Below are 144,179 nucleotides of genomic sequence, written 5' to 3'. Positions count from 1 at the left end.
TAAAAATGAAGTACGTGGGCACGAACTTATGGAACGAACTATGTAAAACCTGTCAATTGAACTGCATTATAGAAAAAGAAATAGGCGTACACATTTTGGTCACTATCCGCGTCATTTTTTTTTAAAATTATTTGCAGGTCATGAAATTAAAAGAAAGAAAAAACACCGTCTTGTTTCTACTTGCAACTGTATAATAGACAATTCTTTTGTTTATGTTTTACAAAAGCTTGTTGCACATTCTGTTCTCTTTATCCACAGCTTTAAAACGGAGGAAATGTATTTCCACGTTTAGAAACGTAATCCCAATACTAAAAAGTTAAATTATTCAAAATTTTCTAATTCGTCAATTTAACTCAAATGTTGCTCCTAAATACAATTCTTAGTCCCCCTTCCAGCAGCAAAATGAAATACATTTTTGAGTGAACCCAACCTTAATCATGCAACATAAAGCTATCTATATGAGAAATAGGTAAATTTCACATGCATTTAAAGTACTTAATCGCCTGCCCTTCTGACTTATTGATCGTGATACAGAACTTAAGTCACACTGGAGATTTTAATTTCTTGAAGTTTAAAGAATAATGTATTGCAATTAGTGGTTATACGTGAGATACAAATTGTTTCACCTTATTCCTCCACTGCGAACAGAGTTGCTTCTATTACACTGATACGTAACCATTTTAATCTTACAGCATTTTTTCAATGACAGTTGAATAACTAAGTGGTAAAGTAAGACAAACAACGTTAGAAAAAGCACAAATTTCCCAATTACCAGCAGACACGTGTTTCGACGTTACAGGGAACGCCTTTTTCAATGCAAAAAATAATGAGCTTATGGATGAAAAGACCTATCTCATTTTGGTATTTTCTTTGCTATTTATGTAGAAAATACGGATCAAAATTTCGTTTATTGTTACGGTATTATTACTTGAAAACTTATTAGCGAAATGCGCAAGCAAGTTGAAGAAGATCCGACGGTGATTGCGATTTAAGAACGACTGAAAGACAGCATTTCTTTTTCGTTCGGCTTTCTTGCCAAACATGCTCTACGGTTGTCGCTAATCGACATTGCCGGCCATTGTTGAGGATATTTTTTGTGTTGATTGCATTTAAAATATCTCCTGGTGGTTATATGTTGCTAACCATTTTCATTTGCTTTGAACCAAGGTTCACAAATTTAACGATTACAGTTAAACTTTAAAGGAACTTGATTTCGTTCATTTTTTGCAGGCTTTTCATTCAGACCAAATTCATAACTTTACGAAATCTTTCGTGTCGAAAAGAGCAATTTTATGATTAAAAATATGAACTTGAACCTCTTTGGATCTTCCTTAAATTTCAAAACCCTGTCTATATGAATTCCTGAGCAACAATTTAACTCTGTGCCAAATTTGGAAGAAATCCGACTAAAACTGTAGATTTGTATAAGGAACATACACACACACAAACACACATCCATTTATATATATATATATATATATAGATACATGTAAGGAAAGCCTTGACCACATCCTTCTCCTTTGAAAGATAAATTCCGAATGCGCTATTGTGCATTACTGTGATTATTTTGCAATTTATTTGCTTTATTAGTACCTTTACCGCCGCTCTTGGACAGCCTGGGGTGACTTCTATTAAACCGAATTAGGTTATCGTTTATAGTTGAACCGAATTACTTAAAGATTCGACGTAAATCAAAGAATAATATAAAGAAAATTTATGTATTGCAAATTGGTTTCATAAGGATCATAGAACATTAAATTAAATTTCTGTTGTAAGGATGAAATAGCTGTGGTTTTAATAAAAGTAGTCTAATGCTGAAACAGTCAAAGATTGTATGTCGATATTGAATGCAATATTATTACCTTACTCATGTTTGCGATCAAAAATTACACGCAACCTTACTGTTGTGACTTTTATAATTAAACAATGTTTAAAAATTATAATTTAACGGTAGCATTCAAATTAAGGGCACTGTTAAAAATTTTCCGGAAAATTTACGGTAATTGTTACTGGCATCCATGTTGCCAGTAACTATTACCGTAAAAATCAAATGTTACTGTAAAATTGTACGGTTTCCTCGGTAGGCCACAGCAACCAGTTGGCGCTGGGATCGCTTATTTCTCCGGTATAAATTACCGTAAAAATCAGCGATGCGTCGGCGATGCAATTTTACAGTAACAATTACCAGAAAATCTTCCTGAATTTTTAACAGTGTGGAACCATGAGCAGCATCAATGGATCCCTTGGCTTCGTAGGTCGCAATTCAAGAAACGATGGACAGCGTCATTTCTTATATTTACAGGATACGTTTTGTGTTGATTGCATTTAAAATAGCTCCTGGTGGTTATATGTTGATAACCTTTTTCATTTGCTTTGAACTAAGGTCCACAAATTTAACGATTAAAGTTAATCTTTGAAAAAACTTCATCTAGGGCAGTTTTTTACGGGCTTTTCATTTAGACTAAATTCATAACTATACAAAAATTCGTTCGTGCAGAAAAGAGCAATTTTACGACACAAAATATGAAATTAGACCTCTTTGGGTCTTTTTAAAATTCCAAAAACCCGCCTATATAATTCCTGAGCAACAATTTACCTTTGTGCCAAATTTGGAAGAAATCCGACGAAAACTGTGGATTTGTATAAGGAACATACACGCATACCCACAAACATACATCCTTATATATATATATATATATATATATATATATATATATATATATATATATATATATATATATATATATATATATATATATATAGGCAGTTCACTTATCGGCCGGCCGTCTCGTCCCCATCCCGTTTTTTTTGACGTGACGGACTGCCGACAAAAACAAAGTAGCATTCACATACGGTCTCCGCACATCAATCACGAGGCTGAAATCACCCACCAGAGAAAAGAGCGCGCTGCTTGGCGGAAACCATTGAAATGCTGTCCTACTTTTAAAGACCGTCAGATATGAAGTTTCTTCTGATCAAAACCGGTCCCGTCAAAGATGGCTTGCTGTCATGGCAACCAGCAGAGAAAACCTGTTTTGGGTGGGGAAACTCGACGTGGACGTGACGGACAGCCGATAAGTGAACAGCCCTTTTAAGCCGCCTATAATAGTAAAGGCTGTCAAGTACAGGACTGTCGCGCCATGGCCGCGCGTTTGAAAGTATTGGCATTTTTGGTAGATGTAGATCTTCTGATCAAAGCATAATTGCAAATGCAATCTCTATAAGCTCTAGACTGCCAGCTACAAAGTGCTTACAGAGATTATTAATCACAAAGAAAAAGAAAAATTTTGAAATTTTTTCCTAGTTTTGGGGCAACAAAAATATTTTTTTAAACCTGTAACATTCACAAAATGTATGGGAGAAAATTAACTTCTTTTCCCGTTTTGATTCTTTTTTCAGTGTTTGGACAATTTTTTACTCACCGTTGAACTTACTGTACATATGAGTTGACATTAGTATATTACAATCTAAGTGTGGGAACAAGAAAACGATAATTTTTACTCGTGCAAAAGATGTCCAAGTTTAAACATGTGTGCGTTGAACAATACGTCATAAAGTTCAAAAAGGATTTTTGCTTATGCCGATTCCAATAAAGCTGTAATCAGACTTGGGCATGAACACCATTTTCGGCATTATGCCTTGAAGTCAAAAAGAAGCTTCTGCGCATGCTCTGACATGCAAAGAAATTATTTAGGTAAGTCGGGTTCAACATTTAAGATGAAGTTCTCCAGATTGGAGAATATTCCGTTTTGGAATCACTACAAAACTACGCTAAAAACAAGCCATTTTCTTCATTGTCATGTGACAAGCTTTCACATTCCCCTTGACACAATATTCACCAGCGATTAATGATCATTGTAATACACCGCCAGCTCAGTCAATTCCAGCCGAGGACTGCGGTTTCGTGCTTATTAGCACTCATCAGCCCGGCATAGGATTGACTGAGCTGGAGGTGGAAAACCTCTTAAGGAAGCCAAGAGAGGCAAACAAACTGGTACAGAATTAGCACTGACCAGACGAGTGACCGAAGCAATGGTTCGGTTCAACTCGAATATTGAAGGATAAATAATGATCATTATTGGTTTAGTTTTGTTAGAGCCGCTACATAGATAGGCCGACGCATCAGCTGAAGTTTAGCCATTTTGGATCGGAGTTTTCATTGTTGCGCTGCTAGGGTTACCACAGCAAAGTTTTGGATTTCGCAAATTTGCCGAAAATATTATTTTATTTAAATAAACAATTCACGTGCCGCTTATAATAGCTCGCAGTGAACAATCATCAAACGCGATAACTCACCAGAAAAGACGACCAGTCAAACACGCGCTCCTATTCAAAATGGCTAATCTTAAGCTGATGCGTCGACTCGTATTTATAGGGGCCTTAGGTTTTGTAATCTCGAGTTAAACAAAACATCTCTCGGCAAAAAAGCAATAAATAAGCACTCGAACTCTATTGAAATTCAGCAGCGCTAAGGATTACCCCGTGACAGACAACCAAATGTCTGTCACTGACAGACAACCAACCTGTTTCCTGTAGGGACTAAGAGGCAACCCTGTGCTCTCTTCATTATTAGGTGTCTGCCATATGGTTCAACTTTGGGAGCGTCTTAATTCACTGAATATTGTTGCCGAGCAGCGGAACATTTAATGCAACAAGTTGGTGTTTTACGTGACTAAACCACCAAAGCGTTCATAAACAAAGCTGAAATGCGTTAAATACATTTATATAGTACTAGCTGCATTACCCGACTTTGCCCGGTCTACCTTGAATATAAAAATTGTGTCAAGTGAGGTATATTAAACTATCGGGCTTAACTAAAAGGGGGGAAAAACATCATGCAAAATTTCCCTTCCAAACAATGACGACAGGTATTAAAATACTTTTTAGAAATTAAAATGAAAAAGATGGATTTAAAAAGCGTAACCACGGAAACACAAAATAAAGCGGTTAACAACTTAAATGAAGATGAGATTTTTCGAACTTGATTTAAAAAGGCTTGTAACTTTTTTTTCCTTTCGAGGTAGAAGCTTAGTTTTTCGACCATAGGTCGAGATAGATCTGGAGTAAAAAATGTCGCGTTTTCCAATGGTGTCAAAAAGAAAACTGTGAGACAATTTCTTCACTTTTATTGATTTATTTAATGAAGAATGTAGCACCTAAATTTCAGCTAAGCCAAAGAAAAATTCAAGCTTAAAACGCAAATAACTCCCGCCATAATTAAGTTAGAGCATTGAAACAAATTACGTAGAACGCGGAAAATTCTATCCTTTCTAACGATATGTAATATTAATATGTGCAAGTAATTTTTCACCCCATATTCGGGAATTTACGTGAAAATTGGGCCTAAATTGGAATAAAAAGAACTATTTGTCGAATTTTTTTTTGAACTGGTCTGCAAACCTTTCTGGTGCTGAAAGAAAGATACTCTGAAAATTTCCACGAAATCGACCGGGAAGTTCTCGAGTTTTTGCACGTTCACACAAAACAGACGCTTTTTGGAGGCTTCATTTTATACTATGTAGAGATTTTGGCACAATATTTTCCATCACCTTTTCACTATCACAAAAGATGAAAATTTTTGAATTACCTAGATTTGGTGTATTATGGCCCTAATGGCAATGAAAATAAAAAATAACCAAAAACTAAATTGGTGCAAATGCATCTAAGAAAGTAAGTATTCCTTTAAATGACAGTAAATGCCAAATATATCATGTTACTAAATTATGCAACAACAAGAGATTGAACAAAAATGACTGAACAAAGTTTGAGATGAACATTAAATTTTATGGTGTTGGTAACTTTTAGTGGAAATTGTTAAATTTTTATGACATTACTTCGAATTTAATCTTTCTACGCTCATTTTTTCTTGGTCGTAACTAAAGCTAAAGGGATACAAAGCTCTAAGCTTCCAGCTTTAGAAAGAATTTTTCTGGTTAGAAGCAGAATTTTATGGTTTGAAAAGCTTGTAGAACGATCGAATATAATATTTTTTCGTCTTCCCCAGCTGTTTCGCGCTATCATAAAAAAGACGATCAGAATTTAGGAGTAATAAGGGGTGCTTCTCACAGGTGAACAGCTGCGAATGAAGAAAGCAAGTAAAAAGAAAATAATAAAAAAGTTATTTTTAATGCTGAAATGATATTTGGTAAATTTAAACATTTGAAATATTTATACAGTTTCAGTTTAAAATTTTAAATACAAAACATAAATCATGAAAATTATTTATTCAAAATTTACCTTCATAACTATTATTATTAAACCTTAATGACGTTTATTTACCTTAATAGCGTTATTATTAAAATCATTAAAGACAATAATTGTCTTAACCACCTAAAACCAATATAGGTTTTCATGTAATTTATAATCATTTTTCAAACTTTTTTTGCATCGTCAGGCTTGCTCTTGAGGGGGAGGGGAAATACAGTCGAACCCACTTAATAGAATAGCCATTTTGTCACGAAAAAATATTGTAATAAGCGGGATATTCCATTAACCGGGATCAAAATAACACATTACATTGGTTTGGTACATTGAAAATGCATCATATTAAGCGGGATATTCTTTAAACCGATTTTCTAAAAAACGAGCTTGACTGTAAATTTAGAAGGTTTTGTTCTTTTTTTAGGGGGATCCGGTGGTTAGAAGCGGTGTGTTATAGCATCGGAGAGGCAGCAGAATCGCCCTTGAGTGGGCCCTCTGCTCACCGTGTTGTTTTCAATTTTGCTAGCCACTATTGTTTCATGCAGCTTTTAATTTTCTTCCAAAAAAAAAATTTGAATTTTGTCATCTCGAATTCAAATTATGTTTTTCGCAGTCACGAGTGTGTGTGTGTGTTTGTGTATGGGGGTATGTGTGTTTGTGTGTAGGGGGTATGTGTATGTGTGTGTAGGCATGTGTGTTTGTGTAAGTGTGCAGGCATGAATGTGTGGGTAGTTTTGTGTATGTGTGAGTACATGTGTAGGTTCTGTATGTATGCGTGTGTGTATGTGTGTGTGTGCGTGTATGTGTGTGTATGTGTAGTTGTGTATGTAGTTGCGTATGTATGCGCGTGTGTGTAGATATGGACGCAACCTGAAGACGGCTTTCGCTAGAGGAGCAGCATCGTGAGGAGCCGTTCGACGGTGATGCTGCAGAGGGTGCTGGCGGGAAAATAAAATGTAGCACTCCAAAAACAGTCAAATGAAAGCAATAAGCAATCGTGATTGCTCAAAAAAAACTTCTCTGTACAGGAATTTCTTGTATCTATTTATCCATAGGGGTATTCTGAATTGTTTGTGTCTTGAAAAAGAATCTTTCTGATCAGCCAATCGTCATTAAATTCTGACGTGACGTCATCTACGTCAAATATCAAAAGAACTGTCGTTCATTAGCAGGAAAAGTCGAAGAAGCTATAAAAGAGTTGCGTAATATCGCCAATATGCATTTCGAGGCAGGTTTTTGATTGAAGAAATTAATCAACGGTAGCGAATTTGTGCTTAGAGAAATGCTAGTAGGAATCAGAAACATGTTTCTTGGAAAAATACTCGTAATCTCGTGACAGGAGAAAGTGATATTTTGAGCTACGTAATAGTTCTGCTTGATTTTAAAATTACGTCGAACGCCACATTACCAATTGCAATGCCATTTATTACTGCTATAAATTAAATATTCATGGTTAAAAAATATTAATTTACTAAAAAAAACAACAACAGCTAGATATCTGCATCATTACTGTTAAAAAAACAAACTAAAAAACTTGAAACTTTACGATTTTCGTGTGAAGTTGTAGCTAGCTTTAAATGTAGTTTAAAAAGATTTAAACATGAGGAAATCATTAAGTTTTAAGAAATTAATCTCAAAATAAATCAATATTAAGAGACTCGAGTTCTTTAAGATATTGCGATTAGACGAAATACAAGTTTTAAAAAACATATACCTGGGAATTAACTCTTTAAAACTGATCAGGGAAATATTATATTTCAAAGCATTTTATTATAAACTAGTGGCACCCGCACGGCTTCGCCCGTAATAGAAAAATTAAAGGTCTTTTGGTTCGCCTGTATATTTACAAATAATGTATGGTGAATTTTCTAGCCAGTTGGCTTGTACCGACATTACGGTTCCACGTTATGATAATTTCGTATCTCGCCAATTGGCTTGTGCCCATGTTACGGTTCCACGTTACGATAATTTCGTAATTTATGATAGTTTTTTTCTTAAAATTGGAATAAAAAAAGAACCACATCGAATTTTCGAAAAATCGCTTCGAGGTGCACACCCCCATGCTACATACTAACTTTGTGCCAAATTTCATGAAAATCGGCCGAACGGTTTAAGCGCTATGCGCGTCACAGACATCCTACGGACATCCTACAGACATCCTCCGGACAGAGAGACTTTCTGCTTTATTATTAGTAAAGAATACTCAAAAACAAAGTATCACTGGAAAGTTCTCACTTTTGCTTTACTCTTCTTTAATTCTCTGCTGCATGCTTCTAATGTTACTAATCAAACAAAATTCTTTGAAAATTTTTTTGCCGGGATAATACTCCATACTGTGCAGTTTTTGTTGTTACCTGCAACCGGAATAAATAAGTAAAAGCTGTAAGAAAGACATAGATGTTGATAAACCTAACAGACGACTTTAACACTTCGTAGAGAGTGTCCTAAAATGTAACGTACGGATGATTCGTTAATTCATTACAAATGCGGAAAACACTTAAGGTAATAATTTTTATGCAAATGGTAAAATACTTTACTGGAAATGTTGACAAAAAAGAATAAAAATAATTATAATAATAAACAAACTTCTGTAGCAATTTTTGAAAATCTCTGTTTTTATTTTGAAAGCAAAGTACAAAATAAGAACAGTGGAATACTATGGAAGTAAAATGCGACAGCTGTCTACGAAAGTGGCAATCATCTAAACATATAAAAATCAATGTCCTGAAATAACATATATATATCAACGCACAGCCAATACCACTGAAACCTCAGACTTGAAATTTGGCAGACATATCCACATGATTACGAAAGTATCCACTAAGAAAGGATTTTTCGAAATATCAATTAGTTCGGGAGAAATTAATTAAAACCCCTTATAGTCCAAGAGCTAGCAACGTCGAAAAAACAAGAATTTTAGGAAAGCTGGTTCTTTAATATATCTTTCCCGAAGACGTTTCGAACAGCGTGCGGGTTGTCTGGCGGCCGGTAAACGTTGTGTTTTTTAGTGCGCATCACATCTTTAGAAGTAAAAATATGGATTTTGAAATCATTTTAGTAAGAATCTTTTCTTTTTCAGTGAATTCTAAACACTTTTCGAAACACGAATTTAATATTGCCAGACAATTTTGTTGTTGCGAATATCGTGCCAGATTCAATTTTTTACGAAAAAAAAAATTAAAAAAAAAACTATTTTAGTATGTCTGTCATTTTAACATTATTTTACCTACATATGAATAAGTACAAAATTAATTTGACAGACATGAATTCGGTTGCGTACTCGACAGACAGACCGATTTATTGCTGTAGAGTAGCGAAGCATTATGCCTCTGAATATGAGAAAAATGAAACATTATTATTTAAATTCGTGCCAAAATGATATAAAATAGCTGGATATATATTTTGTTTAATAACAGGAGAAATATGTCACTTATAAGTATCAAAATTAGAATATTTACAGATTATATTTAAATCATAAAAATCCAATTGTAACTAAATTACATTATTTTTGTAAAAGATACAGGAAAAAGAACTTTAATTTAGAGCCAAAGTTCTCACTACTTATAAATATTATACTTAAAAAATTACAATCCATTTTTAACTAAAATAGGTATGTTCATTCTATAATTGTATCGCAAAAAAGTGATGTATCTCCATAGTCGTCATCGTCGTCACTGCTCTCATCATAATCATTGTAATCATCGTCATCTTGCGTAGAGTTTTCGTTGGATAATACTTCACTTTCAATAACGATGTCAGCAACTGATGATGGAAACTGCTCCCCAGCAAACCAGAGAAAATCGTATTTATCATCATTGATGACCCAACCGGAAGTTAACGGCAATAAAGATGACGGATTTTTTAAATTAGTGTTTCTCCAAATTTTTGTCACATACCGCACTCGCAATAAATGCTGATATAATTCAGCTTTGCATGGGGGTAAGCTCGATGCATCAAAATTTCGATTTTTTTTTTCAAAGTTATCACTACATTTTTTCGATTCATAAGTTTTTGAAAACAGATAAAAGCGAACATCGTTAACATTTGAAGGATTAGTCACCCCATACATGTGACATATAAAGTTTTCTAACCTGTCAAATGTGCGTTCTAGTACACGCTCATCGTCTGTTGTAATCTCTTGACATGCCAACTGGTACTCAACAGATTTCTCTAGCAACTTGAAGGGCCTTAGTTTACCTTTCCGGAAAAAAGCTGGGGTGTAATCACATCCTGTTATTGCGTGGAAACATGGTAGAGCTTTTGATAAGGAAATACCAAAAGCTTGATATAACTCATTGACGTTTATTAGACGTTCATGGTTTCCTACTCCCCATTGAATCCAAAGCTTTAAAGGTGCATTCAGGTGATCCATATTGCCTAGAAGTATAATAAGAATATCAGAGTCTGAGCAACGTACAAGAACTTGAGAGTCAAAATTTATCTGGCAAATATGGTATATGATACGAGTATCAGCTTCTTCGTGTTCTTCACATGATAATGATTCTTCAACGATTCTAATAACTTGATTATTTACAACCTGATACGAGTAACACTTATCAAAACTCAGGTAAATAGTTTTATTCCCAATAAAAGGAAACATGTCATCATTTGCCCAATGATCAATAAAAAACCTTACAAGAGCTTCCTTGAACTGCGAGTTTCTGAGTTCACCAGCAAAATGATGAGGCCGAATTTGACTAGGTTTGATGAAAACTGTACTGGTTAATTCACTGCGACGTAAACGCTCACAATCTTTTATGGAAGCAGTGGTGGCGCTAGGAAATCCCCGACAGGGTGGCAAACTTGCCCGACAGGGGGGCATAGCCAAATTTTACTTTGCAAGATTCCCCCCCCCCCAGAGCCTGATCATCCTGACATTGGACATGGGGCACATTTCTATTTCAGGAAATTCATTTTGTGCCTCCCCCCCCCCCCCATTCCAGCTTTTTTTTTATATGTTGAAGCAATAAAATATTTATTTCGATACTTGCATTTTTACACAACCGTACTAAATTTGGTGGTACCTCATATCACAATGTAATATATACATTTAAAAAGTAGAAGATATGTAGTAGTATACGATAAATATATAAATGTGGTTAAACTTTGCAATAAACCGTAAATACCAAAATGATCTATCATATAACTTTTAATAGTAAATACAGACTAAATTTGGAGTGGTTTTCTGATTTGCAAAGAGATCACACTTTTAAGGCGAATTTTTAACAACAAATAGATTTTTTCCTTGTTTTGGCATTTGCAAAACTATCAATGATATCATTGTACTCTAGATTCTGAGTGAAATCATTATTTATTTTTAATTAACATGATAAATTAAGGGTATTTTGGGCCCCCTGAAATCTAAGAGGAAGGGCCTGTGCCCCACATGCTCCTGCGGTAATCAGGCTCTGCCCCCCTCCAATTCAAGTGATAAAGAAACTAATCATTTTTTGCTTCTAAGAACACGAATTCCCTATAAAAATTAAAAGCAAAAAATAAAAAATTTAAAATAGATAAAATGAAATATGTAGGGAAAAAAATCAAATTTTAAATGAAAAACATAAAACTAGGCTTTTGTGAGCAGGGTCATGCGAGATCAATAAACTAGAACTGTATGAGAATTAGATATTGACGAAAAGTCTGACTATGATTAAAATCATTATAAATGTGTGCCCAACAGAATTTTATGCAGAGAAAGAAACTTAACAACAGGAATTTAGTTGTGCTTGTAGAAATTAGGGGGGTCCGGGGGTTTTCCCCCGGAAATTTTTCGAAATTGTAGCTCTGAAAACGCAATTTTAGATGATCTTCGGTAATTTCATGGAGAGAAGGATTTGGGTGCTCACCCCCAAAGAATTTTAAGAAATTGAAGTCCAATAAACGAACTTTTAGTCGATCTGTAATGGTATTTTATAGGGAGTGAGAGTCGAGGTGCACCCCCGAAAAAGTTTTAAAATTAAAGTATCGAAAACGCAATTGTAGGTCATGTTTGGTAACGTTAAGAGTGATGGGGTTAGTGACCGATTAAGATACTGAGGGTCCCTCCCCCCCCCCTTCCGTAATCAAACCTTATAAACACACAAATTTACGGAGGGAAACTCCCATGGCTCAAGGTTATAGCAGTGCTCATCCACTAGCTCAAAATATTTATTGGGGAGCAGAGAAACCCACATCTTAAGTAAACAAAAAAAAAAAAAAAAGAGCAACTAATATTAAGTTAAAAAATTCAAAAGAAACTTGAGCCCGATGCCTAGCTTTATATTAAGATGAACCTCGCGAGTCAGAACACGTATAAAATTAAATTTATTTATATTTTCTTTCATTATATTATTTTTCCGGGATAACTTGGGAAAGCATGGAAAAGGGAAGACGATTACAACTACTAAGTTTTGCCAGCGCAAAGCAGAATCAAGAGAAAAAATTGAAAATCTTTTGAAGAGCCTAGTTTGCTAAAACCCATTACAAGTATTTTATTTGATAACAAATAGAAATACATTACCAGGTTTATATGTTTTGATGGTTTCACAGTACCGTTGCTTACACAAAAAACAGCATCAGAAGCCAATGAGTTGCTCAATCTATGACAATTAACTCCATCTCTGCGACGAATATCTTTACCTCCAATCAATGCTTTAAAGAAACGATCTAATTTTTCAGGAATTGTGCATTCACCATTTATCAAATCCTTTGTTTTCATTGCAGCAGGTAATTTTGTTTTCTCCATTTTCAAAATTGTAGTTCTTAGAATCGAAGCAACTTTATCGATGAGATCATTTTCTTCGAGCATCATAAAGTCTTCTTCTTCTAATACGTTACTATCAGTATGCATAATAATCTTTTTTTTTGTATTTTGTTATAATCTTTATTTGCTTGAACTGTTTTAATATTTTTTCTTCAAGCTGATGATTTTTCATCATATTTATTTCTGATTCAGGATGAAGTACTAATTCCTGTTGTAATTCATAATTATAAGTGTCACAAAGAGAATTTAATAGCAAATAACTTTTTTTTTAAATTATGTCTTCCTGAATTATTGACACAATTTTATCGAAAACAGTGTTGTGAATATCTCTTACGCAATGCCAAGAGGTTCGTGCAGTATCAGTAATTATTCTTTTGTAATGATTGAAATATTCCAATTCACATGAATGATGATAGAATATTGGACCATTTGAGGTTTTCAGATAACTAATTTTTTGTATCAACTCTTGATTTTGGCATTTTTCAACCCACTGCGTTACTTTTTCAAGCATCTTGACATCATTGGAAGAATGTAAATTTTGTTGCTTACCTTTGACTTGTTTTCGATCCATTTCACAGAAAAAACAGACTCTTTCATTACTAAGACTTGAACAGGCATCACTACATGACAAAGTCTCTCTTGCATCTACTGGATTATTCGGTAATGTTGAAGAAGAACTTGATGTGCCAGGAAGAGTTATTGATGAATCATAATTATCATCAGATATATTCCGATACTTCGCCATCAAGAATGCAAAGGATTTGTAACATCGTGTGTGGTATCCATCAGAAGTATTTAGTTGTTGGGGTAACTTTATATTACTATATTTCAAGTTGAATGTAACACGAACACTCAAAACTTCTTCACATTTTTTCAATTTTCCGTCGTCAAATGCTATTATTTTTTCATTTATTCCATTGCAAAATACACATTTCATTTTATTTGCCATTATTCTGTCATAATTTTCACGATAATTTTGAATACATTTTTAAAAATAATATTTAAGAATAATCATATTGATGAGAAAATTTACAGTAACATTTTTCGTCAAAGACGCGTAAGAAAAACAAAGTTTACATACCAGCAAAACATTTCCACTGTTCTATCTAATTTCTGTTTTCGCTGATATTACAAAGAAAATAAGAAAAAGCAGACGATATTTAAGTTAAATAACGCAAAGACACATAAACATTGCAGACGATAGTTTAATTAAATAAAACAAAGAAGTATAAGCATTTCAGACTATTATCGTATGCAATGTTCTTTTTTCTTTGCATTATTTAATTTAAATATCGTTTGTAATGTTTGATAAATATTAAATGTTCAAATGTAAAACACGGCAGACGAGGAAGGGAAAAAAGGAGTCAGAAAAGAGTCTTCAAAAGATCTTGAGCAAGCAATTCACTATTATAGACCTTTACAAAAATATATGTATTTTTAAAAAAATAAAAAAAAGCTTTAACTGAAGATTTAAATTACAATATTGTAATTTTTATCTCAGCTCTATGATTGCGCCACCACAATCGTTATTATCTTCCTGTTTCAGTAAGTGATCAACAAGAATTACATCACAGTGCGCAAATTGAAAATGGATGTGGTTCTCTGCGCGGCACGCTCGCAAAATGGAAAATACTTAACTTTTTACATAAATTTTAACAAAAAATAGGCAACATGTGTGTGAATTCAACAAGCAATTCTTAATTTTAAAGCGAGGTGACTAATTTGACCTAAAACTTGGGAACCACGCTAGGAATACTTCTTTCGTTTGGTCTCAGCTTATCGGTCTGTCTGTCGAGTACGCAACCGAATTCATGTCTGTCAAATTAATTTTGTACTTATTCATATGTAGGTAAAATAATATTAAAATGACAGACATACTAAAATAGTTTTTTTTTTTAATTATTTTTTTCGTAAAAAATATCATCTGGCATGATATTGGCAACAGCAAAAATGTCTGGCAATATTAAATTCGTGTTTCGAAAAGTGTTTAGAATTCCCTGAAAAAGAAAAGATTCTTACTAAAATGATTTCAAAATCCATATTTTTACCTCTAAAGATGTGATGCGCAGTAATAAACGCAGCGTTTAACGGTCGCCAGACAGCATGCACGCTGTTCGATACGTCACAGGGAAAAATATATAGAGAAATCAGCTTTCCTAAAATTCTACCTCGAAAACGTTGCTAGCTCTTAGACTATTAATTTCTGGGAAATTAAAACCTGTAATTGAAATTTAAATCCCTTATTGTCGAAGGCTTTCCCCCATTCAAATCATTATTCAGTACGTCATCTCAACTTTTGGTCGATAGCGAATTTTAACTTTGATATTGTTTTTGTTTCTCACGTGATTCTTCGAGGCTTTTCTCATGTCAAGTAATAACGTTTCTGGCTTTCGCTTTCACTTTTTCAAAACTGGAAACGAAGATTTTAAGAACATCATCACATAAAATATATAAAGCATTTAAGTTTTAGTTCACATCGTAAAAGTAAATGATAAAAATCAATGTCCTGAGAAAACATATATATACTAGCTTTCCCGTACCCGGCATTGCTCAGGATAACAAAAGCAATACTTTAAAAGGATCGTTAATGACAGTTAAGGATCGGTTAAGGACAAGGACATATATGTAAAGAGTCCAGGGGCCTCGGGACCCTCCTAAAATTAGAAAAAATATAGGTATGTAATAAGTAATTATTGTAGGGGATTTTCGTAACTAGGTGCCCCAAGCACTGTTATCCCCTGCTAATTCCATTACCCGAGCAATGCCGGGCACGGGAATGCTAGTAATAAATATAAAGTAAAGATATGTAAATGCATATTCAATTATTGGTTTTGGAGGAGTTCAATATTAAAATATGAACTAAAAATCAAAAGTGGAGTCCTAAGTAAAACATTTGGGTACAAATAGGGGCTCTCCCTCGGTAATTTAGCGAAACTGAGGAACATTTGAAAAATTGTATTAAAACTCAAATAAATATGTTCCTTGACCAGGAATAATATTGTGCATCAAAAATAAGGCACCACCTGAAAGTTAGCCATGGCGTATACTTTGCTATAAAAATAAATTTTCGAGGAAACACGGTATTACATGTTTTGATCGCATTCTTTGAAGTGCTATTTCAACTTACAGAGAAATTCACTTTTTATTTAAAAAATATTCCAAATGCTTTTGTTATCAAACCAGTTTTTGAAATTACAAAAGCGAAACGAAAGTATTGCTCGTGCAAGGAAAGGTAATTTAAAAGTTTCAAGGTCAACTAGTTTGACATAGATGATTCGGAGTTGTGTAAGAAAATAAAACGGAATGGCAAAATTTAAAGTAATCCTAGCTGTGTCGGCCGGTTTTGCACATTCTACCTCGAAAATAAAAGTTTTATCAAGCGACACCAGGCTTGAACAAGAAAAAAAAATCAGTAAAATTTTGCGGTTGATTGCGGAAAAATAACCAAAAAGAAACATTTTAAATTCCTCGATTTCAGAAAAGCCTCAACAAAATGCAAAATTTTATTTGTTCATATTCGAGAAAAAAATGGCAACAGATATTTTTTCCCGATGATTTTCTTCATGCTACAAATTTTAATAAAAGCATTGTTACGGAAAGTTGAGATGAAGCACTAAGTAATAATTTGGATGGAGGAAAACTTTCGAGAAATAGGGATTTCACGTCGAAGTCCTAAGTGTCATAATTAATACTTTTTAATTGATATCTCCGCTCATATTATTATCGGAGGATTATGTTAAATAGTCAAACATAAAGATGGGAAAATTAGGGATCTATCGGTACCTGGCTCGATGGTCAGTTCATTGGCTTTCGGGAGAAGTAACTTGGACATAGATACATAGGTACACACGCTCAGTTTTTAATTATGTAAGGTTAGGTGCCAGGGCTGCTAGATTAGAAAAGAAGGCACAAATTATTTAAATTATTAAGTAAATATTGCTTGCTAAGAATTGAGGAAGAAGGTCTTTATGTGCTCCCCAACTTACTGTAAAAACTTATTTTCACGTATCTTTCGCGAAAAAGAAGATGACGCTGATTTTGGGAGCTGAAAATTTCGCGATTTTATATGAACAAAACGGAGAGTAGAAAAATTTGCTACGAAAAAATATTTCTTCACATATTCGATCTTTAATAATATTAAAATCTCTGCGCTTTGATCAAGTAAATAGTGATCACTGGCGTAACCCCTGTAAAAGTTTCAGGGAACTCTAGTGTCCCATGGAACCCAGGTTGAAGACCTCTGCTCTAAGCAAAGCACAGCAGTCCAGTCTTTTTACCATGTACGATATCCAAGCCAAAAGAAGGAAGTTAGAAATTACTGTCGAAGCAGTGAACTTAATTACATTATCCGGCTTAGGAAAGTCGGGTAAAATATAATACTTTCTCTGAGAGGGCAGATGGGTACACAATAGAATTTTAGAAAGATTAAAGCTTTCTAATCACAACTATGGCAAAACCTGGAACTTCGAAACTTCTTCAGTCACGGAGCACTTTTCAAACGGGAATTCAGCTTTGAACATTTATCTTTTACAAACAATGTTCTGCTTTTAGTCAAATGATGGGTTAGGTTATCAGATAAAATATCAGAGAAGATTTTTTTTCTAAAATTTATTTTGAAATTCAGATATTTTACAGTAAACAGTGATCTTTAAAAGCACAATGAAGAACAAGAAAATTAAGTAATCACAATTCTGAAACCTAATAAACAGTTCAAAAATGTTTAGTTTTAGTGCCTAAGGCGAGATTCATAACTTTTTATATAAAAGTACTGCACGAAAAATTATAGCGCAAGATAACTAGGCTTCGTCTAAAAATTATTTCATTTTTATCCTTTTTCTTACAATTCTCAAACAATTAAGATTGTTAAGAAAAGAGAAGTTGTTATTCTCAAACAATTATTTTAAAACATATATATATATACATATATATTTAAACCAGCTCACTTTTACTTGAAAAATACTTTATTGCCTGATACAAGAACGATGTTAAATTCCTCTATAAATTGTTACGCATTAATATTTTTGTAAATTTCAGCTTGTAAGGTTTTTGACTAAGAAATTTAAATTATTCTAGTAGTGTTTCAATAGGTAAGTGGAAAAATGTAGGTAAAATAAAAATAAAACTGAATTTCATCAAAATTACCTACAATATAAAATTTTAATGGATGCGCAACAACAACCACAACAACAAAAACAATGATAATAATAATAATAATAGTAATAATATTGATAATAATAATAATAATACTGTTAAAAAAGTAAAAATTTTGAGCAATAGCTTTCGCAATTCAAAACACAACATATCAACACATTAATCGATTATTTCTACGAGGAATGACTATAAAATATTTAATTTTTACTCGTTACCAAAAGCTAAAATAATAATAATAATAATAATAATAATAATAATAATAATTACACAAGCCTGCAACGAAGCAACTGATTGCAAACCGATAGTAGATTCTGAGAGATTTTGGGATGCTGATTTCAGGAAAAATAATCAAAAATTCCATCACGTAACAATTTTTCTGGAATCGAATATTTTTATTTCCGTGGCCTTACCATTATAAAGTGTTATACTCAAGGAAAAAGACCACCATATATTGTCTAAGATGTCATTACGGCGAAAACTGAAAATTTTTCTGCCTCAGGGACAAAAAGAAAAAAAAAATAAATAAAAAAGACCAATATTAAATTAATATCTGGAAAAAAAAAATATTTCAACAGATGCTCTGGCTATAGGTCGGTAACTTACTGAATATTTCAACAGAGTTATCTAAAAAAAATTGGTACAGCGAATATGTTAAAAATCCTCAATAAAATTCAGTTATTATCGAAAGAGGAATTTTACAAGAGTCAGTACAACTTTAAATAATGGCACACTTCCCTTTTTCTAGTACCCCCCCCCCCCTCCTATTTCCCATTTCTGTTCTCTTCTCAATTACCCATAGATTTCTGACTGAAAAGATTCTGTGTAGAGCATAACAATTTTTAGAAAGGTGTTATTCGTATCTGTACAGGGTTTCTTTTCCATGGAGAATGAGTGTACATAATTTTGTAGTTTTCATATGTAAAGATTTAACTTTTCTATAAATTATACTAAATAACCACAAGGGCTTGTCTGAATTGATCCGATTTCTTGTGTTGTATTTGTGGAGAATTTAGAGTGAAGAAGCATATAAGAAATACAACAGATGTTAGGAAGAACATATTTGGGTGTAAAAGTTAATGACCTGGTTGTCATAGGCTCCGAATAAGGGATGTCGTAGAGGACTTGAGAAAGTGGCCAAAATGCATGAAACAAGTGTTTCCTTTTCGGACCTTAGATCAGTATTCCCTACCTGTTATCTGGAGATATCCGAAAAAACTATTGCTACTTTTTTTCATGTTATTTGAAGGTGTACAATTTAATAAGAAATATCAGTGGGTCAAATAGGAATGTCCGCATAAGAAAAGCTTCGGTTAATACGAGTAAAATCTTGTTGCTTCTGCTTCACATAAACCTTGACTGGATGAAATAATTTGTTAAAGCTCTACAAAAAGAAGATTCCCTTAAATAATTAAAGAACCAAGTTTCTAGGCGTGTCAGAAACAAAAATATCGGAACGTGTCCAGATATTCGGAACTTTTCAAAGACGAAGTGTTTGAAAGTGAAATAATTTTGAGTGAAAAAGAGGTCTGGAGAACTATAAAAAAAAAATGTCTTCACAAAATTCCTCAGATACTTCAAGGATCCCAACTTTACATTGATTGTGAAAATATGTTAACAAAATTCAAAGACTTGGGTTGTTCGATGAGACTGAAAGGGCATTTTTTCAAATTCGTATATAAACTACTTTCCCTAGAATCTTGGTGGGGTTGATGAAAAACAGGGTGATAGATTTCACGAGAATATCGAGGAGAAGCATGGTTGATCTCAAAGTAGGTGGAACATCAATAAAACAGCAGATTACGGTTGGATGTTGTACAGTACGGAGCAAATTCATTGGGACAAGCTCAAAAATTTTCACAAATGTTGTTCAATTAATATAGGTTTACTTGCACGCATGGGACAGTAATCAAATACGAAATATATCTTCCTCTACCCTAAATAAGATCCTGTACATGGTTTAGCATGGATTTCACGAAATTAGATCATAAGTTTTTAATCCCGTCCTCACCAAACAAAACTTTTTTTAACATTCTCAATCTTTGTATTCTTTGTTGAGGAGTTCATTTTACTCACTCGTCTCTTTACAATGCTCCTCAAATTTTCTATACGGCATGCACCAGGAGAATTACAGGGCAATCCAAAACCGTTAATTTCTGTTCTTGAAACAAAAAATTTTAAAATTTTGTTGAGAGATACCAACACCACCAGCAAACCTTTCCATCACACGCACAATTTTAGCTTTCTGTTATTAGAATTTTTTTTTTAAAAGTTCATCATCTTTTCAACTGGTACGAAGTTGCCAAATCCTACAGAGCTAAAATAACCCCAAACATGTTTTAACTGTTTGAATTAGATGTTTTTCCCTGATGAGTTAGTTCTCCATCACTTCGTTGGACAAATCTTGGTCGAAACCCTTGCACAACAAAATGCGTTTCGTCACTGAATAGAACCATTGAGAAGGAATAGATGGAGAGAGTGCAACCCTACTATCCCGATACGGCAACAGTACCATGTGACCTGGGGAGCAATTTCGAGTTGACCGTAACCGCTGAAGAAGTTTTCATTAGCTGAAGCCATGCATGATAACAACCTTTAACTGTAGAAGGGAAAAATTAGATTTATAATAATAGTGCAGTATTCTAGCATTGTAAACTGTGAGGAAAAAGCCACACCAGGAGGTCCAGTAACTTTACCTTAGCATGTGCGAATGATTTTTACTTCAAAATAAAAAAAAATAACATTTCTATGCATTCAACGAGTACATATTCCACAGTTGCCTATAATTTTTAACTTTTTGTACTTATTTTACCTATAAAAGTTATAAAACATTGTATATCTTGAGTGCAAATAATATTTTAGCTCCTTAAAAACATTTTTTACTTAACTAGTAATTATTTTAACGGCTCTTAAGCATTTTGTGTACATTTGCTTTGTTGGCGAGTATCTTCTCGCCAAGCTCCTGTGAACAGCAGATGCGCAAGAATAAAGATTTGCTATTTTTATGCTTCAATTTAAATACTAGTATGCCTGCGTATGAAATCATTTCAAAACATTGATTACAATACATATGAATCCATAAATTTTCAGTCAATAACAGAATACTTTAAAATATTTGTACATTCCCGTCATTTTAGGAAATAAACATCAAAATACATGAAAATTGCAGTTACATTATATTTTAAAATCCGGAAAGAAGTGGGGAGAGGGAGTTTGAATGATAGGCCTGCATTTTTATCCGTTATTTATTTATTTATTATTATGCGGGTAAAGGAGTTGGAGCCAGAGATGCTCTGATCTGTAGCCCTGACATCATAATAAGCGCCGTCGCGTCGTCTGAAAAATATTTAATGTCAAAAGAGCGATTGCGTGCCAAAACGCGACAACTTCCCAGCCAAACAAGTCACCTGACCTGAGAAACATTTGGTCCCAAGCTTATTTCACTGAGACATTTGCTATGGCTCCCTCCATCAGTATTCCTTCTTCAATGAATAGAACCATCTTCTACTCTTATACAGTACAGGATTGATCTTCCTGGCCCATTCAGATTGCTTTCTCTTCCTTGAACGTAATAATAACTGTGTTTTGTGTTTTGTGATTGGTGTTCTTGCAAATCTCCTGGATTCAATAAGCTTTTGTCGAATTGTCGATGAACCCATGCTCACCACTACTAGCTAATAATAAGCTCTGAAGATCTGAACTTCTTTTTTCAAGGCTGATTTTTCTTTTTTACTTTTTACACAAAATTTATCTGTTAGAAGTGTGCTCTTTCGTTTGCGTCCACATTTACCCTCATGTTTTGGAGACACTGTCCCAAAATTAGTTTTCTGACTAATAATCCTAGAAATACTGGATTTTCCGATTCCAACTGCTGCAGCAATTCCCCCCCCCCCCCCAGTAAAGGGTGTTCCAAAATTAACGCGAGATTTGAATTTTTCTCCATTTTTGCAATAAATGGTTGGCAACCCTGAAAAAAGAATAATTTGACAGCTGAGAGTTTAGGGTAATCAAAAATGGAGCGTTATACGACACAATAACGCGCTTTCATTATTGAACAATTGTTTCAAAAATAATGAAAGTTGAGGCTGGTCAACAGGTCCTGTTATTGGCGCTCGGTATCGCAACACGGTAATGCACGGGTGGTTGTGGGCTTGTTGACATAGACCTTTGAATTCAAATAACCCCATAAGAAGAAATTTAATAATGTTAAATCACACGATCTAGGGTGCCAATTCTGATCACCGAAATGAGAGAGTAAGCGACCAGGAAATGCCTTTAGTACAGTAAAAATAGGGGTTGGACCCAAACATCCAAAAAAAAAAAGCTAAACCTGGTGCAAATTGTTTATTACCCTCCCAATAAGAACAGGTAAAAAGTCCCACCCCATTGTGCGTCGGGTTTTGGAATGGGGGGCATCTAAAAATTGCTGTTTTGGGTATTTTTCCAGAATTTTTAGAGTAAATTTAAGGTGAGAATATTATGTTTTACTGAATTTAAAAGCATGACATTAAAGGTGTTTGACCCCCAAGAGGGATAACATAACCCATCAATGCTACAAAGCCCCCCTATCCCCGTAAAACGAAGCAGTACCCCCGAATCCCCCTCCATACATTTCATATGGAAACATTATTTTATGCCAAGTTAAAGTTAGAAATCGAATGTGTCCATCTTCCAAGATCGATGGTGCACCTCTTCTCAAAGCTACAGCACCCCCCCCTCCACCAAATAAAATACATCCTCACCCCCCCCCCCCCTTTTCTTTCAAGTAGAAGTATTTCATGCAAATCAAAAATGCATTAAATCAGGACTGTCCACCCCATAAGAACAGTAGCTCACCTCCCAAAACGAAATTTTTTTCTAAAATATTATCCTTTCCTCCCCCCCGCCAACCCCATCTAATGGTGCACATTTGATTAAATGGCCAGAAAAAGTACGCTGAACTGTTTTTTTCATTCAAATGATTTCTCCTAAACTTGTAACAAAAAGTCTTCGTTATCAAGATGTTTTTTGGAATCTAGATCCTCAGCAAAATCGTTATTGTTGCAGCTATGTCTAACACAGTTTGTGCATATAATTGAGCACTTCAGCACTTTCAGACTTTTCAAACATTCACTATATCCAATGAACTCCTCAGAGCAACCACAAGATTTGAGACGCAGAAAGTCTTCTAGAGCAGAAGGCTTGGCTGTTGTAATAGGACGCAGATTATATTTCTGTGGTGCTTTCTTTGCACCCATCAAATATTCTCTAATCTAGCTTTCCCATACTTACAAATTACCTATACACTGCATATTTCCTTGAAGCTCACAGATCATTACCAAAAATATCATCAAGCAGGTATCTTCCATCTATTACATATGAGGCAGTGAGAAGCAAAGGGATGCAAGTGGCAAAATTAAAAATTTGAAGATAACCAGTACAAATGGTTGGTGAACCTCTCCTCTGTCTTGAGGCAAGAGATGGTACTAGTGGACCTGGTAGTTGCTTCTATACAGCATGATTTAGAAAAGAAAATCAATGAAAGCCTACCTAGGATCTTATCTTTAAACGCGTTTTATTCTAAACTTGAAAATGTCCACTTACATCCCTTTGCTTCTCACTGCCTCATATATGACACCAGCTGTTCGTTTTGTGATGGTGGATGAACCTTTTGCTTCAGATAATAGCACTTTAACGATACAAGATTTCTTTCCTTCTGAAACCAGATTCATCGAATACTGATGGAGGATCAGCGCATAACTCGTACCAGAAGTTTTTAACAATTTGTTATTCCATCTTTAATGGTCATACCATTCGGTGTAAAAGATGGTTTGGGCTTACACATCTTTACAGATAGTAACTACTCTCGTAACAGAAGCTAAAGACATAACTGTTTACTTCCTTTACAAAGAAATGCCACAAAATTGTTTGACTTCAATATCCTTTGATGTTACTACCCGAACGTTAAAGGTCTCATCGTAACGCACCTTATCGTCAGCTAGCAATACCACTACCAACTTAAAAGGAAAGAAACTTCTGGGGGCTTTAGAAACGGATTGTGATTTCCTAACTGGGAGACAAAAAGGTGTAAATATTTAGCATTCTATTGTTGTATTGCTCATTGCTCTCATCAAGACTTGTTCTATCGTTGAATCACTACAGGTTCTAGACCACCTGAATTTGTCACTGCGTTAGATCGTTGGATAGCTGATGTTTGATTTGATCAAATTTTTTTTATTGCATAATGTACTCAAAAGTTTGAGATAGTGTTGCAAGTATATGTCCGCATATTTAACATAATTCATATAACCAGCTGCGTAAAAGAGAGGTAGCTCGGTGTTTGCAAATGAGAACCCCCACCGACTTAGAGGGTGCAGAATTGCAGCATTGCCCGTCTCACTATTGGCAATTTCGGTTTGTCCCCCCTTACGGTGATGGCAAAAGATTGTAGAATAGTTGAAGTTTGTTAATCAAGAAGAAGAAGGGAAACTTTGGTCAATCTGGACTTTTTTTTATGCTGCACAGGAATTTTGTTTTCCAGCGCTCTAAACAGTTTAATAACTCCAGTCGCAAATAATTTGGTTACTGAGCTCGCTTAGATCTTTTAGAATTATCATTCTTACATTACCATATCATTGTGTGGTATTTTGTGCTTCGGAAAAGTTTAAATCAGGGAAAATGTTTCGCGAATTTCACTGCAATAGTTGATTTTAGAATGTAAATTCAGAGTCCCCCCCCCCCAAAAAAAAGCGATGGCGCACCCCTTAAGTGTGACGGACTATCCATCCAGAATAAAAGCCCTCAAAAAAGAAAGAAATACCCCTTGAAAAAACTGCCTTAAAAATTCCAATGACGGAAAGCTGCTCCATAACCCCCCCCCCCCCCGCAGGTTCACCCCTGTTAATTAGAATTTTTTTTCTGTGAGAGTTTATTAATTTACTATTTTAGAGTGGCTTCTGCGAGGTTTGAGAATTTTTTTTAAGCAATAGAAATTATTTTTATTTAAATAGAGGATTATTTCGTCCCCCCCCCCCTTCCCCCCAAAACCCGACGCGCAAAGTGCTGGGACTTTTTACCCCTTCTTGCTGGAAGGGTAAGAAGTAATTTGCAACAGGTTTCACCTTTTTTTTTTGGATGTTTGGGTTTGGCCATTTTTTGGCCTAATTTTACTGTACTACTTATGCAGTAATTGAAATGTTTCACTCTCTCTAGCTGTAGGTCCAATAACATCCCATTTTTACTAACCCTAAACTCTCAACTGTCAAATTGTTCTTTTTTCATGGCTGCCAACAATTTATGGAAAAAGTGGTGGCAAATACAAATCTTGCGTTAATTTTGGGACACCCGTAATAAGCCGACTAAGAGTAACAATTCTAGTGCTTTTCTTTGAAGTGATATCCGTTTAATAAAAATACACGTCAGAAGCAGACAATTCTCAGAATCGACCTCTTTTTTAAGCAACTGAAGGGAAAATTTTGACAGGTAATGATCTTGTAGTCACATTGGTTTAGATTAGTCAAGGGCAGTCGCACGATCTAAGAAAAGGTAGTAGAAACTGGATTGAGACAGAAAATCCCCAAGAACGAAACATTTTTTTTTTTTAAATTATGTTTGTTCCAATTAATTTGCAGAGTACTGTGCAGGGAAGAGACGCGTTCTGTCTACAAGAGCCAAAGTGTCAAAAATCGTGAAAATTAAAGTCTCAAAAAATAAGTACTTTTACTGTAATAGAGATGGACGAGGTGCTGTAAGAAAAATTCTAACTCTTCAAGAGTGCCATGAATAGGAAAAGTTTGGGAACTCCAGGATTAGTTTATAAAGACTGCATCTTGATTTTGATGGAAAAAAAATTATTAATTACTTAATGCCTTTTGTGCAATTTTTTATTTATTTTCAAGGTGGCAATCGAGTAACGATTTACAAATGATTTTTTAATCGTTATTTTTTTTTTTTTTCGTTAAGTTCCTCTGCCTATGTCGACCGCTATTTTTGTCCTTCAACGATCAAAATCATATTTTATATTTTAAACTATCTGAGCCGTTTTAACAGGCATTTAACCGATTTTTTTTTAGAGTGGAAAAATAAGATTTTTTGTTCCAGAATATCATTTTTGTAAGTTAATGTTTTTTATCACTATTTACACGCGTAATATCTTAATTATTCTTAATAATTTAATTTTTAAAAATTGAAATTTACATGAAACGAGTTGTTTATTCTGCCTAGGTCAAATAGAAGTGATAAAAGATATTGCGTATGGCATGTACGGGAGAAAATGCAAATAGCAATGAAACAGCTGTTTAAGCAAACGGGTAATTCTACTTCAACATCCTATGCTCAACTAAGAGATGCGCTGAAATCATGAAAATTCCTGATTTAAGCTGCTGATTTAAATACTTTTAGAAGAAATAATTGTAAAAAAATTAATTTTTTAAGCCATTGGTTTCCAAATGTTTCCAATCCTCAGAAACTTTTCAAGAATTGGAATTTTTTTATGGCACCCTAGCTCAACTCTATTGTGTATGTTTATTACTATGAAAGTCCGAAATTTGGTAAATGTCGACAATAGCCGATGAATATCAACATTCACATAGCAAAGATTTCGGCGAAAGACCGAATATTTAAGGTGAAGCACTGGTGAAAGTCGACATTCCCCAATTTAAATCTTTTACGGCAACCATTCATACCATGAACACGTCGTGACATTTTTTGCCTCTCCTTTGGAAACTCCTGTTTTAAGCGAAATTTACGATTTCCCCAGAAACACAACTTTTAAAACACTATGTTACTTTTTTAAAATTTAGTAGACTTTTATATTTGTCATGTAAAGTTGCAGAACCCATGTACAACATTGAAGAAAATGAAGCACAATTAAATTTCATCAAAAACAGAAATTCTCTAAAATTGAACTAAAAATTTATTCCAATTCATATCCTTTCAGTTAATTCAGCAAAGTAAAACTCTTAACAATGGGATGGTTTCCTTCAGTCAAAAATACTACTTTTAGTCATTAAAATGGATAAAATGAGCAAAAAAAAAAAAAAAAAAACATGGATCCAGAAATTACTTTTATTTTCCCAACAATTTTTTTTTTAATTAATTTTTTAAAATATCCGATTTTTGAAACAAAGCGTGGTCTTGATGACGTCACAAATGATGCACTCTGCCGCATCTTTCTACTACGTTCCCACATTATGATAACCAAGCAGCGAATTTAAATTGCGCTCTACGCTTGCTATCAACCATATCGTTGCCAATGCACGTGAGTAAAGATGCGAATTAAATATTTTGTTCTGTGAATGGCAACATTGAATGACATTTCATCATTTGTGATGTCAAACGACAGAAGTGTAAACAATGAAAGCGCATCGATTTAAGTAATTTTTTAAAAAATATTAACCTAAATCAATTATTTAAAAAATGGTCAGATCCTATGTTTCTAAGCATGTTCTTTCAGAAAAAAATACTTTTAAAATTTTGGAAACGACCCCATTGAAGCGACTTCGAATTAATTAATCGCGTTCTTTTTGTTTACTTTACTTCGAAGTCCAAAATAAGAAGACGATGACAAAACCCGACTTTAAATCAGCCTCCCCTACAACTACGCCACCTATGCTAATTACTCCTCTTCACTTAGCTCCTCGATTCCCACTTTCCAAATCTTTCTCAGACGGCTGCTAAACGCCACTGCCGCTGGGGCATTCTAAATTTCTCCAACACAGAAATCGCTCTTCTCTTCCTCCCCTCATGAATTTTATTCTGTTTTATTTTGTTATTGGATCGGTTTTCACGCGTCGAGCTCTGAGCATCACTTGCGGGAATCGAATACCCAAAGTTTTGTTCGTGTTGGTGGATGGATGTCGATGGGATTACTTGGATCAAGGCAATTTCCCCGGTTTTAAGAAACTCTCCGATAAAGGGACTCATGCTCTTCACGTGACTCCGATTTTCCCGTCTAATTCGTATCCGAACTGGTACTCATTGGTTACTGGTAAGTGTACTGTATAATTTATTTCAATTGGGTCGTTTCAGAAACTTTTAAAGTATGTTTTCTCTGAAAGAACATGCTTAAAAACGTAGGATCTGCCCATTTTTTAAACAATTTGACTTGGTTTGATATTTTTAAGAAAATATTTTATTAGGTGCGCTTTTATTGTTTACGCGTCCGCCTATGATATCACAAATGATGAAATGACATTCACAGAGCACAATATTTAATTCGCTTCTTGATTATCATAACGTGGAAACGCGGTAGACAGATGCGCCAAAGTACATTATTTGTGACGTTACATAGACCACGCCTTATTTTTAAAATCAGACATTTTAAAAAATTAATTAAAAATTCTGCGTTGAGAAAATGAAAATTTTTCTCGCACCATGTTATTATTACTATTATTTTTTTGCTCATTCTATCAATTTCAGTGACTAAAAATAGTACTTCTGACTAAAGGAAACACCCCCCTTTCGGGATGAAGTTTTTTAGCTTTCTTTTCGGAACTTTTACTAAGGAACCGAAAAATTAAAGAAAAAAAAAGTAAAATTTGCTGCAAATATTTGAAACTAAGTTCATAATTAATCACAAACACTTTTGTAAGATATTTATTCTTCAGAAACGAATTTTCAATTTGCAAATGTCATTTTTCGTTAGTATTTTTTCTCCCTATAACATTGAAAAAGAAAGCTTAAAATTTTTTTCTAGAAGAGGACAAAACTAAATTTATTTGTAAATCTTTCTCTCAGATTAATTTCCAGTACAATTAGTTGCTAGATGAAGAAGTGTATACATAATTGGATTTTTTCCCTCAATGTTTTTAGCTTGAAAAAAATTTGCAGAAATCAAAGAAAAAATTGAATCCATCCCCCTTCCTGGAAAGGGCTTCTTTCTTATTTTCTTACCTGTTTCTTTCAATTCTTTCTTTTTCGTTTCTTTTTTTGAAGCTATGATCCTTACTGCACATTGTGCGACCGGAGTGAACTGAAAAAAAAAAGAAAAAAGCATTCCACCTGCTCTCTTCGACGTGCATGATCAGAGCTTTTTTTATAACATCGTTCAATAATGCATCTAAAACGAAGCCTCCGTGGCGCAATCGGCTAGCGCGATCGGTTTTTAATCGAAATGCTGATGATTCAGGCCCACCCGGATGAGTAGTTTGTATTTTAATATTTAAAAAAAATGGCAGTCACGAGACTAGCTGACAGAAGCTATGTTTTATGCAAAGGGATAATTAAAGGTATGTTATATGACTATGCGTAGGATATAAAAATAATTTTTATGCATTTAACTGCTATAACTAAAACTTAACTCAATTTATTGTTTCAAAAACCATCAGCAGTATACGTTTATGTTGTTCAGTAACCGTTATTTTTTTAATTATTAAAAAAATATTTTTAAATAATAAAAAAGCAAAATCTTAAGAAACGGAGTCTTCCATAGCTCCCACTTGAGTCACACGTTTATTTCTGCAAATCTTCATGTAGAATGCGGAGCTGGAAAAACGAATTTGATGTTTTTTTATATTACTAGTAATTAATAACAAAAAAAAACCCAAGCGGTTCAGTTTTCTTTTTCAAAAAAAAAAAAAAAAAAAAAAAATGAAGAAACATTTTTTTTTAAAAAATCGCATCGAATTTATTTAAAAATGGTTCATCGGGAAACAAGCGCATCTTTATCTTTACTAATAATAAAGCTCAAAGTCTCTCTGTCAGGATGTCTGGATGTTTAGATGTCTGGTCTGGATGTCTAGATGTCTGGATGTCTTAATGTCTGGATTTCTGTGACGCGCATAGCGCCAAGACCGTTTTTGTCGATTTTCATGAAATTTGGCACACAGTTAGTTTGTAACATGAAGGTGTGCACCTCGAAGCAAATTTTCGAAAATTCGATGTTGTTCTTTTTCTATTTCAATTTTAAGAACATTTTCCGGAGCAAAATTATCATCAGATGGACGACTAAATTACGAAATTATCATGACGTGGAATGGGAGTGCGAATGAGCATAGCCAATTGGCGAGAAATTCATCATCCATTATTTGTAAATATACAGGCGAACCAAATGAACTTTTAATTTTCTTCAACGGGCAAAGCCGTGCAGGTACCACTAGTACGAAATAAAGGCGTATTAAATTATGTAAATAAATAAATAAAAAACGCAAATTAATAAATGTTCTATAGTAGGGAAAAAACTAATTTGGCAGCAGTGTGAAAGCTACGCAGATCTTAATCACACCATTACAAACACTGACAGGTTAGATTTGCCCCCACTATAGGACCATAGCAATAAGTTGAGTTATTAACTAGACCTGATTGAATCACTATTGAGAAATGAATACTAATGAATTCGAAATTTTGTCTGGCGTAATGAATTGGCATGTTTAAGCTAAAGTTGCTGAAAATTTTATCTCACTGGAAGCCTGAAATTTTTGGAGCTAGAAGTGCTTTTGGTTGTCAGTACGTTCTAGTAATTTTGTGAGTTTGAGTTCATAAACTTTTGCGTAGCACGCATGCGAAATCTTGACAGAACGCATCAGAAAAATAACTTAACGAGTACTAAAAAATTGTTAATATTGTCCAAGACAAAATCAGACAATAAGTTTAAATTTTTTTGTTTCAAAACTTTTGTATAAAGTTTCAAAAACGAACTATTTTCAAAAGGGGTCCCACTTACCCCAACCAACCTTAGATGAAAGCGAAACTGAAGAATATGTGCAAATCAAACAAATACTTCAGATTAAAGTTTGTGAAGTGATGAATAAAATGATTCGAGTATAAAAAGCAGCTTCTAGACAAAAACTATCATGTGGTTACCGGCATTACATGATGCATTAAAGAGAAAAAAAAATGAAGGGGGAGAGGATAGATGCAAGCAACGCCTGATGATTTTCTATCTAAAAAGTGTTTTCCCTTCTTGGCACGTGGAAGTGCAACTATTTTAACTTTCCTCGCGTTCATTCGTTTTCCTTTGTAAATATAAGAATATATTTCTTTTTATAAGACTTAACAGGAAGAAACTGCCCTTTTTCTTTTTCTTTGCTATAGAAATAGTGCTTCACTCATTGCGGTTTAGTATATGCACTACCTTAGATCAGCCAAACATCAGTACTCACTTAAAAATAAAGTTCAGTGTCTCACCAAGAAATAATTTAAATCCAATAAAATTAAGCTGCAGTCATCTTATTTTTGATAAGTTTTACGAATGTAATGGTGCTTTTACAAGCTGGTGACTGCCAAAAGGAACCATTGCGAGGTAACATTAAAGCAATATCCACCTATGTTCAAATTGTGATTTAAAATAATGTTCAGGTTATTTTAAAAAACTCACAGAGAAAACAAATAGTAAAAATGTAAGAAAAATTTGTCAACATGTAACTAGCCACATCTTTCATTAAACCTCTCCACCCAACCACCCCCACCCCCTCTCTCATCCGCATGCAAGGCATTTCAGATTTTTGTGAAAGTAAAAAAAGAAATAACCTCCCGCGAAATTTTAGAATGAGCTCTCTCTATGTAAAAATAAATCAGTATTTTTGTCTAAATGGAATTTCAAAAATGGCTAACAGAATCTCTACGCAGCAAAACACAGTGGAACCTCGTTTAAGTCGAACACGCTTAAAACGACGAACTACATTTGCAATCCCCGTCCTTTTGAATTTACAAATCCTGAGAGATATTGTTTTTACTTTCTTTTATATCTAATACATAGAAGAAAGTTTTGGATTCGTGCAAATTTTCGAATTTCGAATTTTGACGGATTGGAATGTTTTGAGGTATGCTGAGTCCATTTCGACCATTTTTGGAAAATGTCTCTCTCTCTGTGTGTGTCACGTATGTGTTTGACCAGTTTTTTGTGGCCGCTGTACAGCAAAAACTACCGCATGAAATCGAACGAAATTTTGTACACATATGTGCCCCTATGTGATTTTGTGCCCATTGGTTTTTGGCGCGAATTCATCCAAGGGGGATGGAGCAATGGGACGTTTCTTGAGTTATGCGTGCTTGCTCTTGCTACTACCCAGGAAGTACCTGCGGAATCAAACAAAATTTGGTCCATATGTTGCCCCTAACAGATGCAGGTGCTGATTCAATTTTGGTGTCAATGGCTCAAAGGGGGGTTGAGCTATAGAACGTTTTTTGTCGTCAATTGTGACTGCTGTATCTCAATAAATAATGAACGGAATTAAACAAAAATTCATCGACAAGTAGCCCTAAGAGGGTATAAGAAATGATTCTATTTTGGCGTCAACAGCTGAAAGGGGGTGGCGCAATCGAACGATCTATTTTTTCCATTGTGAGTGCCATACCTCAAGAAGTAATGCTACGTTCTGGATGAAATTTGGAAAAAATATGAATCCATATGTAAACAGGCGTTGGTTCAATTTTGGCGCCAATCGCTTCAAGAGGTGCTGTTTTTTTTTTTTTTTTTTTTTTTTTTTTTTTTTTTTTTTGAGCAATCACGATTGTTTATTGTTCTCATTTGACCGTTTTTGGTGTCCGTGCCTTTTTCAACTTGAACCAGAAGCCTTTGCAGCACCACCGCCCACCGTCTGCTGCTGGCGGCGCGGCGCGGCGCGGCTGCTCCGGTTTTGAGCTATCCGCTTCTCCTGGTCGGAGGCGTCCATGTCCTACACACACGCACGTTCACACGACTTCACACACGCCTACGTGCATACACACAGGTCTATGCACACACACAACTATGCACAAGTAACCGCCCAGGAGGAGAGGCAGACTTGGGGGGGGGGGGGGGGGGACAGGAGCCGTTTCTAGAAACAATAACTCCAATGAGTAGGGTCCTGTCTCAGTTCGCGATTGCGAAAAACATAATTTGAATTCAAAATTTCAGAATTCAAATTATTATTATTATTTTTTTTTTTTTTTTGAGTAATCACATTGCTTATTGTTCTCATTTGACTGTTTTGGCGTCCTTCGAGATTTTGTTTTCTCCCTTCCTCCCTCTGCAGCACTACCGTCGACCGGCTTCACGATGCTGCTCCTCTAGCGGAAACCGTCTCCAGGTTACGTCTATATCCTACACACACACACACACACACACACCTACACACATATACATACACCTACACACATATACATACACCTACACACATACCCACACACTCATGATTGTACACAGACACAAACACACGCCTACATACACATGCACACGTGATTGCGAAAAACATAATTTGAATTCAATGTTGTCAAAATTCAAATTAATTAATATTAATTTTTTTTTTCGCGAATAAAAATAGCTTTATTAATGCAACAATAAGAAAGATAAATCGTAATAATCTGTCGTCTGCGTATTTCTCGTGATTTTAATTGTATAGACATAATCGGAAATATTATCTCAAAATGATTTAAAATTTTTAACTGTTGCTATTTTATGTTTGTTAACAAATAAAATATTTGTTATTAATTCAAGCAAGTCTTTTAAAATAACTTTCAATTTTCGCTCTTTGCTTTGACTTGACGAATGGTCGTCAAGTTTTTGCATGTGTAATTTTGTTTTTGTTGGGAATATTGCTTCCTCGTCAAGGCATGGCGAGGGATCAGAATTATTAGAAAGATATAGAAAAAAGTTTCGTGCTGGCCACAACATACTAATTTGGATATGACAAACTGCGAAGAAGAATTATTTTTTTAAGATTCGTTTCATTTCGTCTAAACAAGGTTCGACAGAATTTGTCTCGCGTTATCTTGGAAATGAGACATAAAAACTAAGCTTTAAATAATCTCGCGATAGTGCAGACGACTTTTGAATCGACCTCCTCAGCCTCCCACGCCCTCTACCTAAATCCTTCATCCCCTACAAAATTCCATCATCAAAGATTCAGCAGACGATGCGAACGCGGCGATAAGGAGTAGAAGCGCGGCAAACGGCGGGCTGAGATAGAACAGCGTGGCCGTGCTGTATATTCCGAAATGTATCTTCTTTTCTTTTTCATCGTATTGGAATTCATATTCGAAAGTGGAAGCACAGACGAGCCATGCGGAACTCGGGTTCCTAAAGTCATATACGTACTGATAGATGGTTGTCGATGGAATTACCCTGATCAGGGAAATTTTCCGGGATTCAGGAAGCTCGCTGAGAGGGGAACTCGGGCCCCACACGTGACTCCAATATTCCCATCGAATTCGTATCCGAACTGGTACACACTTGTTACAGGTAATCATCGTTATTTATCATTTTTCTTCATTGTTAAAAATATCGTCTGTCATTAAAAAGTAATGCTGTTAAGGTGGCAAAAATCAAAACATAGTAATTCGAAGTTCTAGAACTTGGATACGCCACCTTTCGGTAATTTCAGACATTATCCAAAGAGGTAAAACATTGCAGTTTTGTGCAGACAGAGCAGGTGTTTCACTGGACTTCTTTCAACAGCCATTGGCCAAGCTGCACCTCCTATAGTTTATTCGAATTCCGAATAACAAAATTAAATAGTTTTTCATATCATATTTTTCAATTTATCTTTTGCTTTTATTTAAACTTATGATATTTTGTGAATAACTATTGGCAATAGTTAGAGTTGTGATTATTTTTAGAATATTAAGGAGAGAGAGAAAGAGAGTGTAATGGGTATGAAGAAAGGTTTTTCCTTCTCCTTTTTGAGATAATATAACCAACTATTGTGATGAATTTTTCTGGTGCACATCATTTTTTTTAATTTTTATTAATATAAATAATATTGAGATTTTATCACGAGTGACTTTAAGAGAGTTTTTTTGTTCAGGTAGCATTGAAGTTCTAACACTATGTGAAAGACCTATCTTAAACATCGTGATGTGTAGATTTTGTTCTGAACGTTTTACGCCAAGCCGAAAGGAAGTTATTATAAGAAAGTTAAATCATTTTGTAGTTAAAAAAAATGCCAAAAAGGAAAAGTAAATATTTAGCCAAAAAGAGTGGGTGTAGTCTAGCTCTGATAAAATAAGGTTTGAGCTTGGACGAGATGATTTTTATTCAGGTTGAAAGAGAATAAATTCATAGATTGGCAGAACACCGATAAACGTTAGTGATATGGCAAACCGGCCGCAGCCCCCCTCCCCATTTGAACAAATAAAATCGTAAAAGACTCATTGTATACATCACTCTATCACAATTTTATATATGAGGCAGTGAGAAGCAAAGGGATGTAAGTAGCAAAATTAAAAATTTGGAGACATCCAGTAAAAATAGTAGAGGAACCTCTCCTCTGTCATGGAGTAAAATAAAGTACTAGTAGCCCTGGTAGGTGCTGCTTCACAGCATGATTTAGAGAAAAAAATATCAATGAAAGCCTACCTAGGACGTTATCTTTAAACGCGTTTTACTCAAAACTTGAAAGTGTCCACTTACATCCCTTTGCTTCTCACTGCCTCATATGCACCCCAGTCGTAGAGGATAAAAGTTCTACGGTTTTGGCTCAGTTACATAAAGCAAATATTTTCAAAGTGGATATTTTTTTTCTAAAAAGAAATCAGTTTAAGAAAAAAATTATCTGCTCTCTATTTTAATGAATTGGAATTTAAAAAAAATTCTACTTCAGTGTACAATCAAGCATAATTAAGTTGTCAGTAAATTCATTCACATCCCGACATAGCGTCTCGACCTCTAGTTCTGGCGAGACAAAGGGGACTCGAGAAAATTGAGGCTGAAATCGCCGCTTTAGGAATAGTAGCATTTACAACATTTATTTATTTTCTTCACATAAAAACATTTCTTCTGAGCAGAGTTTTTTTTTTTTTTTTTTTTTTTTGTTCTTTCTACTGAAATAAGGGTAAAATGCGAAAACAGAAAAATACGCTTTTAAGAAATAAAATTATTGAACAACCCAGTGTCATATCCAAAAAAGTAATGACAGTTATTAAATGTTCCGTAAGCTCTGTAGCTCTGTTTTGTTTGCAAAAGAAAAAAAAAAAAAAAAAAAGGTTCTCAACAGTTTATTAAAATACGTAGCCAAATAGCAAATAACCTGTAAACGAATCCTTAGTTCAGTTTGTTTTGCTTTACTCGAGTGTCAAAATATTTAAGAAAAACAACGTGTCTGCAAATCAAACTGAAAGTTTATGTTTAAATTTTGCAACTCTTATTATAAAAGGCGAGCACAAATGACGGAGACGATTTCCAAAAATCACATAATTTTGAAACTACTGCGCATACAACAGTAAGTGATACATGAAATTAAAAAGAAATACACGAAGTTTTTTTTCCTCTAAAATTCAGTTTCACAAATGTGAAATGTGTGACCACATTGCGCGAAATGTATAACTTCAAATGCTCAATGTTGAGTCTTTTGTTACACGACAACATCTAATCTGTAATCCAGTTCCTTCCACTCATTTGTGGTATCACAATGTCAACGGTTCTTAACGCTGTACAAATGAATCGATTACTTCAGAAAGGGCGTAAGTCCAATGGATTCCAGTAGGACTTACGCCCTGCATGAAATAATCGATTCAAATGCGTTCTTGTTACTTCCTTTTACAAAAAAAGGAAGTATTGTATTCGCGAAAAAAATTTCACTCAAAAATCGGCCTTCATTTCCATTTTTCTCACCCCCGAATGAATGTTGAGCTTTTTTTTTTCGACCTGACCACACGTGGATATATGCCTAGGAACATACAGACACCCGAAATATCCATTTTGGCGACTCCCGAGTTAATTACAACGAATGTTCTCGTGATGTCCGTTTGTACGTATGTATGTGCGTATGTATCTCGCATAACTCAAAAACGTTATGTCTTAGAAAGTTGAAATTTGGTACGTATACTCCTAGTGGGGCCTACTTGTGCACCTTCCCTTTTGGTTGCATTCGAATGTTCCTAAGGGGGTCTGTTGCCCCTTTTTTAGGGGAAATCATTGTTAATTTCCATGTAAACTCAAGTGGTGTTATAATTTGGCGGACACTTGGCGAAAAATTTGACGATTTTTTTTTTTTAAATTTTAAATTTGGTTTCAATTTGGCCACTGTTGGTGATATTTAGAAAGTAAACAATTGAATCACATTAAAATTGCCAATCATGAGGAAATGATATTAAATTGGAGTAAAAGGAAGTCATGTGATGCACACATCAGCTCGTTTTTTTAATGTTTTGGGGAAGCTGATAAACAGTGTCTCTGACTAACCTCATCAGGAAAAGATATCACATGTGGCAGTGAATTGCACTTCAGAATCAGTGGTGGATACAGGGAGAGGGTCATGGGGATCATAACTCCCGAAACCGTCAACAGTATTATCATAAATTTTTATTGTATGGAATCATATTTTAAATTATTGAATATAAAATGAATAGTTGTAGAATAACATGCAAAATATATTATTATACATTGCGTTCAAATAGTTTTCGAATAAAATGTAATCTTTACCATGGATATTTACCGCTTATATAGATAGTTTCTTCTACATATTATACTGCTATAGATTGATATTCGATAGCGATGTAGATTCATGATTTATATTGTTACAAGTTCAGTGGAACTTCAAACGTTCTTTAAAGGACGACACAGTTCTTAAGAAAGCACAGGAGATTTATTTACAACTATGTACAAGAAATATCGTTAGCAAATGCTAAATTAACCATAGCAATTAGGCAAATATCAATTAACACCGTAAACTCAACGGTCACACACATATTTACATCAAAATACGCAAAAACGCAGCGCAAAGGCTAATACACACTTCCAGCGGAATGCTGAGAACGAGACTCCACAGTTAGAAACAAACTAACTGACTCTCTTTCATTCACAAAACGCCCGGAATATTATACAAGTAAAGAATTCGAGTGTAAAGGAGTTGTATATTCATAACAAGAAACTATTTACAGGTTACATTACTAAGATAATTTTAGGTGAAAGACAATGGCATGAAAGCGAAATTTAGCCAGAGTGCAACAAATTGATCATGTAAATAATTACTATTTAGAGAATTTGTAAAAATATATTTAAAAAATGTAATTTCCATGAAGTGAGAGCTGATGGAACTGTGATCATGAGCATATTCAGGCTCAGGGGGGCATTTTACATAAGAACAAGAAAGAATGGTGTCGAGAAGCCTTTTGAAGGGTTTTTTTTTTTTTTTTTGGTGCACTGTGTTTGTTATGGAATAGCGTGGAAATGTTCGCAGTTTGACGACGTGGTGGTGTATGGATCATTCCACGTCAAATCGCCTAAATTAAATAGTCGGCAGTGCCATTATATCTCCGATTTTTTACATTATTTTTTTACGAATAGATATCTATGAGAAGAGCTTAAATTATTTTTTTTAGATTTTTTGAATAAAAATTACATTTTGGAGAATTTTTAAAAAAATTCGATTTTTGACCATTTTTCGGAGTCACCGTTTTGGCATGAATTCAGAAAATCCCTCTAATTTCTTTATTTTTTAACCAATTAAGCTGAATTCGGTATCAATTTCAAGCTAATATTTTTCTTTTTCAGTGTGAATGACAGAAAGTATTCTATGAACAGTTGAGTGTTGCGACTCTTTATCTAAAGTCAGTTTTAATGTTTTTTTTAATTGGGAGATTAAATAAGATATCTTAAGAGTACATACTACGATCTGCATCAAATTTTTTTTGTAGCATATTTAAATCATTCTCTTGCTATGTAGAAAAAAAATAGAAGCTTGTTTTTAGTTATTTTGAAATTTAAAAAAAATAAAGTTTGTTTTGCAGAAAATACAAGTTTTTTATTACTTTAAATCCCTTTTAAGCTTAAAAAAGGCCACAAACTTTTCACAAAAATTAATACTGGACTCTCAACGGATTTGTATCAATAGTTAATCGCTAAAAAGTTGTTTACTTTTGAAAATAATTGAGCAAAAACCTCCGTTCCAGACTTTGCAAAAATAAATAAATAAATAATAATGAAAAAAAAAAACACTTTTAATTGAAAGTCTACTAAATACTAAGAATAATAATTTGAATAATAGTATAAAAATATTTTTTTAATGGAATTATTTTGCTTTTTTTTTTTTTTTTTTTGACATTAAAGGATGGAAAGAAAAATTACTGTTGAAAATTTTTCTTAGCATAATCTTGTTTGGATTACGTTACTCCTGATAATGAACATCCACACTTACAGTACTCCACAACTCTAGATTTCTCTGAAGAAGATTATTTTTGCTGATTGAAGTATATTTTAAAACCTCTTCGAAACTTTTTGACAGAAATTCTGACTTTTCAACTTCTGATACAAAGGAAAAAGTAAATTAAAAAAAAAAAAAATGTGGTCCGCACATGCATGCCTTTCATTTCACATTTTATAATCGACGAAAGCTTTGTGTCGATTAACTTTCAAAGCGAAAGAAGAATGATGCGTATTGCATGAGTATTGTAAGAGCGGAAGATCATTGTCAGGTGTTACGTAATCCAAACAAATTTAAGCTATGAAAACTTTTCAATAGTAATTATTCTTTTTTTCCCCCTCATCTTTTACTGCAAAAAAAAAAAAAAAAAGCTAAATGATGCCATTAGAAATATTTTTTATACTATTCTTCAAATTATTATTCTTAATATTTAGTGCACTTTCAATCAAAAGTGTTTATTTATTTATTCATTTATTTATTTTTCCGAAGTCTGAAACGGAGGTTTTTGCACAGCTCTTTTCAAAAGTAAACAACTTTTTAGCGATTAACTATTGATACAAATCTTTTGAGAGTCCAGTATTAATTGTTCTGAAAAGTTTTTGGCCTTTTTTAAGCTTAAAAGGGATTTAAAGTAATAGAAAACTTTTATTTTCTGCAAAACAAACTTTATTTTTTTATTTCAAAACAACAAAAAACAGCTTTCTACTTTTTTTCCACATATCAAGAGAATGATTTAAATATGCTACAAAAAACACTTGATGCAGATCGTAGTAGGTACTCCGGAGATATAACTTATTTAATCTCCCAATTGAAAAAACATAAAAACTGACTTTAGATAATGAGTAGCAACACCACTCAACTCTTCATAGAAATACTTTCTATCGTTCACACTGAAAAAGAAAAATATTAGCTTGAAATTGATACCAAATTCAGCTTAATTGGTTGAAAAATAAAGAAATTAGAGAGATTTTCTGAATTCATGCCAAAACGGTGACTCCGAAAAATAATCAAAAATCGAATTTTTGAAAACATTCTCCAAAGCGTAATTTTCATTCAAAAAATCTAAAAAAATTAATTTGGGCTTTTCTCATGGACATCTGTTCGTAGAAAAATAATGGACAAAATCTGAAACATGACGGCACATGGCATTAGGCGATTTGACGTGAAATGACCCGTATGTGGATTAAGGAAGCCAAATAATATCTTTACATCAGAGGCAAACGGACGTAAGTCCAAAAATTGCGATTTTCCGTTTATTAGTGCATTGTATATGTAGTATCCTATTCCGCATCGAGCCATATAAACATAATCCTAAAATATATATCCTTTGTAATAATTTTAAAGTGTTAAAAGTACGCGAGTCCAATCCTTTGTATGCGCCAAGCAATTGTTTTTTTCCGTTCTCCTGTAAAGTAGCGATTATGTGAAATGTGACTTACGTTAGTCTGCCTCTGAGGTACAGACTATTATACTTGACACGAGTCTTAACATCGACATTTCAGTAAGCTAAAATTGCGTGTAAATAGACAAAAAATAAAATAAAATAAAAATTTAAAATAATAATAATAATTAAATAAAATAAATTAAATAAGTGGCCATAACCAAGGCCGACCCATAACTGTAGACATGAGTTAGGTATATTTTCTTTTATTTCTTATTTATTCACGCATTTATTCTACTTTCATCCAACAATTAAGGATTACTTATCGATTTCTTTTCATTTCGAAAGATTTGGGTCTCATTATTCCATCAACGAGGAAGCTTTGAACTTTATACATTAAAAAAAATAATAACAACACAATCTAATCTGGAGTTTTATCCTTTTTTTTATCTTCAAAATCCTTTCTGCAGTGTTCAGATTTGCGGATATAGTCACTTGTCACAAGGATCCGCCACAAAAGTCTTTTTAAATCAAAATATAAAAGTCTTTTTTTTTTTTTATGTCTACTGTTGCATCAGATTGAGTCCGTTATCTCTCATATTACAACGACAGTAACCGCTTTAAAAATAGGGCAGTTAAAGTAAAGCGATAACTATTCAATAGTTGTGAGTGTGAGTTTTCGCAAGTAATCAAAATCTTCTTTGCAGTTTTCGTGAGTTTTAATTTACGATATTAAGTTTTCACGGTATTCATAATGATTGTCAAAAATACCGTATCAATCAGAATAAATATGATTCGCTATTTAGCAGAAGTTTTGTCAATCACGAATGTGCGTTGTTTTAAGACTTTGTCACAAGTATTATATTTTCGGACATACTTCGGAATTTTATTAGTTTTAAAATTTTCTAGCTGAATTAACATAAATTGGCAGAGAAGCATGTTGAGCTGCCTACATCTGCTATTGAAACCAACTTTGCAATGTTTTTCGAGACATGGACCACTAATCTCTGTTGGAATCAACAATTGCAATGTTTTTCGAAACATGGAATAATAATCTTTTTTTTTTTTTTGGAACAACAACTGCAATGTTTCTCCTAACATGGATCATTATAATCTCTATTGGAATCAATAATTGCTATGCTTCTCCTAACATGGATCATTATAATCTCTGTTGGGATCAAAAATTGCAATGTTTTTCGAAACATGAACAATAAAATTTTTTTGGAACAACAATTGCAATGTTTCTCCTAACATGAATCATTATAATCTCTATTGGAATCAATAATTGCAATGGTTCTCCTAACATGGATCATTATAATCTCTGTTGGGATCAACAATTGCAATGCTTCTCCTAACATGGATCATTATAATCTCTACTGGGATCAACAATTGCAATGTTTTTCGAAACATGGATCATTATAATATCTACTGGGATCAACAATTGCAATGTTTTTCGAAACATTTCTCATTATAATCTCTATTGGAATCAATAATTGCAATGGTTCTCCTAACATAGATCATTATAATCTCTGTTGGGACCAACAATTGCAATGCTTCTCCTAACATGGGTCATTATTATCTCTGTTGGGATCAACAATTGCAATGCTTCTCCTAACATGGATCATTATACTCTCTACTGGAATCAACAATTGCAATGTTTTTCGAAGCATGTTTCACTAATCTCTGTTGGGATCAACAATTGCAATGCTTCTCCTAACATGGATCATTATACTCTCTACTGGAATCAACAATTGCAATGTTTTTTGAAGCATGTTTCACTAATCTCTGTTGGGATCAACAATTGCAATGCTTCTCCTAACATGGATCATTATAATCTCTATTGGAATCAACAATTGCAATGCTTTTCGAAGCATGTAATGCTAATATCTGTTGGGATTAACAAATGCAATGTTTCTTCTAATATGGATCATTATAATCTCTATTGGAATCAACAATTACAATCTTTTCCAAAACATGGAACGTTAATCTCTGTTGGGATCAACAATTACAATGTTTCTCCAGCCATGGAGTCGATTCCTCCAAACATAAAGTACCAATATCTCTTGGAATCAAATATTGCATTGTTTCTCAGACCATGAAGCCAATTTATGCACGTATGGAATTCCCAAAATTCTCCACCAATCTCTGTTGGGGTCAATTACTACAATGTTTCTCCAAAAAACAGAACCGTTAACATTTACCACCCATCTTCGTTAACTATGACAATAGGTTAACTATTACAATGTTTTGCCAAACATGGAACTGTTTTATGACATAATGCAATAAAACTCATTTCTTTTGTTCGTAAAGCTTATTTATTCAGGATTTAAATGACATTTACATCGAACTTTATCTATCTCATATGTTTAAAATGTACAGCTAATTATTGAACGAATTGCGATCTACTAAGAATTATTGATGGAAAGTAAGTTTTTCTCTAACGATAGCTTTAAAACACTTTTATGCATATATTTTTCACAAAGTATTTTCATTCCTCTACTCATAAAAAGCATACAGAAGAGTTATAAAAAAAAAAAGTTGGTGGGTAGAATTCCTCGAGGTAAATACAATTCTAATAAAAAAGTTAGAACGTTCCACAAACGGAATCACGCCTGTATATAAATTAAATAACCTGAATCATTAACTGTCGAACACTTTAAAATGATGCACTATCACTTAGGCACTAATATTTGTTGAACAAAAAAGAGCTTTTCCTTGCAGAAAATTTTAGTGAGTCTTGTTATAATGCTAAAAAAATCTGAAACAAAGATAGAATCATTTTCTCAGGAAACTAAATTTCTGCCGAATAATTTAGGCAGTTAGAAAGTACTAAATAGGTTTTTGATGTATTAAAAAATGTAGTTTGAAAACGAAAAATAAGACTGAGGGCATTAATTTAAATAAAAATGCTCCTCAAATCGGTCTTGAAATAACCGATTTGTACGCCTATAAAATATAAAGAATGTAAAAAAAACACGAGACCATATTAGCTCCTAATTAATTTTCGTTTAAATAGAAATATATCTCGTAAAAGCTAAATGGGAGACAAAAAAGTGATATTTCCTGTCTTAATAGTTCACTCTTTCGTTTTCACAATGCATAATTTATGGAAAAGCCTAGAACTCATGATCAATTTTTGTAACTTAATATCTAATGGCATAGAAAAAGCAGCGGAAATAATATCTGTACCTCAAAGCCAGACCAACGTGAGTTACATTATTCACTGCTTTGCAGGAAGCGTAAAAACGTTTGGTGCATGCAAATGTTGGTTCTCGCGCTCTTATAGCACTGATAAGTTATTTTTTTTCCTTCTAATGGGGGCTGCGATTTTTAGGCTATATAGCATTTTAGCAGACTTAGTGCCATCCTCCGATACGGCACCCAGTCTTTCATGTGCCACCATTAAGGCGCGGATGTCAATGGCACAGATAATTTGGGCGCCCAGTTTCCACCAGATGGAGACCCCTGGAGTCTATTTGATGCGAAACTGCACTAGAAATTAAATTTTGCCGAGGGAATTCTAAGTCAAGCGAATATCCAAGGGATCTTTTACATGCCGCATAATCATACGACATGGGCACTGATGATTTTTCTGCATCTCGAAAATCCACCGACTGGTCACCCCAGGTCAGAACAATGGTCCACAGGCGTAGTAGGCCAGCGACTAACCATCGTGCCACCAGCCGGCTCTGATAAATAATCATAAATACTGTTACAAATTCTGTAATTAGTAATTATTTTTTGTGATTAATTTGTTGTAATTTATCTAAATTTGGCGTTATCTTTCATCTAAAATTGTCTTAGTAACGTAACCTGTAAATAGTTTCATGTGATGTACATACAACCCCCTAACATTCGGCTGAAGTATACGGCCCCCTCATTTCTGAGTGATAAAATTTGTGAATGGAAAGAAATGAGAAAGTGGTAGAAAGGTGTAGGATTTTCTGGAATATTTGAGAAGCCCTCTTTCGATGTTTATAAATAGCCGTGACGCGTGATAGCGCAACGGATACGTGACAGCGCAACGGTCAGTCTCGACTGAGCCGTTGCGCTGAGAGTGTATTAGCTCTGTTTTGTGAAGCCTTTTGGACTGTGTTTTTGTACATTTTGATTGTGAATACATGTGTTACCGTTGAGGTTACGGTGTTAACCGATATTTGCCTAATTGCTGTGGTTAATTTAGCACTTATTAACGATATTTCTTGTAAATAGTTGTAAATAAATCTCCAGTGTTTTTCTCAAGAACTGTGTCGTCATTCAAAGAAAGTTTGAAGTTGTATCACGAGCTCTTAAAAATACATATATACATACATATTGTTACAAATTCTGTAAATAGTAATTATTGTAGTAACGTAACCTGTAAATGGTTTCCCGTAATGAATATACAACCCCTATACATTCGGCTGAAGTATACGATCCTCCTATTTCTTTTTTTTTTTTTCATTGATAAAATTTGTGAATGAAATAAGATAACGGTTTACGATTTTCGAGAAGCGTTTGGAATCTTGTGGAATATTTGAGAGATTTCTTTCGATGCTTATAAAAGCGTCCCGCGTGATAAAAAGTTTAGTTTCAATTGAGAATTTGTACTGAGAGTGTATTAGCTTTGTTTATTGCGAGACATTTCGCTGTGTTGTTTTTCGTATTTGGAAGTAAATACGTGTGTAACCGTTGAGTTTACGGTGTTGTGTGATATTTGCTTAATTGCTGATGATTAATTTAGCAGTTGTTGACGCTCTTTCCTGTACATAGTGTAAATAAATTTCCTGTCTTTTTAATCAAGAACTGTGTCGTCCTTTCAAGAAAGTTGGAAGTCGCACCGGATCCGTTACAATATATATATATTTTTTGCATAGAGTTATGTTGTTTTAGCGCATTAAGATTTTACGTAAAACTCAGTTATCTCTTGAAAATTATTATTTTTGGACTTAGATTAGTCTGCTTCCGAGATAATACAGATATGTGGACTCAATTGAAACTTTAATAACACGGTTCACCTCATTAACAAGATCAAAGTATGTGGCCACCTTCAACAATTTTCAATTGCAAACTTAACAGAAATGAATAATTACTCCCCTTCCTTCTTTCGCGTGTCAAACTATCTTTGTTCATTTTCTGGTTTCAAAGGATGAATAATTGTTTAGAGCTCTCTAAAAGTAGAAAGCTCGTTAAATGGAAACGCTGATTAGTTCTTGGTCCCGAGCCAATCGTTTGTCGCCCAATAACAAAAGGTGTTAGGTGGGGTCAGTTAAAGGGATGGAAATTTTCTAAGAAAAGTTATTTCATTTAGAATTTCAAATCACTGGTTTTCGATGAAATACAGCGTTTTCTCGATGTTAGCTGTCTTTGAAATTCAATGGAAGTTGTTCCTCTAATTCTAAAAAATAAATTGTTTGAAAGATATGTCAATAAAAGAATAAAACACGTAAGTTATATTTTTTCTTATATGGGAATCGTTGTCAGTTATAAATAAGTAAACGGAAAACTTAAAAATGTAAGCGTATGTTTTTTAATGAAATCAGTAGGTAAATCATTTTGTAGATAAATAACAACAGTAACAACAAAATATCAAACTCAACAACGACGGATCCAGAAATGTAGAGGTTTAACCTATTATTTTCCTTTTCCGTTCAAAAATGTATTCTAAAATTGCGTTTTTGAACATCAATTTCGTAAACAATCTCGAGGGAAGTTTTAGGAACTCCATCTCCCTAACATCATCGAAGGTCGGCTAAAATTGTGCTTTTTGAAACTTCAGTTTCAAAAAATTACCGGAGAAAAATCACTAAACCCAATTTTCCCCCTAACACTCACTATCTATGTCTACAATTGTGTCTTTACGAATTAAATTTTGTAAAATGCTCGGGGAAAGGCCTCCAAACGCCTACTCCTACAAGAGTACCCCTTTGTGTGATGTAGTAAGCTTTGCTCCAATATAATCTTGCTTCGTTTTTTAAGTGAATTAATAGTGTAACGGATCCGGTGTGGCTTCCAACTTTCTTGAAAGGACGACACAGTTCTTGATTAAAAACACAGAAATTTATTTACACTATGTACAGGAAAGATCGTCAACAACTGCTAAATTAATCATCAGCAATTAAGCAAATATCACACAACACCGTAAACTCAACGGTTACACACGTATTTACTTCCAAATACGAAAAACGACACAGCGAAATGCCTCGCAATAATCAAAGCTAATACACTCTTAGCACAAATTCTCAATCGAAACTAACTTTTTATCATGCGGGACGCTTTTTATGAACATCGAAAGAGAACTCTCAAATATTCCACAAGATTCCAAATGCTTCTCAAAAATCGTAGACCGTTATTTTATTTCTTCTTTTTATTCATTCACGAATCTTATCAATGAAAAATAGGGGAACCATATACTTCAATCGAATGTATGGGAGCTGTATATTCATTACGGGAAACTATTTACAGGTTACGTTACTACAATAATTACTATTTACAGAATTTGTAACAATAGTAATATAATGTATAATTAGTGCATCTCTGTGTGCGGCGCAGTGTAGTGAACTATGCACCAATCAAATCTTACTTTGTTTTTAGGAGAATCAATATAAAAAATTGTTACTGACTTATTTATGAAAAATCATTACAAAACGGAAATATTTATGATAAGTAAACGAAAGAAAGATTCGGAATTATAACTAAATTAGTCTTATTTGTTTTTTAATTTCTTTTTAAATGTAAATAATGATTTTATGGGAGTACTAGTGGTACCCGCACGACTTTGCCCGTAGTTGAAAATTAAAAGGCCAATCGGTTCGCCTGTATATTTATAAATAATGGATGACGAATTTCTCGCCAATTGGCTATGTTCATTCACTCTCCTATTCCACGTTATGATAATTTCATAATTTACTCGTCCATCTTATGATAATTTTGCTCCAGAAAATGTTCTTAAAATTGAAATAGAAAGTGAATGAAATCGAGTTTTCGAAAAATCGCTTCGAGGTGCACTACTCCATGCTACAAACTAACTTTGTGATAAAATTCATTAAAATCGGACGAACGGTCTAGGCGCTATGCGCGTCTCAGACATCCTACAGACCTCCAGACAGAGAGACTTTCTGCTTTATTATTAGTAAAGAAGTAAAGTAAGCAAGTAAGGGGACCCCAGGAATAAAGCCGGCATTACAAGCAAACTCATCCCTGTATGTAATATTTTAGTTCTCAAAAAGTTTCTACTTTCGAACATTTTAATAGAAAAAAACTCGAATTTTCAAAATTAATTTGAATTCTGAGATTTTGAATTCAAATTATGTTTTTCGCAATCACGAGTTGCGACAGGGCCCTACTCATTGGGGGCTATTTTTTCTAGAAACAGCTCCTGTCCCCCCAAGCTTACCTCTCCTCCTTTGCGGTTACGTGTGTATAGTTGTGTGTATGCGTGCAGGCGTGTGTATATATGTAGGCACGCGTGCGTGCATGCATAGGCTTGTGTGTGTGCGTAGACCTGTGTGTATGCACGTAGGCGTGTGTGTATGTGTGTAAAGGCTTGTGTGTATGAGCGTGTGTGTGTATGTGTATGTGTGTGTGTGTGTGTGAGCGCGCATGTGTGTAGGACATGGACGCCTCCGACCAGGAGAAGCGTATAGCTCAGGACCGGAGCAGCCGCGCCGCGCCGCCTGCAGAGGCGGGTGGGCGGTGGTGCTGGTGTCCCTGGTCCAAGCTGAAAAAGGAACCAGACGCCAAGGACGGTCAAATAAAAGCAATAAGTAATCGTGATTGCTCAAAAAAAATTAAGTGAATTTGCTATAGTTATTTTGTGTTGCAAAGTTAGATTTTAATTATTGTAAGGTTTACGACTCTCTAACCAGAACTTATATCTCTAATTGATGTTATTATTTGTTGTACTACTTACAACAATTACGTTTTGCGATTCTTTACCGCACCAGTTTGACATTTCGCGTTGATTCGAAAAACCTGTAACATGACGTGACTGAGTTTCTGTTCGTACACCAATCGTTTATCACGGCAGGGGTGTGGACAATGTAATTGTTGTGAATGGATTTGAATTGCGAGACCATTAAGTAAAAGTCGCTGATTAACTTTTGGCATACAGCCAGTCATTTGATGCCAAAAGCGAAGCAACTGGAGGGAGTGTCGGGAAAACCATTGTAAAGCGGGAAAAAAAAAAGTCATTAACTTAAAGTCGTGGTATATTAATGGAAAAATAATCAACCGTAAATGTAAACTCGCTGGCCAATGTAATTCGATAACTTCATTATGTTTTGTAAGGAGTGTTTGGTACTTAACTGCGTATTTGTAAACTCAGTTAATGTTACGTTGGAGCTAAATGCCTCGTTGTAGAAAAGGGACAGCTTGACTTTCGTCCGATTTGGTTTTTAGGTTGATATATATGAAGAAAAATAATGCAGTAAACTTTCATTAATCCGGACCCTATTGAACCAGATTTCGCTTATTTCGGGCCTGGGGCTCCCCGAGCAAAAACTTGATTTGGGCGAAAATTCTGAATTTGCTTGAACGAATCTCCAATTTTACTGCATGATATAATACGCTATCATACATACACAACATCTAATGAGACGAATCATTAGACATCATGAAAAAGGTACCCTTATAGGTAACGTTATATTTAATTAAAATGTCATTGAAATTGGTTTTATAGAGGCAAATTCTAATACTATATCTTCTTTACTAATAATAAAGCTGAAAGTCTATCTGTTTGGATCTCTGTCTGTCAGGAAGTGACGTGCATAGCGTCTAGACCGTTCGGCCGATTTTCATGAAATTTGGTACAAAATTAGCTTAGTATAGGGGTGTGCACCTCGAAGCGATTTTTTGAAAATTATTTTTCCATTCCAATTTTTACAAATTTTTACGGAGCAAATTATCACAACGCGGACGAGCAAATTACGAAATTATCATAACATGGAACCGTAGCGTGGGCAAGCAAATGAATATAGCAAATTGGCGAGAAATTCATCATCCAATATTTGTAAAGATACAGGCGAACCAAATGACCTTTTAATTTTCTACTACGGGCAAAGCCGTGCGGTTACTAATAAAAGTTACTAATAAAAAGTACCACTTGTTACTAATAAAAAGCTCAAAATTTGTCTGGATATCTGTCCGGATGTCTCTCTGTGACGCGCATAGTGCCTAAACCGTTCGGCCGATTTTCACGAAATTTGGCACAGAATTAGTTTGTAGCGTGAAAGCTTGCACCTTGAAGCGATTTTTCGAAAACTCGATTTCGTTCTTTTTCTATTCTAATTTTAAGAACATTATACAGAGCAAATTATCATAACGTGGATGAGTAAACTACGAAATTATTATAATGTGGAACTGTTACATGGGCGAGCAAATGAACACAGCAAATTGGCGAGAAATTCATCATCCATTGTTTGCAAGTATGCAGGCGCGCCAAATGACCATTTAATTTTTCTTACTACGGGAAAAGCCGTGCGTGTACCTCTAGTTAAATATAAAGACAAAGTTCTTAAAATGGAATATTTAAAACTTTTTTGCGATTTCTGAAAGTTTTTAAAATGTGGGATTGTCTACTTCCTGCACCGATGTCTTCACTTTTAACGGGAAATGGAAGTGATCACTAAAGTATTTCAAAGTTCTGCGTGAAAACTCCAAAGTCTATTACAGAGTTAATATTCTAATAAATTGTGATATACTATATGATTAAATAAGTCGAAAACATCTTAAACATTTTCTTATCCGTCCTGACTCTGTTTCAGACAGTTTACATCCTAATATAGAATTATTAAAATTAATTGCCCCCAGTTCCCTCGTACTGTTCTACTACCGATCAGATCAATTAGCGAACACTCAAATTCCTCGCGGAAATGAGGGTGCAAGCTTTCACTTCACAAGTTTTAACTGTGTTACTAGCCGCCAGGGCGGCTAGATTAGCCACCTTCGGCGGTCGCCTCGACGCTATATTCAACAGTACATACAACCCCCGATGAGGAACTTACGAAAACAACCACAAACTCAATAAAATATGCAATTGTGTTAACCAGGTGGCAACACAAGTGCAGTATCTTTAAAATGCCGACAAAACAAGAAAAGTGTTTTCTCTCTTTCTCTCTGTGTATGTGTCTGTATGTATGCGTGTGTGTGTGTGTACATGTATGTGTGTGTGTGTTACAATATGTGCGCATCTATTCTTGCAGTGCTTTGGGAGCTCATTAATGACCTTGTTTATGTATCCCCACTACCAAAAGCGTTGAAAGAATTCAAGGATAACATCCACGTGGCAGTGATGACCATTATCAGGAAGACGCGTTACGTTAGTTCATAAACATAACATTAAATATTCAGTAAATTACCGCTCATTAGCCAGGGCTAAAGCAGAAATACATGAAACTCGTCTGGTCACTCATGGTCACTAGTCTGATCTGTGCTAATTATATTAGCTACCAGTTTGTTTGGCACTCTTGGCTTCCCTAAGAGGTTTTCCATCTCCAGCTCAGTCACTTTCCTATGCCGGGCTGATGAGTGCTAATAAGCACGAAACTGCAGTCCTCGGCTGGAAATGACTAAGCTGGCGGTGTATTTCATGTATAACATTAAATGTTCTATTAAAGATAAAATAATCCGCCAATTGAATGGAACTTCATTAAAAACTCCACTAACGTATAAAATAATGTTTCTAAAAATAATTACAAAAAGCATTTAAGGTTGCATTAAAGTGCGAAATTAAAGCATTAGAAGCAAGCATGGCAGTGACATATGCAATATTTTTCTTTCGGCCAAGGTATAAAATAAACAAGTCGCCTAGCGCCAAAATTATGATTTTGCTCATTCCTAGAACTACATTCAGTAGAGGCTTTAAATCAGTAGTAAAATTTACGCTTTTCATTGAAGAAAAAAGTTCATTCCACGTGTTAAATCTGATTTTATTCCTAGTTGGTGAAAACACAGTATCGTATAGTCTAATAAAATAATTAAACAACTACAATGTCTATTGATCAATATTAATCAACTCAAAGAACGTTTTCAAAGTTTTAAGCTTCCGAAGAAGAATTATTTCCAGAACTGTGATTTTAATTAATCTTCAAGAAACAAACTTAAAGCCGTTTATCATCAGCAATTTGTAAATTTAAACTTTGCGTGATGCAGCTATTATCAACTTATCGATTTCTCTTAATGAACTTCAATTTCGAACTGTTTTGTTCCCACAGAACAAAACACATTTAAAGACGCTTCAAAGCTATAATTTTGCGTTTCTTTCCAGAAAAGGCATCATTTTCAAGCTATCCCTTTCAAAGGTTTGATTAACTTTCTGTTTGTTATGGTAACTTGCTTTTCAAAAGCATGAAACAACATAAAACGTTTATTATCTGACTGCGCACCTAATAATTAACGATCTAAGTACTTAAAACAAAACTGATACAAACAAAAATGGTCTTTAAAAGTAAAATAGACTTTGGTAAAAATTTGACAGACATATCGTCATTTTATTTCAACATTTGGAGACATTTGAATAAATTTGAAAGGTTTAGGAAGTAAAATTATTGTGTAGCAAGTAAATTATTCTAAGAAAACCGTGTTTTAGCTTTTTGATGCTATAGTCCAACCACGGATTGCATGGAATTTTCAAACGTCCAGATAAGACGAATCTATGTGAGTAAGGGGGAAAAGTAAAAATTTGATGCGCGTATTCCGTTCATTTGAATGAGGCTCTGCTTCTGCAAAAGTTGACATAGGTAAAAAAATAATAGATTCGTCCATTTCCGGCTGCAAAACGGATGTTTGTCATTCCATACAATCCGTGGTCAGACAGTACTTTGCAGTCTCGTACTGATGTAGTTTTCCCTGTACGATGTTATAGTTCTTATGGAAGCTACTAGGTGTATATGGGCACGCTGGTCGGTTCTTTCCTTTTTATCTCATCAAAAAAATTAAATGAACGGCTTGATATTATCCCATAAGATTAACTATTTCTCATCATCTCAGATGCTTTTGAAAAAAAAAATGATTTCTAAGAATCGAGAGAATTTTTTTTTCTTCTCTTTTTAGGGGTTATGTTTTGAATCTTAAAAAAGAAAATGCTGATCTATTAAGTTTCTTAAGATTGATTTTTAAACTTTGTCTACTGGATCAACGTGCCCCCATGTTCGGGGTACATTTGCCCGCATTACGAAAGCTACTTCTGTTACAATTTGATGATAAATATTATCCAATATTCTAACTAAGTTATTCCCTTTTGTGTTTAAAAAGCATAAAGTTTAAAGATCAATGTAACGTAATAAACTAAACTAAATATTAAGTTAACCAACTTCAACTTCTGCGCTATTGATGCCAGAACTACCAACAGTTTTGAAAGATTTATCGAACTTGGGTTTTTATCAACTTCTCTCTTTCTGTGCCTAGAACATTTCTTTCTTAATTCTTCTAAAAGTTTTTGTTTTTGCTGTCTTCTAAAAGTAGACCTATGTGCCCCAAGGTCTTGGGTTGAAGAACTGCTATCATATTTTTTATTTTTTTTTACGACAAAAAATAAAGAAACAACAAATAATTGTGAGCTAAAAGATTTCACTCTAGGAGAGGAATTCACGATGTTGCTCCAATATTGATGAAAACAGTTATATAAATAAAGTGGCAGACTTCTAAAAATTACTCAGCACTGCTGAAATAACACTTTCTGAAATAAAATTTGTTCAATATAACTGTACCATGGGATTTCATTTTAGGATTTGTAGGATTAGAGGAGCTATTTGTTCATAAATTTGAAAAAAGAAAACAGCATTAAAATGATCGAGACCGACTCAACGAGCATGGCTGCGGAGTCGAAAGAAAATTGCCGACTCCGACTCCTGGATTTTATAACGTCCGACTCCGGCTTTTTCATTATTTATTTATTTATTTTTCCAAATCCCCTTTCCTCATGGGAAATGGGGAAAACCCCAAACAGAGATTGAAATATTAATTCCTTTTTATGAAATTTTTGCGTTGTATTTTATTGTAAACCTAAGATGTATATAACGTTAGAAATTCAATTTGAAAACCAAATTATCCAATAGTTGGGATTTTTAAAGTGAGATTACTTAAAAATCCCATTTTGTTTAAAAATTAAATAGGATTAATTTGCTCCCCTTTAATGTTTAACTAACAGGTGTTGATCAAATCCTGTGCTTTCAATTTTTGAAAGCTGTAACTTGAGCGATTTTTTTTTTTTTTTTTGCTTTGTCAAAAAAACTTTTCTTGACAGGGGACGGTCCTCCCATTCCCGGGTGACACCCATCTGGTGGGTACCACCTCAATTTTATCTCAGAGTTTATAAAAATTGAAATATTTTAATTCCGAAAATTTTTTCTAATAATATAAATCTTAAATTTCGTCTTAAAAATTTCAACAAAAATATTGCAATGTATTGCGTGGAGAGGTCGGGTACATGTACGTCTGGAGCAAATTTTACCCAAAATGCGGCGGTATACAGCTTTGTGCGAATAGCTTTTACTATAACTACATTTCTTGGCTCAATTTTTAATTTTAGTTTTGTTGGCAGCTTTAGAATTAACCTTAATCAGAAGATTTTAGGATTAACTGCTATTATTGAGTGTTATAACCAAGAAATCATGTACTGATTTTATGTACTGATATTTTTAGTGATAACCGAGCTTTCTTACATAAAGTCTTTAGATTAAAAAAATTTGAATTCTGAAATTTTGAATTCAAATTATGTGTTTCGCAATCACGAGTTGTGACAGGACTCTACTCACTAGGAGTTATTGTTTCTAGAAACGGCTCCTGTCCCCCCAAGCCTCTCCCACCTCCTGGACGGTTATGTGTGCGTGTGTGTGTGAAGTGCGTCCGTGCATATGTAGAATTGTGTATGTGCGTAGACCTGTCTGTTTTCACGAGGGTGTGTGTGCATGTGTGTAAAGGCATGTGTGTGTGTATGAGCGTGCGTGTGTGTATGGGCGGGCGTGCGTGTGTCTATGACATGGACGCCATCGACCAGGAGAAGCGGCTACTAGGAGACAGCCGCGCCTGCAGAGGCCGGTGCGCGGTGGTGCTGCAGAGGCCCCTGGTCCAAGCTGAAAAATGAACTACAACGCCAAGGACGGTCAAGAGAGAACAATAAGCAATCATGATTGTTCAAAAAAACTTTTTTATTTTATCGGATCTTTTGGATTTGCGCTTTCGGGGTGAGCCAACCCCTTTTTGAATTTACCAAGCGCCCTCAGAAGTTTCCCGACTTGCTCAAGCGATTCATCATTCCTTTTACTATTTTATAGCTGAGATCGAGGTAAAACATATATATATATATTATTATTTTTATTTGAAAGCGATTACGTAGGAAATGTTAGGCTACAAAACTGTTTGCTGACAGTTGCTATCACTTAAATAAAGTTAAAAAATAAGCAAACTAGGAGACAGCGTAGGTAGCTATTACAGAAAGCTCGATTAAAAATCAAGCCAGCTGGTTGCCACAATGACAAGCATTTTCTTATTAGTGGCATGTAATCAAATGAAAAGGTAGTCAGTTTTTTTTTTTAGAGATGCAAGGAGAGTCAGTGAAAATTAAAGAAATAAAAAAAACCCGGAGTTGGAGTCGGCATGTTTTCGAACGACTCCTCCTTTACCCCAAAATCAGTCCGACTCCGAATCTTCGACTCAGACTCCACAGCCTTGTCAACAAGTCCCGGTTCCTCCATAATTTCACTTTCTGTGTTCCAAATATTGTGTTCCAGTATCAATGCTCAAGTGAAATTTAGAGTTTGACAACAGTGCTCCAGATGTCAAATGTAAAAAAAAAAGTGGATGAATTTTCGTTGCTTTTTAATTCAGCATCGTAAAAAATATAATTTTTCCGTACAATATTTTTTGAAGAGATGCTGTAGGATAGTTTGAATTTTTGTGTTCTTAATTTTGTTCCAGTGTCAGTACTCACGAGCAATTTTGAGTTTGACAACAATGGATGAGCTGACGAATGCTTAAAAAAAAGTTCTTTTTCTTTGTTTCGTACAAATGCAGTTTTTTCCCGAATTATTGAAAGTTTGATTTTTTTTGTGTCTTTAATTCATATTCAAACCTACAGAATCTTCGGTTTTTTGCTGGAGCTTCCCACTTCTTTAGAACTGCCTTCCAATTTCCCGCTAAAGCATGATTTTCTTCTGTTTTAAAAATAATTTCACCAAAAGTATTTGTAAAAACTGCTACGAACCCTCAAAAGAACGAGTACGATAAAAAAAATTGATAAAAACTGCAAAATTTACGCAAATCAGAGAGGTGCTTCGTTCCATTATTTTTTATTTATTCAAAAGCTCCACCGATCAGGTTATTAATTAAGATTGTTCACCCTGGTCAGATTTAAATACAATTCATAATATATTTTATTCATTAAAAATTCAGGTTTTTCGTTTGGACTTTGTGAATGTGATGGATTTTGCAATCTGTATTGGGAGTTCGTATTTTTTTTACTTTATTTTACGAAATAAAGAAAGCATTGTACCTGCGAAAAAATTTTCACCCAAAAATCGGCCTTAATTTCCATTTTGCTCGCACCCGAATGAATATTGAATTTTTTTTAAACCCGACTACACGTGGATATATGCCTAAGAACGTACAAACACCAGAAATATCTATTTTGATGATCCCCGAATTAATTACAACGACTTTCCTCATGACGTCTGTATATACGTATATATGTGCGTATGTGCGATTGTGCGTATGTATCTCGCATAACTCAAAAACGGTATGTCCTAGAAAGTTGAAATTGGAACTAGTTGTGCACCTCCCCTTTTGGTTGCATTCGGATGTTCCAAAGGGGGTCTTTTACACCTTTTTGGATGGGAAATCAGTGTTAATTTCAATGCAAACTCAAGTGACGTTATAATTTGGCAAGCACTTGGCGATATATCGCCAAGCTTTTGGTCGCCAAGTTTTTTCGCCAACTTGGCGACTAATCTGGCGTTTTTTTTTTTTTTAAATTGTCCAATTATTGGGAAAATTAATCTGTATAAAACGTTTTTTTCGCTTCAGTTCGCAACAAACTTGGGGTAAAAATATTTAAAGTTTCTTTGCTTACTCCAAGGTACTATTTTCAATAAATATGTGTAAAATGAAATCACGTGATGCACACATCAGCTCGTTTCATTTCCATTATGGTTTAGAACTGTTAACAGGCTAGCTACAGGAGTTCCCAAATTGGGTGACGTGGCACTCTGTTGGGCCGTAGTAAGAGGCGAGGGGAGCCGCGGGGTGTCCATGGTATCAATATAGTACCTATTTTACAAAAAAGTAAGGTTCCGTGAGAAAACTCTTTCTTCAAATGGAGCCACAAATCGGAAAAGTTTGGAAACCCCTGGGCTAGTAAGAAAAAATTGCGTTTGTTTTCATTTTATTTCTAATTCTCAAAAGTCTTATTATTTTGAGAGCGAATTTTCATGAGGCATTGAATTAAATGCTGAAATGAATGAAATCCCATTTAAAAATCTATCTTAAAATAGTTCCTACGTACACTCCCCCTGTTCTTTTGGAACTAAAATCTACTGTTAATATTTCTTTAAAAAACGCCAGATATATAAATTTTGTTCATGTGTCAATATTCACATGCTAATTTGAGTTTGATAACAATAGCGCAGATGACACAAGCCAGACATTACGGTTGCAGCAGAAAAGAAATGGTAAAAATTTTAATCCGACATACCTAATGGGTCTACCCGTTTAATAAAATTCTTGTGCTCCAACATGAATGTTAGTTATTTCGAAGCTAATAATGTTTTACAAACCTTTGTTTCATTCTAACGATTGATCATTTGTTTTATCCGTGTCATATTAATAAATCTATTTCAAAAAACGCTTTGATACAACTGCGATAAGAAATACTTTTCGACAAAACTTTTAGTTGCACTTTTAATTAATGAGAAAGAAGCAAAAATGTAATTATTTTCCACAAAATTTCATTATCTCTGGTAAAAGAATCGTACTTTAGGGGGTCTGTTAGTTTGTCTCTGTTGTGAGAATCGGCGGGAAAAAAAGACTAAGATTAATGCCCTCCTAATAAATTGGTAGGCGGTTTACAAGACTTCCTGCCGGGGTGTAGAAACTTGGGCGAGTTTGGATCTTCTACAAAGATTAATGGATTTTCCGAAAAAGAAGGAACGTGCGCTGGAGGTGGACAATTATGGCTATTTTTTGATGAATAGGTACTTAATTGTTACGCAATATGAAGTGATCAAATTAAAAGTCTTCTCTAATAAGGGTTATTCGACTAACAAATAACTAAAATTAAAAATTAAAAAAAAACCCCGACTAAGTCGCAAATGTAGAATTAACAGGAAAAATTGAAAATCCTTTTAAAAGCCTTATACTACACTCCCGTTTTTGAAAATTGCAACACCATGAAGGAAGTATCATATTTGAATGAAATTTAATACACAATTGAGTGGTAATGGTACAAATAAATGATTACATTTTCAAACCAAACAGACAATAAAAAGAGATAGAAATTAGTATTTTTTGTGGCCACCACGCGCCGCAATAAGAGCTGATACACTACTCGGCATGGAGTGAAACGGACTTTGAATATCTGCCTGCGGAAGAGTATTCCATATTGTTTGTATGCACAACCAGAATTCGTCTGTCGAAGCAACAGGACGAGGATCACGAGCGAGAAGTCGCCAAACGAAATTCCACACATGTTCAAACGGTGACATATCCGGGGAATACGCAGGCCAAGAAAGAAGCTGTACCTGCTGTGAATCAAGGTAGGATTTGACAGTCCTGGCGCCATGTGGACGGGCATTATCCTGCTGGAATACAGCCCCTGGCAATCCTTGCAGGAAAGGAATAGCTTGGCGCTGTCAAACTTCGTTTATATATTGGGTGCTGTTCAAATTGCCCACAATTCGTAAAATTGTGATCGTCCATTATATGCTATGGCACCCCAGACCATAACTCCGGGTGTTCGTCCACTGTGGAGTTCGATAATGCACTCCGGAATGTGCCGTACACCGGCATTACATAGTGCCTGACACGAATTCGGCCATGATGGTGCCACAAATTGAAGCGGGATTCGTCAGAAAAGACGACCTGCAGAGCTGATCAGCATGCCAGCTCCTATGCACATTGGCCCATTGTAGCCGCAGGCGGCGATGGTTTTACGTGAGAGGAATCCTGTATAAAGGAATCCTTGCGCGCAGACCACGTTGCAGTAGAAAAAGTTGTCTCCGAATTGATGAAACATACAATGAAACACCTGTAGCTGTTGACCACTGTGCTGCCAATTGTCTAGAAGAAGCTGTGCGGTCCGTCAGCGCCATACGCACCAGGTGTCTGTCATCGTGAGCTGACGTCACATTTCGAGGTCCACTCCCGGATTTCCGAGCTGTCCGACCCTCGTCCGTTCACTGCTTCCAAACACGCATGATTGTGCTGCTGTTACGCTGCAGACGAGCTGCTACTGCACGATAAGACAAGCCAGCTTCACGAAGGCCGACGATTCTGCCCCGTTCAAACTCCGAAATTTGTTCAAATTTCGCTTTCTTTCGTCGAAGAGGCATAGTAAAGATTCAAGTAACGTTTACTCTAGCATATAACCACCGATGTTCAATCCGTCGTTCAGAGGACGCTGCTCAGCATACGCATGCGCTACCGGTTTGCAATTCTAATCATTTACATATCATGCCCTACTTTACATTTCCTGCAATTTTCAGCTCACTCGCGTAAGTCCTTCGTGGTGTTGCAATTTTCACAAACAGGAGTGTATTAAAATCAATTACAAGTATTTTATTTGTTAACAAATAGAAACTGGCAACAGATAAAATTTTTAATCATTGCTTTTAATTTCTTTATCGGCCAACAATGAATTCGGTTACCAATCACTTGAATAAAGGCTTAGCCGTATTTGTTTTAGCCGTAAATATGTTTTCACTGCAAAATCACAAAAAAACTTTTTTTGTTTCTTAATTAATATCTTTGTTAATTATTGACATCCGAAGACGCAACCTAGCTAAGAACACTCTCGATCAACTCTCCTTTTGATTTTTTTTTTTTTTTTTCAAAATCGGTCCATCCGTTTAGGCTCTAAAGTATCACAGACAGATACACAGATAAACATACACACAAGATGCGTCAATCTTATAACCCCCTTCCTTTGTGTGACGGCGGTTAAAAATGCCACGGAAATATAAGTTCGTTGCTTGAGGCACCTGGGGCCCTGCCCCTTATCCTCTGGTGTGGTATGTTGATAGTTCCCCGGTTGGGGCCATGGCTTTATTTTGGCGCAGAAGATGGTTGCGTGGATGTACGAGAGATGTGGCTTCCTCTAACGGGAGTACCATAATGGTTAGCCGAAGGCTCTTCAAAGTAAATTTCAACTAAAGTTCTTCTTTATTTTAATAAGTTTAAGTACTTTTTTTTCGCTTCCTACATATTTTTTTAAAGTTTTATACTTTTATTTCCAAGTGGGGGATTTCTAGGCTATTTGAATGAATAAAAATAAAATAAAATTAAGACAATGATAAAATGTTGATAAGAAATTTAAAAAGAAAATAGTGAAATGAAAATAGATAGGAGCATGCTCCCAGCCAGAGTGTAGCACAATAACTAGAGTCGAAACGAGGTATGAACCCGATAAGGGATTCACTCACCCCGTTTCGAAATTGAAACTAAGCTAGCAGAGCGCGAGGCCTGCGAGAATTTGCCGGATCCAATGGATCGTAATTTGGAAGGATGTTAAGTAGTGGATTGCCAACACGGGGGATGTTGTTGTGAAATCTCTTGGCGAGCTTCTTGCAAAAGTTGTGGAGCGTCGGGATGCCAACCTCTTCCACCAGCTTGTCCGTACGGACGTACCAGGGAGGGTCGCACGCCGCTCGAACCATCACTCTCTGCAAGTTCTCAACTCTGTTAAAGTTAGAAATTGCAGAAGTCGCCCATATGGGCGCGCCATAGGTAATAATGGGTCTTAGGCAGGACTTATAAATGAGCAGTTTATTATCCGTTGATAAAACGCTTTTTTTGTTCAGGAGACAATTTAGTGGTTTTTTGGAAGTGAGGTACTTCTTGCATACCTCTTCAATGTGAGGTCGCCAGGTTAAATTACGGTCGAACGTTATGCCTAAATATTTCGCCCGCTGAGACCAATCAATCGGGTCGGTATAAAGATGCAGTTTAATAGGAGGGAGCTCAGTTGTTCTTGTAAAAAAGCAGGTAGCTATACTTTTGTTGGCATTAACTTTGATTTTCCAAGTCCTTAGCCAGATATCTAGATGTGTTAAGTGGTTTTGAATTGCTGAAAAGGCTTGATAAAGTCCCTGAGCGGAGGCTAGTATGCAGGTGTCATCTGCATAAATGGCAAGATGCGTGTTGTCCATGTGTGGGATATCGTTTGAGAAAATTGAGTAAAGAGTTGGGCCTAAGAGGCTGCCTTGGGGGGAGGCACCCCGGCCCGTATGTGTCTAGGTGTTGAGAGAGTTTCTCTTACTCGAACGATAAAGTGCCTATTCATAAGATAGGAGCTGATAATGTTTATGAGTGCATGAGGTAACCCAAGGCGTATAAGTTTGTAAATTAGCGCATCAATCCAAACCCTATCGAATGCCTTCGCTATGTCGAGGAAAAGCCCGATGGTTTTCTGATGATTTTTTTCAGCCTCTCTGATTAGTTCTGTGACTCTAAGTAGTTGGTGGTTTGTAGAGTACTTCCTGCGGAAGCCGAATTGTTCAGCTTGTATGATGTTGTGATCCGCAAGAAAGTCAAGAAGTTTATTGAGAATGCAGAATTCAGTAATTTTGGAGAGAGCAGAGAGCAAGCTTATTGGTCGGTATTCCGACGGCTCCGCTGTTGCTCTTTCCTTTTTTGGAATAGTGATTATTATAGCAGTTTTCCACTCCTGCGGAAAGTGGCCCAACTCGAGTATTTTGTTGATGAGTTGGGTAATATAGAAAATAGTACGAATTGGCAGGTTTTTAATTAGTGAGTTGGTGATTCTATCAAGGCCTGGACTTGGACTTTTCTTTTTCTTACACTTTTTGACATAGCTTAGAACATCTGAGGGCTGAATCTGAAGGGTGTTGCTAGCGTGTGGAGTTGTGAAGTAATTGAGTAGTGTGATGTTAACAAGTGATTCAGTTTCGTCATGTCTGGTGTTGTTAGGTGTGAACTGCTGTTCGAAATGATCGGCAAAAAGTTCTGCCTTTTCAATATCAGTCACAGCAGTTACAGTTTGGCCTCCTGGAAGGGTTTTGCCTTTAATGGGCGGAATGTGCCTATACGTCCCCCGATGCCGCTTGACGGCTTTCCAAATGGAAGTGTCGTCTGCAGTAAGGGAGGAAATATATTGAGTCCATGAGTCATTTTTGTGCCTTTTAATTGCTTGTTTAACTAGCTCCTGTGCCTTATTGAGGTCGGACTTGGAAGCAGGATCCCTGCGGAGTTGATAAGTTTTTCGTAGCTGATTTTTTGACCTAATTAAGTTTCTGATGTGGAGGGAGAGCTCCTTAGCATAGCTTTGCTTTAAAATGGGGATGGAGGTTTTGGAATGGATATTAATAATGGCATTAGTTAAATTGTGAACAGAAGAATCGAGCTCAGTCCCAGTATTGATGTCCTGAAAATCAAAGTGAATGGAGTTCAGGAGTTTACGAAACCTGGGCCAATCAGGTTTCGAGGCATGTGGAAGTGCAGTATTCACTGTAACCGTGTCAAAGACAAATTTGACTGGGTTGTGATCCGAGGAGAGCTTTGCAAGCGAAGTCACCTCGCAACTGTAGGGAAACAATTTGACCATCCCAAAGTCAATAGTAGATGCGCTGGTCACAGTGATACGTGTAGGTGTGGGAGGAGCTACGATGGTAATTCCTGCCTTTTGGGCAAAGTCAAAAATAGTTCTACCAGTGGCGGTGGTTCCATTGCAGCCCCAGAAGGTATGGTGTGCGTTAAAATCTCCGCAAACTATTGTGCTATGAGGGTATTGAAAGACTGCTTCTAGATCCCGAAGGAGCTTCGAGGCTTTTTCTTTCGCCCTCATGTGTCTGAGTGTTAGGCCATACGCAGAGACAATCGTGATGGGGCAAAAGCCTTTTGGTGCAATTGTGATAGAGGTAGCTTCAAGTGCCAAAAGGCTTGGTGTTAGGTTCTGGTGGTGTGAAATAGAGCTCTTAACATAAATTAAGATACCCCCCCCCCATGCCCTAGTATAATTATTTTGATCTGGAAGTCGATCATTGCGGTAAAAGTTATAATTGGGGATCCCAATCCCACGATTGATTGGTCTAAGATGCGTCTCTTGCACAAAGATAATATCGGGCGCTTGTTCATAAACAAGCTGCCTAAGTTCAGTGATATTGTCGAGCAGCCCGCAGGCATTCCACGACAAAAGAGAAAGACCGAGGGGGAAAGCCATTATGTGCGCTGAAATAACTCATCACTTTCCATGAAAGCTTGGAAAAGAGCCCAAAGTTTATTGATAGGGTCAGATTGTTTTCTAATTTCAGGCAGAACCAGTTTGATAGTTTTAATGATGGCAGGGAGGTTCAGAACTTTGAAAAAGTTCAAGATCTCCTTAATGGAGTCCCATGTTCCGGCAGCTTCCGAGAAAGCACCGGTTGATGGTTTGCGACGAGGCTGCTCTGGGGCCAGAGTGCTCACGTCGCTAGCAGAGGTGGCTTGAGCCGCTCTGTTTGAAGCTCCCGCGATGGCTGAGCCTCGGGCCTTTTGGGCGAATGAGTGTGTGAGAGCATTGGGGGCACTCACAGTGCCATCGCTCTTACTCTCAGCTTGTTTTTGACTAGGGAGTGCTGGGAAATTAGTTGAGTTGGAAGTAAATGACCTGGGGTTGGGGGAAGTTTTAGAGGACTTCTTGATAAAGTTTTTATATTTTGGGCATCCTTTATAAGAGGCAGGATGAGGGCCCTGGCAATTGGCACACATAGGTTTATCCATCTTAGCAGCCTTGTGCGGGCAGTCACTGGAGAGATGTTCACCCCCACACCGAACACACCTCGGGGTCATAAAACAGTTCTCGGAGCAGTGGTTAAACTTCTGGCATCTGTGGCACTGAGAAGGCCTTTTCCTAGGTTTATATGCCTCCACAGTGACATATGTATATAGAATGTTGGTCAAGTCAAAGACTTTTTCAACCCCTTCAGGGTGTGATAGGTGAACTTGAAAAATCGGCAAAGGAGTGGAACCCTTTCTCACTAGCTGCGCGACCTTCTTAACTCCGTAGCCAAGTTCTTCAAGAGCCCACTTTAAATCATCTTTATCCGTTGTCAATGGCAATCCCTTAACAACAATTTTGACAGGGCGATTATGTTTAGCCAGCTGTACGTAATGCTGTATCTTAGTTCGGAGCAGGTACTCCGAAATGGTTCTGTGATCGTCAGAAGTGGCCGGAAAAATTCTGGCAAATTCTCCGGAAACCTTTACTTTGAACTCAGCTTGAATCTCTGTTTTAAGCCCAGTGACAAAGTCCCTGTATTCTTTTGGGTACACGGCTAGTATGGGTTTGATTTTAGGAGGGACGGTTGCGACAACCTCCTCTTGTGTATCCATGTCTGGGTCAGAAAAATCGGTGGAGATCCCCCCACCCTGGCTAAGAGCATTGAACATGTTTCCAACCTTTAAGGGTTGAACCTTCTCATTCTTTTTAACCTTGCAGGTTTTTGTAGGGCTCTGAAACCCGTCTTCAGTAGATTTTCTCTTTTGATACGGCACTGTGGCCTTAAAGTTAGGGGGTTTTTTGCCTGGCAGATTTGTCATGCTATGGTACTCCCGCAGAGTAATGAAATTTGGGTTTTTACCCTCTTCATCCAGCGGGAACTTCACCAGCATTATTTCGGTCAGACGGTTCATCTTCTTGACCCAAGGGGCCCAGGCGTTGGCGTCCAAAATCAGTCTCTTTTCATTCATTAAAGAGCATAGGTTCAGAAGGTAGTGGTCAGCTTCATCAGAAAGCCTTTTAAGTTGGCAGTAGGCATGTAAATGCCAATCGGTAAATTTGCAAATCTGGCTGGTCAACAGCGGCACCCCAGGAGGTGGATCAGAAGTCTCTTGATGCAGCGCACTCGGTGCGGCAGTTTCTGTTTCTTGCATAGCAATACTTCTTGCTTGCGAAATTTTTAAGCGTTGAAAAATAGCTCAAAAAATCAAACGAAATCTGGAAAAATTCCAGTTGTGTAAAACAAAATGATGTTAACAAGTTACATCATTTGAAAAGATACTTTTCGTCTCTTATAAGCAGACCATTGCAGTAAAATAAGACAAATGAAAATCGTTGTTCCACAATCAATCACAAAGAAATGGCGGGGTTAAAAATGATCAGTTTGTTAAATCTCGATTTCAACTCTTAAATGCGTTGGCTTAAAATTTGGCAATATACTGAATTTAGTCTTATAAAATACCAAATCGAAACTCTGTAAAGGCCAATAACAAATTAAAAACTCACTGAAGACGCTATTAAATCAAATTTAAACTTGTAAATGTACTACTGATGGAAAACAAAAATAAATTTCTTTTTTCGGAATTCGTAAGTGTAGTATATTTTTATTGAGCAATCACAATTGCTTATTGCTTTCATTTGCCTGTTTTGATGTCCTATGATTTTATTTTCCCACCAGCACACTCTGCAGCACCACCGTCGATCGGCTCCTCACGATGCTGCTCCTATAGCGAAAAACGTCTCCAGGTTGCGTCCATATCCTACACACACGCGCATACATACACAACTACACACACGCACACGCACACATACACAAACACATACACACACATACACATAACTACCCACACATTCATGCCTGCACAGAGACACAAACACATATGCCTACACACATACACATACCCCCCACACACACACATTCATACACACAACTACCCACACACTCCACACACTTATGCCTGCACACAGGCACAAACACACATGCCTACACACACATACACATACCCCTACACACAAACACATACCTCCCACACACAAACACACACACCTGCATACACATACTCGTGATTGCGAAAAACAATTTGAATTCAAGATGTCAAAATTCAATATTTTAGTTTATTGCGCTGGAAAACGCCTACTTCTTAAAAAATCTATGACGAATAAGTTTTACTACTACTTAAATAGTATGGCATTTTTTATCATTTTCATGAATATTTTGAGACATTTGATGGCAAATTGTTTGGGTTTTTTTTCTATCAAATCCCAATGTTGCCAAGCCAAAAAACATGTTTTTTTTTTTAATTACGCATTTAAGAGTTAAATAAAATAAAAGTTGCCTACGATAACTTTTTTTTTTTTTTTTTTTTTGTTTTGCTTGTTCATTCATGCAATTTAATGCAATTCAGTATCTTATGTTCTTCCTTTAAATAGAATGGTTTATTATATCCTTATTTCCAGTAACAGCTTTTAAAAAATACATGAGACGTTAAAGAAAGCTCAATGTATTGCTGAAGCATCGCTAACATAAGCCAAGAATAAATTAAATAATTAAATGGAGACTGAAAATTTAAATTTTGGAAGTAGGATGATAGATGAAAAATGTTATGTCTATCAGTCGATCTGTCTGTCCTTCCCCACTCCAATAACTTCTGAGTTAATAGTCGAATTCGAACAATTTAGTTTTTGTACAAAAGACGAAGGTTACCACATTACATCTTTTGAGTTGAACATTGAACAACCTTTCGTTCGATTTTGAGCAATTAAAATAAAACGAAATAAAAACAACATCAACGCCTTCGAAGGGATTTAAGATAAACATAAATACCAAACTGAAAGGTGAGTTTGCTTAGAAAAAACATTAACTTTTGATGTTAAATATGTGCAAGAAAAAAAAAATTCTTTGTTTCGATTTTTTTCAAAATTATTTTTTAGCAGTTCCGAAAAACTTAGCATTAAATCCTACAGAAAGCTTTAAAGCACAAATGAATCCAGGAGTAAAAAAGTAGATCTACTTTGAAAAACTTGATAGACTATTTTTAAAGAAGGAATTCTATATGCTTCAAATTTCTTCATAGGTGATATTTTAAAGTTCAAAATTAAGCCAACACTTTATCAAATCAAAACATAAAATGTGACAAGTGGTCTTTCCAAGTTTTTTACTTCCTTTTACAAAAAAGGAAGTATTGTATTCGCAAAAAAATTTTCACTCAAAAATCGACCTTAATTTCCTTTTTGCTCTCTCCCAAATGAATGGTGAGGTTTTTTTTTCCGACTCGACCACACGTGGATAGAAACGTATCTATCCTACGGCTTAAGAACGTATAGACACGCGAAATATCCATTTTGACGATTCCCGAGTTAGTTACAACGAGTTTTCTCGTGACGTTTGTATGTACGTATGTATGTGCGTTTATGAGTTAGTGCGTATGTGCCTATGTGTGTGTGTGTATTTCACATAACTCAGGAACGGTATATCCTAGAAAGTTGAAATTTGGTACGTAGACTCCTAGTGGGGTCTAGTTGTGCACCTCCCCTTTCGGTTGCATTCGGATGTTTTTAAGGGGGTCTTTCCCCCTTTTTGGGGGGAAAACATTTTTATTTTCGATGTAAACTCGAGTGGTGTTACAATTTGGCGGACACTTGGCGATATATCGCCATTTTTGTCGCCAACTTGGCGACAAATTTTGCTCTTTTTTTAAAATCTGGTTTCAATTTGGCCATTGTTGGTAATACTTAGAGAGTAAACTATTGAATCACATTAAAATTACCAATAATAAGAAAATTACATTAAATTGGAGTAAAAGGAAGTCATGTGAGGCACACATCAGCTCGTTAGAATTAAACAGGTTTTTTCTAGTTCACTTCATCACATTAAAATTACCAATAATAAGAAAATTACATTAAATTGGAGTAAAAGGAAGTCATGTGAGGCACACATCAGCTCGTTAGAATTAAACAGGTTTTTTCTAGTTCACTTCATCACATTAAAATTACCAATAATAAGAAAATTACATTAAATTGGAGTAAAAGGAAGTCATGTGAGGCACACATCAGCTCGTTAGAATTAAACAGGTTTTTTCTAGTTCACTTCATCACATTAAAATTACCAATAATAAGAAAATTACATTAAATTGGAGTAAAAGGAAGTCATGTGAGGCACACATCAGCTCGTTAGAATTAAACAGGTTTTTTCTAGTTCACTTCATCACATTAAAATTACCAATAATAAGAAAATTACATTAAATTGGAGTAAAAGGAAGTCATGTGAGGCACACATCAGCTCGTTAGAATTAAACAGGTTTTTTCTAGTTCACTTCATCACATTAAAATTACCAATAATAAGAAAATTACATTAAATTGGAGTAAAAGGAAGTCATGTGAGGCACACATCAGCTCGTTAGAATTAAACAGGTTTTTTCTAGTTCACTTCATCACATTAAAATTACCAATAATAAGAAAATTACATTAAATTGGAGTAAAAGGAAGTCATGTGAGGCACACATCAGCTCGTTAGAATTAAACAGGTTTTTTCTAGTTCACTTCATCACATTAAAATTACCAATAATAAGAAAATTACATTAAATTGGAGTAAAAGGAAGTCATGTGAGGCACACATCAGCTCGTTAGAATTAAACAGGTTTTTTCTAGTTCACTTCATCACATTAAAATTACCAATAATAAGAAAATTACATTAAATTGGAGTAAAAGGAAGTCATGTGAGGCACACATCAGCTCGTTAGAATTAAACAGGTTTTTTCTAGTTCACTTCATCACATTAAAATTACCAATAATAAGAAAATTACATTAAATTGGAGTAAAAGGAAGTCATGTGAGGCACACATCAGCTCGTTAGAATTAAACAGGTTTTTTCTAGTTCACTTCATCACATTAAAATTACCAATAATAAGAAAATTACATTAAATTGGAGTAAAAGGAAGTCATGTGAGGCACACATCAGCTCGTTAGAGTTAAACAGGTTTTTTCTAGTTCACTTCATCACATTAAAATTACCAATAATAAGAAAATTACATTAAATTGGAGTAAAAGGAAGTCATGTGAGGCACACATCAGCTCGTTAGAATTAAACAGGTTTCTTCATCCTTAAAAGTTTTTGAGTATTAAACAGACACAAAAACCTATACAAACCATTTCTCTTACTTCGTGACCTGTTTTAAAAAAATATTTTTAACTGTTTATTGAATTTTTATTCATTTTCTTTTTGGATTGATCATTTTTGGAACACGAGTGGGGTCTTAAGTTTAAATTAATCCAGAGAGGGCGCAAACATAACTTTTTGAAGTTTTATTGACACGTACAACACACAAAAACTACAGCACACACAAGACACGAGGACAGAACACAATACAAGATGGACGACAAAGTAGAAGTGATAGTACATTTTTCCAAATCTCGAATAGAGCCATCTGTTACGTCATGGGGGAGATGCAACAGTCATTTTGCTCTCATTTTGGAATCATTTTCTTATATAATTGTTGCAATCGCGTATTTTATAATTTCGTTTCATTCCGCCTACTCGCTTCTTGGTGTTGCAATTTCACTTTTGAAGAGTGTACACGGTGCTATAGAATGACTCTGATACAAAGATGCCTGGTTCTGGAAGCGCTCATTTATGTTTGGTTTGAAAGAGTAGAAATTCTTGCATTGGCACAACGCAAACTATTGTTTCTGGCAAAGCAAACCGTTTTTTACCCATGTTTTAAAAAAGAGAATTTTAGGTACACCGGAGTTCAACTTATCGCAGCTAGATGCGATTTTCGCCAACTGAAGCTGGTTTTGAATATCAGTCTTTTCGACCAGACCATCTGCTATTCCAAAAAGAAAACCGAGCTGATGTGTGCCTCACATGACTTCCTTTTATTCCAATTTAATGTCATTTTCCCATTATTGGTAATTTTAATGTGATTTAATAGTTTACTCTCTAAATATCACCAACAGTGGCCAAATTGAAACCAGATTTAACAAAAAAAAAAAATTGCCAAATTTGTCGCCAAGTTGGCGACAAAACTTGGCGACCAAAAGACAGGCGATACATCGCCAAGTGTCCGCCAAATTGTAACATCACTTGAGTTTACATCGAAATTAACAATGATTTCCCCCCCCCCAAAAAAAAAGCAAAAGACCCCCTTAGAAACACCCGAATGCAACCAAAAGAGGATGTGCACAACTAGACCCCACTAGAAAACTCGTTGTAATTAACTCGGGAATCGTCAAAATGGATATTTCGCGTGTCTATACGTTCTTAGGCACTTTCCAAATCCACGTGTGGTCGAGTCGAAAAAAAAAAAAACTCAAGAGGGTGAGCAAAATGGAAATTAAGGTCGATTTTTGAGTGAAAACTTTTTCGTGAATACAATACTTCCTTTTTTGTAAAAGGAAGTAATAATAGTAAAACGTAACAATATAGATTTTTCTGCGTGTGTTCTGTACATTATTTTTAAAATTTGGAGAGGTAAGTGTTGCACGTTTTAATAACTCAGTTTTCTCAATGCAGCGTTCCATGTCTCTGTGATTTTCTTCATAAATAACAATTTTTATTTTTTTTAAATTGAGAAATATGTGTTCACTCAAACCTGTTTTTGTGTGCGGTCTTTTTTTTTTTTTTTTTTGTGCGGTGTGTGAAAATTTCAATCAGATTGGGATTCAATAGATGAAATTATTTGTAAAACGAGCACGAGGTAGTATCTTCAAGTGGCGGCAGGGGCACCCCGATGGGAGGTCACTGTGACCTCCCAAACATTTCCTTATTAAGTAAATTTTGTCTGACGATTCAGCAAAATTGTCATGACTTGGTTTATTTTTATTTCGTTTAAAGAAACAATGCCTATATTTTGTAAGTTTTTAGGTTATTTTCTACGTGAGACTTTTTTTATGCGGTCCCTAATTCACCGCATAAAAAAAATAAATAAATAAATAAAAAACTGTTGCCAAAACTATGTTTTATAGCTACTCGTGAAGTTTCAGACGATTTTTTTTATGTGGTGTCCACCGCACAAAAACAGGTTTGAGTGTATTTTTAGAAGATCAAGTAATCGGGAAAAAATGCATTTAAAAAGAAAAATATTATGTGCTGCTTGAGTTACGGAAAAGAAAAAACGAAGTAGGTAAGCTATAAACAGTGTAAAAGAGTCTGTGCATTGAGATGGAAAAGAAAGAAACGAACAATTTCACCATATTCATTCTCATTGTAATTTGTAGCCCTTTAATTCGGATTTAATGGGATTAATAATGAAGAAAACTGATATGTACGGAAGCCGAATTAATAAGACACTTGAAATGGCAATATATAACTACCAAAAAAAAAAACTGGTGTATAGAAACTGCCCGATAAGCGTCTTACAATATTCAACTAGAAAACTGCTTAATTCGTTCAAAATTTACTTACAGTTATAAACTTCTGATTTTTTAAGATGTCTCAAATTTTCTTAAACTCATTTCTTAGCTATTACATTTTTTATTAGTGAACTTGTTTTTTAAAAATACATTTTATCTAATGTTCTTTATAAAAGCGCAGAAATGTTTTTGAGAAAACTTGAATTCTTTCATAGCTCAAAAATAAAGTTCTTTATTTTCTTACGTAGTCAAATTTAGCAGATTTAATTCACCTGGTCACTGCTCCTTTCCATCTTTTTAACCGACTTCAAAAAGGAGGCGGTTATCAATTCATACCGTATGTATGTTTTTTTTTTTTGTTTGTCCACTCATAGCGTCTCACCTAGTGAAGCGATTTTGATGATTCTTTTTTTAATGGATAGGGGATGGCTCAACTTAGGTCCCATTACTTTGTTTGACCATATTTGTTCATTAGAAAAAAAGTTATGGGCAAAAAACAGTAAACTTTATGCAATTTCCCTATTAAATGATTTTGTAGCGAAGTTCGCACTTTTCATCCGTGGATAACGGTGGTTCAGTGGTAGAATTCTCGCCTCCCACACGAGCGACCCGGGTTCAAATCCTGACTAGGACAAAGTGAATTTTACTAAAATTTCGTTTCTACTGTTTCCCGTATTTTCTCGAATCTTCTATTAATTTTTGTATCTTTCAAAATCTGGAAAGTTCCAGCATTTTCTCAAGTTGTATATAAGGAGATGTAACGTTCATTCGTGGTTCTGAATAAAGATCTCGAGTTGAGACTAAAGAGTATTCGCTTCATTTGGCTTTCACATTGTCTTCGCTATCTTCATCTACGCGACAATAGGAAACTCACTATTATAAAAGTTTGGTGCCATATAACAGTAACATTAATAGTAATTGTAATGATAATTTTGAATGAAGGCTTCTCTGAAGCAAGCATCAAATTTCTTCGAGGGATATTTCGATAATTGGGAATCTGGCGCTGTCGTCTCATTTTTGGCGTAAATAATTTTATTTTAGTAACCCTGCTGATTTATAGTAACCCTATGTGAATTATCAAAATCTTCCTTTCTTCAGTGCTATTGCTCCATAGTAGGGGTAAACCTAACCTGGAAGCGAGGTGATGCAGTGATTAGGATCTGCTTAGCCTTCACAATGCTACCATTAGGTTTGACTCAACTACTCTGTAGTATTTTTATCGTTATCATCTATGCCGATAACAGATGATCGGGGCTAAGTAAGAAAATACAGGATTGCATCATGAGCAACTTAGATGCTGTGGAATGTAAATTAGTTAGGAAAAACGTAATACTTAAATGGTTATAATTAAATTAACTACGCATGATTTCCAGAGAGGAACAAAGATAAGTTTTTAGTGCCAATCGCTTAAAGTTTAACGCGTGTCAATAGTTTTTTTTTTTAGTATGGAGCATTTTTAAGAACAAAATGTGAAGTTTCGTGATGGTAACTTCTTATTATTTCTGAAATACCTACATTTACACTAAAAAGAATGAAATAAAAAAATTTTGAAAAAAAAAAATAGAACCGACTTCAAAATTGCTCTAAAAAGTGAAAAATAATCTTATTCTTTAAACACCATCGATAATGCTTTTAAACATAATTTTTGAAGTTGGCGCAAAAACGATAGATAAAATCATTCACAGCCATAACTCAAATACAACTGTAAATTTAACCAGGACCAGTTTTTTCACTATCACATACATTATGCATTGATGACAGCATATTTGAATACCGATATAAATGTTTCGTTCGTAATTTTGGATGCTTTTCTGAAAAAAAATATGAACGAAGCATGGTTACACTGGATTTTACGTTTTGTTTTTGCGCCAACTTCAAAAAGTATGTTTAAAAGCATTATCGATGGTGTTTAAAGAATAAGATTATTTTTCACTTTTTAGAGCAATTTTGAAGTCGGTTCTATTTTTTTTTTTCAAAATTTTTTTATTCATTTGAAATTCTAATTTCAAAGATTGTGTGAAACGAAAAATTGTGCTTTATCTTTTTTCATTTATAGCTGAATAAATATTTCAACAAAAATGCTAGTGTGTCGCTACGCCGACGAGTCTGATTTTTCAGATCATTAGTCAGCTATCAAAATCAATAAAGCATTTCTGACTATAAAAGTAAAAACTAACTCACTGGAGGAAACTAAAAAGAGAAATGCAATTCCGAAATTCGTTCATTTTTCCTGAGCAGCCCACTTATTGCTGCAAAAGTTTTTTGATAATGAAACAACTCGTTTTCAATATCTGATACCTTTGATAAAATATTACAGAAATATTTAGCATAAAATAACTTTTTTGAATATTATATTCGAAATTGTTCATCCTCTAGCATCCAAAAGCAAAAATCCCCGAAGGAAAAAAAAAGTTGAAATCAAAAATTATTTCCTGCAGCATCAAACGCATTAAACAGAAATTAACTTCTACTAAAATTTGAATCAGAGGCGGATACGTTTTTTTTGGGGGGGGGGGGTGGCATGCTGAAGAATCCCCCCACCCACCCACCCACAAACGAACCTACGGTTCTGGATACGAATCCTTTCTGAAACTGATTGGGTGTCAATGAAAAGCACCGAATCGGCTAGGAATTACGTACTTTGTAGAACATGAACGGTACTAATTGATATCATAAGCAATTGGAAGAAATAATATTTCAATTATTTACTTAAAAAAATAATTAATGATTTAAAAATGTTACTGAAACTGTTTACATGTTATTCATTAAGGGTTTGAACACAGTGTGGACGGATTATATTGTCGACGGTTTAGGAGGAGTCATGACCCCTATGACCCTTCCCAGTGATCGGAAGTAGTGCGCTACACAAGGGTGCCCATCCCCCCCCCCCCCAAGTTCAACGGCGCAAATTCCCCTTTCCCCCACAAATTTTTCTCAATCCTCTTTCCCCCCTTATTTATTTATTTTTTAAAAATATATTTTATTTATTTATTTTTTTATTTGTTTTTAATTATTATTTATTAGAAAAGTTCAGTGCTACGCCAATGACATACACACACACAAACTAAATAAATAAGTGAAATAAAATGCAAACAGAATAAAATGAAATAAATAATTTAAATTTAAAATTAATTAATAAATAAATGAAAATAAATAAATTAAAAAAAATTAAAAAATCCCCCCCAAAAATTTTGATGGCGCAACTTGCGCCATAATCCCCCCCTCTGTGGGCACCCCTGGCGCTACAAGTAGCGACGCTACTGTAGTAACTACATTTTTCAGTAGTTTATAGTGTAACGCACTATGTTAAAAAAAGTAGAGTAGCGAGTAGCTTGATACAAAAAAAAATAAATAGTTTGCAGCGATTTCTGGAAACTACTTTTAAATTAAGTTAAAAAAGAAAAAACCATTTTGTCAGTTGTATAAGAAAGTGGATGGTGTCCAGATCCAGACCCCTCGCTTGAAGTTTAAAATTAATTAAAATTAGAATCTACAAAATATAAGTTCCTATAAAACTATTCCAATGCAAAAAAATTAAAGTTTTTCTCCTCTGTTTTAAAGATGTTTTCCTCATCTAAACAATTTTATGTATGTGTATGCCGATGTAAAATTTAAATCAAATTATGTGACTGCTTCTATTTACATTTTTCAAATAGCCGAATTCGAAAAATTTGTACCTTTCAACTTTTTAATCCTTTCTTGCTGCGAATATTCAGTAATCAGTGACGTTTCAGATTTTTTTTTTTTTTTTTTTACAGTGAAATAAATGATAATTCTAACCAGGAAACATCACGAGTTCAGTAATCATGAAAAAAGTTAAAAATGGTCGCATTCGAAAGAGTATCTTTAGAAAAAAATTTGACCCAAATATTGTGTGCCCTCGTCCTTTTGTTTTTGAGATATGGGGGGTCAAAGTCTGTCGAAATCTTACGAAAATTCGCCAAATTTAAAGACTTGGCAAGAAATGGAAAATACCACGTGATTTCATCGCCTGCGTTTAGCAAGACTCTCATTTCCATTTCTGGTCATCTGCAAAGCGCGTAAACGATGTTTCGAATTAACCCTTTACTTGTGTGGGTAAAATTAAAAAGTAACTATGAAGCCTGTGAAATGGAAACTAGAGAGCTTTATCCAGAGGAGCTACAACTTTATAACGAAATTGAACGTAGGATTTAACTTTGTAATCGTGATAATAATGCATTTCAGAATTTAAGTGCATTTCAAGTGTGTTTTACTTAACTAATTTAAGTTTGTACTCTTGTAATGAAATGTGTTGTAAGTAATTAATAATTATGTACGAGAATTAATATGAATAAGTAAAAAAAACATGCTTATTAAAGCTTATATATTGAAAATAAAATGGATACTTTTTGATGTTGAAAGAACATGATCATGGATTGTAGTATCCCAGCTCTTATTCATTTTTTCAAAAGTTATTATCATTCATGAAGTTTTATTGTCTGACCACTGCTAGCGAAAATGTTTAATTTAAAATCGAAAAAAATAATAATTAAAAAAAAAGAAAACAACGGATAGTAAATGTCAAAAATTTGCACAGCAAAACTAACGATGTCGGAAATTACTTCATAACAGATTCTTATCAAAAATTTTATAGTCCACGTTCATTACAACAACCTCTGTAGTTCGAAAAAGTCTGTCACTGCAAATGAAAGTCGCTATAACGTAAATGCACATCATATTGCATGTTATTTAGTCTTTTTTTAAAATACTGAAGTCACTTTTACCAATTATGTTTCACGTTAAAAGGGAATTCAAATACGAGCAAAATAAAAATTAATAGTTTTTTTTTTTTTTATTTGACTTGTTAGAGGGTTTACACATAACTTGAAAACGATACACATAACGAAAAACACACTGAAAATAACTGACAGAAATCGTTTTTTTTAAATTTGAGAACATGGTTTGAAATCTTTAAAAATGTCGTTTTCTTCGTATTTAGATACTGTTGAAGACTTCAGATTTACGACTTTTCAAAAAAAAAAAAAAAAAAAAGACTTTAAAGTGTGTTTACCGTTTCTCTACGGTTTTCATATTTTTTTCAAAACAGTTTCATCATCGAATAAACTCTTTCAGTGGAAATATTTCACCCGCAGAAGCATAAAAGTTTTAAACATCAGTTTTTTTAACAGTCTTAAGAATAACAAAAAATTCCATTGTTTTTACAATAAAATAAAACAAATATTTCGGGCTGTGGCGTTTTCCCCTATACAGTTGCACGTTAATATGCCGGACACAAGCCCCTAAAAATTTCAATGCCGCAGTCTGTGCCACGACACCCCGCGCCATTGTAGTCACCCCGAGTAAAGAATTAATGCGATATTTCTCACGCGCTTTGGTGGTGACCAAATATGGAAGTGAAATGTCTTGTCAGATGCAGATGTTGAATTCGCGCCGTACCTTCGATTTCTGAACAAAACTCGCTAAATTTGGCGACTTTACTAAAAATTTCGGCAATTTTTAAGACATCATATTTCGATAACGTAGTCACGAGGGCACGTAGTTTCAGTGCCATAAACATATTTTCCAATGTTCTTTCGAATGCCACCGATTTGGAATTTTTATGAATTTCCTTGATCGTGATGTTTCCTGGTAAGTAATATGCCATGTTCAAATAAGCTAATTATCATTCTGAGCAACTTTTTTTCCTTCAATCCTCAAACTGTGTGTGTGTATGCTTTTTATTTATGTATTAAAAAAAAGTAGCGAAGTAGAGACTACATTTCAAAAGTAGTTTGTAGTCGCTACATTAAGAAAAAAGTTGTAGTTAACTACATTTGTAATAAAGTAGCTGTATGTTCGCTACAAAAAAAAAAAAAAAAAAAAAGGAGTTTTTCCAACCACTGACCCTCTCTTTGTATCTGCCCCTGATTCGAGCTGAATTCATTTTGGAACAAGAGTTTCTGTGGGAATTATGACGATAAACAGTTTTGGTCAACCTATTTTATAGGAGCTTTTCTCATTAGATAATTAATATCGATGCTTATAAAATTTCGAACATTCTTCGAAGATCAGTAGAAAAATTAAGTTGAAAGCAAAAGAGTCATTATCCTAAGTTTGGTATAAAACACTCAAACAATGAAAGTCAATTCTGCTACAATCTGAGCTTAGATTAATATAGCTCCCACTAAGTCTACTATCGACTTAAGAATTCGATAGCAGATGTAGTCAGCCTGCTTTACAAGAGATTAGTACGCAAGATGAACGAAGGTAACAAAAAGTGTGACATGACACATTTTTCAATAAAAAGATTCTTATAAAAAAACAGCATGACATGTAACAAGGGGAGGGGAGCGTTAAGATGAAGTGTAGTACTTTGTGACACAGGGGGGAGAGGTTCGAACTTGCTGAGAAAAAAAAGGCAATTTGTGGCTTACCAGGAAAAAAAATTGAAGCAGCAATAAAAAAGAAGTTTGAAAAAAAAAGCATGTATCCCGCCCTACCAGAATGAACCAGACCTCCCCCCCCCCCAAAAAAAAAAGATAAAAACCCTCTAAAATGAACCCCTCCCCCTTCCTTTCTGAAAACAATCAACGTCATAATCTGCGCCATGAAATCCTCCCTCGTGGACACTCCTGATCCGAAGTACCAAACATAAAATAGTACAATTAAATAAATTCCTTTATTATTCAAATTGATTGATTGCGGTATACAATCTTATGAGGGAATTTAAGACAACAGATTTAGGCAGCCTATTTTATAATTGCTATGAAAATAAAATAATCAGCATTGGTGCTTAAAATTGAAACGAAATCTTTACATTCTACAGGACAGAATTACAACTTTTCTTCTGTCTGTAAATATCTGATTGCTATGCATGGGATCCGGGATACAACTTTAAAACCTTTAAAGCAAAAAAAAAAATATGTACTGAGGCAGTGAGAAGCAAAGGGATGCAAGTGGCAAAATTAAAAATTAGGAGATAACCAGTACAAATGGTAGGTGAACCTCTCCTCTGTTTTGGGGCAAGAGATTGTACTAGTATCCCTGGTAGGTGCTGCTGTATAGCATGATTTAGAAAAAAAATTTAATGAAAGCCTACCTAGGATCCGATCTTTAAGCGCGTTTTACTCGAAACTTAAAGTAGTCCACTTGCATCCCTTTGCTTCTCACTGCCTCATTTGGTTTCATTTGATTCCGCTTATTCAAAAAATCCAACCATGCATTTGTTCCTTATAATCAAAATTCAATATTAGCACACCCACATATGGCGCAAAACAAAAACACTTAAATAATTCAAGAATAATGCAAAATCCTTTCAGACTTTGGAAGGTGAAACAGCAGTAAAACATGAAAGATACTGTCATAAATATTTCATGATTATGTCAGTTGCATTGTTCCTGCTACGGAACTCACACCAAGGCTCAGTGAGAAACATATATCAATGAAACAGACCGATGGTAGATTTTTCTTGCTTCAGCCTGGGATAAAATATTGAAATTTTATATGAAACTTGTAACACATGATGTACAGCGAAAGTCTCCAAAGTGATTCTACGAAACAGAACTTAAAAGCTAATGTATTATGTCGCAGGGTTTGGGTTGTCCTAACCTACTCATTTGAAGTCGTAGGAAAAAAACTTCAAGTGTGTCTTTTTTTGAGCAATCACGATTGCTTATTGTTCTCACTTGACTCTTTTTGATGTTACGCTGATTTTTTTTTCCCGCCAGCACCCTCTGCCAGCACCACTGTCGCGTCGACCGGCCTCACGATGCTGCTCCTCTTGCGAAAACCGTCTCCAGGTTGCGTCCATATCCTACACACACACACTCATGCCTGCGCACAGACACAAACACACACTCCTACACACACATACACAATGCCTTCGCACAGACACAAGCACATATGCCTACACACACACAGAGTCCGACTAACTAAAAGTGAGGCCCAAGGCCCACAATAATTTTGAGGCCCCCTGAAGGCTATTATTTTAAAAATGTGATTTTTTTTTTGTTTAGTTTTAATGTTATGCAAAATTCTTTAAGTAATTCGGGGCCCCTTAGGAAGAGAGGGCCCCAGGCCCAGGCCTAGTAGGCCTGTGCAGTAATCAGGCCCTGCACACACACGCGCGAGCGCGTACCCACACAGCACTGCATACACAACACGCACACACATGCATATACATACACACATATGTACACACCCACATACATGCGCCTACACAAACACACACGCTCGTGATTGCGAAAAACATAATTTGAATTCAAGATGCCGAAAATTCAAATTAATATATTTTTTTATTTTTCTGTTAACCAACATGCATGACGATGATGAATCTTGTCTCGCTCGTATGAATCTTGTTTAACCTATATGCAGCGGCGCATTTACAGGTTTTGAGGCCTGCCGCAATGCACTTTTGGGGGCCTTTAAATGTGAACAGAACAAAGGAAAATATTTTCCATGAGCCTTTTTGGATCTCTTTCGAGACCTTTATGTCGTGGCAGATCTTAAAAATTGTGACATGGAAAATCCACCATTTCCAATGTAGTGTTAGAAAAATATTCCATAATTTTTTTAAGCTTAGAAAAATGGAAAATCGGATTGAGTTTTGAACATTAAAAAACATCCTTGTCTTTAAATGCATTCAAAGCCACCAGATTGTTTGTTTCAAAATTTTTTAAAAACAATCTTCATCTCTAAATACTCTCCAGAGTTATAATTCAAAAGTTAAATGGGCTTACCCCAGAGAAGACATTGGTACAGAAGTATGAAGTGACAACACGTTGTGCATTATTTTCTGCCCCGATCTTCTATTCCTATTCCTATTCAGAGTCACAACTGACTACAACTGTATTTATGTCGAGGACTGCATACTAAGTGCCTTGCCTCCATTATTTTATATACCGATAGATGGCAGCACCATCACCAAATCGAACAGTTAATGAGAATTTAGAACTAGTCCAGGAGCTAATAGCTACCTAGTGCTAGCACCCCCAGAGGTATCGTTTCACTTGGAGGACATTGAGACCACGAGCATATTTAACGTCGCCCATGACGACGGTGGGTATTCGACCATCGAGGTTCGAACCCAGGACCCTCCGGCCCCGAATCCGACACTCTACCGATCGGGCTACCACGCCCCCCCCCCGATCTTCTAGACTATTCTTCTAGATTGCATAACACTTGTTGCCAACTGCAGAACGCTGACCGATCATTGAGCTATAACTAACTGGAGTGAGTCAGTTTTCGACAGACACAACCATATAGCATCCAGAAAAGAAACTTCGTTCTCAGAAAAGAGTCCCAAGTGCTTGTTGTAATTAATAGTTCTCTTAGACTCCTTCTTCCTTTGACTCTGAGTTTGAGCATACTGGCCTGATCGGTAAGGCGTCGGACTCGCAGCTGAAGAGTCCCGGGTTCGATTTTAGCCTGTAGAAGATCTCCCGTGCTTGTTAATGATGACTGGGGCACGTTAAATAGGTCGTGGTCACAAAGTCCTCTAAGTGAATCAATACTTCTGGGGATATTGAACCATGGATTGCTCGGTCTGGATCAAGAAAACAGAGCTGTGTTCAGGGCCTCATGCAACCGGTTAAACCAAGAATAGTGGTAAGTACGGGGGACCCTGAAGTGTGATATGGTATTTGATATGAGTTTAAGCAGACTTACCATTTTTACAAAACCCAGCGCCACTAATGTTACTAAATTTTAAGTAAGGGGAAACTTTAAACAATACAGTCAACAGGTTAAACTATCTCATTCGATTTGGGGTCATTGCATTTTCGTTAGAGATTGAAGGCAACATACTTTGATAAGCTTCATGCTATAACGAGTGGATTACTAGCTATTTGGTGTTAATTTATGTATCGAATTGAATGCGGGGAGGATTAAGGGCATTTAATCTAATGTCCCCTTATTGATGCTAAATGGTTATTATAGGTTTGTATGCAGAGAGTCACGGCTTTGTGCAGAACATGATGTACGATGCCAAGTATGAAGACTTTTTTATGATGGGACCCCACGAGAGTGTGAATGTTCCTCACTGGTGGGATGGCGCTGAACCCCTCTGGGTCACTGCAGAGAAGAATGGACTTCGAAGTGCCCTCTACTGGTGGGATGGTTGCCAGGTAAGCCAGATCATCTGGGATAATATACTCACTCAAGTTCAATACGGAAAGATCATCAATGACTAGACTAAAGTAAAGCTTTGAATCGTAGAATAAGTAGCAACACGGGGGCCACCGTGGCTCTGTGGTAGGAGCTTCGTCTTCTACGCCGGAGGTTGTGGGTTCGATCCCCGTCGGTGCCCTGGGTGTTGCTTCCTTCTCTTGTGTCGCAAATCTTCCCTGTGTGTGTTCGGAGACAAGGCGCTTTGTACGTAGCCCTTTAACCGCGTTCACAACACTAGACGAACTTGTTTCGCGTAATTCATTCTGGGTAAAAACTCCGCTTTCACTCCAGAAGCAAGCAGGAGGAGAAAAATTCCACATATACCCCGCAAGTAACCGAAATGCGGTTAAAAGCAAGTTTTTCCGGGGTCGAAAGTGGCCATGGAAACGGCCCTTATGTGTGTGAAACTGCAGCTTCTGTATAAATAAATTAAATAAATAAATAAGTAAAGTAGCGACACAGCCGCCATCATGGGACTAAATGCCGCTTTCTTCCTATGTCTGCTATGGTAAAGTAGCGTGTTTTGTTTCTTGACTATGGATTAACATGGAGTTTTTAAGAAACCACAATCAAGAAGCAAAACACGCTACTTCAACATAGGCAGACACAGAAAGAAAACATCATTTAGCACCAAGATGGCGGACGTGACGCTACTTAAGCTACGATCTAGGGCTTTAGGTGGAGTTGGAGTCACTATATATACAGGCTGACGCTTCAGCTTGAGCTCAGCCATTTTGAATCGGATTTTTCATTGTTACAGAGCTAGGGTTGCCACAACTAAGTTTCGAGATATTTCCAAAATTTGCCAAGTTGGTAAGTAATTAATATTTTATTTAATAAACAATTCACTTGCTGCTAATAATTGGTCGCGGTAAAAAATCACCAAAACGCAATAACTCGCCACAAAATATAACCACCTCGAACACGCGCTCCGATCCAAAATGGCTGATCTTAAGCTGATGCGTCGGCTCGTCTATATGTGGTCTAAGGTAGAGTGAGCGATGTATTTTACCAATGGGGTCGTTTCCAAAAGTTTAAAAGTATTTTTTTCTGAAAGAGCATGCTTAAAAATATAGGAGCTGACCATTTTTTAAATAATTTGTTTAAGTTTAATATTTAAAAAAATTACTTAAATCGGTGCGCTTTCATTGTTTACATTTCTTGCCGATAACATTATAAATGATGAAATGCCATTCACTGTTGCCATTCACAGAGCAAAATATTTAATTCGCATCTTTACTCACGTGTATTGGCAACGATATGGTTGATAGCAAGCGTAAAGCGCAATTTTAATTCGCTTCTTGATTATCATAACGTGGAAACGCTGTACAAAATGCGAAAGAACATCATTTGTGACGTCATCAAGACCACACCTTGTTTGCAAGACCGGACATTTTTTAAAATTAGTTTAAAAATAACTGCTGGAAAAATAAAAAAAAAATTCTGGATCCACGTTTTTTTTTTTTTTTTTTTTTTTTTTTTGCTTATTCTATCAATTTCAGTGACTAAAAGTACTTGTTTTGACTGAAGGAAACAACCCCATTAGTAGTGCTTTAACTTAAGGAAGTGGATACCTATCATGCCTATCGATTGAACGGGAAGCTTGTGAGTTTGTTGCGGAGCGTCAAGCTTTTAAAGGAGGAATATTTATTAGGATGTTAGTTTAAGTGTAGCTAAATGAAAATCAGTAGAAATAACTCGATGATGAAAATTATATCTCATAGATTCTGGTTTCAGTAATTATAAAAGACTTAATTGTTCATTTTAGACTAAGTTCTCATTGTTGGCTCGTAATGAGGAAAATTAGGGTGTACGCCCTAACTTTTTTGAAGATCATTCGAGCAACTTCTTTCGACGAGAAAGAATTCTGAAGAATGACAAATAATTTTTTCTCCTACCTTTTTTTTTACAAAAAATTTAGCATGAAAATAGATTTTCATAGATTGAACAACAATTTCGTTTGAATTAAAATGCGTCAGTTCTTAGTAAGCTAAACACACCAGTAGGGACCATTTCAAGGTTTATATCTGAAAAAATAGGATTCTAGGTCTCCCAAAGGGTTCAAAAGTGCATCAAACGTGCAGGAGACGTTAGAATCCATTGCGAAACCTAGCATCCAATTTTTCAGGTATAAACTTTGAAATTGTTCCAACTGAAGCACTATTAAGCATTGGCCACTACTGGTGTGTTTACCTTAGTTTAGAAAAAATTAAGAATTAATTTTTTCGAATGGGGTCCGCGGAGGTCTGAAGTTTGGGAACCTCTGACTTAAAGAGTTTACATTTGTTTTTCAATGCAGAATTCATCTAGTTTTGCTTGCACGCGTAATTTCACTGCGATAAAATTTGTCACCTTTAATCGAAAAACACATATTTAGCAGAGAACCACTCGAACAATGAAATGACAATGAAAAAGGTTGTAATAATAAGCAATAGAAAGAGCATATCGAAGAGCTTTTTTTTTTTTTTTTTTTGACACAAAAAGTATTTTCCTCGTACCTCCACTATCGAGGAAAGTCTTAAATTCTGCCAAAATTTCAAGAAAAGTGAAAAAAATTCAAACACTTGGCGAGAATTTGAAGATACCAGTTTCCCGCCGACGATTTCATTGTCTGAAACATTTTCATAACGGGGACACGAGGGCAAATAATGTATACATCCAGAAGCATGTTTTATTCTATGTTCTTTCAAATATTGATATATTTTACAATTATTTCTACACTGTAGTATGGTTTCCTGGTTAATGCAAAAAAAATTGTTAATTGGCGCATTTTCTGTTTTTATACCATATTGATTGTTATTTTTCTAGGTAGAAATAAGAGGCCGACAGTCAACCTTTTGTCGAAAATACCAATACATAGGGAATTCGTGGACATCAGTCAACGAAGACACCAAGGAAGCATTCTTTACGGCTTTGGATCTATTAGAAAACAATGAAATGCAGCTAGTTCAGTTATATTACGAACCGGTGGATTTTTATGGTGAGTAAACAGCAGAAAACGCTTTAATGTATAAAATGTAAAATTATCCTTATATATATATACAGTAAAACCTGTAAAGTTGACCACCCTTGTAAGTTGACCACCTGTCTATGTTGACCGCTTTTGTCAGGAACGGAATTAGTCCTATCTCATATAATGAAGGAAAACCTATGTAACTTGACCACCTCTCTATCTTGACAACCTATCTTGACCACTAATGTTCGCCAAATTTGGTTTGAAGTATTGTAAAAAACCCTTTGTAAGTTGACCACTTGGTTAATTTTTTTAAAAACTGTCTTCAGCAAATTATTTTATTTTATTATTTATTTATTTTTATTTTTATTATTTTTTTTCATAAGCTTTCTAAGAATGTGTTTAATGCTTTGATGACAGTACAGCATTTTACTAACTAAACCCAGCAGCATAAAGCTTAATGCTGCTCTTTATTCTCCAAACTTGTTTTTCATTTGTTGTTCTATTTGAGATAGCTTTTTGTACTCTGTTCAGTGAAAATAGGTGTCAGTAGAAAAGTTCAAAGTATTTCCTTTTAGTTGCAATATGCTGTGACAAGTTTTACATAAAAAGGCTTCAAAAAGAAAGTTAGCTGAACTTGAAATTAATAAAAAGTATGAAATATTAAAACTGAAAATGGAAAAAGTCAGAGAATATTAGCTGGCATATATGGAATTTCTAAAACTAAAGTGACTAATATTGTTAAAAACAAGGAAAAACTAACAAAATTATTTGAATAGTATTTTTAATTATTGTTTCACTTTCAATAATGTTAAACAATGAAAGTTAGTTGAACAGAAAGAGTAAGGGTGAATTCCTCAAATTATGAATACATGGTGCAAAAAATGACAAATAATAAAAAAAAAGTTATTATCGCCCTTTATAAGTTGACCACCTAAGTTGACCGCCAAAGTACTGCACCGCGAGTGGTCAACTTACACAGGTTTCACTGTATATATAATGATCAATGATCCTGTAACGCTCTTGGCGTCATCAACAATGAAACTCACGCCACGGAATGATGATTTGATAATATGTTTTGGTAATGTTTAACATGCAGGGAAAGGCTTTATTGTGACAAGGCTGAACTCAATCCGGTAACCTAACTCTTTTGCTAGTAAGGCTGTGTCATATCAGGGGAAAGAAGAAACGAAAAAGGAGTCAACTATGAACGATGTCTACTGCAATTTAGGATTAATCCACTGGAGTTAGGGTTAAAATTTCAACTATCAAAATGTCTTCAAACAGGCATTGGTTTCGTTCAAGTGTAGAAGCAATTTTCACCCGTCATACCTTGACGGGCGATTTTCTAGATTATAATACTGTTTGACTGCGGATCGTATGTAATTTGGCAATCTGCCAAGTAACGGCGATTCCATCTGAATGAATCTAGCAGGGGAAAAGAGAAAATAACGATGGGATTTTGATGCACCCGTTTTATAATGCCACTAGTGCCTTATTCATTTATTGCATTCTCAAAAATAAAATAGGGGAAACAAAAATATTTACCATGGAAACAACAAAAAGAAAATAAAATATTTTCATTTCGTTCAGGATCGTAAAAGCAAAATGGTAAGCTCAAAACTGTGTTGTGAATAAATAAATCAATTAATTTTTGCCGAGAGAATATAAATCGAATATACTTTAGATTAAAAAAATGTTGCTGAGAGTAAATTTTTATTTTTACAAAACTAAGGCTAAATAATAGAGAGGCAAAATTGCACATCTGTAACAAACCAACTAACACCCCTATAAACTAATAGATACGCCCATTTCCGCCTACAAACCGGATATTAGCCTTTCCATGCAATCGATGGTCAGACAGTATAAAAAGTTACGATTTGATAAAGTTTACACCCTTTAAGATTAATAACACAAAGCACAAACCATAAAGTTAGTAAAAGGCAAAAGAAAATTTCCTGAAAATCTGAATTTCAGGTAAGCGATAGACTGAAGCCAATCTACTACTTATGTTCAAATGGACTACAGTACCTGAAATTAGCACTTAGACAAGAGTATAGAATTAGTAATATCGCTTGTATACTACTGCTTTAGCGACAGAGTGGTGGGTGTAGTGGTTAAGACGCTGGCTTCTCACGTCCAAAGGCGCAGGACCAAACCTGTGTCCAGTCGGTAGATTTTCAATACGCCGAAAATCGACAGCGTCCATGCCGTATGATTTTGCGCCATGTAAAAATTCCCTCTAGTACTCGTTTGGTATGAAGTATGTCTTGGCAAGTTAAAATTGCTAGTTCTGTTTCGCATCGAATAGAGTCCAGGTACCTCCATATAGTGGGAAAACTGGACGTCAAAATTCTCGTGGCAATGGCATCCCACCGATATTGGTGCTACGTGGAAGAGTGGTTGCTATGCCGGGGGATCGCTTTAGGTCTGCAAAAGGTAGTGCCTCTACCGCAGCCATATTTAAAAAAAAAAATGTTTATATAAGTTTTATAAAAATGAAATTTATTATAAAGCTCTAACTGTTTTCTTTTATGGTATGACTGTTTCATTGCTTCATAGTATCAATTTTACACTAAATTAGTTTTGAATTTTTTTACAATGAATGATTTTAAACTTTTTTCTGTAGGTCATAAGTTTGGACCGGAATCTGTTGAAAGAAAACAAGCTTTGAAAGACATTGATGAACTACTAGAAATGGTAATGTCTGAAATAGACAAGAGAGGACTTCAAGATCAGGTAAGGTTTGTAAATACATTAATTATTCAGTCTTTCGTTTTGGTAAAAAAGTTTGTTTAGTTTTCTCCTTAACTAAACGCTTTAATTGTAAGTGCTGTCTAGTTGGCCATGTTCCTATATAGTCGCAAACAATTGTGACAAAGACAGAATTTTTGTCGCAAACATTCTGTTCGTGTTATTGATTCAACTCAAAGTTCTATTTACCGATCTCGTGATCACTGATTACCATTTAATCCATCATTAAAAATTAGCTGCCGACCACCTTGTCTAGTGGTCAGAAAATGTCCGGGCTCGGGCATGGATGTACTTTCTCTCCGTCCTTGTGCTTTCTTTGTGGGAATATGTTGTTGAGCTGTGAATGGTTGCGTACCCCAGTTATTCTTAACCGGTGGTCCGCGGACTGGTGCCGGTCCGCAGAAAAATTTGACCGGTCCTCAGAGATTTTTGTTCGTCCACGTTGAAAAAAATTTCCTTGCTAAAAAAAAAAATGAGCCTCACATGACTTCCTTTTAATCCAATTTAATGTCATTTCCCCATTATTGGCATTTTTAATGTGATTGAATAGCTCACTCTCTAAATATCACCAACAGTGGCCAAACTGAAATCAGATTTTTAAAAAGAATCGCCAAATTTATCGCCAAGTTGGCGACAAAACTTGGCGACCAAAAAACTGGCGATATATCGCCGTCTGCCAAATTGTAACACCACTTCAGTTTACATCGAAATTAACAATGATTTCCCCCCAAAAAGGGGCAAAAGAACCCCTTAAAAACACCCGAATGCAACCAAAAGGGGAGGTGCACAACTAGAACCCTCTAGAAGTCTACGTACCAAATTTCAATTTTCTAGGACATACCGTTCTTGAGTTATGTGACATACATACGCACATCCGCATACACGTACATACATGCATATAGACGTCACTAGAAAACTCATTGTAACTAACTCGGAAATCGTCCAATTGGATATTTCGCGTGTCTATACGTTCTTAGGCACTTTTCTCCGCACACACCCCACCACTTAGCTGTAAGCCTTAGGTTCCACCGCCCGGGGGTCCGCGTAGCGGGGCCCCCGCACGGCTGGGTGCGGCGGTCGATAGTCGTAACGTGCTACGGACGCACTTGATGCTTATTGCGCCGGGGAAGGTCCCCGTGCTGGGCGTCAACCCAGCTGGGAGTTTGCCCCTTAATGTTTGAACCTTGCTCACCATGAGATACGGTATGTCTCCCCGTATCTCGTTGGTGTGCCATGGTTCCCTGTAAGGGAACGGGGTTAGTCGTATCACTACTGCATAAATACACTACTGCATTTTATTTACTACGGCATAAACATACACTAGGACACCCCGTCCATATGGAGTACAGATATCAATCTGTCTCGATTTCTTGGGTGTCCTCTCTGTAATAGAAAAAATTGATTAAGTGCTGTGGAAGAAAAAAGATATTAGTTCGTCTGCCGTATTAGTGATTCCCACCGATCATTTTCATGTCTCGGCTTAAAATGAGATATCACGTCATATCTGCAATGGAAATTGCTTATATTAGATGGGGTATTTGAGGGGGATACTATGGGGTGGAACGTTGCTTCCATTGTTGACCTCGAGACTCCTTCTGGCTTGGAAGCTGGATACGTTTGCAGTTTCTGAGTTTTTTTTTTTTTTTTTTTGACATTTACAACATATACACTTATACATCACGTCACAACACAACATCTATGTTTTTGGTTATTTTTTAAAATTTTATTTATTTTTATTTTTTTTGATCCCCAGGGCTGCTCTCGTCTCGAGGTGAGGGACTCACCCTCATGAATCTTGTGTAAGGGACTCACCCTCATGAATCTTGCGTCCTTGTCGTCACGACACCCCCATCTTGCCCCCTCGGGAGATTTCAGGTCTTAGGAATGACTATTGGATAAGGAGTGGTAGAATAAAGTAACTAGCTATGGTGTTGAGGAGTCTGCCTGGACGCCTGGACCCGACCTGATGGGAAGGACAGCCCTCCTCCTACCCTACTATTTATGTAGGGTGATATATTATCTTTAAGTTAGGGGGAAAACTCTTTGACCTGATAGGCACTTATCCACGTGTGGTCGGGTTGAAAAATAAACTCAACATTCATTCGGGGGTAAGCAAAATGGAAATTAAAGGCGATTTTTGAGTGAACATTTTTTCGCGAATACAATACTTCCTTTTTTTGTAAAAGGAAGTAAAAATGAAGAAGAAAGAAAACACCATTATGATAATCCCAGGGATGCCCGCCTAAGGGGGCGCAGACTGCGCCATTGAAATTTTTAGTAGAGGTTGTTTTGAGGGGTATTTTTCTCATTCGGGGGGGGGGGGGGCTCTTGCTTTGGAGGGTAGGTCTCCGCGATATTTGAGAAGCGGAGAGTGCGCTCTTTCCCTTAGGGGGAGGGCACCTCTGATAATCCTACACTACACTCTTTCCGTGATTTTAGTGATTATTTATCGTCGATTTCTAAGACTTTTCAGCGATGTTTATTACTTATGCATGACTAAAGGGTGTTCCAAAATTTACACAAGATTTGAACTTGCCGCCATTTTTGCAGTAAATTGTGGGCAACCCTGAAAAAAGAACAATTTGACAGCTGAGAGATTAAGGTTATTAAAAATTGAGCAATGTACGATACACACACACACACAATAATGCGTTTTCATTATTGAATAATTATTTAAAATTAATGAAAGTTGATATTGGTCAAGCAGTTACTGTAACTGGCTCTCAGTATCGCAACAAGGTAATGCACGGGTAGTTGTGGGCTTGTTGACATAGACCTTTAACCTTTGACTTCAAATAATCCCATAAGAAGAAATCTAATGATGTTAAATCACCCGATCTAGGGTGCCAATTCTGATCACCAAAACAAGAGCGTACATGACCAGGAAATGCCTCATGCAGTACTATTCAACCACGGATTGTATGGAATTTTCAAACGTCCAGATAAGACGAATCCATATGAATGAGGGGGAGAAGTAAAAATTTGATGCCGGTATTCCTCTTATTTGAATGAAACTCTGCTTCTGCAAAAGCTGGCATCGCTAAAAAATAATAAATTCGTCCATTTCCGGCTGTAAAACGGATGTTTGTCTTTCCAGACAATCCGTGGTCAGACAGTAATTGAATTGTTTCACTGGCTGTACAGTTGCATAACACTCACTTTTTACTAACCCTAAACTCTCAGCTGTCAAACTGTTCGTTTTTCATGGCTACCAACAATTTACGGCAAAAATGATGGCAATTTCAAATCTTGTGTAATTTTTAGGAAACACTTTATGTACTTACTTTTCTTATTCTTAACATTTAAATATTTTTTCTAACAATTCTTTAACAATAAGTAAAGTTCTGTTTAGATATTTATTAATTCATTTATAACTGTTATTATTTTGTAAAAAGAGAAAAACCCATCAGCCATTTGCAAAATGTTTTCACAAATGTTTAATGGTTCACACACGGTTCACCACCACGGTCCACCATTTTTTTTTTTTTTTTTTTTGCAATAAAAAATAGTACGAGAAGATGAAGAAGAAGAAAAATATCATTGGTGGGAAGTTTTTTCAAAATCTCTTGCGGTCCTCTGGTCAAAAAAGGTTGAGAAATGTTGCTCCATATACATCATAATTTCACAAAATTATCACGCTGAACGAAACGTGTTGTATTTGATCATGTAACTAAGTTACCAAAATCATCTTTCCTTCCTATTTTGTTTCCAGGTAAATCTTGTTGTTGTGTCCGACCATGGAATGACTTTGACAGATTCCAGGTCAATCACCACTATCAAGCTGTCAAACTACCTGGACATCGCCGACATTCGGTACATGATCTATTATGGAGCGAACAGCATGCTTCTGCCTCATGAGGGTAAGACAGAAAAGGTATGCTACATTTTAAAGTAAATCATGAACATTTAAAAAATACTGTTTTACAAAAGTGTAAGTAAAGTTACATTGAACGAAAATTGATTTACTAAAAGGGGAGGTGGAGGGCAATAAATTGCAAATTTTTCATTTTTGCATCATACTGTACTTTAGTTTTACTGTACACTAGCGGTACCCGCACGGCTTTGCCCGTAGTAGAAAATGAAAAGGTCACTTGGTTCGCCTGTATATTTAAATAATGGATGATGAATTTCTCGCCAATTTGCTATATTCATTTGCTTGCCCATGTTACGATTCCACTTTACGATAATTTCGTAATTTATTTGTCCACGTTGTGATAATTTGCTCGGTAAAATTTTCTTAAAATTGGAATATAAAAAGAACAAAATCGAATTTTGCTACAAACTCATTTTGTACCAAATTTCATGGAAATCGGTCGAACGGTCTAGGCGCTATGAGCGTCACAGAGATCCAGACAGCCAGACAGAGAGAGATCCAGACAACCAGACAGAGAGAGATCCATACAACCAAACAGAGAGAGATCCAGACAACCAGACAGAGAGAGATCCAGACAACCAGACAGATAGACTTTCAGCTTTATTATTAGTAAAGAAGATTGCTTATTTTGAAAGCAAAATATATTTATATTTTGCTTTCCACTGAAAATAAAGCACGAAAAACCTGTAAAATTCCAACATTTCTCTATTATTAGTATGGAATCCAAAACACTTTTCTTCAAATATCTAAAAAGCTCATTTTTACAGATACTTTTCTTTACCTTCCCATAGTGTAATAATGTATTGGGCTTCTGTTTCAATAATAATTTTTAAAAAAAGAAAAAAAAAAAAAACAAGAAAAACTCAGCACGTAGCAGAATATATTTATAAAATGAAGAACGCTAGAAAGAAGAATACGAAATGCATTAAAAAAATACATTTTACTCGTTTTAAGCAGCTCTCCAAAATTATTTTTGTTTGTTTTAACTGAAACGTTTTGGAATATATGTGTGCTCACGGGACGCGGGAGCGTCCCGGCCCCACCAAGGAAACCAAACGTCAGCAGCCAACAGAAGCAAATCCACCGCCAAAGACGAAAGAAAATAAAGCGACCAAGAACAAGATTACGCGACAGAACGAATTGAGGTTTTTTGGGTTTTTCACCCCTCTGTATCTCAGCCCCATGAAGACCCCCGGAGTTGATTTTTGGTACACTCAATTTATAGAGGTCCCTGACGCCGTAAACCAAAATACAATCCCCTAGACCATCAGGGGGAAGAGGTATTTAAGTTATAAAATTGCTGTTCCAAAAAGTTTTCGCTTTCTTTGACAGGGCTACAGCCCAGACGAAAAAAGGAATAAAGCTGAAATTTCGCACACACATTCCTTGTGCCCTACTGATGTGCCTTTTGTGCCATTTGACCCCCCCCCCTTCCCTTCCCCCCTCGTTTTTACTCCCCAAATTGTACCTTCCCGGGGTTCTATCACAGCCCCCCTGTGGGCTACGGTAATGATTTTTTGTATACATATTCTTGGGGGGCCATTGAGTACATATACAAAAATTCAACCCCCAGGGACATCATGGGCCGGAGTAATTAAAGTTTGAAAATCACTAATTTCCCCTAAATTCTTATGTATTTACTCTCAGCTCATAGGGTTTGTTTATCTCGGACTGCAATTGCAAGGTTAGAACAGATATAACAGTTATTCCAAAGTTGTCTTAGGAAATGAAATTCAATCAAGACTAAAACATATCCAACAGTTGCAACTAGACGTTAAATCGCGAATATCACAATTTGCCACAACGACTGCGCATGCGAGCATATTTAGCTCATTGGGCTTTCTGTTTTCAGATTCTATGTTGTTTGTTTATACTTAAGCAGAGAAACAAATTAATGAATGCGATTAGAATGCTGTCCCCCCCCCCTCCCTCCCCCAGTTTCGCCGATACAAAATTTCTTTTCTTCCTGTTTTTTAGTTTTGATATATTTATGGAGGGAATAAATTTTAAATGTCGGCGCGAAACTGGGGTTAAACCATTACAATATTTTAATCGACAAATTATATGAAACTGTACGCATATGAATACGGCACATATAACTTTTTAATTGAAAGCGAAAAATAGCACTTTTTTATTAGTTTGCTTATTTTCTAAATTAATGAATTTTTCACAAACAATACATAATGAATTGAAAATATATGAAATACGTGTGTGGATATCCGTGCTTTGCAGTAATTTGCTAGCTGATAATTTTTTTGCAATTAATTTAAGCAAGACTTTTAATGAGCTTAGTCCGCGCGCAACATGCGCATTCGCTATGGCAAATTTGGGATATCCGCGATTTGTCATCGAGTAAAGTTCTGACACATTCAAATTTAAAATATTTAATGGCTTAGTTTTTTTTTTTTTTTTTTTTTTTTGCTTGGTGATAACATGCGTTATTTCGTTTTTTAAATGAACTTTTAAAGAAAACTAGGTATTAAACAAAACAAAGACTTCTTTCAAGAAAAAGATAAATCACCAAACAATTAAAATTATCCCATAAAACGTAAAATAATCCACGATTTAAGAAAAATTGTAATTAAACAAAAAGTGAAAAACTAGATTAAAATAGCCCTCAAGCTGTAAAACATTTAAAGAAACCTTCATGAAAATGTTGAATAATCTGTCAAATACATGTTGAATAATCTGTCAACTGTAATAGAATTTATTGCAAAGTTGTAAAATGCTCGAAAGCAATATAATTTAAAGAATCTCAATAGTCAGAAAATAACTTGACGTAAAATTAGGCTAGACATTATTGTTCCTTAAAAACACAAAACAGCGATTTTTCAATTGAAAATTTTTTGACTTGATGTTCTCAATTCTAAAAATACAGACAAAGTAATAATATCAATGCAAAAAGATGTGATATCTCATCAAAAACAACCCTGTTGTAAAAATTTCCCCGCCAAGAAAACCTGCATCCTAAACCCTAAAACCCTCAGCCATAAAAAGTTATGATATCTAGTTTGCTCATCAAGTATCTGTCAAACTATCATCCTCCCTCTTCTCCTTTTTCATCACAGCTACTTCTATTAGAACCTCCTCCCACCTTCAACTCTTCAGAAATATGGATACATCTTTTAAATTGTTTATCTTGTTTGGCGGGAAGCTTTTCAAATTGAAGTGGTTGCTTGGTGAGCAAAAAGCTTCCCGCCAAACAAGATAAACAATTTAAAAGATCTATCCATATTTCTGAAGAGTTGAAGGTGAGAGGAGGTTCTACTGGAAGTAGCTGTGATGAAAAAGGAGAAGAAGGAGGATGGTAGTTTGGCAGATACTTGGCGGGCAAAATAGATATCATAACTTTTTATGGCTGAGGGTTTTAGGGTTTAGGATGCAGGTTTTCTTTTTTGTGCGGAAAGTTAAAGGTTTTCTTGGCGGGGAAATTTTTACAACAGGGTTGTTTTTGATGAGATTTTGATTAACTTACCTGAATCTTAGGCATTAAAGTAAGTAAAAAAATGCTATTAATTAGGATTTTTTTCCTTACTTGTCGTCAATGGTCATGGTCATCCATAATTTTCAAATGAGTTTGACTAAAGGTTTGTTTACACAAGTTCAAAAATTATTTTTATTTATTTACTAGCAGTACCCGCACGGCGATGATCGTGCTAAGAATTTAAAGGAAATCCGTTAAATTAAAAAAAAAAACCTCCATCCTTTCTGAAATGATCATTTTCCTTCAACTAAAATGTGTACGCATCCTTTCAAAAGACCTATTAGAGTATCTTTGGAATTTAAAACTATTTGCCAAAACACATAAAGAGATTAACAGTAGCTTTAAAACTCAAAATAATCATTCAACTGTATAGTTCATCGCTTAACACACCAAGCAACCACGCTACCGTAACCCTGCCCTTTAGCGAGTGAAATGATTTTTTTTCTGCAATTCAAAATGTTTCGCAAATAAACAAACAATAAAAACGTTATAAAGAACAATCACAATTGAATGATACAACAAATAAAATTATTTACTTAGATAAGTACTTATCTTAGACTATAAGAATAAAAACAAACGTTATAGAAATAAGGAAAACAAAATCCAATAGGAAAATCCTACAAAATCAAATTATATACCTGACTATCGAGGAAAAAATATTCAGAAATCAGTTCGCTGACAACAACAGTCCCACAATAGCGTAGCTATCAACACTGTCGGCCAGCGCTCTCTCAAGTTAACTTACCCAGGCATCTATTCACAGAACTAAACTTACCCCGCCATGTATTGAAGTCATAGAACTAAACAATTAATTAAACATTTAATTTGCAATTACAAAAATTATGGAGACGCCGTCGAACGGGATAAAAGTATCCAATGTCCGTCTCCTGGTTCTAAGCTACCTCCCCACCAATTTTCAGTCAAATCGGTTCTGCCGTTCTTGAGTTGTAAATAGTGTAACTAACACGACTTTCTTTTATATATATATATATAGAGAGAGAGAGAGTTTTGTGACAGTTATTTTTTTGTAAATTATGTACTATATGTACTACCCAAGTTCTAAATAATAGAATATCAGAACTGTTCAAACAAAACTTGTCCCTAAGTCGGGAAAAATGAACGCATGCAAATTAAAACGACTTAAACTCATTATTCATGAATGGGTAAATCAATTTCAGCAACTTTTCTGATATTATTTTATTAATTTATGGATCATTAACACATTGGAAAAATAGATAGATTTTTTATATGGGTCAAAAAAGTCCCTGAGTCGGGAAAAATGAACGCATGCAAATTAAAAAGACTAAAACTCATTATTCGTGAATGGGTAAATCAATTTAAACAACTTTTCAGATATTATTTTATTAATTTATGGATCATTAACACATTGGAAAAATATATAGATTTTTTTATATGGGTCAAAAAATTCGAATAATCTATTCATTCAATGTGAATTTCAAAAAGTAGCGAAAATATTTGCGTACCTGTTACCCTATAGTTTGTCACAAGTATGGAGCTTGGCGCTCGGATAATTTTACGCTCTTTTAAAAGCCTTTTACTGCTCAAAATGGGTCGTCAAGGTGATAAATAGGGGGGGGGGAACGAAGTTACATATTGTATCATTTCTTAAAGTTAGGAAAAAACTATCCAATTCAATTCAAATGAACCTTTTATAATCTATGGTATGTAAGATTTTAAAGGAATATAGAAGGACGGATTTTATGGTAAAAGAGTCGTAGTCGGACGCGATTACTTTAAAATCTCAGGAGTCAGAGTCGGTTATTTTCCCTTCTGATTCCGCAGCACTGCAAAAAAAAGAGCTGCAATTTACCAAAAGTGAGAAATTGAGTTCTGAATTCCCGTGACCAAGAATTGAAATAAAGGAGCAATGTTGCAAAAATGATGGCGCCGAATCAACACTTTAAGACAAACGGCGCCTGCTCCTGTCCTGCTCACAGGTGAATGGGTTTTTCCTGGACAACCAGGGCTATTGTACAACAGACTCATTAATTATCTCGGGCTACTCGCCGACGGTCTTGTGTGTTTAAAATGGCGAGACTAAAGTAAAGCATTCATTTATCTCGTAAACTGTGAGAGACTGCAGTAACCTATTTTGCAAACAAAGCTCTCGCTTAATAACGAATAAATACCTTTGTGCTGAAGATTCAAAAAATCAGTAATCCAACGTCATAAAGCACAAAAATTGCAAAAAATTGCATACACGTGTTTCGGTGTTATAAGGAACACCTTTTTCAATGCAAAGAGGTGTGAGCTTCTGGATGAAAGGTCATCCGAGAAAAGCAACACGGTGGAACAGGAGATAGTATAAATATCAAAAAATATTTTTGATTTTTATAAAAAATATATTTTTTGATATTTATACTATCTCCTGTTCCACCGTGTTGCTTTTCTCGGATGACTTTTCATCCAGAAGCTCACACCTCTTTGCATTGAAAAAGGTGTTCCTTATAACACCGAAACACGTGTCTGCAATTTTTTGCAATTTTTGTGCTTTATGACGTTGGATTACTGATTTTTTGAAAGCTCCCGCTTGTTCTGACGTGGGAAAGTAAAGCGCAGTATCTGCAGAAATGAGTTTTTGAGTTATTCGAAGAAACGAATTTTGATTTCATGCTAACAATTGAGAAATGCTGGAACTTGACGGATTTTTCGTGCTTTATTTTTAGAAGAAACCAAATAAGATTTTTTTTTTTTTTTGAATTTCGAATGGCAGAGAACTTGACAAATTGATAAAAGACAATCATAACTAGGCTTGCCGAATTTCTGAAATGGTCAACCGGGTCACCGGAATGCCCACCCCCTCTCCCCGCCAACGTAGCGAGTATTCAAAATGGTATATTATACATCATTCCTTGGTTTTTAGTCTTTTAGAGAATATTTTTTACGACAACCTGTATTCTGAGCAAATGATAATAATGACCATAATCACAACAATGACCATAACAAGGGCGCCCATATGTAAAATTTTAAAGGGGAGCTCAAAAATTTTCCCCATGATTTAGCAAAATATTTTCCCCCCAGAAACTGATTTCAGTACAGATTAGACACATTAAGAGTTGACATTTTTAATAACTTATTCATTAATGGCTGAAAAAGAAATTTTTATACATTTTTGCAAAGAAAGAAGCACTAAAAGCAAGGAATTTCTCATTTCAAATGGGGGGCTCGAGCCCCCCCTTGCCCCCCTATATGGACGCCCTTGGACCATAATGTACTATGAAATGAAAAATAAATAAATAAATAGTAGTTTTGAAATTCGAAAGAGCATAGTAAAACATAATAAAAGGAAATACGTTTCATCGCACAAAATTACGGATTAATGAAGATTCGTATTTCAGGGCTTCAAGGAACCCTTGCAAAATAGTGAGTTTTTGGTTTTACCTGATGTTAAGACATCCGGTTGTCATGCATATGTAAACATTTGACATGATTTACAAAAATACATTTATGAATGTAAATTGAATGGTACGACATCGATGTCGATGTTTTTGTTAAAACATCGATGTTTTACCTTCGATGTTTTTGGAACATCAATGTTTTACTTTCGATGTTTTTGGAACATCAATGTTTTGGATTCAATGTTTTCTCGATGTTGATATTTTTTGTATTTTTATTGAAAATTATGATAAAATTCTGCTCAGAGAAGCGACATCGGTTGAAAAACATCAATGTTTCAAAGCAACGATTTTCTAAATAAATAAAAATAAATAATAATAAAAATTATTTAAAAAAAACGATTGTATCAACAAATTACCCAAAAGACTTTGAACTCTCGGAAACATCGATATCACCTAAATTTGAAAAGTGCAGGAGCTGAGCTCCTGTTAGCCACCATGCAAAATAAGCTCAAACAAGGTTGTCAATTGCTCCGCAAAAATTGAGAAACTCCTGAGCTCAGCAAAAAAGGTATTTTGCTCCGCATTTCCCGGCCGAGCGTTTTAAGCATGACATACTATTTAAAGCAGTTTTTTTATTTTTATGTTTAAAATGGTTATCAAAGCTCAAAAAAAAATTTTAGACAAGTGGTTCTTATTAATTGAGTTTAAGGCAAAAACAAAATACCGAGCTGCTCCGCAAAATTTCAAAATGCTTCTTAAAATCGCCACTAATGCTCCTCAAATTGTTTATCCAAGGTTAGCTCGGATATATACTACATCCTCATTGCTTACAAAATAACATAGAAAAGAGTCAAAGAAAGTAAATCCGCTGCTGCTGGTGTTTAGATTATCTGGAATTTCTCAAAACCATTTAAACTTCAACAGAGTACAAAATAAATGCCTTTAAAATAAACATAGGGATTCTTTTCAATGTACTGTTTGATATTTTAAACCGCGCTCGAATTTGCGCATGGGTCAGGTCGCTTCTGCTGTTATCAAAATAGGGGTATATTTGTTCACAATAGGTTTTCATAATAACACAATTTTTGTACAACATTATGAAATGTGGCAACCAAACAATATGTTTTCAAGCAATTTTTGAGAAATTTCTAATACCGGTATTAATACCGGTATCCCGGTATCACGTTTTAAAAATTCAATACCGGTATTTTTGGTCCGGTATTGCAATCCCTAAGTTGAACCATTAACCGGTGAGATTTAGAGTTAAACTTCAGAAAACTGACTACTTTTTTGACAGCATTGAGAGCAGGACTCCATTTCTAGAAAAGGTACTGAAGCCCTATAAGCTTGAAATCTTATTTTTGCGGGTAAATAGAGAAATTTGAGTTTCGTCTAAAATGTTAAAACTGAGTAATGTTTATATTTCTCAGGTGTACCAAGCACTGAAGGGCATACCAGGATTGCAAGTATACCACAAAGAAGAAATACCAGAACACTACCACCTGAGAAATAACCGCCTTATGCTTCCAATTTTGCTGGTAGCTGATAAGGACTATCTCATTGAAGGGGTATACAAAGTTTTCTTGTTATATTTTTTTGTCGTAGCTAGTCTCTTTCAACGTGTTTTGTGTATATTTGTATTTATGTGGATACGTGATTTCCAAGTATAAACAAATATGTAGGACTGATAATTTTGCAGGAAGTATTGTAATCACGAAAACAATTGCTTAAAATTTCGTCCTAAGTGTCCATTTTAATCACTCTCGAATGAATGTTGATTAGTTTTTTTTTTTTTTTTTTTTTTTTTTTTTTTTTTTTTTGTCCATTCTGCACGTGCATGCGTGCATAAGAACGTATTCACAATCGAAATATTCATTTTATGATCCCTGAGTTATTTCAAGTTTTCTCATGACGACTGTAAGTGCATATGTACGTGTATGTATGCATGTATGTATCTGGCATAGCTAAAAAATCATTATCCGAAAATGGTTAAACTTTTCTATCTAGACTATGGGTGGTGTCTATTTGTGCACTTCCCCTTTTGAATGCCTTTAAACGTTCCAAAAAGGTACCTTCACACCTTTTTGGGGAAATCGGTGTTAATTTCAATGCAAACTCAAGTAATGTTAGAATTTGTCGACAATTTGGCAATATCATCAAACTGGCGATCACAGCCAGTTTGGTGATCGATAGGTTTTTAAAACAAATTAATCGATATATTGCCAAGTTGGCTGCAAGTTTGTCGAAAAAAAAAAGATTTTTCGAGTCTGGTTTCAATGTAGCTTTTTTCGGTGATCTTCAACGAAATACCCATTCAATCATGATAAAATTGTCGATATTTAGAAAACGAATCTAAGTAAAACACTTTCTTAGATCGATTCGTGACAGACAAGGGATTTAATTATTTAAAGTGTTTTCTTGCTCCGTCTAAGGCACCTTTTTTGTTCTTTACACACATTCCATAGAGCTTTTATGATTTTTCTAATTTATATCACATACGCTAAAAAAACATCATTTTTCTTTTCATTTCCAAGAACAATCCTCTACATTCAGCATACTCTTTTAATGTGAAAGAAAAATGTCTAAAAAGCTATTAATTCAGGAAGTATTGCATTTAACGCTCGTACATGAGTAAACACGCACCCATTCTTTTGAGTCATTAAAAAACATCGATCATTTAATTAATGTAAAAAGGAAATAGCGTGGGATTCATGCCAGATTTTTTAAAGTCAATTTCAGCTGGTTTGTCTGATTCAATCTAAACTTAAAATGAAATAAATCTTTTGATAAGTAGTTTTTCTCATTATTTTCTCTCTTTGCAGCTGGACATACCAGGAAAAAGCATTCCTACTGGTTCGTCCGTCTCTCTTGGTTCCCATGGTTACGATCCTTACCAAGTCAGTGACATGAGGAGCATTTTTTATGCTGTTGGACCAGGTCAGTTGCCCATTTTCATTATGCTGCAGTTAGTAAAAAAAACAAAAAAATTAGTTTTCATTCTAAGAAACAATTTTCCAATTTATTTGCAAAATTAAATCCATTTACGTGCTTCAGGGCTACCTTGAAACAAAAATTGAAGATGATTTATCCTGAACATTAATTTGAAAGTATTTCGCTACTCAGAAATTGAAAAACAATGTTGATGAATTACCTACTTTATTTAGTAATGTTTCCCCCCCCCCCCGAAATTTAATTTAGTGTTAAGTGCTCTTTTAAAGCTATAGTCTTTTTATAGCTATAGTTTTTTATAGCTATAGTATAAAAAAATCATACTAATTAAATGAGATGAACTATATAGAGGGGCCCCCGAAAAATTCATTTGTGTCGGGGCCCAAAATTTCTGTGCACTTCCCTGCTTTGAGCTTACAGTTTCCTTATGAGAACCTGCTGATCTAAAAGTCGGAAAAATGCAATATCAAAGCTTTGTCAAATTCAAATTTACAAAATTATTTGGCACTTTTTTAAAATTGTTTATTATAATAAGGAAACTACTGGAGTTTTTGTTAGTTTTCTAAAATATACATTCTATAAATTGTAAACAACAGCAACAAGTGAAATATTTATTTATGTTTGTTTTTACAAGCAAAAGAAAGTTATATTGTACTGAAAGAGAGAGAGAGAGAGAACTCGATCTTTTATAAATATTTAAACTTTACCAAAAGTGAGGCACTTTGATTAAAAAAAAAATAGTGATCAGTTATGGAACCCCTATCGAAGTTCCAGGGAGCCCTAGGGTTCTGCGGAATTCGTGTTGAAGATCTTTGTTCTAGAATGCTGTTTAAAAAGGAAAATTGGGATTATTAGTACATTTATAATATGCTGGATTGTGAGTATACATTTATCCTTTGCTGCTATTATGAATAACCAATACGTTTTGTGCCATGACTGTGTCCCGTAAGATACTGAGTACGTTATTTGAGCTCATATTAACCTTTAGAGAAAGCAGAGTAGAAAGCCAAACATCCGGCATCCGAAAATCCAGCCAAATCCTGAAAACTCGGTAACATTCAGGCAGAACGGAAAAACCCCACGCGAAGCATCTGTTGCGCCAGCATTACCAATAATTCAGCACTTTCACAACTCAGCCATTTTTCAGTCCACATCAGGCCAAGTTTTCGCGATTCTACTGTATTCGAATGTTCTAGGTTTGAAGTAGCTCAAACATTAACTAATTCTAAGTTATAGTCAGTAAGTCACCTCCCTATAGCCAGGGCTAAGGCAGAAATACATGAAATACACTGACAGCTCAGTCAATTCCAGCCGAGGACTGCAGTTTAGTGCTTATTAGCACTCATCGGCCCGGCATAGGAGTGACTGAGCTGGAGGTGGAAAACCTCTTAAGGAAGCCTAGAGTGCCAAACAAACTGGTAGCTAATACAGAATCAGCACTGACCAGACGAGTGACCTAAACAATGGTTCGGTTCAACTCGAATGTTGAAGGCAAGGCAAGAAAGCTTCGGTATTAGCTACCAGTTTGTTTGGCACTCTAGGTTTCCTTAAGAGGTTTTCCACCTCCAGCTCAGTCACTCCTATGCCGGGCTGATGAGTGCTAATAAGCACGAAACTGCAGTCCTCGGCTGGAATTGACTGAGCTGGCGATGTATTTCAAGTAATTCTAAGTTAGCTTTGCAAATCTGAGAAATAATTACAGGCTAATTTTTTAATCAGTCAGTTGAAGAAATCATGACAATAATACTATATTGTGTACCTTCCAGGAATAAGAAAAAACTATACGTCTCCTCCACTGAACATTGTGGACATCTACAACGTACTGTGCGACCTATTGGGATTTGAACCTTTGCCTAACAACGGATCCAGGAGCATTACTAAAGGGATGCTGGTTCCTGAGCAACTACTTTCGACACCTTGTCAGCTGTCTGATGCTCCAGTTCTGGTTTCACAGATTTGGCAAGCAATAACTGTCACATTTATATGCTTCTGTCTTCAGAAGTGGCATCTGGTGACAACGTGATGATTCTATTTCATCGGGAGGATCTATTTTTAGAGAGGTTTTTTTTATCCTGTGCAGATTGAATGTAAAATTGCTGCTTTGTAAATCCGAATATTATCGAGTCTTTCAATTGCGTTTAGCCATAATAGCGGATGGTCTTTTCAATAACCTAATCATTGAAAAGTAAAATTCTGCCGGGAATGGTGAATCTAGAGATTTGCGACACCTGATTTAAAAATCATCATCATATTTTATTTTAGAAACGATTCACGAGCAATTGTATGAACGATTTTCCTCCTTTTGGAATTATGGAACAGTATGCGCAGAAATCAACACAGGCAATCCAGATAGCCTAAACCTTGATGAGGAGTTAAATGGGAACATAAATTCCACAGAGGGAGATTATTCATAAAATGGGGTATTCAAGTTTTAGATTCTTTCGTTATGAAGGGTAAATTATGGATTTGTACAACTTGAGTTTGAGAAGTTTTGTCAAACTGTAAGTCATGAATTTACATTTTTGATTTTATTACACATCTTTTATGATGCGAGCACTTGAGTGAAGAATCAAACCAAGTTTTTATATTATCAAGAAATTTCTACCAGTGTTACTAGAGTGCACACCAGCTACCGAGAAGATATGTTTATGGAAAAAGAAATGAACTGCAGTATCCATGAAGTGTTGTTAATACGATCCAATTTATAATGATTTAAGTCAGTGGTGCCTAACCGTTTTTTACTCGCAGGCCACTCCTTATACCAAGATGAATCTCGCGGGCCAGAACACATGTAAAATTAAAATATACTTAAATCCTTTTCGATAACAGTATGAAAAAAAAATCGAAAAGGAAAGAAAATTCTAAATCAAGAATTGTTTTTATCACACTATGTACTTATTTTTTTGAAGTAAGTTTCCAACTGTTTCGTAGATAAGAATTTCTGATAAATTTGATGTCAAATTTAGAGCAATAATTCATAATATCGAATTGAGATGATTGGTTGTTTTGGAAGACCTAAATATCAAAACATCTTTTTTCGATTTGTACCATTGAACAAATCGACATGTCAACCGGCCGCATATAAAGAACCTTTACTTTGCTAGAGATCAAGCAAAACTTTGGAGACCGCTGATTGGTGTCAAGTAAAAACGTCATCTATCTCTTTTATAACTTCTTTTACTTACGCTAGTTATTTTTTTCATTTCGAAACAGGATCTTCTAGACATTATTCGAAGGTGGAAAATTAAAAACATTTAAACTTGAATTCAGAACTTCTGAAAAATGAAATTTGTTCAAATTCTTTTGGATGAACATGGGCGATTCATCTAAGCCGCCTGACCAATCAGGAGTTCCAAAACTATTACAAGGTCTCAAGCTGAGTAAAGGTTGTTAGCATGTCATCGGGTCAGTTGGATCAGCTTCGCGGGCCATATATGGCCCGCCGGCCGTGGATTAGGCACCACTGCTTTAAGCAAAACATATGTCAACGTCTGTCATTCAAGAGATACCGCGAAAGCTGAAGTTTTCCCCTTCCTTCAGAAAAGATGAATTAATCTCTGATAACGCATCGATGGGAAGTGACGTTCTTCGAAAACTAATTTCATCATTCACGAAAAAGGTTTTACGATAATGATTCCAAAGAACGTGTTCACCATCAATAGATTGATTTGGCACTAGAAAACAATGTTCGAAAACTGATTTAATTAAGGGATCGTCCACCAATAATGTCACGCTTTAAGGGAAGGGTCTTCTTGAAATTGTAACAGTTTGTGAGGAGGAAGAGGGAGGGGGTGAAAAAAAGTGTGACATCGCCCATTTTTATGACACTTATGTAATATAGCGTGACACATGACGTGGGTAGGCGATGGGGTACGATGAAGTCTGACACTTTGTGAAAAAAAGAGGGATGGAGTCGAATGCAATGAAAAAAAAAAGTGACAAAATTTACATACAGCCCTAAAACTGTAATCATCATTATAATTGTTATTATCTGTTAATAATAGTAATTAAAAATAGAATGTTTCCATTCCCTTCATCAAGCATAATATTTGCAACAGAATCAAAAGGGGAAAAAAAAACTAAGCAGTAATTATGCATGGTTGTAAATATAAAATGTTATATTTTTGAGTTTAAATAAAAATATTTTTGATATTTTGTGAGTTCACTTATAAAGCGTCATAAAATGTATTCTTCGGCAACTGTACGTGTACATTAGGGTGGCCCTTAGCTATAGGGTATTTTTCGAAAGTTAAAATTTTATTGCTCCCAACCTCTTACCTTGTTCCAATGAATAATAAAGCAGGCTGTGTAAAATTTCTCTTCATTTGGACAATTTCTAGGGGTGCCGCAAACGACTTGAAGTTCAGCAAATCCTAGAAATCTCGTGCTTTTTTAACAATATTTAATTTTTCTTTACTAACACAACAGCTTTTAGAGGATAAATACATTTTATTATGACAAACAATTTCTACAGAACCAAAACACAGCGGGAACAAGCGAATGTTCAACATTATTTTTTCCTAAGTGAGGATTTAGTAGCAGTAGGGTATCTTTTGCGATCTTCAGCAACAATTTGTAAAACAAATTGTTTTTCATTTTCATCTTTTGTAAGAATATTGTTGTATTCCTGAATTAGTTTGACCCCTCTTTCTGCAGCATCATTCACAACAATTATTTTATCAAGTTTTTCCTTTCCACTTGTGTAACCAGGGTCATCTTTCCAAGTTGAAGGGTCTTTGTTGAGAAAATCAGAACTTACAGAAAATCGGGTGAGGAAATGTTTTGTAACAGGTGTCACAAAAGATGAAAATTCGTTGTTAATAAACTTAGAAAAATTGTTTTGATGTGGAATGTATCTCTTTTGTTGGTTTTCTGCTTCTTGCGATTCTTCATCTTTATCTGCTTCCAACATAATTTGTGCCATGTTTCTCTTAACCGAGGTTGGAACATTATCATCAAATAAGGATAGAGCCATAGTTTCAGGAGCTAAGTACCAGAGATGTTTTGAAAATTTTTTGAGAGCAACAATACTGATTTCTGTATCAATATCCTGGTAATCGATCAGTTGACGCATAAATAGGAAATCGTGATATGGAGCTTTAACTGCTTCCGGGGAGAGAAACCAAGATCGAACGTAGACTCGAGCAAGAAAAATACATATTCTTCTTAAAGAGTTCTTCTCCCTTTCAGATAAGGGAAACTGATCCTGAAATAAGTAAATCTTGAGTGCATAAATGGACTTTGACATCCACCTAGCATGACTTACAGCTCCTGGCTTACGAAATGATATTCCACACTTTGGAATCCCCCACCAAGAAATATCATACTTAATTCCAACAGTTCTCGGTAATCATCGCGCTGTTGTTTCCGAGCTGAAAGGTGTTGATCAAGAAATTCGAGCATGGTTGCACGAATATCATGAGGTACTTCATTGCTACCAGTGGTATAATTTTTTTTGTCGAGTTTTGTCCAAGTTTCTTTAAATCTTTTGAAAAGTGGCATGTCTGGACCAGAAGTTGCACTCATTAGAGAGTCAAAACATCCCTTTAAAACTAACTCAAAAATGTGATGACGACAAGGAAGGTACAGCAGATCACGATCAAACAATTTTTCTAGATTAATACAAGCACCATTTATTCGGCCTGTGTTGCTGGCTGTTGTATCACAGCAAAGTGCTTGAATTTTATCGTTTAATCCCCACTTTTCAACTGCTTCATAAATAGCCATGGCTTGTTCTTCTCCTGATGAGGATGGGATTTCAGGAACTCCCAACATTTGCTCCTTGCCTTGGAAAGTTACTATTATTGCCAGTCTGTCAGTTTTTTCGACTCCTGCGAGTGTTGGGAGCAATTTTCCATCCCAGTGTAAGACAAGCTCTTGGCAATCATTTAAATTAAATTTTTTCTGAATTTCCGCATGTCTTTCTTCTCTAAATTTCTTTCGGAGGCGTTGAAGAGAAGTTCGATTAATGATCAGGTCTTTAGTATCAAGTCCAAATGCTTCTGCAGCAGCTACCAGTATGTAAATTCCATTTCTATCTGTGATTTTACATCTATCAAAAACTTCAGATAGACGAGGAGTAAAAAAATGCAATGTACCTCTATTTTCTGCGTCAGTCGTACTGTCCGTACTCTCAAGTGTGTCTATATCAGTTTCTGGTAATTGTTTATCAATGACAGAAGAAGGGCTGCTACTGTCGTCAAAACCGTCACTGCTTGGGTTGCTTGAAACTATATCATAAGATGTGTCGACTAATTGTCGTTCCATTTCTTCATAAGTTCGTTTCTTTCAGGCAACTTCTGTTCTGTTTTTCTTTGATTTCCTTTCTTCTTTTTGTGTTAATTTTAGGTCAACACCAACCATGGAGCCCGGTCTTCCTTTTTGGCGCTGAAGAATTAGAAATTTCCTATCTTCTTCAATTTTGATGTCTTCTAAAGCATTTGCATGAGCAATATCGAAGAGATCGTCCATAATTTCTTCAAAAGAATCTCTTCTCATTTTGCCTTTCCCTGAAGTTCTCGAAAAACTTTTCTGCAAATGTTTCCATTCATCATGGAGTTTGACTAACTTGTCAACGCAGTGATCCGTTCTTTTAGTGGGAATTCTTGCCTTTTGCCAAAAAACAGATACTTCTTGAATCACTAATGTTGCACTTTCTTTTTTTGTCATATTTACAACTTTTATATTGTAAAAAAAGACGCTCAAGACTTGTCTATTCGATGGTAGCTTTGCTCCAACAATTTGATTAGAAATGTTGCCAACAAGATCAATGTAGAAATCTTTTCTCAACTTGTTTAATGAGCTACCGGAAGACGTTGATGCCATTTTGCAAGTCGGAGTTGATAATGACACGAAAGTCAAGTTGACACGAAAGTCAGGCGCAAGTTACCAGCAGCACTCTTGGGGGCTAAGGCCCCTAGGGGCTCTATTGTGGGCAGCTGCTCCCACGCTCACCCAAGGTCGTCTCTCACCCCCGCTTGAATTTTGACCTCTGACCAAATGTGGGGTCTTCTTCGGAAGGGGATGGTGGGAAACGGTTAAGGGGGATGGGAGATATACTGGACAGAGAGAGGACTGATGTTCGCCTAAAAGATGTTTCAATTGGAACTCTTATTTTGTACAATTCATCAAATTTTCTTCTAAATAGATGTAGATCATATGTATTGTGACTCTATTTAAAACTTGGGATTAAAAAGCAGCAGTCTTTATCATATCAAAGCAGCAAACTACCGTAAAAATGAAACATGTTCTCGGCTCGACAATTGATTTGTTTCATGTATTGGAATAATAAACGATGGAATGGTAATGATGGTAATGAACAAAGACAAGGTTATACTTAGTTAGAAAATAATCAAACGAAGCACATAATAAAAATAGAGTTAATTTAAGTTTATCCAATCATTTGGGAAAAAAAATAGGATTTGATTAATAATACAAACATTATATTTACTATCATGGTCCTAATCATGATATATATGATAATACTCAAATTATATTTTTAATTAGTTTAAAAATTACTCATAAAATTAAGTGTGACTACAAAAATAACTCAATTAAAAAGTTGACAAGGAAATTTTCATAAGATTGATGTAGAAACAATTGCAGTAACAAGAACGCGTCATGAGTAGTGAATGGTGTCTGGTCAAAAAGCTTTGATACCACAAAAGACGTCAGAGGAAAAAGGGGGAAAGACATAGAAAGTCTCTGAAAAACCAGTTAGAGCAAAATAACACCTGTAAGAAGATATAGGTACGTCAAAAATGTAAATATGCGAGATGCTTTTTTTTTTTTTAACTTGAAAAGATTTGAAAAACTCCTTTTTTGGAGAAAATTTGATAATTTCATGCTTGTTGCGGCACCCCTTAAACTTTTCCGATTGAGCTAATATTTTGAACACATCATTTTTTTGTCCATTGGAGCAAAATAGGGGGTTGGGAGCTAACTTTTTCGAAAGTTGAAAAATAAGGGCCACCCTAGTGTACATATATGTATTTTAGAGATATTACAGTTAGTCTGACCGCCGCACGTTGCGACAGCCTATGGACAAAAGTGGAGAATGACTTTTTTTTGAGCAATCACGATTGCTTATTGTTCTCACTTGGCTGTTATGATGTGCTATCATTTTATTTTCCCGCCAGCAACCTCTGCAGCATCACCGTCGACCGGCTCCTCACGATGCTGCTCCTATAGCGAAAGCCGTCTCCAAGTTGCAACCATAACCTACACACACGCGCATACATATACAACTACACACACTCACACACACACAAACACATACATCTACACGCATACACATACACACTCACACACAACTACCCACACATTAATGCCTGCACACAGACACAAACACATATGCCTATACACACATACACATACCCCGCCCCCACGCACACAAACACTCATACACACAACTACCCACACACTCATGCCTGCACACAGACACGCCTACACACACATACACATACCCCCTACACACAAACACACACGCCTACATACACACAGACACACACACTCGTGATTGCGAAAAACATAATTTGAATTCAAGATGACAAAATTCAAATTAATTTTTTTTCCAACTTGTTTTACTTTATTAATCCTTTCACAATGACCTTAGTGAAATGGAATTTGAGCTTTTAATCCGATATCATAAAAACAAATGATAGAAATCAAGTTTGAACAAATGGCGAATCGCATTTCTTTATCAGTTTATTTTTAAGTTTTATTTAGTAGGCTCTTCTTTTGTGTTGAGGACACATGGGCAATTTTTAAAAACTTGATTATTCCATTTAGTATGGAAGGCATCAAAGAAGGTGAGTAAGATCCATTTTTTTGTTAATATCTTTGAATAAAAGTTTTTCGTTAATATCTTTAAATAACGTTTAAAAAAAACTTCAAATAAACATTTTTCAATTTTGGCTCAAAACGTTCTGAGTTTCTGAAATATTTTGGTTTAATAAGGAATCCGGAGAAATATTAAGTCTTGAAAGCTACATTATACACAAAGGGTAAACCGGGGCACGTTTACGAGGATTTTTTTTAATGAATTTTCTGATGTTTGTGTTTTAACTTGGGAAATTTTAGAAATGGCGATTTTATGAATTAGTACTGGTATATTCAGTTGTTGTTCAGTTTGTGTTTTTAACCATTAAAAACAATTATTTTTGAGTCCAAGTCGGTTGCGTAAACATTCCCCGGACACGAGTCTCATCTATATATATATAAATAAATGTTTGTCTGTATGTCATCCATGAACTCAAAAACTACCCGGCAGATTTGGCTGAAACTTTCACCGTTTGTTATTTTTGGTACTGGGAATGTTTGTAGACCAGTTCGAAAAAAATCCGATCGATAGTTCCTTTTTTATTCCAATTTAAGTCACAATCCATTGGATAAATACGAATAAAATTATCGGCTGCAGAAATTAATTCGCGTGAAAGATCTCATTGATAAGAAGTTAGCTGTTGCCATTTTTCTTGAGTTTGAACAAATAAATTCTTTCTTTATTGTTTTATGGCTTTTCATGCAACGGGGGGATTTAAAACTTTTTCTATTTGATATTTTTTAGCGATTGATTGATCTTGCAAACTGCGTGAGTACAAAATTTGAGTATAGTCACGGCTTCACTTGATACCTGGACCGATTATTATGAAAATTGCTACATATATGTATTTTTCGACGGAGAAGGTGCATAATATGCTCATTGAAGCCACTCGCCACCAGGTGGCACTGCAGAGTAGCAACTTCTGCCCTGTTCAACCGATTGTCATGAAAATCAGTATAATGATGTATTTTTTGTTGGCGTAGCAACGCGCGTCGGGTACAGCTAGTTTACACATATTTATTTTGAGACCTAACGTGTTTCTGTTTGTGTTTTGAGCATAATGTCTTACCATCGTTTAAAAAGCAAATTTTTTACAGACTGAATAGTGTATAAAGTAAAATCTGAATGGGCATGAAGACAGCCCTACATGATTATGATTGTAACCTATAAGATACGAATTTGTTAGTCCATTTTAAAAAAATGATGATTTTCAAAACTAAATAGCCTGAAAATACTAAAAAGGTTTCAGACAGTTCGGAGCGAAAAAAGCTTAGGGCACGTTTAGAAGTAAGACACCGTAAGAGCGTGCGTAAAGGTGCTCCGATGTCAACGCGTAAACTTGCCCCGTCACCAAGTTTGGATTTATGTTTAACGTAAAAACAAAATTAATAACATTTCAGTTCATACCAGTACAATTCTCAAAAAAGGGTTAAATTCTGCTAATTTTTATATATTTGTTCTTTCTTAACTAAGTATTATTTATTACCAGTGAGCTTCAAAACGTTCAACACAAAACTTACTTAACTTGGTAAAAAACATATTTTTATTTCTGCATGCTAGATATACATATACGCATATCCGCACATTCATACATACGTACATACGGACGTCAGGAGAAAAGTCGTTGTAATTAACTCGGGGAATGTCAAAATGGATACTTCGGGTTTTTATACGTTCTTAGGCACTTATCCGCGTGTGGTCGGGTTGAAAAAAACTCAACATTCATTGGGGGGTGAGCGAAATGGAAATTAAGGCCGAATTTTGAGTGAAAATTTTTTTGCGAATACAATACTTCCTTTTTTGTAAAAGGAAGTAAAAAGGGCATTGCGTAAACGTGCCCCGGTTTACCCTACTTAATTTCATAAGAGGTTCGCCAGTTTCTTTTCGATTTTGAAAGGAGTTCACAAGATAAAAAAGGTTGGGAACTACTAGTCCAAATATTAAAACTGCCTAATTGTAAAAATAGAGTATCAAAAATACTTTTTTACATTAAACAAGTTTCTGGTATCAAAGTTTTTGCTGCGTAAAAAATCTAACTTAAAATCCTTTACATCTGTTTTATTTAAACTATTATTATTGCTCTGTTATTATTTTTTTAATTCCTCTATTTGTTTTACCGGTTATTTCTGAAACAGTGAGTTACGAAGAGAGAGTATTTCTTCCTTTATAACATGACTATAGAATTTAACTGTGCAATATATTTATTCTGAACAGATTATTTACAGTTCTCATTAACGAAAAACAACTTTAATATATGCTGCTTAACTTATTAAGACACTAAGTAATTTTCTAATTAAAATACCATTAAGTACATTAGCTCAAAAGTCAAGCTTCAGATGAGTTATTATTATAAATTTAAAGTTTGATCACTAATCTCTTAGAAAATTGAGATAAATTTCCGTAATAAAGCATTCCTTCTTTTTTTTCTACATTTATCTTCTTAATTAGCTTTGGGATTTACTTAATTCTTCTAATCCTTTTCAAACAAGTTTCATAAAGTTGAAGTGTTCAACGCAGCTTCTGTGTGTTTACTTCGAGTAACTAAAAATAATTAGTTTTTATTCTGCTGACTGTGAGAATATCAGTTCATTAAAAGCAGTAAACTACAATCAGCTTTCATTGTATGGTCATTTGATTAGTCCGACACGTTGCTTTAGTCATTATTTTTCTTAAGTGAAAGAATCTGTAAAATAAATCGATACAAAACCCCTATTTCACTCGGTCAAATAGCCAAGGTAAACAAAGAGAGTTGATGCTGTTTTGTTGACAACAATTGCCACATATGCGGTTTTATTGCTGAATGCACTATCATATTAAACTACGCTTATGAGGCAGGTTTTTTTGAGCAATCACATTGCTTATTGTTCTCACTTGACTGTTTTTGGCGTCCTATGATTTTATCCCCCCCCCCGCCTCCCTTTGCAGCACCACCGTCGACCGGCCTCACGATGCTGCTCCTCTAGCAAAAACCGTCACCAGGTAGCGTCCATATCCTACACACACACACACGCGCATGCATACACACACCTACACACACACGTATACGTACACACACCACCTACATACACACGCATACATACAGACACCTACACACACATACCCACACACTCATGCTTGCATACAGACACAAACACACACGCCTAAATACACACGCACACACACTCGTGATTGTGAAAAACATAATTTGAATTCAAGATGTCAAAATTCAAATTAATTTTTATTTATTTATTTTTATTTATTTATTTATTTATTTATTTGCATGTTTTTTTTTAAATTTTATTTATTTATTTATTTATTATTATTATTATTTATTTTTTTTTTGCATGTTTTTTTTTTTACATATTTTTGAAAAACAAATTATTCTGCTTTAGATCAAGTTTTTAATGGGATAGAGTTCACATGTCCTCTTGCAAGGAATAGTTTATCTTACTATTCCATTAAATAACTGCTGGTTATTTTCTTGATTTTTACCAAAAATATTTTATATTATTGTGTAAAAAAAACCAAAAACGTATCTTTTCATCTCTTTTTTTTTTTTTTTTTTTGCTTTTTTTTCGACAATGATCGCCATTGAGTTATAGAGCATTATATGCCACGCAGGAGTTATTATCAACTATCAAAGGGACCTCTGGTCCTCAAACAAAGAAGGACTGCGTGCCAGGCGCCTTGCCTTCAAAAGACACCACAATAGATGGTGGTGCCATCTATGGACAGTTCGAGAATTTAGAACCAAGCCAGGAACCGAATAACTTTCTGGTCTGGCACCCCTAGAGGTATCGTTTCATTTGGAGGACATTATGACCACGAGCATATTTAACGTCGCCCAGTCACCATTAATGACGACGGTGGATCTTCGACCAGCGAGGCTCGAACCCGAGACCCTCCGGCCCCAAGTCCAATGCCTTACCAATCAGGCCACCACGGCTCTTTACGCAGGAGTTACATTGAGGCTGGAATCCTATACTTATTCACTTAACTTCACTTCTCTGGAGCATATCATTGGGAAGAGATAAAACGGAGGGAGTGAAGACTTTCATTCATGAAACCAAGACCCAAAGTCATATTAAAGATTTTAAAGCAAAGCATTGGATGAAATCAGGTTTGTTTCGCTATTTTAATGCAAAACGTGTCAACCATTCGTTGTTGTTGAGTCACAAGACTTGGGGTCTTTGCCACAGCTTTTGCTAAGCAAATCATTGGACTCCCTCCATGTACTAATTCCTGCTGTAAGGAGTATATGTTACCGTAAAAGGCCGATATCAGAGAATGTCGACTTGCACTGGTGTTACACCAATAATATGATTTTGGTATGCCGTCTATACTTTTGGTATATGAATGTTAATAATCACCGGCTATTGTCCACTTTTACCAGGTTTTGGACTTCCACAGTAACATAAGGCTTATCAGACGTTCCGGTTTGACCGGGACAGTCCTAGTTTTCAGATATAATGCCGGTTTACTTCACGTCCCGGTAAAAGATAAATTGGATTATCGAAGACTAAAAAAATCTAAGAGGCTTATTCAGGAATCTCTAAAAGCTTATATGGGACAATTATTGTCCTTTGATCGAATTAGCTAGAGAAGTTTTTTACATCGATATTAAATAAATTTAAAAAAACAAGACTTTCTAAAAGGGTTCTAGCCAATGGAAAATACATGTAAATATTGTTCAATTTTTATTCCTCATTCAAAGTGTTTCTTCTTAGTTAAGTAATTCATAAATATTAACATGTAAAAAGTAAAATGTTCATGTCCTTTATTATTACCCCTGGTTTTGGTTCATAATTAGCAACCATTTAGATTTATTCACAGCATTGAGAATGAACTACCCTCTAAAAACCAGTCAAGAGTGTGTACCGAAAAGCTGAGTTTTTGAATAGCCGTATATGTGTGTGGGGGGGGGGGAGCATTCCGGTGTCCCGGTCAACATTTCATAAATCTGGTAAACCTTTATATATACATAATTTCATCAAAGAATCTAGCGATGCTTCTTCTATAGAAGTACTGTATACGGTATAGTCCGACCACGTACAAATAACCTTTGTCAATCATTTTAGAAAACGAGTCCATTCCTTAAAATAGGAAGAGAAGGAAGAAAGGAAGCGTGCCATATTTTGGAGTTGATCAACATTTTGGCGATATGAAAAAAAAAAGTACCCTAGTATAATTTCGTTATGTGATTATTTGGACTTGAAAAGTTTAAGTTGCAGCAGTAACTGCATTTAGTTGGCGGAAAAGTAAAAATGGCAAGCATTGCATTCTTTATTGCAACCCTACTCTCACTAGTTTTCAATTCAAATTAATTATAGGAGGCATTATTATCTCTGACCAGTGGCTCCTAAAAGAAGTAAAACCAAGACCCACCCACTAACTCTTCACAAAAATGGACAATTCTGAAAAAAGGCGGTGCTGAGGCTCAACTCTTCGCGGCCACACTTTAGTTTGTTTGCGTACCTTGGCTCAACTTATAGGTTATTTTGTTCAAAACGTACCTTCATTAAATTTAGACAACCTGAGTCTCTTATGAGTCCGGATTAATCAGGTTCTACTGTACATTTCAGCATATTTTCTGATACATGAAATACACCGCCAGCTCAGTCAATTATAGTCGAGGACTGCAGTTTCGTGCTTATTAGCACTCATCAGACCGGCAAAGGAGTGACCGAACTGGAGGTGGAAAACCTCTTAAGGAAGCCAAGAGTGCCAAACAAACTGGTAGCTAATACAGAATTAGCACTGACCAGACGAGTGACTGAAACAATGGTTCGGTTCAACTCGAATATTGAAGGCAAGGCAGGTATATTCAGTAAGTAGTCTAGGCTGCCTTAAGAGGTTTTCCACCTCCATCTCGGTCACTCCTATGCCGGGCTGATGAGTGCTAATAAGCACGAAACTGCAGTTCTCGGTTGGAATTGACTGCGCTTGCGGCGTATTTCATGTATTTCTGCCTTAGCCCTGGCTATAGAGCGGTAACTTACTGAATATTTTCTGATGTTTTTTTTTATTCCTTACTTTTAACTTCTATGCATTGGACTGAAGTATAGTTTATGTAAAGATGGTTGATGAAAATAAATTATTTTCTTGCGTGAAGATTTCCTATTCATAGCCCAGTAAACATCACAAAATGATTGCAATAAAAAACCTTTTGGAAAGTACTTCAAATTTATTGTTGAAGAAAAATCTGTTCAAATTCAGGTTCCTCAATACTGATTATTATCTAGCACGCAAGAAAACATTTCATCGTTTTTCTTACATTTCGATTACGATTATTTTTATTTCGCGTTTCATATAATATAAAAAAACTCAATGATTACAGTTATAACCTCGTATGATTCAATCATTCAAAACGAAGTACCTTTAGATTTATTGTAATGTATAATAAATCGAATAAAATATTGTTATACAGAATTGGTAATTCTCAGTAAAGGTTTTCCTTAAAAAAAAAAAACAAATATGTAAGAATCCATAATTTTTCGGAATATTAATTCAATCTCAAGAAAATTACGTTAGCGAAAAAAATTATTTGCTTGCGTGGTTTAATTTTAACTTGAAACTAGCAATTGAAGCATATCCTACGTGTATGACAAAAACTACAGAATACAGAATAGTTAGTCTCTTGATTCGCAAGAAATTTGAGAAAACGTGAAGTTTTGAAAGTGTCCGGATAAGTTTCGTTATACATACAAAGTTGATCAGTGGTTTCTAACCTGAGGGTGATCGCTCCCAAAGGTACGACTTAGCTCTTCAAGGGGGCAATAAATTCTTAAATGACTACAGGGGGCGATGAGTATTTGAAAGATATAATATCTATATTAATATTATAAAAAGAGAGGGTGGATTTTTGTGTGTTTATATGTTCGAAATCTCCGGAACCACTGCACCTATTTGAAAAATTCCTTCACTATATGAAAGGTGTTTTCTTACCGAGAAACATAGGCTATAATTCGAAAAAAATCCGATAAATAGTTCTTTTTTTATTCCAATTTAGGCCCAAATTTCACATAAATTCTCGAATATGGGACTGAAAAATTACTCGCACATATTAATATTAAGTATCGTTGAAAAGGGTAGAAATTTCCGCGTTGTAAACAATTTGTTTCAATGCTCTAACTTAATTACGACGGGAGTAATTTGCGTTTATAGCTCGAACTTTTTTAGGCTAAGCTGAAATTTAGACACTACTTTCTTCATTAAATCTAACAACAAAAAGTAAAGCCATTGTCCCACAGTTTTCTTTTTGACAACATTGGAAAAGCGAATTTTTTTTACTCCAGATCTCTCTCGATCTGTGGTCGAAAAACTTAGCTTCTATCTTCAAAGGAAAAAAAAGTTACAAGCGTTTTTAAATCAAACTCGAAAAATGTCATTTTGATTCAGGTTGTCAGCCATTTTATTTTCGCGTTTCCATGGTTACGCTTTTTGAATCCACTGTTTCTTTCCTTATTTTGCATTCAATTTCTTATTTTATTTCGTGTTTCCATGGTTATGCTTTTAAAATCCATCTTTTGCATTTTAATTTGTGTCAAGTATTTTAATATCTGTCGTCATTGTTTGGATGGGTAATTTTGCATTTTTTTTTCTTTTATTTAAGCCTGGTTGTTGAATATATGTCACTTGACACAATTTTTTATTCTCAAGGTACACCGGGCAGAGCCGGGCAACGCTGCTCTTAATTTATAAAGATTTAAAACCTACTGTTAATGTAATTTTATGCTCTTTTTTTGTTTGGCGAAACATTTATTACTGGAAAAGAAAAAACATCCGTTTCACTCGCAATAGGGCTGGGTTCCGGCAGCGTGGTCGCTTGGCACGTTAGGCGCTAAGCAGTTCTGTCTAGGATTATTGTTTTAAAGCAATCGTAAATGTAATTCATTGTTTTTTTTTTTTTTTTTTTTTTTGGCGATATGTTTTGAAAGAAAAGAAACTTTCGATTTGTTTTTTATCCGAGTAAAATGTACGACATTTCTTCTTTTTTTTCTGACGATGATTTTTTAATGTTTCACTGGATGTTTTTTTTTTTTTTTTTTTTTTTTTTTTAACGTTAGACGGATGAATTATGATAGCGTAATTGCTGAGCGAGTTTGGCAATAAACAATAGAGTTGCGGCATGTTTTTACATTTGAAAGATATTATTTGATGTCTTTTTTTTTTTTTTTATTTGGCGAAATATTTTAAATTGCAGTAAAAACCGCTTCACTCGCTAGAGTTTTAAAGCAACTAAAAAATCTAATTTAATAATTTGACCAAAAGTTTTAAATTCCAAAGAAACTTTAATATTTTTTTTTTTTTTTTGAAAAGGTGTGTACGCATTTTATACAAAGAAAAATGATCATTTCACATCAGAAGGGGAAGGGACGTCAATTTTTTTATTCAACGGACTTCATTAAATTTTTAGCACTTGCATCGCTGTGCGGGTACTGTTAGTTAATAATAAAAAGCCCACGAATACCAAATCTGAAAACGAATACGAAACCGATTGTTCAGAGTTCAGGATCTTCTTCTTCAGTCCTCGGTTGAATCATAAGGAAATACTAGCCGCCTTCGGCGACTCGTGCAAACCGCCTGCGGCGGGTTGCTGTACACCACCTTCAGAGATGTACACATACACCAGCCAGCCTGTACTTCGGTGGCTTCGTCGCTTTCTTGCCGCTGCCTGCTGCGCAGCATAAACCTCGCGGCCTACGGCGCACCAGTGGAGCGAAAACGTCAAAAAGCTCTTAAAAGTTCGCAGGTTTACGCAGCTAATTCTTTTTCAGGGTCTTTCTATAGACCATTTATGACTCATTAATATTAACTTCTAAAAGGAAATTTTTTTGTACAGTGTTTTGAAAAAAAAAATTACTTTGAATGCCGAAACTTTTTGAAAGAAAAAAAAAACTTTGAATGCCAAAGCTTTTAGTGCTGATCAAAACCGATTTTCGATTTGAGAATTCGATTACTCATTTTTTTTCGTCCTATTGCTATTGTTGGACACGAGAGAAATTAAATATATACCCGACGACTTTAGTAAGAAAAAAAATTTATAGACTTCCCATTTTTGCTTTTTTTTTTTTTTTTATCTTTTTTTTTTTTAATCTCTACTAAAAAATAAAGCTGAAAGTCTCTCTGTCTGGATATCTGGATCTCTGCCTGTCTGGATATCTGTGACGCGCATCGCGCCTAGACCGTTAGGCTATTTTCATAAAATTTGGCACAAAGTTAGTTTGTAGCTTGGGGGTGTGCACCTCGAAGCGATTTTTCGAAAATTCAATTTTGTTCTTTTTCTGTTACAATTTTAAGAACATATTCCCGAGCAAAATTATCATAAGATGGACGACTAAATTACCAAGTTATCATAATGTGGAATCGTAACGTGGGCAAGCCAATTGGCGAGAAATTCATCACGCATTATTTGTAAATATACAGGGGAATCAAAATACTTTTAATTTTCTACTATGGGCAAAACTGTGCAGATGCCACCAGTCATAAATGCAAGCGCCTGACCGAGAGATAAGAAATAGCCAATTTTTTTTTTCTACTCGCATTTACTACTCTGCTTCTGTATGTACATTTAAACTATGATTTTTGTATATATTTATCCAAGAACATTCTTCATCATACTTATTTTTGCCTGCTGCACGTATCAACTAGTTACTAACGCAGAACTATTAATGCGAATTCCGTAATGCGAAATGCGAATTCCATAAAGTTGAGCAAAGCTAAACCAATGCTGTATGATACAAACAATGTAACTACCAGATGTCAAGACACGAATTTAAAAACAAAAAATTTTTCCGCCCAGGTTTTCCCCAAGAAAAAATCTTTTCCCCAAAGAATTCCCCTCAAAACCCATTTCCCCTAAATTTCCCCATAGAGCACCAGATTTCCCTAAAATGGGGAAAATTCCCCCAATCTGGCAACACTGCACCCAATGTCCTAAAAGTACCGAGGGGTATATTTAGGCTTCGCCCAGTATTTACCCCCGTCAGACAGCTTAAGCTATTGAAAGAATTTGACGTTTTTGGACGTAAATTACATTCCTTTAAAGAAAAATAGAAAAAAATCATGGCATCAAAAAACGCTCTTCACTTAAACCACTTGATAAACATTCGCTTTCCGTGCGTGTTTTCCTGTCTGCAAAATTTAACAACTTCCGCTTTGAGCATATGAACTTTGAGTGCCTTCGCCGCTTGCCAGAATGATGGGGAAAATTATTGGGAAAAGTGTTCCAAACAAGAACCGGCAAGTGAAAATGTTAGGTTTTTAATCGTTTTTGATTAATATCTCCGTTACTTGAAGTCGCACAGCTATGTCACATAGCAAAACATCTAGCCAAGAAAATTACGAATCAATCGATACCTGGTTCGATGCTCAGTTTTCTGTCGTTCCCCAGGAGTAGCGATGACCTAGCTACATACATAAATATAAAGATACATAAATTTTTATTATTTAAATTTTTATCATTCATCGCTAAGTTTATGAATTTTCATTTTTTTTTCTAAATTGTAAGTTTTAGTGTTTTTTATTTCTTCAGATTGCAAGTTAAAAAAATAATAATTTCATAAAAATTTACTTCTTTTCTCGAAAAAACTTCAATGATCATATTAAAAAATTTCCCTTCAAGTACCTATCAGTTCGTTGTGTAGAAGAAGGAAGATGAAATGTAAAAAAGGGACTTTTAGGTATTTAATATTCAGTTTAAGAGTGATTGGATCAAATTGCTTTATTATACGTAGCTTAATTCAAATCAATATTAGGCATTTATATTTACAATGGTATCGATGTTCACAGGTGCCAAATTAAAGCTTTTTCATGTAAGACGGGCGGGGGGGGGGGGGGCTAATACGTGTCAGTCAACTCTAGAGGAGGCCGTTGGCCTCAAAAAAAGGGGGAACCACTGGTGTCGGTATTTTCAAAGTGTCGCTTGTTGGAGTTGTAACTTTCCTTGAGAATATAATTCTAAGAAAATGTAAAAATGTTCTGGCCTTTGGACTGTATCCCACCCCTTACATGAAGTTCAGATATCACATCGTCGCCTCAGAGCAACAGTAGGATATATTAGTGTTATTCCTGGGATTAGATGTCTTGTTCAGGGTTGCCAGACGTCCCGGATATCAAGGGACAGTCCCGTATTTTGAAAAATTGTCCCGCGCCCCGGGAACTTCCATACAGGACGGCTGAAGTCCCGTATTCTAGCTAATAACAATATTTTACAAAACGAGACATTTTTTAAGGGAAAAAAAGTAATTAAAAAAATGTGATACAAAGAGCAATAAGAAAACATGTGGCAGCAAACGCAAAAATTAATTTCGTTTTAATTTGGTTTTTGTTTTGGAAGAGTCATAAGGAGCTGAATAATTGCTTCCTCTTGCTCATTGACCAATGCTGGAAATATATTTCTGCGCATGCGTCGTCAATCGCAATGAAAACGATTATTATACTTTGATGGGCGACATTTTTAAAGTTAAGTTAAGCTTTGTTACGATTGAATTTTTCAGATTTATCATGAAGAGACGTTCTACGTCGGAAAGCACCCCTTGAAAATACACCATATGCAGTAATTACTCTCAACTTCAAAAAGGTCCCCCCCCCCCCTTACACTCCTAGAATCCTGTCCCGTATTTACTGCTCTTAAATCTGACAACCCTGGTCTTATTGTTGCTCTCTCTCTCTCTGAGGAGACGACATGTCAAGAATTAAATTTTAGCATAGGACTCTGGTATTAAAAGTCGTCAAAGTTTCAAAAGTTACGTTATTAATTAAGCGCTAGTGAAAGATTTCCTTAATGCTGATGATATGAAATCAGAATACTTGATCTTATCATGCTCAAATGCGAATCAAACGTTTATTTGTTAAGTAACTTTGAAAACACGAAATGTTACTCTTCTATTGGTAAACTGAATGACGTAATATTCCTTTCATTTAAGAAGTCTAGGTGAATAAATTCTAGGTCATTGAAGTTTTTCCTTAACTTATATTTGTATAAAAACATTCAATCAAATCAGTGTTCTGAACCATGACTCCAAGCTATTATCTGTATAAACATTTGGAAAATAGAATCTTATATTATTAAAAAATGAGCGTATGTACCTATGTATCTGTGTGTGTCCAAGCTTCTTCCAAACGACAGTGAACTGACCATCGAACCAGGTATCGATGGTTCGTAATCTTCCCGTCTTCATGTTTGGCTATTTAACATAATCCTCCGATAATAATTAGCGGAGATATCAATTAAAAACTATTAATTATGACTCAGATTTCAAAATCAAATCTTTTTCGAAGGCTTTTTCTATTCAAAATATCATTCAGTGCTTCGTCTCAACTTTCCGCAACAATGCTTTTATTAAAATGTATAGCGGTGAAGAAAATCATTGAGATGAAAGATCTGTTGCCATTTTTTTTCCTCGAATATGAACAGGTAAAATTCTTGTTTTTGTTTTGAGGCTTTTCCTGCAATCAGGGGATTTAAAATGTTTACTTTTTGGGGTTTTTCCGCATTCTGCCGCAAAATTTCACTGACTTTTTTTTTTTTTTTTTTTGGTTTAAGCCTGAGTGTTGAACTCGCGTCACTTACATGACTTGCATTTTCGAGGTGGTCTGTACAAAGCCGGGGAACGCAGCTAGTATTTTTCCATAAAAACTGTTCAAAACACACTGTTTGTCTGTGGATTTAATTTTAGACGGAGGTGTCCTGGTGTCCACATGTGGGTGAGCATAGTAATGGGGGTGCCTCATCGATCTTGAGGGGATGGGTACAATTGTTTCAGATGCTTAACATAATACATGAAATCTGTTCAAAATATGGTGCCAATATTTTGTTCAACACACATACTCGTATATACAGCAGTAAAATAAGGGAAAACAAAACATTTATTTCAAGTTTTCACTTTTTTCTGATGTCCGTTCGTTGAACACTACTGAAGAACTTAATACATTTTAAAAACTTTGACAAAGGACAACTGGAAGAAAGAAAGAAAAAAAAAAAACGAAAACAGATTTTTTTGAGGATTTTATTTTGCGGAAGAAAAAGTCCTCAACATAGTAGCCACATTTTTGCTTTTCAGTCACTTGCATACATTTTAAATTAAGAACGAGAGGTAATACAAATTTTTCTAAAGAAAAATCTTTTTAAATCTCTGCGCATTGGAATTTCGAGAAATCGTTACAAATAAACATTTTCAGCGCTACTCGACAAAATTCTATAATATGAACTTTTGAGAGTAAGACACGTTTTAGTTTACACCTGTCAAAGTTTTTTTTTTCCCCCTGGGCACTGAGTTGTTAAGCAGTTGATGATACAATTCCATTTTTTCCCTCAAAAGATCGAATTTTTACTTTCTGACTTCTTTCTTCATGTCAAGGACCGGCTGCTTATTGGGTAACCGGAAAAATTTTATAGGTCACATACGAAGAAAAGGGCTTAAAACCTCAGAAAAGTAAGTTTTTCCCCCTTCCTTTTTGATCTAGAATGAAAGTTAAGGAATTTTAACGAAAGTTTGAAGGTGTTAAAGATTTGAAACATGAATAAACCAAAAGATGCATTAGAATTTTCTGTCTGAAAAAGCAAAGCATGAAATGAGCTGAATTGATAAACATTTGAATGAACTTTGTGAAGGCAATCCTTTTACTTTTTAGCCATTTTAAGAATATGCTGTTCAAAGGTTTAATAAAGAAATTTAAAGTTGTTTGGAAAATAAATTAAATATCGTACTTTTTTCACATTTAATTAAATGAAAGATAATGAAGCAGTTAATATATATATTATTTTAATTCACAAAACGCTAATAACACTAATATGAAACCTGTGGAACATTTTACAATTATACAACTGTTTGCTGCATATGAAAACGTATAGAGAAAAATTGCTACCATTTAAGTATTTATCGTTATTATTTTGTTTTTTAAATTGGAAAAAACGTTGGAAAAGTTAGAAAACCACAGGGGAAAAAATAAATGAATAGTAAATATTTTCAGCGGACGAATTCCATCAGATTAACACACAACAGTAAAAAATAATTTTTATCGAGATGAAGAATGTTTGTTATATTTTTACATGTTACCTATTTTTGCTATGTGCGTCGCCCGGCTTTGCACGGTCTACCTCGAAAATAAAAGGTCGAGCTACGCGTGTTCAACAATCAGACCTTGAACAGTAAAGTTTTGCTGCAGATTGTAGAAAAATAACCAAAAAGTAAACATTTTAAATCCCTCGATTAAAGGAAAAGCCTTTAAAACAAAAGCCCGAATTTTACTTGTTCATATTCGATAAAAAAATGGCAACAGATATTTCGTCTCAATGATTTTCTTCACGCTACAAATTTTAATAAAAGCATTGTTACGGAAAGTTGAGATGAAGCACTGAATAATAATTTGAATGGTGGTAAGCTTTCGAAAAATAGCGGTTTTATGCCGAAATCTAAATGTCATAATTAATATAGTTTTTACTTGATATCTCCGCTAATTATAATCGGAGGTTTATGTTAAATAGCCAAACATAAAGACGGAAAGAAAACGAATCTATCGATATCTGGTTCGATGATCAGTTCATTGGCGTTCGGGAAAAGTAACTCGGACATAGATACGTGCATAGGTACATACATAGCTACATACATAGATACATACATAGATACATACATAGGTATAAAATGTGATTTAGCGTAATAATGAATCTTTGTGGGCAATTTTCTCTCGTTTTATGTTTTACTAGTGGTACCCGTACGGCTTTGCCCGTAATAGAAAAATTAAAAGATCTTTTGGTTCACCTGTATATTTACAAATAATGTATGATGAATTTTCTCGCCAATTGGCTTGTACCCATGTTACGGTTCCACGTTATGATAATTTCGTATCTCGCCAATTGGCTTGTGCCCATGTTACTGTTCCACGTTATGATAATTTCGTAATTCGCTCGTCCATCTTATGATAATTTTGTTCTTAAAATTGGAATAGAAAAAGAACCACATCGATCTTTCGAAAAATCGCTTCGAGGTGCACACCCCATGGTACAAACTAACTTTGTGCCAAATTTCATGAAAATCGGCCGAACGGTATAGGCGCTATGCGCGTCACAGATATCCTGACAGACAGAGATCCGGACAGAGAGAGATCCTGACAGACAGAGAGACTTTCAGCTTTATTATTAGTAACGATTCTCTTGAATTCAAAACACACTTTTTACTGCGTACAGTAGTTATTTTATGTATTTGGCTCAATTTTCCGGTTATTTTGTGTAAACTGTACTTTTATTAATTCGTACAGCTTGGATCTCATTCCTGTTCAACTGTATTTCTGATGTCGTGTTGGCAAGACCTTTTTTTTTTTTTCGGAACTTTTGCTTTCTCTCTTTTATAGAGTTCCTAATAATGGCCAATATGCTTTAGCGTTTCAATTTCAAGTTTTAGTGACTGTTATAAATTCAAAAAAAAAAAAAAAAAAGTACACAGGTCTTTGTTGACGAAAGAAAAGTATGACGATTCTTTAAAAAAGGTGAATTATAGTAAAAACAAAATTAGTGGAAAAAAAATAGTTTAAAAAAAAATTCCGAAGGGTATATCATTTACTTAAAAGATATGACGTAATGACAGTTTTTTCAATGTTAAAAAACTAATCTAGCCCGTTAATAAGACAGCTACAATGTTAGAGTTTATTTGTAATTTGAAGAAATGCTTACCGTAATTCATGAAGCACATTTATCAGTACGCCATGATGGCAGAAACAGAATATTAAACGAACCCTTAAGAAAAGATACGTAAGTAATATTAGCAAACCAATTTATATTTTTCAATTTTATAAAATATCTAATGGGAAAATAAAGTTAAACACTGCTACTTTTACTCATTTATTTAGTTTGAAATATTACTGTAATTTTTAACAACTATCACGACGTTTTTCTAATTCTTAACTACGCATTTCCAGAGAAGTTTTAGAAAATTTCCCTTCTTTGGAATTAAGATCTTATTCAGAAAAATTATCCGAATTTATTACATTCCCCATTACGAGTCGGTGATTGTAAAGAAAAAAAACAGTAAATTGGAGCATTTTTACTTGGTTTAATAATGATTATGTCATCCGGGGCTGCAGTCTGTAGTACACCCCCACCTCCCGCCTGAACGCTCAAAAAAAAAAAAAAAAATATTTATGCAAACATGAATTTCATATAATTGTCAGAAAACTAATTTCAGTTTTTGTGGTAAATCGAAAATTTACATTAAGAGACAAGTAAAGTTATAAACGCATCTTATAAAATTGCCCCCATAATAATGTAATCAATTTTCTTTAAAATTCCATTAATTTAGCAATTTAAGATTTATTTTGAGTAATTTATCAGGAGTAATCTGGAGTGAACCGCTCCATCCTTCCCTTCCCGTAGTGGCGCTTTCGATTACATTATTTATTACATTATTATCCTAATTTGTTTGTTCTAAGATATTTAATTAATGCAGTAAAGCAAAGCAAAACCAATTTTATTACTTTTTTTGATTGAAATATTTTTGTAAACTGTGATAGATATCAAACCTTGTTTTAATTGTAAAAGTAATTTTTTGTGTTAAAAATATTATTTTTTTTGGAATTAAACCCTCGTTACTCTAGAGAATTATTAAAATTTATTACATTCCCCATTATGAGTCAGGGATTGTATAAATAAACCGGTAAATGTAATAAATATTGAATAATTGATCACATTTACCAAGTTTATTGGTGATTGTGTATAATCACCGGTAATTATATACAATCACCAATTTATCACATTTACCGTAACGCAGATATTATGCACATTTTTTTTAATGACGGTAACAGCTAAATGTAAAATAATCTAAAACTCGTTTTTTAAGTGTAAAACATATTAATTGCTTCCATCTTATTTTACTTTGGTGTTACATTTCTAAAATAAATTTGTAACCAAATAATGCTTCATAGTAGGAAGTAAAATAGCACAGAGCAAGAAATGGAATAGAAGCTCCTTCTTTCTCTCTCTCTCTTGTCCATTTCCTTGACGTGCAGTTCAAATTCATAAAATTAACAGGTTTAACCCGGGAGAACTCGCATCTGGCCTCTCAGGCCCGGTCATTACAAAACTACGCTGCCAAAAATCACCCCTTCAACGGAAATGAATGAGGTCCACAGTAGCTGCGTTTTAGGTGACCTACATACTGACCACATGCTTTTCAGGAATGTATATTCCCACTTTTCCCCAGAAAATTCCGGTTCGGACCTCAGAGGCCCGGAGCGAGCGCTCACGCTTTTCATTTCAGATTGTGAATGTAAAGGAAGAGGTTGTGAAATGCATCGCTATTTAAGCTACAAAAATGAAATGAAGTGGTTGCAGACCTTGTTGATTGAGATTTCAACTTATGAGAACTCCCTTAATGAAGATGATGAAGAAGAAGTTGCCACAGAACAGTAAAGCGATCATCAGTAATGCCCAGAAGAAGATTTAGATTTATGTATCATAAAACTTTCTTAAACTTTACTTTTTAAAAAATATTATATAGAGGCTGTTTATCAATTTATAATTCAGTGTTGAAAACACATTTTTTTTTCTATTTCGAAAACTTAATTTACTGAAATAACCACTCCGGGCCTACGGAGCCCACCGCGAGCGTTCATGTGACGAAAAGTATTGCGAGTTCTCCCGGGTTAAAATTTATTTGACCACATTTTAACCTGTAAGAATATTAACATTAAAATGACCAATGATATAAGTTCTGCCATGGGTTTTGCAGAAATGAGTGTTTGAGATATTTGAAGAAACCCCTTTTGCAGTCAATTCTAGTGATGTGCCGGATCGTTAAAAAAGTAGATCCTCGGATATGGATACGGATCCGGATCATTAGTGTCAAGATCCTCGGATACGGATACGGATCTCAAAAAAATTTTTTTTTTTTTTTTACTTAACTCAAGTGTAAAATTTGTTACGGAAGGTATTTCCGTCAGAATAATGGCAGTTTCTTCAAAAAATGTCAACTGCGGCAAAAATATAATCAAGACTATGATTTACTCTTTAAAGAAATCTCCGTTAAAATTGAGGGAGAGTTGGAAGGAATGGGTCAGCGCTGCATTAATGCTTAGATGGAACGTAAAAAATCATTTCTAACTTACTCCGCTAACTTACTCAACATAAATACAGCGCTGACACATTCCACCGAACTTACTCCGACCGACGAAATACAGAGCCGGGAACACCTTTACAAACAGTAAATAAAGAATTTGGTCTCACTTTTTTTCTTTTTTCTTTTTTTTTTTTTTTTGAAGGATGCCGAGAAAAACCAAAATGAGGAATAACAGAAACTCCAAATCAAATAGTAAATTAAAAATTACAAAAAAAACAAAACATATCCCAGAGAGCCGACCTCATATTAGGATGAATTTTGCGGGTCAGAACACACATTTGTAAAGAAATATGAACTGATAGCAGGTAAAAATTTTGAAACATCGAGCTTTTACTCATTATCTTCCGACTATGAAATCGCTACCAATCACTCGTATAAGGGCTTAGAATTGCATTTAAAATTTACTTAACAAGATAATAGCTCCTACTGTGTATAAGTTGGAAGTTTCCAATAAATATCAGATGCAGAAAACTTCGTTCTTTCAATTAGGGCCAACATTTTAAACGTACGGGTAAATTTTTACTACCATAATTGTGAAAAACGTTAAGTCGGTTTTTAATTAATATCTCCGGTAATTAAAGTTCTACAAAAACGAGGCCAAGATAAGAACACCTTCGATCAAGTCACGTTTTGAACGAAAAATGAACTATCAAAATCGGTTCATCTGTTTAGGAGCTACGATGCCACAAAAAGACGAACTGATACACAGTTTTAAAACTTATTTCCCCTTCCTTTTTGCAACAGGAGGGGGGTACAAATTGGCTTCTGAAATGATACCTCATAATTTAAATAGGGAATAAAACCTAATTTAAACGGAATTTCATTCGAATACTTAAATTTTTTTAGAACAGAAATGATCCGTTTAAGATCCGTCAAAAAGTAACGGATACGGATACAGATCTTTATTTTCCCTCGGATATCCACGGATACGGATATCCGGAACATCACTAGTCAATACCACGAGTAACAATAGGGAAATGTTGAAATTAGACGCTTTTTTTCGCGCTTTTTTTTCCCCCAGCGGAAACCAAAATAAGCAAGCTTATGCTAACTTACAATAGTTAACTAAAATGCAAAAAGATGAAAAATTTGCAGTTACTACTGCTGCCCTTTACCTACCCACAGCAGAATTCTACTTGTGTTCTCGATTTTAAAAGAATCGTTTCTTTACTCCACTAAAAAGATTTTTTTTTTCACTAAATTTCAACGTTTTTCCCGAACAATTCAAAAACGTTCAGAAAGAAATGTTTGTATCAAATATTTTCACTGAATTCTTAGCAACAATTTCCCCATTTTGTCTTTTTTTTTTCATTTGCTCAACGCGTAGATAAAATACTTCTGTTGAGCATTTGAACTTCTATGTGTCCCAACGTTGGAGGAAATTTTAAAAGGTTATCTTATTTTTGAAACAGTTTTCTTATAATTCTTTGTTTTACGTAAACTTTGATTAAAAAACAGATGTATACTTTAAAATATTTTTATGTTTTACTAATCATTCAATCAAAATGGAATATATTATAACAAACAACGCTGCTCGCAAATGTTTTTCAGTTATACTGATATTCACGATTAACGCCATTTAAAACAATTTTAATACAGTTAAAGTTATATGGATATGTTAGAATAGAGTAACCGGTTACACCGGTTGGTTTATTTGATGACGTCACGGGGGATTGTCTATAGGATGTTTTCATTAGTAGTTTTCAACAACCTGTAGTTATATTAGAACGCGTCTGATTAGTCACCAATTAACTGCTGTTAGCCGGTTACTCTATTTGCTCATATCCTATTCTTTCAATGGAACAATTTTGAGCCTTTCAACTTTTAACTGCTACAAAAAAATGGAAATCCTTTTAGCAATTCGCAACTCCAGCGCTCGAATACGCTACCTTGCGGTGATTTATAAAACAGCCGGGAAAACTAAAACATTGCCACGTTGCGTTCCACGTATGTCTGCTGACGTAAACACAGGCAGTTTGTTCTGAGTATATTTATTAACGCAATCGATGTGTCTTAGTTTGCTTTCAGCTACAGAAATTAATTCGTCCCTTAGTAGTATTCTCGAGCTTCTCAAAATAATGTTAGTCTTCATTATTTCCTTCTAAAATATGAGTTGATTGAGAAATGGTGAAAGCGAAAATTCTGGATTAACAAACTTGGATAACGTTATACAAGGTAAAAAATTTTATTGTTTTGTATGAATTTGTAAGAATATGGGGTTTTTTTTAAATCTTAAATTAATTAAACCAATCATATTTTACAGCAGCATTTAGTTGGAATGGACAGTATGCAAAATATTTTCTTGAATATATTATCGTAGAACAAAATGAAAAATGTTTAAACCGAAAAAGAAGTTACTTTATTCCTTTTATTCTCAGCTGAAAGGTTTCGCCAAATTTGTTTAGGGTTATAGTTTTAGTATTGTGCGAGCAAAGTAGCCTTGGCGAGATTTCGCGTTTTTAGTTAAACCATTTTTAATTTTTATCATGAGTGGAATAAAATGGTAATAAGATTACAGAATTCGATAAGTAAAAAGAAATAATGGTCAATCAACTGAAAAGAAAACTACCACCATATATCCGTGAGAATTTTGTTGATGATTTGCATAACATGACATAATTAAATCGTAATTCAGAAATTAGAAAAATCGAAACAGAAAATTTTTAAATTAACCGCTTCGGGAATTCGAGAGAAATAACTCAGCTACAAATGCAAAACAATAAGGCAAAAAAGTATCATCTTCTTTCGATAATAATTTGTAATGTCATATTGAATTTTCTAGCATTAATTGTTATTCTTGTCAGGCCACAATTATTATTTAGTTTTATCAAGAATTGATAAATATCGAATTCAACATCGTGGAAATAGCAGCTTAGAACTACGAATTACGTAGTTTGTATTAATCTTTGACGTTTAGTAATGCTTCTTGAATTCTCATTTCTTTCTACGTGAGCCAGAATATCCACAAGACTTTGAAAATTAATTTACAAAGAATAAAGCGAAAAAATCATACATACGAACAAAAATCACAACACTTTTAGCATTTTCTTCGTTACCACGTACGTTTGTTTTAGTTTTTTCGTCCGCCATTAGACAGTGACTGCAGTGCCCCTTATAGTTCGTTGGAGTTGCGAATATAATTTTTTAAATATATTTTGAAAAGGTATGCCAAGAGTATCTTTAAAATTCCTTCTATTCCGACTTGTTATTTTATAAGACTCTTCACACTTAAGAAAAGACACCATCAGTGTATTTAAGAAGCAAAAAATGCTTACAAAAACATTCCAACCCATAAAAAAACCAAAAAAAAAAAAAAGACGGAAAGAAAAAAGGATCAATCTTATTTTGTATACAAAAACGTCTTTCGAATCGACTCAACTTTGCCACTTTAACTCTCCAACAGAGGCAGGAACCAAACTTCTCGACTCCGATCACATTGTGGGAAATGGAACCGCCAGTGCTGAAAGCTGCTGAAATTTCCGTATTAGGGAGCGCAAGGGAATTAGTTCGTAGTTTTCCTTTCTGGCGCAAATGAAAAAGGATAACTAAACGCTTACGCCAGGAGGTTAAAAATAGATCAAGATCACTTCCTAAAACTAGCCTTTTTGCGGTACTGCTGTTGAGAAGATTAGGAAAAGTGAGGGTAGAATTTTCTTCTTAGAGTTTTTTCTTTGTTGAAAACAATCCGTTTTTGCTTCTCATATGCTTAGCTTTTTAGCATTAGTTGAATTTTTGGTCATTTATTTATTTTTATTTCAAATTTAATTGCTAGTGAAGCATAAATATTTAAAGTAGTTTGTAGAAGCATAAAATAACATAAATTTTAAATTATTGTTACAAATTCTGTAAATAGTAATTATTGTAGTAACGTAACCTGTAAATAGTTTCCCGTAATGAATATACAACCCCTATATGTTCGGCTGAAGTATACGATCCCATTATTTCTTTTTTTTTTCATTGATAAAATTTGTGAATGAAATAAGATAACGGTCTACGATTTTCGAGAAGCATTTGGAATCTTGTGGAATATTTGAGAGCTCTCTTTTCGGTGTGTATAAAAGCCGTTATGCATGATAAAAAGTCAGTTTCGATTGAGAATTTGTACTGAGAGTGTATGAGCTTTGTTTATTGCGAGGCATTTCGCTGTGTTGTTTTCGTATTTGGAAGTAAATACGTGTGTAACCGGTGAGTTTACGGTGTTGTGTGATATTTGCTTAATTGCTGATGATTAATTTAGCAGTTGTTAACGATATCTCCTGTACATAGTGTAAATAAAGCTCCTATGTTTTTATCAAGAACTGTGTCGTCCTTTCAATAAAGTTGGAAGTCGCACCGGATCCGTTACATTACTTTTGCTGCTACTTGTGTTGGAAAAATAACATAAGTAATACTAGATTAATGATAAAGATAAAATAAACTAAGGTCAAATTTGTAATAAAATTCTATGCTCCAAAAATAAGAAGTCCCAAAATCCTACTCTTCACAAGCCTGCTCTTGTTCCATGTGGGTATGATAGAATTACGAGGGGGGGGGAATCAGATGATAAGCTCAATATTTAGGGGTCGCGAAGATTTAGCATTTAAAGATGTTCATTTACAAGGAAGAAATGGACTTTTTACTAAAATACTGATATTTTGGTGCAAGAGTTTTAAAAATAATAATAATAAAGTGTAGAAATAGTGTGAAAAATGTGTTTTACATTTTTCAAACGTCATAATAGAAGTTTTTGAATTGGCGATGCTGCATACAACATTTTCTTTTTGTTTACTAAGATTTAATAATATCATTGGTCCTCAGCGTCACCTTCTTGAGCATTGAGGATTTTTCTCAGTGCTGTAGAACTAATAGAAGAAAGTATCTCTTAACCAGGGTTGCCAGACGTCCCGGATTTCAAGGGACAGTCCAGTATTTTGAGAAATTGTCCCGCGTCCCGGGGAACTTCCATACGGGACGGCTAAAGTCCCGTATTCTAGCTTATAGCTATGTTTTACAGAACGAGATATTATTTTAAGGGAAAAAATAAAGTAAAACAAAAAATGTGAAATAATGAGCAATAAGAAAATCATGTGGCAGCAAACGCAAAAGTTATTCTCCTTTTGATTTGGTTTGTATGTTTATTTTATGGCGGAAGACAATGAGGAACCGAATGGTTGCTTCTTCCTTGCTCATTGACTAATGTTGAAAATATATCTCTGCGCATGCGTCGTCAATCGCAATGAAAATGATTTTGATATTATAATATGCTACATTCTGTATAATATGCTAAATTCTGTAAAATAGTAATTATTGTAGTAACGTAACCTGTAAATAGTTTCCAGTAATGAATATACAACCCCTATACATTCGGCTGAAGTATACGACCCATTCTTTCTTTTTTTTTTTTTTTTTTTCATTGATAACATTTGTGAATGAAATAAGCGGTTTAATGCTTCGCGTGATAATTTTTCAAATTTATCACGCATAGATATCTCAAAAATACCCCTGCACCCCCCCCCCCTTTTTTCACTCCTGTCCCGTATTTACTGTTCTTAATTCTGGCAACCCTGCTCTTAACCCTTAAATGCATATTAGAAAAAAAAAATACTCTAAAATATGTTCATTAGCTTTAAATTTCCGTTCAAAGCAGGAGAAAAATTCTTAAAAAATCATAGTTTAGTTTAGGTATGGTTTATGGCAACATCGGGATTTTACTGAAAAAAACAACAAATAACCATCAAATATCTCAAAACATTGATAAAAACTGTAAGAATACCAGACTATTTAATTAGTAGTGAAACTTTATTCTTTATAGAAATAAAAGTAGGCATTGTCTAACGCACTAAACTAAGGGGGGGGGGGGGAGAGTTCCACATTTGCAAATGTCGAAAAAAGAAATCTGTTTTTATCTTGCATTAGTTTGGCGCACTGACAAGTTGAAAATCGATTTAATAAGCATCTTCAGTGAGTAAGAAATAAATAAATACCTTTGTGAAGAGAAGTAAATGGTTATCAACAACGTTTTCGCGCACAAAATTAGCAGATTACTGCATACACGTGTTTCGAGGTTTTAGGGAATCTCTTTTTCCATTCAAATAGTGAGCTTTTGGATGAAAGCTCATCAAAAAAAAAAAAAAAAAAGATGTATTACATTTGCATTCTTTTTACAATAAAAAATCAAATACTTCGTGGGAGCCAGTGTTGCCAGATGGTCAAATCCAGATTTTCCCAATTCCCTTCCAATTTTCCCCCAAAAAGCGATGTTTTCTACCAAAATTCCCCAAATTCAGAAATTATTTTTACACTAATATTTTCAGAAAATGAATCGACTTTCTTTAATATTTTTTTCTCTTGAAAAACTTTTTTTTCCCCAAATAGCCAAATTTTCTTATGAAATTCCCCAACTTTTTTTCTTCCCATTTTCGCTTTTTTTTTTTTTTTTTGTCTTCTTTATCAATATCTTTCTTTATCTGTACTAATTATAAAACTGAAAGTCTCTCTGTCTGTCAGAATCTCTGTGACGCGCATAGCGCCTAGACCGTTCTGTCGATTTTCATGAAATTTGGCAAAGAATTAGTTTGTAGCATGGGGGTGTGCATCTTTGAGCGGTTTTCGAAAATTCGATTTTGTTCTTTTTTTTATTCCAATTTTAAGAACATTTTCCCGAGCAAAATTATCATAAGATGGACGAGTAAATTACCAAGCTATTATAACGTGGAACCGTAATGTGGGCAAGCCAATTGGCGAGAGATTCATCATGCATTATTTGTAAATTTACAGGGGACCCAAAAGATCTTTTAATTTTCTACTACGGGCAAAGCCATGCGGGTGCCACTAGTCATAAATACAAGCGCCTGACCAAAAGATAAGAAATAGCCAAATGTTTTTTTTCTACTTTCATTTACTACTCTGCCTCTGTATGTACATTTAAACTATGATTTTGTATATATTTATTTAAGAACATTCTTCATCACACTTATTTTTACCCGTTTCACGTATCAACTAGTTACTCACGCAGAACATTAATGCGAATTCCGTAGCATAATATTCCACATAATTCGAAATGCGAATTCCATAAAGTTGAGTAAAGCTAAACCAACGCTGTTTGGTACAAACAATGCAACTAATACTTCTTGACGCGAATCTAAATAAGAAAAAAAATCTTTTTTCCTTAAAGGTTTTTTTCCCCAGGTTTTCCCCAAGAAAATTTTTTTCCCCCAAAGAATTCCCCTCAAAACCCATTTCTCCAGTAAGCATCAGATTTCCCCAAAATGGGGAAATTTCCCCCAATCTGGCAATACTGCGTGGGAACCCCCCCCCCCCTCCCCCTTTCAACTACGCACTGATTCTAGGTACGTATTTCTGCATTCTGATACAATTCAAAGAATCGATTAACTTATCTCATAAGCTTCAATTCAAACAATACTCTGAGCTCCCTTCGAAAGCAAACTGCAAAATGTGGAATAGTTTTTTCCATATGTACTTGCAGTTTGACTGTGCAGTGCGGAACTACGACAAAGCGCTTTGCGCTAGAAAATAATCTTAAGAACAGATCGTCTGAATTGAAGGAGTTCCTGTTTTGGAGTAGAGCTAGTAGAAGTTGTTTCTATCGGAAAATTCTCTTTTGAAAATATAGCAACGGAAGAAAAGGTTTACTGATAAAAAATTGACATATTGAAAAAGAAGAATGCTTCAATACGTGAAAACAGACGATTCCTAATCTTTATCGACTCAAAAAATAAATAAATAAATAAATAAAAATAAGTGTTGCAATCATAGACTAATAATAAGAGTAGACCGAGCTTTCTCATTCTTGCTGATGAAGAAAATTGGTTCATAGATGTATCATGTGACTAGTGGAAGGGCTTGGCGAAGACTTTGGCAGCATGGTTGCTAGATGGCAGCATTATCTATAGTTTGGCACTCGACATGTATTTTAAGACAATGTGTTTTCATTAAAAAAAACTTCCAGGTGCAGAGATTGAACTGTTTTTCTTTTAGTTATGCATTATTTTGACATTAGTAATAGTTTTTGATCAGTTTTCGGTAACTTTTATTTCATTTGGAGCTGTCAGCGTTGGCGTGAACGAAATGGCGTAAACGTTTTGCGTTAACGCAAAAATGTACTAATCGGTATCTTAAATTGAAACTGTAGGTAAAAATCTTACCGTTTGCTGATTCTTCTTGGTCGCTTGCATCTTTTATTGCTTAGAGAGTTATTGAAATTGACTAAAGAAAATGCACAATACTATCTAAACGAAAAACTCACTATATTAACAAAATATTTACAACTTAGAATAACAAATTTACAAATCGGACTCCATAAAAGATCATTCTTCCGTGTTCCATCAATTCTATTTATTTTATTTCGCGCTGGCGTAGATCGTCTGCTACGATTAACGCCAGCTGTTGCTAGGATATCCACCAGTCACATGGTTTGGTTTATGAGCAGCAAAAGGGTTGCCATAGCTCGGTCTACTCTTATTATTAGTCTATGGTTGCAATCATACATCCAAAAAAAAAAAAAAAAGATTTCATTTTTTATTTGTTACATGAGCTTGGAGAAAAAAGAAAATAATATTATGAAATTTTGCAACTGCTTTTGGTATTCATGAGGGTGAGAATATTGCACATATGTAATTACGTATATTATTTATGAAAATAATAAAAAAAAAAAGGTCGGTAATAATGTTTCAAATGTGGCATGCATTTAGCTCTTCATACGTCGATTATAGTGGAGGACTTGCAGTGGCTTCTCATTCTTTCAGATAAGTAAAGACTTTTTCATTCAAGTAGAACCTCTAGGGGAAGGTTGCCGTCAATGAACCGGTTCCATGAATGGACTTCAAAGATATTTTCCCCACCTGAGTTTTCTCAGGCACGAAATCAGTTTTAGTGTCTTCTTTTGTCTCAAAACTGTCCAATGCAGGAAAGTCGAGGAGATTGAATCAATACATTGTATTGTTAAACGTCCAAATAGGATTTATACTGTTCACTTACTAATGATTGACATTTATATTTTGTTTTTACATGTTTTGAATATTACTGAACAACTAAATGGGAACATTGACTTGAAAGTGCATTTTCAAGTACAATTCCCCACATTTAAAGTTTCATGATGAATCGTCACAGCAGTGACAACTTGGAATGTAAATATATCACGTGCAAAAATACATTTATAATCTTTTCACATAAATAGAGGTGAATTAATTGCTCCCGATTATTTGACAAAAAGCTTGAAAGCACAGTGTATATATATATATATATATATATATATATATATATATATATATATATATATATATATATATATATATATATATATATATATATATATATATATATATATATTATATATATATATATATATATATATATATATATATATATTATATATATATATATATATATATATATTATATATATATATATATATATATATATTATATATATATATATATATATATACATACACACACACATGCATACCAAGTCCTTTGTACGCCTATCCTTTATTTTTCAGAACGTTGTGTTGCTTTTTTTTAATTATTTAGTGTTAAAGATATTTTTTTCGTCTCTCTCTTTTTTATAGAAATAAACCGTGAAAGAACAATTAACAAACATTTTGAAGACAGAATTTTAAGGAAATGAAATGCTAATAAGATTAAATGCTAATTAGAATCTTAAGTCAAAACTTTATCGTTCCCTTTTGAAAAAAAAATGACAAAACAAGCCCCAAGTAAATAGCTTGGCACTCCATTCAAGTTGCATTAATTTTGCAGATAGCACAAAAAATTTGAAAGAAAATTTATAGGAACTTAAAGCTTTTTCTTTAAGTCAAAAAGCTGTGTACAGTTTCTGACTTTTAAAGAATGACGAAAAATGAGAGTGACACAAGAAGCGATAATTTTATCTATTTGAAAACAGACAAGTAATTTAATTTTGAAATTGTATGACGCTCTAATGTGTGAACAAACTGCACGCCTGATAAAAGGATAGATTTAAAAAGAGGATAATATGTGAAAGAAAAATCAAAACTTCTTCGCCTCGGCTTTCAAAGATTTTCAAAGACACACGCAGCGAGGGGGGAAAAAGCTATTGTTAACTATTTTTTCAATAAACAATCAAATTTTCTCTTTCGAATGTTGTTATAGAAATTGATTTTGCATCTTTTGTTTTCCAACTTTACTTGTTTTAAAAGAATTGTCAGCCTTTTGCTCTTAATGTCGTTCTTAGTTCATATGAAAATTCTTTTTGCGTTGCTTTATTGCGTCATGTTCTCTTAAGAAAAAGAACCGCCCATGAAGAGTTCTTAGAAGTAATTAGATTTTTCTTCTAATTGAAATACTAATGACTAAACATTAATAATTCAAAAAACATTGGAATTGTTATGTTTTAGCTAAGCTAGGTAGAAAAACAAAGCTATTGAAAGCTTTAAAAAAATGAAACACAAATACATATTGGGTAAACGAATAGTTATAGGCATGGCTAAGAGGGGGGGGGGGTTCGGATTACCGTTGAACTGTGATGTTGCAGTTCTAGTTCATAAAAAAAAACTAATTCTCACTGTATTATAACCTAATGTTAGGTGGATGTTACAAGAAGAATATGCTTATAAAAAAACAGCATGACATCTAACAATTGAACTTGATCAAAACTGTTGAAAAAATGTGACATCATTCATGGACAGCCTCTTACCCTATAAAATGAATCCTTCAATAATTTAGTAGCTTTCAAAGCAGTTCAAATCATTTGTACACAAGACATTTATGTAAGCTTTCAACAAATCATTCTAAGCCTACGTTTGAAAAAATAAATAAATAAATAAAGTGTCAAAAATATTTAATATTTCTTTTAATGTTGTTTTTCTATTGTGCCAGCCATTGAGAAAGCGAACTGAGCTTTCTTTGACTTCTCAGGAAAGTTCCATTTTCGTCAGTTTAGCAAAAAAAAAAAAAAAAGAAAGAAAGGCGAGGGATTTGTCAACTGTGATCAATGTATTGTAACTTAGTAAAATAAATTTTGGAAAAAATATGCACTACGAAGGATGTGAGTAGAAAAACCGTTTCTAAAAATCTTGGCTGAATTCCTGCATATAGAATGCATGGAAAACACTTGCTCTTGAAACGCTTAAGCATCAATTCATGCACTATCGTTTTGATTTATCGCAAAGAAAAATTATTATTTTGTCCTTTACAAAGACTCTCACATATGTCGCAAAAATCGACTGTAGTTAAGTACTTGACAGCAGTTTAAAAACATATCTACATACAATTATTAAATAGAAAGCAGAATGTCAGATAACTAAATCACAAAGACCAAGGGCACCCATATAGAGGGGCAAAGGGGGTGATTTGAGCCCCCCCCCCCTCCTTTGAAATTAGAACTTCCTTGTTTTTAGTACTTTTTTCTTTGCAAAAATGTAAAAAACTTTTCTTCTCCGGCCATTAATGAATAAGTTATTAAAAATGTCAAATTTTAATGCCTCTAATCTGTTCTCGGTTTCCATGGGGAAAATATCTGAGCCCCCCCCCCTTGCACTTTTGCATATAAGCGCCCATGCAAAGAGCATTTTCTGTATCCGCGTGTTGACATTAAATTCACTATCCAAAAAAAAAAAAATCACCGATATTTACTGTTCAAACATTTTCCTCTTTTCGCTAGGTATCTGGACTATCTGCACAAATATTCATGGTTCTCTTCTTTTACTATTTTATTTTTATTAATAATTCCTTACTTATAAGTTCAGTTTATTTCCTTTCTTCCATTTCCACTCTGCGTGCTGGAATGTGTATGCATTGCTTTTCCTCAAAAACGGAACCTTTCATAGATAATAATTTGATTTACGATAATTTACTTTCACCCAATGTTTAATAAAATTTGTGTTTACCAATGAATAAATTTATCTTAATAGCGTTCCCCGTGATATTTTTTTATGTTGGATGTATTTACCTACGGCTTGTTTTTTGCTTGCCAATGGAATTCAAGTTTTTTGCTCGCTGGAGTTTGTTTAGAAAAGCGATACGAAAAAAAAAATAGCGTTTTTTTCATTTTATTTTTTGGTGTGCATAAAAACGCTAATATTTGCCTGAACGTCCTTGATAATATAGAAAGTTTATTATAATTGAACTGCATGCTTCGAATTATTTTAATAACGCTTCGAAAAAAAGCTGTAATTAATTTTATAAGCTTTTTCTTCGGAAAGAATAAAGAAAAACTAAACAAACCTTAAGGCTATTCCATTGTAAAAAAATTGCGTTCCTTAGTAGTACCAAAACTGCTTTTTATTTTGCATATTTATTTATTTATTGACCCAATTGTTGATTTCAAACATGCATAAGAAGTTGTATTTGCTACACTCTTACGAAATAAATATTTATTATTTGCAATGCATTCAGAAAATTGTTCTATGCTTTGGAAAGTAATGCTATTTATCATTTTTTTCAAATCAATGACTATTCAGAATATTTAAAATCTAATTATTTGATAAATAAAAGTAGACAACTTGGGATAACATTGGAGATTTTTTACAACCTTAGGACAAATTGTTTGCAAAAAATAAATGAATAATCATTTTGCTTACGCATTTTCATTTTTGCAAACCGAAATATAAGAATGCAATCTTGAGAGAGAGATTTGGCTGACGTCAGAAAATCCATGTTAATATACTGGAAAGTAACTTTGTTTAGGCTGTAACTTCAAACAACGCCAAATAGAGCAAGTGTCCAACGCCCCCGCTGTTTGAAGAGAGAGAGACCCAATATACTGTTACAATGTCTCTTTTTCTTTCTTTTTTTCTGCGTTTTTTTACGGTTTCACAATTAAGTGTAAACTGTAAGCTGCTTCCAAATATGAACGTACTATGGCAGATTGATCACTAGTTCTATACTGTTTGGTTGATGTATCCAGTACTCGACAGCGTACTTAATATAATTTTCTAATATTCATCAAATCGCAATTAAAGTAAAGTATTGACGCAGCCGAAATTTAGCTGTAATGAGTAAAAATTCCCTTTCTAACGTTATTTCTTCAAAGGAAAACGTTTTAAATTTTGTGCCTTAACGTTTTTGACAAAAATTGTCGTTTCATCATTTTACTGTTTCTAATGTTGATTTCAGTTGAGAATTCTCAAATCAGGAAGCAGGGTTGAAAACAGGTTGTAAATTCAGTCAGTCGTTGCGTTAAGAATCTAAGTTCTAATACTCAACTTTTTCATTAACAAATGGTAATTTATCGGGGTTTTTTTTATTTTTTTTTTAATGAAATCATGATACAATGATAAAATTGAAAAAACAAATGATCTGATTACAACTAGTATTTAATCGGCAACAAATAAACATTTTCTCCAATCTAAAGAATTAAGATCTAATACTTCAATAGTTACGTTAACTGAAATTATTTTAATGAGCGTTAAACATGTGATTATTCTTTCTATTACTCATTTTGCTAAACTATTTGCTTCACCGAATTTTCAAGAAACCTGTATTCTATTTGGACTAATTATTCCAAATGTTGGTACCACTTCTTATTACTGCTTCTAACCAAATATTTAATTCATTGGGTTTTCTTCACAAGGAAATCAAAATTTACTTCTTGTTTAAAAGTATGCCGAATTTGTTTCAAAATAACGTAGTTTCAAAGTTGTATTACGTTGCCCTCCCACTCCATTTTAGTTTATTCATTGTTTACTAATGTTTTCGCCAAAAGCTGTAAAATTATCTTCATGACATTCCCATTTCTCAATTTCAACTGACCCACATACAGGCCCGTCATCTGGGCAATAAGAAAGGGAAGGGGGGGGGTGGCATTTGACCCTCTGCATTTTTGCTCGTTTTTTTTTTTTTTTTAATTCTTTTTTCCCCTAAAACGCATTGAATTCATAAAAGAAATAAGATCGATATACTCCTCATCAAATTTAAAAACTTAGTATATAAACTAGGCTACACCGATAGGATACATCTCTTAAACAGACTGCTAACAGCAGTAGTAATTCCAATAATATTATATGGTTATGGGACTTGGGGACACAGAACACTTGAATTTAAAAGATTACGAACCAAACTAAATAACAGTATCAGACCTTGGCTGATAGCTATCACGGGCTGTTATAGAACCACTTCCACCGAAGTTTTATACGTTTTATTTGGACGCATTCCCCTGTTCCATTTGATGAAGAACAGACTCTCACTTCTCGACTTAAGACTAAATTTGTTAAACGAAATAATATTTAATGATTTAACTATCACTCCGGATTCTTTGGAGATGGAGCAATGGGACACCCATCCAGCCGACATCTCATTAATCAATTTTGATCAGCCCTCCCCCCCCCCTTAGCCATTACAAGAGTTCAGTATGTATACTGATGGCTCCCATCTAGATGATTCAACAGGTCTGTCCTTTGTATTATATTACTACGACAGCCTAGTCTCATCTTTCAAGCAAAAATTGGCTAATTATAACACTGTTTTCTAAGCAGAGATGAAAGCAATTGAACAAGCCCTCATTTATGCAACTAATTGCAGAAAAGATGCCACCCTTCACTTATACTCTGACAGTAGAGCATCTCTGCTTTCCCTGTCTAATCCTAGTCAAGGAATTACTCCCCTAAAATCCCAAATACTAATTGCATACAACAGTCTCATTAATACTGGCTTTAAAGTATTTTTTCACTGGATCAAAGCCCACGTCGGCTGGACGGGTAATGAAAGGGCAGATGCTGAGGCGAAGGCAGCAACAGTAATGAATGAGTACATGCCTCTTAACATCTCGAGGCAAAAATATAGGTTCATAGCAGGCCCGGACTGGCCAGCTCGGCTAGTCGGCGATCGCTGAGGGCCCCCAAGCTAGGAAGGGCCCCCAAATGAAGCGAAAAAAAAAATTGTAGTAAAAAATGATTTTACAATTCTTTGATTTCCTTGTAACTATTTCAATCTGTTTCCTTACACGTTTTGCCAGGATCAGGGCCTGATTACTGAATGTACCAACTAGGCTGTGGTCTAGGGCTCTTGCTTTTTAGGGGCCCTCCAATGGCTAAAGTTATTTTAGCTAATGACTAAAAGTAAGATTTAACTGCATAGTGGCTCCAAAAAATATTTGCTTAGAACCTTCCTATATCTTAATCAGGCCCTGTCTGGGATGCTTTTGATCTCTAGTTTTATACAAATAGCACACTGGACCTAATTAAAGTCAGGTAGGGCCCCGGGGCAAACATTATTTTTAGGTTAGGGGCCCGTAGGGCATTAAATTCTCTGAATTTGTCCCGTAAACAGGGCCGGATTTACAAATAGGCAACTTAGGAATCGCCTAAGGGTCCCCAACAGAAATGTTCAGCCTCCCTGCAAAAAATCATCTGGGCCCCCTAACCGCCCACTGAATTGCCCCCCCCCCCCGCTCAAAAAAAAAAAAAAAATTAAAAGAGTGGTTGTTGTTTGTGTTTGTATGATTCAATATTTCTAGGTTCAAGTTTTGGGGAGCCCTGTAGTCAAACTCTATACATTGGCTAAAACAATTTTAGCCGCAAACTAAAGTAGTTTCAGCCATTTGAGGGCCCCTAAATATCCAGGGTCCTAGGCTACGACCTAGTTGGCCTATTCAGTAATCAGATCCTGGAGGTGTTTAGGTGTTCGATTTATTTTTAAAAAGATTCTTTGGTTTCTCGGGCCATGGGCCCCTAAGAGGTGTGCCCTCCCCCTCCTCGCATTACAGAGTCTGCGAGTACGCAGATCTCCAGAGTAATCCTAAAGTTGAAAAAAGTTATCTTTTGCAAATTCCAACAAATAAAATTTAACCAACAACTTTTCTTTCCTTCCTTCTTTCTCCAAGTGTACTACCGAGGCCTCCGGGGGTGTTGCGGTACTACACAGGAGTCTTTGTCAATTTGGTTCCACGCATGGTTAAGTTACTCCGGTGTCAGGAGTAAATTAGGACCCCTTGGAGAGTGATGTCAGCTTTTGTGATCCAGGCCGCTAAAGGTGCGTTTCTCCACGTTTCTGCAAGTTCTTGTAGAATCAAAAAGATGAGATAAGACAAGAACTTAGAATTTGGGTATGGATGATGACCGTGTGAAAAAAACTCAAACAAAAGAGAAATGCAGGTGTATAAAAATAGGAGTAAATAAAAACTTCATGACTCGTTCAAGACTCAATGGGTTCATGTTGATTGCTTTAGTGCCCCATCTCCTTTTGCTTTTAAACCAGTAAATAAATGGGAAAATTGAATGCATATGGAAATCTTTTCGATAGGGTCCGACCGGATATTGGCTATAAAACTATTCCACGTGGGGTTTTGTCTTCTGCAATCTGCATTATAGTAAGATAATTGAAGGTTTGTATTTTACTTGCGTGCAAGCCAACTATAATTTTTATTATGGAAATTAAAAGATAGATACATTGGGACAAAATAGTGACAAGATGAACCAAAAAAGGTATGATAATTTTCTACTATTAAGGTATTGCTTTAAGCTTAAAATAGCGTGTGATAAAAAAAATCTCAGCCCCTTCCAACAGTGGCTCGCCCACGGAGAGGATAAGAGGCTCCCTCTTAGAGACTAAGCTACCCCTCCCCCCCATTAGGCCTAAAAATGGAGAATTTTACATCTGATTTTCAAAAATTGTTTTGAATTTATATTTTTAATAATCAAATTCAGTGCGGGAAAAACAATAGTATTTCCCAGGACGGTAAATACCGGTTGTGGGAAAAATCTTTCCAACCCTGGCCCTGCATCACAATCCTTCTCCACATTGTCTCCGCTTACAAGGTAAATAAAATTTTAAAAAAATAATAATAATAAAGAAAAAAAAAAACGTTCAATTCAGAAATAATGATAAATAAAATAACGCACCTTTAATAGATTTTGTAAAAATGGTATGAAATTTCCTTCTGCTGAAGGGTAAGTCAAGTAAAATTTCAAACACATGTTTTTTATACATAAATTTAACTTTAGTTTTATTATTTAACATGTCCAAAAAGAAAAAGCAATTTTTGAAACAATAACTTTCTCACATTTTCGCAGGAAAGGGCTCCAGGAACC

At 34.9% G+C, this 144,179-nt stretch overlaps 1 protein-coding gene across 2 annotated transcripts; it reads left to right on the top strand.

Annotated features, from left to right (window-relative positions):
- Positions 1-27,741: 27,741 nt before the first annotated feature.
- Positions 27,742-104,412, top strand: LOC129221969 (glycerophosphocholine cholinephosphodiesterase ENPP6-like). Of its 2 annotated transcripts, XM_054856369.1 has the most exons (8): positions 27,742-28,058; positions 80,661-80,848; positions 83,700-83,871; positions 86,474-86,583; positions 90,311-90,472; positions 98,746-98,883; positions 100,138-100,252; positions 102,031-104,412. In XM_054856369.1, the coding sequence occupies exons 1-8, from the start codon at positions 27,815-27,817 to the stop codon at positions 102,285-102,287; spliced, it is 1,386 nt and encodes a 461-aa protein (XP_054712344.1). In that variant the 5' UTR covers positions 27,742-27,814; the 3' UTR covers positions 102,288-104,412. The 2 variants fall into 2 exon arrangements, with proteins under 2 accessions (XP_054712344.1, XP_054712345.1); XM_054856370.1 differs by lacking the exon at positions 98,746-98,883 and having other exon boundaries at positions 27,748-28,058; positions 102,031-104,406.
- The last annotated feature ends 39,767 nt before the right edge of the window (positions 104,413-144,179 follow it).

Source organism: Uloborus diversus, chromosome 5, assembly GCF_026930045.1.
Source record: "Uloborus diversus isolate 005 chromosome 5, Udiv.v.3.1, whole genome shotgun sequence".
Lineage (NCBI taxonomy): Eukaryota > Metazoa > Arthropoda > Arachnida > Araneae > Uloboridae > Uloborus > Uloborus diversus.
This window is presented reverse-complemented; position numbering and strand designations above follow the sequence as displayed.

Excerpts from the sequence above, each read along its gene's own strand:
- LOC129221969 (XM_054856369.1), top strand. The coding sequence starts at position 27,815 with ATGAATTTTATTCTGTTTTATTTTGTTATTGGATCGGTTTTCACGCGT. Across the intron at positions 28,059-80,660 it reads CTGGTACTCATTGGTTACTG|GTTTGTATGCAGAGAGTCAC; the intron begins GTAAGTGTACTG and ends TGGTTATTATAG. Across the intron at positions 83,872-86,473 it reads CGAACCGGTGGATTTTTATG|GTCATAAGTTTGGACCGGAA; the intron begins GTGAGTAAACAG and ends TTTTTTCTGTAG.